The 144,179-nt window shown below is 35.1% G+C and overlaps 5 protein-coding genes, 1 long non-coding RNA gene and 1 pseudogene across 6 annotated transcripts in view; 4 read left to right on the top strand and 3 right to left on the bottom strand.

Annotated features, from left to right (window-relative positions):
• Positions 1 to 11,757: 11,757 nt before the first annotated feature.
• Positions 11,758 to 21,796, bottom strand: alx1 (ALX homeobox 1). The gene is made up of 4 exons (XM_056478482.1): positions 21,446 to 21,796; positions 20,064 to 20,356; positions 18,825 to 18,953; positions 11,758 to 13,952 (listed from the first exon to the last, which is right to left on the bottom strand). Exons 1-4 carry the CDS (start codon positions 21,648 to 21,650, stop codon positions 13,620 to 13,622), a joined length of 960 nt encoding a protein of 319 aa, XP_056334457.1. The 5' UTR covers positions 21,651 to 21,796; the 3' UTR covers positions 11,758 to 13,619.
• A 6,574-nt stretch (positions 21,797 to 28,370) lies between these two features.
• On the bottom strand, positions 28,371 to 78,008 carry lrriq1 (leucine-rich repeats and IQ motif containing 1). Its single transcript, XM_056478494.1, is given in 28 exon segments — positions 28,371 to 28,926; positions 38,226 to 38,343; positions 38,783 to 38,843; positions 39,015 to 39,117; positions 48,036 to 48,137; positions 50,343 to 50,431; positions 50,506 to 50,538; positions 50,640 to 50,773; positions 51,188 to 51,277; positions 52,146 to 52,265; positions 52,818 to 52,986; positions 53,252 to 53,584; positions 59,562 to 59,741; positions 65,585 to 65,678; positions 66,522 to 66,595; positions 68,526 to 68,653; positions 69,083 to 69,276; positions 69,703 to 69,853; positions 71,432 to 71,584; positions 71,670 to 72,938; positions 75,024 to 75,089; positions 75,719 to 75,930; positions 76,042 to 76,129; positions 76,467 to 76,567; positions 76,682 to 76,790; positions 77,733 to 77,855; positions 77,857 to 77,975; positions 77,978 to 78,008. Coding segments are annotated over 28 exon segments (4,587 nt in total). The 3' UTR covers positions 28,371 to 28,783.
• On the top strand, positions 38,246 to 45,448 carry LOC130245734 (uncharacterized). Its single transcript, XR_008839356.1, has 3 exons — positions 38,246 to 38,365; positions 38,998 to 39,058; positions 44,331 to 45,448. It is a non-coding gene; the product is annotated as an uncharacterized LOC130245734 (long non-coding RNA).
• Positions 78,009 to 85,689: 7,681 nt separating the features above from the next.
• Positions 85,690 to 115,763, top strand: slc6a15 (solute carrier family 6 member 15). Its single transcript, XM_056478036.1, is given in 18 exon segments — positions 85,690 to 85,791; positions 87,798 to 88,279; positions 94,119 to 94,276; positions 94,492 to 94,618; positions 97,481 to 97,662; positions 102,915 to 103,025; positions 106,057 to 106,298; positions 106,379 to 106,568; positions 109,652 to 109,802; positions 109,805 to 109,843; positions 111,757 to 111,774; positions 111,777 to 111,915; positions 112,580 to 112,662; positions 112,665 to 112,738; positions 115,473 to 115,527; positions 115,530 to 115,576; positions 115,579 to 115,626; positions 115,629 to 115,763. Coding segments are annotated over 17 exon segments (2,109 nt in total). The 5' UTR covers positions 85,690 to 85,791; positions 87,798 to 87,969.
• Positions 115,764 to 122,327: 6,564 nt separating this feature from the next.
• LOC130245270 (cathepsin D-like) lies at positions 122,328 to 135,725 on the bottom strand (annotated as a pseudogene).
• Positions 135,726 to 138,235: 2,510 nt separating this feature from the next.
• Positions 138,236 to 141,807, top strand: LOC130245371 (sodium-dependent neutral amino acid transporter B(0)AT2-like). The gene is made up of 4 exons (XM_056478035.1): positions 138,236 to 138,241; positions 138,691 to 138,883; positions 140,804 to 140,963; positions 141,627 to 141,807. Exons 1-4 carry the CDS (start codon positions 138,236 to 138,238, stop codon positions 141,805 to 141,807), a joined length of 540 nt encoding a protein of 179 aa, XP_056334010.1.
• Positions 141,808 to 142,881: 1,074 nt separating this feature from the next.
• LOC130245370 (sodium-dependent neutral amino acid transporter B(0)AT2-like) overlaps positions 142,882 to 144,179 on the top strand; it is a 3,423-nt gene continuing 2,125 nt past the window's right edge. Inside the window, exons 1-2 of the mRNA XM_056478034.1 lie at positions 142,882 to 142,938; positions 143,523 to 143,550. Coding sequence (XP_056334009.1) covers positions 142,882 to 142,938; positions 143,523 to 143,550 — 85 coding nt within the window. The remainder of the gene's footprint in view (positions 142,939 to 143,522; positions 143,551 to 144,179) is intronic.

Genomic DNA, 144,179 nt, shown 5'->3' with positions numbered 1-144,179 from the left:
TTTAGCAGACGCTTTTATCCAAAGCAACTTACAAATGAGGACAAGGAAGCAATTTACACAACTATAAGAGCAACAGTGAATAAGTGCTATAGGCAACTTTCAGGTGTGTAAAGTCTAAGAAGCAAAGCATTATCAATTTTTTTTGTTTTGTTTTGTTTTTTTTTATTATTATTTTTCTCCTGCTAGTTTTTCTGGAGTGGTTCTTCACATGGTTTAATGTAGTGTAGCTTAGTGTTTCCTCTGAATTTTTAAGCAGATATAAAGATGATCCTGTGCAGATGATGAGGATTGAGGGTTTTAGATGGTTCTCTGCTCCTGCTGTGAACTTACTGAGAGTCTGGTCACTGGAGAAGAGGCCTCTTGTTTGTCATTTGAAAGTGTGATTTTGGTTTTAGCGTGAGAGAATTTCAGATCATTTGCCTGGAGTATTTTGTGGTATGTGAATTTAACCAGGGTCACTAGCTTAAATACGTCACTTCCCAAAACCTATTCATTCAATGTTAATATATTCGATCACCTCAACCCATGAACAAAACCAGGACTCCATTTTCTCTACCCTCCTCACCACACCACACGACAATCTCAAAACATTATGCCATTCTGAGTGGGCTTGACAAACCACCTGTAGAAAACACACTCTTTTATCTCACTGACTTTTTATCTGACACTTGTGCCAGTTCTGCACGTTTGCACTAAACTTTTTCTTGACAATCACTTCATATCTTTTAAAAAATACATTTTAGTGCATTTATGAAGGGTGATTGTGATTGGACTTGACAAACCACCTGTAGAAACATTCTTTTCTCTCTCTCTCTCTCTCTCTCTCTCTCTCTCTCTCTCTCTCTTTATACATATACATATATATAGAAAACACTCCACCCTCATTGCTCTCTCTGAGCACTAACAATTCCTTTGTATAACTAGCTCTTCTTGTGTGTATTGCCTCTTCTTGTTGAATTGCTGAATGCCTCAATTATAGGTCACTTTGGACAAAAGCTTCTGCTAAATGACTTAATGTAAATAAAACTCATTTTTTGTTTAGTATTGTGATTCCTAAGCACTTTTTAGACAACTCTAAAGCATTTAGACAACTCTCTCAGCATTTATATATTTTTAAACCGTCAGATTTCAGATTTTAAAATTCCAAAACAAAAGTCCAAATATTGTCCTATCCTAACAAACCACACATTAATGCAAAGCATATTTATACAGCATGATTTCATAGTCCTAGGTCATATACACAACCAACACAGGCTCATTTTGAAAACGTAGCCCTATATACGTTTCTGGAGAGCACAAATTATGTAGCCAGAGGTACGTATGGCTGCAATTAATTTTTAAAACAAACGCTACGGGCAGTATAATGCCGTTCCTTTTCACACTTACTAGCTGACCGCTTACCTCTGTATGGACGGCTTTCCTGCTGTTATCAGTTTGTCCAGTTAGCTCACCATGTACGTCAGTGGACTTGAGATGCAGAGAGGAGCTGACCATGATGATGGGGTTCAATCCAGTGAAGAACGGTTCCAGAAAATGGGTAAGACAAAAACAGAAGCGACAAAATAAAATAAACATGTAAATAACAGGGTGAGAATGTGGTAAAAATCAAACACAGGCTTTTCTTTTTCTGGATTGCTGTTTAAATTTGTCGGTTGAATTTAGGGAAGTTAGCGAATGGCACTCACGAGAGAAATTTGAGATCTCAAAAAGTGGCCTCTGGTGGACAAAAACTGCATAAAAAAACGTAGCTCCTGGGACATATTTGGCAGTCTCCAGAAATGTTTATATAGAGGTACGTTTTCAGAATGAGCCCGGGTTGTATACAACAGTGGCATTATATAAACAAACTGTAATTTAAATAGATTATATCCTTAATTGTCTGTGTAAGTGAAAACAAAAAAAATAAGGATTTAATCCTTTTAAAACTTATGTGAGTAATGTGCTAACTTAAAAAAACTGACATGCTAGGGTTAGACTGTCATAGGTAATTTTGGTAATGTATTATATTTGTTTGTCTCTGCTAGTTAATTGGCCAGTTTATTGCCTCTGTTTGTCTTGGCATTAGCCAGCATTGTTATCTCAGCGGGTTGCTGCCAGATCTGACTATTCATGAGGATGTTACGCGTCAAGCCTGACACTCACGGTGACTCACCAACACAACAACTGAAAGCTCACACACTGAATGAACCTTTTTTGTGCTTATTAAAAACTAAAATACTCCATTGTTGTTCATGTGCAATTGCTTAATCTGATGTTAGATTAAAATAAAACTCCAGTTCCTGTTGATATTTTTACTTCCACCTTTCTTACCTAATTAGTCTTTCTTTCAGGTATTAACAGCCTTTTTTAACAAGACGGTGATGACGTGTTTCAACAGTCATCAGCATCTTAAAGTCTGCATGAACCAGAAGTTGTTGAGACTTATTTTCAGTATGTTGATGTACTTCCAACTGAAATGGAATATTGAGTAGGGGGCGGGACTTTCTTTTTGCACATCTCATAGCAAACTAACGGTAAGAGGGCATGGTTAAGGATATTGATGTACAGTTGCTATGTTAGCTCTCAAGTTGACTTCAACAGAACGACCACCACTCCAAAAGCAGAAGCAGATTAGCCAACTTTGATTGAAGATTACCAAAACAAACTTTTTTTTTCAGTAGATTAACTTGCACAGATTTATTATTCATCTTTCAAATACCAATGTTAGCAAGCAAAATTAAACACTAAATGTTGATGTTTTTTAGACAACTTTATTGTTTTATGTTCAATCAACTTATTTCTGTAAAAACGAAATTAATTGTTTTGTATTGGGACAACATGAATGAATTGTATGGAACCCAGCATTTTTACATTGTACAGCTTCTATAAAAGGGAAAGTACATTTGACATTGTTCTCTATAATGTCTCATATTTTTTTTATCATAGACTTCTTCTTTTTTTTTATTTGAGCATTGAACTGTGCATTTGTTACGCTTCCATTCACTGCTCTGCAGAGTTGAGCGGATTACATTTTAAATTTGTGTAATCTGATTACAGTTACTAAAGTCAATGTAATTGCATTACTTATGTTACAAATATAGTTTTTAGAGGAAAAAATGTTTCTTTTATATCACGTTTTCCGCTGCAATGTCAGTTAATAAGCATATGCTTTTAAATTGCTGGAGAACGCGAGCTGAAATGGTTGCTGACGAGAGCTTCTTCAAATGGAAATACAGACAATACTTTGATTTCACTGAGCATAAAAACTAAAATATTGCTGACATGCTGAATATGAACAGAAAGCGTTCTACAACAATATTCGTCACCAAGGAGGACCAAAATGCGACCAAAAACACATCAGCCCAAACAGGCTAAAGTAAAAAAAAATTGTGCAGGATCGGGAGTGAATGTATCTTCTGAATGTGAAGAGAAGCATAGCTGCTTATGGGGCTGTTTACATATCGGGTCTTTTGCACACATATATTGGGAGTGCATTTTACACACGCTTGCATTTCCCAGGTGCACTCAGTTGAAACCCGCGAGTCACGTGACAAGAACTGACCAATCAACTTCATACTTTGGAATATGTACATTTAGGTAGACTAATTACCTCAACCAAATTATAGGTATATTTTATGTTTTAAAAGTAAAGTAAACTTTAGAGTAAAGTAATTAGTAATCTGATTACTTTTTATATTAAGTAATTAGTAATGTAATCAGATTACAATTTTCCAGTAGTAATCAGTAATATGTAATCTATTAGTTTTTTTAAAGTAACTTACCCAACACTGCTGCTCTCTAAGTTAAACATGCGGATTTCTGGTGCTAAGAAACGCATAAAAGTAAAAAGGATCTATTTGTTAACATTTACACCCATCAAAATGTGGCTTTTTCATTTACAGTTGAATTACATTAATTGGAGAATTCCAATTGGACAAATTTGAGGTCTCGAATCTCCATTTTCAGCTGATATTTTTTCCTTGTCATAAACCTGATCAGTCTTTCTGTGCTTTTAGTTTCCAGGTACTAACACCACTATTTGTTAGCATTTACATCAATCACGGACGGCTTCTCCTCCTGATCTCCATGACTTTATGTTGCTCTCTGAAACAGCCCAGTTCTGTGTGAAAAGGTAATAAAAAAATCACTTCACACACAATAACTCACACAGGCTTCTTTTGCGCAGGAGACTCGGTTCGGGGAATGCTTTCATTAATCACGAAGGCCAGTACCGACTCGAGCAGCGCGGCTCCTACTGAACATACATAACTGTCCTGGCAGGAAGAGCAATCGCCGGCCCCTCGCTCGGCACTGGGCTAAAAACATCACCACCCGCTGCATGCTGGGAGTTTTTGTGAATGATGGGACCCAGCTGAAATGTCCATCAGAGAATGAATGTGGCAAAGAAAACAAGAAGTGTGACATACTTAGGCAAAGAACTGAGTTTTCTTGTCTTGCCGCTCTTCAAGTCGTAGCACACGGGCCAGAAGTGACCCAGAGGTCCTTTAAGTTGCATTATCTAATATTTCACAACAACATGTTTTTTTGTGACCTTTGAAGATTTATATTGAGTCCAAGAACATGCAGAGGAGAGAGGAGAAATAGTTTTGTAGAGTTTGTTTGTATATTGTTTCGGCCAATTGTTCAGACAGGTCTATAACGGGAATATGTGTAGAATAGTATAATGTCAAATGCTGTAATATTCCAGATAAGATGATAATATGCATTCATCAACCTCATCTAAGAACATTAAACACCAATTGGAGACATTATTTCTCCTATTCTGTACAGACATTATTTTGTATTCCAGGGCTTTGTCATTCTAAATTGTGAATATTGTATATGCCACTTTATTAGGTACACCTGTCCCACTGCTTGTTAACACAAATTTCTAATCAGCCAATCACATAGCAGCAACTCAATGCATTTAGGCATGTAGACATGGTCAAGACAATCTGCTGTAGTTAGAATGGAGAAGAAATATGATTTAAGTGACTTTGAATGTGGCATGGTTGTTGGTGCCAGACGGGCTGGTCTTTCAGAAACTGCAGATCTACTGGGGTTTTCATGCACAACCATCTCTAGGGTTTACAGAGAAGGGTCTGTAAAAAAGAAAATATCCAGTGAGCGGCAGTTCTGTGGGTGCAAATGCCTTGTTGATACCAGAGGTCAGAGGAGAATGGCCAGACTGGTTCGAACTGATACTCAACAGTATTTCAAATAACCACACGTTACAACTGAGGTATGCAGAAGAGCATCTCTAAATGCACAACACATCGAACCTTGAGGTGGATGGGCTACAGCAGCAGGAGACCACACCGAGGGCAGTGCCCCTCATGTCAGCTAAGAACAGGAAACTGAGGCTACAATTTGCACAGGCTCACCAAAATTGGACAATAGAAGATTGAAAAAACGTTGTCTGGTCTGATGCGTCAGATGGTAGGGTCAGAATTTGGCATCAACAACATGAAAGCATGAATTTATTCTGCCTTGTGGTGGTGTAATGGTGTGGGGGATATTTTCTTGGCACACTTTGTGCCAATTAGTACCAAGTGATGTTTTATAAACAAATTTCAGGAGGAGCACGCGCAGAAGTTTCAGTATCAAATATGTCATTTGACAATTATTCTATTATCCAATCAGTTCTTGACCAAACCCCTATATATACCAAAGCTGTCTTACCTGCAGCATCTTACGACTTTAGCATCCCTCCACCACCCCGTCACCTCACCTCTTAAGCATTTCAATCCCGGGGGGAGCGTTCTGGGGCCGGGCTAGTTACTTCGCTCGAATCCCAATTCCTCTCTGTTTCCTGATAAGAGGAATAACTCGAGTTTGGGTGTCCATCGCTTTATGGCCACAGTGTACCCATCTTTTGATGGCTACTTCCAGCAGGATAACTCGCCATGTCTGAGACTGGTCTCTTGAACATGACAATGCGTTTACTGTATGCAAATGGCTTTGACAGTCACCAGATCTCAATCCAATAGAGCACCTTTGGGATGTGCGGGAACAAGAGATTTGCATCATGGATGTACAGCTGACAAATCTGCAGCAACTGTGTGATGCTATAATGTCAATATGGACCAAAATCTCTGAGGATTTTTCAGTTTTCAGAGAATTAAGACAGTTCTGAAGGAAAAAGAGGGGTCCAATCCGGTACATATATATGTCGTTTCAGCATTATTAAAACTGTCTTCACATGATACTTCCTAAATCGTTCTAATATGATTTGATTTATTTAAGAGAATTACTTGAAAATAGTTTTTATTCTGAAACTGCTGAATTTTTCTGTGGAAATTGTGCTGCATTTTAGCATTTTCTAATAAATAGTTTAAAGGGATTTTTTTGGAACAATCTTATATTATAAATGTCTTTACTGTCACTTATTCAATGCATTCATGGTATTAAATTTTTTTTTTTTAATCTTATGATCTACATTACAGAAAAATTTTGCTACATAATGAAAATCAATTTTAAACAAAAGTTTGGATACGTTTAAAGTTAGTTAAATTATAGTTCACTAATTATGTTTCTTAGAATAATGTTTTGACTTTTTTGTCTGTTGCCTTTGATATTATTTTTCATATATTCTGCATTTCATTCTGCATTACTGTCAATGTAAAATATCAATATTTGTCAATATCAATTCATTTTAACTCCATCATTTTTTTCCAGTGCATTAATTCTGGTACTTTATGATTTTATTTAAAATATTTTGTTTATACAGTTGTAAATTGTTCAATTACTGTGGTGACAGACGCTGCATGCCTCAACCTACTGTAAAAAGATCATCAAAAACATCATCGGCTCACATGTACTTTTGTTCCCATGTCTGCAACAACTATTTTTTGCTTCAATCTGTCATGATTCCACTCAAGACCATTTGTCGAGTATGTGGTATAAAAGTAATAATGTAATAAGGAATTCTCAGTTTCTAGCACAGAGATCTGCTTCATAAGACTTCGGTGTATCGTCAGTAACCAGAGGTATTAATTTTATTTCGTTTGTAAGTTTTCTCACTCTTAAAGTTCAATTAGGAGTCACAAATAATTTCATATAATTTTAGCAAAAAAATCAGCTTATAAATAGTCACCAACACTACATCATGGATGACCTGAGGGTAAGAAAATGACTCAGCAAATTTTATTTTTGCTGGAAATGTCCATTTAGTGAAATATAAGTGACTGATTGCTAGTTCATGACATGAAACTAACTTTGGAATGTAATTGTCCCTGATAACTTTAAATCAAATATACAAATAAAATAAATCTAGTTGGAGATTTTATCAGACAGTGACGTGACATGTCTGACATGTGCTGCTTTCTTTGGTACAGCACCAGCTGTATGTAGAGGAGAAGGAATAAGCTATCCACAAAAAAAGTATTCATATTAAATGTGTTTACTTGCGTGCTGTAATTAAAAAGACCATATTGTGCTTGATCGCAGCGTGGGCCAAAAAATGTCCATCAAGGAAACGGCAAACAGCAAATCTATGAGCAGTTTGGAGGAGAGTCATTCAAAGGCACAAGTTGTTGGACAACACACATCCCAGTTGTGTGTGTGTCTTGTTTTTATTTTAGTGATTGAGTGCAAATGTACAGTAATTATGAGAAAGTTTCAGTGCTTGATGCTGATTGTTTACTAGAAGTAATTTTATAATGGTTTTAGAATAAACCATGACTATGGCTACCTCACCTCAACACATCTATAAATATGTAATACCTCTAGTAACCATCATTTGCAACATAGTCAATGCACCATCAAAACTTTTTATGTATTATGTATTTATTCATTTGCTTATCAAGTCATTTTAAATGCAAATATTTGACATTGTTTAAGAGGACTTTATGTCAGCTTGTTTTATCTGTCTAGCCAGCTAGAAGATATTTTAAAAACATTTTCCATGTTATATTTCATCTGCAACAACAATGCGGACTTATATAAAGTATGTTTGGACATTAACTTCTGAATGTATAATTATCCAAAGACCTGCCTCTGCTTTTCTAATAAAGTAGGAAATTAAATATAAAAAAGTGGGTGTTGTGTTTAGAACATTTTAAAAACATTTTCTAGGTTATATTTTATCTGCAACAACAATGTGGACTTATATAAAGTATGTTTGGACATTACTTCTGAATGCAGAGTTATCCAAAGACCTGAGTTTTCTCTGCATGAAATATTCGGGAATGACAGATTAACCCGCCGCTGCTTTTCCAATAAATTAGGTAATTAAATATGAAAGAAATGTGGATGATGTGTCGATGGTTGACAGGGGATGTAACTAAGCAACATAACGATCTGTTTATGAGGAAGTAGTATGTCCAAAAGGCATAGGCTTACTCTTCTGTTACACATTCAAGCATATGTATTTTTCTTCACCAAAAACGTACATCCTTTTAGGACATATAATTATGCAAATAGTGACGCAGTAAATGTCATTGATATTTAATAATGACATTTCATGACAAATTCGATCTGCACCATTGCAGTTGATGTCAATAAAAATATTAATGATGCTGTTATAAAATCAATAATATCGTTATAATGGCCTCATGACAATCATGTTTATGACAGATTTATGACAAGCCATTTTTTCTCAAACCATGTCATCTTAGCATTTTTAATGACTTGATTAGCGGATGGAACTTAATGGCATTTATTGTCATAAGCATGCATAAAATCTCATTCGTATTCATAACAGGTCATGTCATGATAAAGGTTTCATGTTTCAACAGCCCCTTCAAGTGTTTAGTTTTTCATATATATATATATATATATATATATATATATATATATATATATATATATATATATATATATATATATATAATTTCATCTATTTTTAATGATCATTTACAACAGTATCATTGTTTATATGTTATACATTTATTTATTTATCATTCATGAAAGAAAGGCATTGGTAATTTTTACGAGATTTTGGTGAACTGACCCCAAAACTTTTGAACAATAGTGCACCTAATTCATAAAACAACAAATAATATATATATTTTTAATAATAAAACGTCCTAAAACTGTAATAAAAATAAAAGTGTTATAAATTAGATTATGCTAATATGATTTTAATTGACTAAGGAGCTGAATTTTGAAGACTTGATGCAGCAGTATGTCTCTGTTGACAGTATTTTTCAAGTGTGTTCTGAGCTGCAGGTCTGGCGTGTTGTGCAGAGCAGAAGGAGATCCGTCTCTCTGTCGTCTTTTACTCCCCCGAGTGGAGTGTGAGGCTCTTTATTAATGAGCGTTTCTCACCCCACAGGGTCAAACCCATTGCCCTGCTGATGGATCTCATCTGGAGGAGAGTGTGCTGGATCTCCTGCCTCACATGTGCTGCACCATCAGTCTTACACTGAAGAAATGATGGAGCAGTGACCACGAGGAGAGAGAGAGAGATCAGCAACACTCTAAAACATGCACAGAAACTCACGCCATCTGTTAGTCACCAGCAAGGTATGAAAAGTGCATTATGGACATTTTTAATTGATTAAATATCCAATAACAAATGTCAGACCACCGTTAAACTAATTTGAACTTTTTTTTATCAATAACATCAGTTGGCGCAACAAGTTTTGGATTTTGAACTTGTTTGCATGATTTAAAACATTTTATTTTCCTTTTGTCTACTCGATTTAATAAAACATATGTTCTCAAAAATGTACCTTATTCAGCAGATGTGTTTTGAAATGGAAACGTGTCATTGCGTCATAATAACAAGCTTGCTCAGCTTGTCATTAAGATGTAACAGCTAATAATAACAGCTTCCTCATTGTTGTTTCCCATTTTTTACACATTATGATTTGTCATTTATAAAATTGCTGCCCAATTCATTTTTATTTTATTTCTATTCTTATTCTGAAAAGGTTTACTTACGTTTTAAGGCAGCAGGTGAACATTTTGTTTCTTAGTCTAACAAAATAGAACATGTTTATCTGAAATAAGTCTTTAAATTATTAGAGCAGCTGCTTTTTACTGATTCCAATTTTCATGAAAATACTACAAAACACTGTTACATTAGTGTTATGCATTATTATTTACTCTCATCTGTCTTTTGTAAATACTAAAACATCTACAGTACTTACAAACCTGTGGATGCAAAACATGAGAACAAAATGTAAAAAAGGAGTTGTGTTTTTACACATTCAAAAGGGTTAAGTTAATATTAGCATTATTATTTGTAATAGTGTGTATGTCTGTATAAATGTTTGTTATTTGTTTGTTTGTTTGTATTTTTAAAACAAAATCAGCAAGGATTAATTCCATATTTCAAGTTTAAATAAGTGCTTTTTTTTTTTTTTTATAAATATTGTTTTTCGGGGTTTTCACATTTAAATGTACAGGACAGTAGAGAGTATTTGACAGGATAGTGTGGGGAGCAGAGAGAGAAGATCGCCATAGGACCTCGAGTCGGGAATCAAACTCAGGTCACCGTGAGCACCAGAGTGCTACAGCATGTGTCAACGCACTAACCACTACACTATTGGCATTGGCAAATAAGTGTTGTTCTTGTTGACTTTGCTTTATTAGAAAATATATATTTAGGTTAAACAGAAAAAATCTGTCCAAGGCACTCGAAAAATGTGGAAAAATAATGAAACGCCTTTATTGACATACTGTAGCTATTCCTAAATATAATTCAAATTAGTGTCGTTTTTGTTGACCTGCTTTATTAGAAAATATATATTAGGGTTTACTCAGAAATATTAGGCAGAACAACTTTTTTTTAACATTGCTAAATAATAATAATAATAATAATAATAATAATAATAATAATAATAATAATATAAATTAGAGTGATTTCTTACTGAACGAGAGAGAAACTGTTAATTCAGAAAAAGCTGAAAATAATCAGCTTTGTGATCACTTTAATTAATGATATTTTACAATATATGTTGCTGGCAGCTAGCTCTCTGCAACTCTCACATGGTCGCCCACTGAAGCTAAGCAGTATTGGGCCTGGTCAGTCCCAATGGGATGGGAGACCACGTGGGAAAGCTAGGTTGTTGCCGGAAGTGGTGTTAGTGGTGTTAGTAGTCCTAACACCACAGTATATTGATGGGGACTCTATACTGCTCAATGAGCGCTGTCTTTCGGATGAGAGATTAAACCGAGGTCCTGACTTTCTGTTAAAAATCCCAGAATGTCCTTTGAAAAAAAGAGTAGGGGTTTAACCCCAAAATTTGCCCACTGGCCTCTGTCCATCATGTCCTCCTAACCATCCCCATATCTTGATTGGCTTTATTACTCTCTCACCTCTCCACCAATCAGCTGGTGTGTGGTGTGTGGTCTGGCACAATATGGCTGCCGTCATGTCATCTAGGTGGATGCTGCACACTGGTGGTGGGTGAGGAGATTTCCCTCCATAAAATATGAGCTATGAGTGTCCAGTAAAAGCGCTGTATAAATGTCAGGGATTATTATTATTATATTAAAATGTGTTGATGTTATTTTGTTTTAATAATGATTTAACATTGTTGTTTGCAAGTTATTTATTTATTTAATGTTTAAATAGCCTTGGTGCACATTAGAGATTTAATAGATCAAATATTTTAATAATGTATGAAAAACACTATTGATCCCAATTTTTTAAAATGTTTATATTCATATTAAAAAAAACACATTCATAAATCAACAAGACTGCATTTAATACAAAAAATGAAGTCCTCTAATAAATGTATTTAATTTACTAAATTAACCAGATAATAAACCAATGTGTTCTACAAATGGCAGGAGCTAAGAGAGTGCAAAACGTAAACACAACTCTCACTTGAATGAACTTTTATTACCATAAAATAAAAAAGGGCTCCTCTGTATGTGGCACTGCAGACTGGCCACAGCTAGAGAGCGTTAAACAGCTTTGCTGCAAAGCACACAGACATAGTGTTAGTATGTCGGCCGTAACATCTCTGTTACAGTCATAAGAGGATAATACTGTACTGTACAGTTCTGTCCTTCAGGTTCACAATAACAGATCCCAAGACAAAATAGGAAAACTCACTGTTTCATTAAGGCGAGACACTGCAGGCTAAAACTCTTGTTGCTGGTGTTGTTTCTTTGTTGCACCTCTCAGTTTTGAGATTCTGGGCTTTTGGGCTCTTTCAATAAAGGAAAAATTTATATACAGTGCTCGTCATAATTGAGTACACCCCATTTTGAAAATGAATATTTTTATCCATTTCTTAGTGAATATAGGCAATGTATTTTGATGCATTTAAACAAAACAGATTTATTATACAGATATATTTATGAAAATAATAATTTAGTCACCAAACAGATTTAGAAATTGAAAGATAATACAATTAAATTCAAGCTAAATATTGCAAAAATAATTGCAATTGCATTTTAAGTTTGTATTTAATATTTTTTTATAACATTAATTTGTCTGTACTAGTTTTTAGACCATTATTGTAAGTTATTTTGTTAGATAAGCTCCAGATTTGGCTTCAGTACTGACTAATCTAATGTATATGCACAAATATAATATTGTGTAGCTTCCTATTAAAAATATGAACTTAAAAGATAGATTTGTGAGGGGTGTACTTATACTGTATATGCTGAGCACTGTATATTTTTTAAATAGCCCACTTTATATTAGATGACCTTAACTAATACGTACTTACAGTATACAAGAATTAATCATATGTTAGATTGTACTTATTGTGTAAATACATGTTTTATGATTGATTAAATACCTGCAAGTAATTAATTTCTGTAATCACATATTTAATTACACTGTTGACCATCCATTATGCCTTAACCAACTCTTAAACCTACCCAATACCACCTAACCTATCCCTAAGCCTACCTGTATCCCACCTCAAGAGCACCAGAAATCAATTTTTTTGATGCAAGTACATAGTAGTTAAGGCCACCTAAAAATAAGTGGAACCGCCTTTTCAGACTAATGTAAAGAAAACATCCAAAATACACTTCTTATTGTTTCTTGCTTTGCAATTTATCAATTTGCATCTAATTTGCTTCAGATTAAAGTCTATACTTTTACTTGGAACAAATTCATCCGCATATTTTTAAAGGCTGTTTTCAAAAACAAATGTAGATTTTTTTTTCCATTGCTGAGTCATATATTTAAATACAGAACACCAAACTTTAGTTTTATTTTTAATCAGTATTCTGAATGTTTTACCAAAGTATATGTTCAAACATAATTAACCTTATAAAGACACAATTGTTTTTGTACTTAAAATGGGATTTTTTTTCTGGCTGATCGCAGTGTTTTCTAAATAATGAAGCTCTGAATCTGACTTCAACTAGTGTTCAGATATCTGTTCTGGAAGTATTTGCAAATGACCTCAAACTGAATTGAAATAATGCCTTATTTGCATAAAATTGCATATCATTTGCATTGCATTTCAATACAATACAATTGCGATTTACAATTTAGCTCTTAAAAAATTCAACAGGCCGATGAAGAATGGTGATATAGTAACTATTTCTTTTAACCCTGTTCCCCTGTAGCGTCTTGCCTTAACACTTACTTTAAAAGAACCGAAAACTTCAAATAAAATTTTGCACAGCCACTTATTCATGAGCATAACTGGCTGTGTTAATATTATAATTATTAGTCTACAACCATCGAAATCCTGGCTCTGTGAGTAATTACAAGTTCACATGGCCCAGGAGATGTTGGCTGTGTGTTCTTTGGCCTTCATCCGCAGTACAGCAATGCTGGAGGAGCGGCGCTCGAACTCCGGTTTGGTCTCAAACGCGGCGTGACTGTTCGCTGACGAAGCCAGAAGCGAATCGGCGAAGAAGTTGTTGAGGGACACATGATTGACTCCGAACTGATTTTGCTGGTGGTTTGGGAATCCCCCATGCTCCGTGGCTCTGGGTGAATGTGGGTACGGGGACGTGACGCAGGGAGGGGACCCTCGGGGGATCATACAGGACGACACCACTGAGCTGCCCGCGCTAGGCCCCGTCCACAGGTTATTGGAGATCTGTGTGACAGAGAATACACTTCAATCAGCATCTTTTATAATCACTAGGACAGCTTTTTAACCCTTGTCAACACTATTGTTGAGTTCATACTTTAAAATGATAAATGATCTACACTGTAAAAACACACACTTCATTCATGTTGTCCACAAATTAAGCTAACTTAATTGTTTTTACAAATTTAAGTTGATTAAACATTAAACAATTAAGTTATCCCCCCCCCAAAAAAACTATTATTTTATACTTATTTTATGTGTGTACATATTTTATATAGTTTGTCAAGACAAGTTTGTTTAAACCTGCTTAACAGCATGGCGACCATTAAGGGGTTAAACTTCTTTTTCTTATTATAAACTAAAATGTATAGTTTATCCAACAAATCTGTCATCATTTACTTACTAATGACTTGTTTGAAAAGCTGTTTGAGTTGAACACAAGAGAAGATATTTTGAAGGATGTTGGAAACCTGTAACCATTGATTTCCATAGTATTAGATTGTAACAACAAAAAACACAAACTGGTTTGGAAGAAGTCAAAGGTGAGTAAATGATAATAGAATTTAAATTTTTGGATGAACTGTTCCTTTAAGTTTAATTGCGCAATCGAAATGGCCTGAAATACTTCATATGTGTCTCAAAATAACTTATTTTCCAGAAGTTAGTAGATTTTCTCAACACTTTGTCTTATAAAACAGTCACCTAAAACACGTGTTTTAGTTGCTAGAACCCATTTGTCAATATTTGTTTATAAAAGCTCTTCACATCATTTTTCTTTTCAACTTTCAGCTCGGCTTATCAGATCATTTTACACTCAGGACGCCCTGAAACACTTCATACATGAATCAAATCAACTCATTTTTTACAAAACACTTTGTTGCTTATAAAACAGTGACCAAAAAAACAGTTTCTAGAAGCCATTTCTTAGAATTTAACTTTTTCTAAAACTCTTCATGTGGCTTTCTTTTCAACTGTCAGCAATGCATTGTTGTAAATTTCACATCCAAAATGCATTGAAACCTTAGTGTTATTTATTTTATTTATTTACTTTTTTTTTTCAAAACTAGCATAAAGAATCATAGTACGTTTTACCCAACAAATACATTTTGTCACTTAATAAATGTCTTAAAAACAGTTAAGTTACTAGCCCATTTTTTAAACTCGTTCCAAATTTCAGCTTGGCATAATTGTAAATTTCACTTCCAAAATGCAACAAAATATGTCATACTGTCCATATTTCAAATCAACTATTTCTTCCGTAACACCAAGGCGTCCTTACACATGCACATATTGTCACTATTAAAACTATGACCTAAAAACACAACTGTTTAGTTGATGGAACCCATTTGCTAATTTCTTTTCTTTTTAAAAACTTGTTTTTCCAACTTCAGCTTGACACAGCAGTAAATTTCACATTCAGAATACACTAAAACTGACAGAATATGTCATACATGTTTCCAAACCACTCATTTCTGCCATAACACTACAGTAAGGTTCCATTCAACAAATGCATTTTGTCACTCAGAATCATAAAAACACACAAAAAAATTGTTATTACTACCATTATACAGCATGTTTTTTTTTTCTAAAACATAACTGACAGTAGAATTAGTCAATATGATGAAGCTTTTTGGACTGTGGGGGAAACCGGAGCACCCGGAGGAAACCTATGCGAACACGGGGAGACCATGCAAACTCCACACAGATATGCCAGCTGACCCAGCCGGGCCTTGAACCAGCGACCTTGCCGTGGGGCGACAGTGCTAACCGCTGAGCCACCGTGTCACCCTACAGCGTTAAATATTTTTTACTAGATTCAGTTGAATTTACCTTGTTTAATTACATTTCTGAGCAAACGGATAATGATTACACACATATTTACCATGATTTGCAGAAGACAGCTACTGAAATCATCACCTTGGAATTATAAGGTTCTATCTACGTTCTAAATTATTTTGAGTTATTGAGCTTCAAAGTTTTTGCATTCCATATAGCAAACAATATGTGTGTAACAGTTCTCTTTCATACATTAATATGACAGAGACCCTAAATGTACTCTAAATGTAAATTATCAAAATTCTCTTACATTTGCAAGTTGGGGTTAAAACAAACAGGACAAATGCAGATAGAAGCTTCTAATTCTAAAAAAGTTATTTTTCTGCTTGGAGTTATAAGGTTCTGGCAGAAGGCAGATCATTGATTGAATCGACTTCAAGAAATACAATTAGTCTACTTATTTATTTCATTAATAAAATAAAAATAGGTGTCTTAACAATATGTGAATGTTTGAGAGTTACATTTGTGCTTTCTATAATATTTATTTAATGTTTTAGAATGAATATTTTTTCTTGTTCAAATTAAGCATATAAGGCTGTGCTAATTATTTAGTCCAGTGCAGATGTTCATTTAATGTAATGAATATGGTCATATTTATTGAATTATATGCTTTATATGAATTATTGAATTATATTTATTGAATTAAATGCCCCATGGATTACATTTGCCCTTCAAGGCTTAATATCTCAATTAAAGACTTTAAAAGAAAACAGACAATGAGCAAATTAGTTTTTTAACTATTTATAATAAAAAAAATTCACATTTAATATATTACATTTTTTATTAACGGTTTCTTTTTTAACAATGTAAAATTTAATCCTAAAGTCAAAAAATGCTCCTAAATCATCACATTTACACACATCTTTTCAGCTTCAGGTTTCTTCTCAGTTTTATGTGGTGCAGCATTATTTAGTCGACTCTGGTTTTGTGTTTCTTTCTGGTCTTTCGTGCTGCCAACGAAGCAGTCCGGTGAAATGACAAAGAAAGCTGATCCTGATTGGTCCTCGTGCGTGCATTTGAAATGTTGATTAGTTCACAGAAAGGACCTTATAGAGCCAAGCTAGAGTTCGACTTTGTAGATAAAATAAATCTTAAAATGTAAACAACTCATAAAAAACATCACATAATCTAAATAAGCTGTCATTTAATAAGAATATGTGTATAAATCAGTTTTGACAAAAATGTTAGATAGTACCTTATAATTCTAAGGTGACTAAATGTCATTTACTATAACTACTGTATAGTTGGTAACAGAAGAACAAACAATTAACAATACATTTATAACAGTATCAATGTTCACGGTAGTTAAGGATAATAAAGTTGTTAATTGTCGGTCCTTGATTAGCACAATGTTGACAATAACATTATCCAAAGTATTGTGGACTTTTACGTTGTGTTATTAAATACATGAATTAATGCAATCTTTTGTAAAGTCTGAGCCACGTGGTCTGAGGTATATTTAGAACAAGAACAGTAAAACATTTTAAGGATTAAAGTGCAGCTCCAAAATGTTGTGACTATTTTTAATTTTGTTGTTCAAATGACATACATAATTTTTTTTATTTTAGTTCCATATGTTACTTACATTTCTTTTTACACACCATTTTTATTATAGCAGGTTCATAGAGTTCAGTCTTGGTGAGAAACACACTAATGTAAAATTTGTAATAAGGATTCACTTAATAGATTTTGTGCCTAAGCAATGATAAATGATCCACGGTTTAGCTCAAATAAACTTGCTGTTGTGCTCACTTTGAGAAGGGTTTTGACCTAAAAGTTGACCCTAAGTTTTGAGAAATTGATTCTTGAGATTATCATCAAAAATGCAAATTAGTGAGGAAAAAAATAGTATGTATGGTTGAAATGAATATGAAAATAAAACCAACAGCAGGAAACCATGAAGCAAAAAAAAGTGTAAGCAAAAAAATGTTTGGAAATTCATAAACACAGAATATGCACTCTGGAAAGTTAATTCAATTTTAAAATATAAATATAGGCATTTTAGTTTTGCCTGGGAAAATGTTTTCTGATAAACCAATGACATCATATCAGATACACCCTCAATCTACATTAAAATGCAGTGACAATTACGGCTGAAACTTTAAATAAATCCAGACCAGGCTTTTAAAAACAAACCCTGCAGGCCACAAAAATGCATTTGTGTTGACCACAGAAATGTGCCTGCACGCATGTCATGTGCACAAGACAAACACAAGCCCTAGAGTCTGGCTTAACACTATATCCTGACTCTGCTTACGACATAATATAGACCTGTTATAATGACACTCCATTAAGACACAGGTTTCTTTTATGACTATGAAAAACATATGAGTGTCATCTCAAACTTCTTCTGCTATCCTCCATCAGCGTTTGTCATTCCACATTTACTCGGACTGACAAAACACATCACAGCTCCAGTTAGGCTGTTGTCCACAACTGATGCATTGTGTGTTTTTGTCAGTAACAACTAATATGCCATTAGTCAAATGTTTGCTGACTTAACCAACACAGGCTTAAATATGATCCTGGACCACAAAAACCTTATGTTTTAAGTTGTATGGGTATATTTTGGCAATGTGCATAAATACATTGTACTATTAAAATGATTGGTTTTACTTTTATTCCAAAACTAATTATAATATTAAGTGCAGATCATGCTCCATAAAGATATTTATTAAATATACCAGAACTTAACTTTTAATTTATGTATCTTAAAGGGGATTTCTCAGTTGTATCTCAGCCAAATATTATCATATCCTAACCATCCATTGATGAATGGAAAGGAAAGCTTATGATGCATAAATCTCAATTTCAGAAAGAAACTGACTCTGTGTCGTGGTCCAGTGTTACAAATAATAAATCTTATCAAAAATCTTAATACAAAACTTATAGTATGACATGTACAGTATAGGCCAAAATAACAAATAAAAACATAGACAGCAGAGTACTTATGCAGAAACAGTGTTTAAATTCTGGAGAGTAACCAGTTCATATAAATAGCATTAATTGATTTATTTTTGACAAACGAATCCATTGAATCACCTGTGAGTAGCTGTCTGTCCGTGGCAGCATTGAGATGTCATAAGTTGCTGCAAAATGGCTTTTGGCCTGCTGGATTTGTCCATATCTTTCTCTCTTCCTCCACTTGGCTCTTCTGTTCTGGAACCATACCTTTGGAAATAATAAATAGAGAGATGTTATTTATCATTTTATCAAAAATTCAAGAGTTCTATAACATTTTGTATTATTATAGTTATTAATTAGTTATTATTTTTATGCCATGTGGCATTACAATTTAACACCACTTACAATTTTATACAACTCATTCACTTTCCTTCAGCTTAGTTCCTTATTTATCAGGGGTCACCACAGCTGAACAAACCACCAACTATTCCTTTTACTCAGCGGATGCTCTTCCAGCTGCAACCAATACTGGGATTTTTATATAACTAATTGAAGGTAACATTTACCATGAAGCTCTATTATATTAAGAACTGTAAAAAAAAAAAAAGTTATGACAGAATTTCAGGATCAGAGATCAACTTTTCCTTGAAGTTGCAATTATTCACTCTTTAACTTCAACCAATCATTTAGTAGATTGAAATATTTTAAACTTTTAATATATATTTTAATAATTTTAAAATATTTTAAGCGTTTTTAAAAAAGTGTGTTAAATTATACTTTTATGGGTAGGACATATTATGAAAAATAATAATAATAGCACTGCATTAATAATAAGAAGAAAGGTGTAATTGGTCATAATGCTGACCATTATGCAAAAAGTGCGTAAAACATATGAATATGGTCCGCGAATTGTCGCTTTTTATTCATTTAGGCTTCAAACACTACACCCGTAATAGTCAAATTTCAGTAACATTAGCTTACTAATTTTAATAAAAGGCTAATTAATTAGAGGTGTTAATATAATTAAAATGTCCTTTTTCCACCCTTATCTTGAATTTGTAGGACATTTTTGATCAGTTTGCCACGAGAGGTTCATTTGTATTTTTTTTTTGTAATAATTTGTCATTTAGGCTATTTATATTTCATGATTTATTTATTTTTTGTGTGGTTTTTGTTAAGTAATTAAATTGATGTTGGCGCCTGAACGGAAAACTTCAAAATTTATGAGTCAAAACGAAAGGTTTTCTCTTTTGCTGTGAGGAATCAAAAGGTTTGAAAAGTACGTTATTTAAGTTTTCTCAAAAGTTACGTTGTTATCGAACGAGGCATGTGGGCTAACTGGTATTAATAATGATATTGACAGATTTCTTTTTTTACCTGAACCCGGGCCTCCGTGAGCTCTGTCCGCATGGCCAGCTGCTCTCTCACGTACACATCTGGATAATGGGTTTTCTGGAAGACTTTCTCCAGCTCCTCCAGTTGAGCGCTTGTGAAGGTTGTGCGGTGGCGTCTCTTCTTGCTGCTCGACACGTTGCTGTCGCATTTTTCTCCGAGTTCGTCGAGGTCTGTTTTGTCGGGTACGCTTGTGGCCGGTGAGACCCTGAGGCTACAGCAGTTCTCCATCGCGTGCAGGCTGCTCTCCTCAGATTTAGGAGCGCAGTAAGTCACGCCTGAGGTAGTCACAGAAAATGGTCAGTTTTAGCCGCGCTTAATCTAAAATTAAATATTAAAGTTGTCTTTGAAAGGTTAAAAACTTAGAAACTGTAAGTCTAATTATTGAAGGCTAATGATTTACACTGTAGCACGATAATAATTTTAAAAAGGGATGCAAAAAAACTTTAAGACCTTAAATAGGCCGACACTTTTATGCAAGCACAATTTAAGAAGCGTATGACATGCAAATAGTCACTATATAGCGAAAGAATATTATTGATGTAGCCTGAATTTATCCATTTAGTCAACGTGTAGGATTTAGGGAAAACCTGAGTTTTTATCTTAGAGTTTCATCGTCACCTACAAATAAGTCACTTCATTGCAAAATACTTTTGCGACTGACCTTTTTATTATTTGAAGTTTCATCATAAGTGTTAATAATATATTATTAATAATAACACAGTTTACAACATGTAAAATATCAATGATTCTGAGAAAACAGTATTATTTTGAAGGGCAAACAGCATTTTAAAATAAAATAAATTAGACAAGGGCCATGTTTCATGAAACTATTTAAAAAGAAAGTTTCAGTAACCTCTTTTGGATTGTCTAAACTAATTTTCAATGTCACACATCGCTACTTCCGTCGATATTTTAAACTTTAAAACTAATACAGAATCATTCAAATAAGACCTAATTGTGAGGGGAAATTCTTAACTTTTTAAATCCAACGTGTAGGCTAAATATCAGTTAAATATGCACAGTAGGCCTACACTTCGCAATCAAAATGCTAGAGTTAAAAAAAAATGTTAAACTGATCATTAATTTCTAAACGTAGCTTAATAATATTATTTTAACCATATTAATATAGAAATAAACCAAAAATGTTATATACTGATTTTGCTAAAAAAAAAAATTGCTACTTTTCAATTTAGAAAACCATAACATTTTGTGCGTTTATAATCTAAATGCCAGTGCATTTATTTTTAGAAACTTTTAAGAACTTTTAAAAAGGTCTAGAGAACCACAACACACTCTTCACTAAACCAAGAATTATTAAATATTTTACAAAACATTTCGGTTACATTTTGCAAAGCCAGACTTACTGCTTTGGTTGTCGCACGGAGACGACCTGTCCATGGAGGAGTGCTGGTCATTGCTCTGCATCGGGAATGATTGGACGCATTTCGGCGATGCCTTGTTGTAGTACTGCACATTATCTAAAGTCTCCATGACTTGGTCCATGTAGTAATCGCTGCCTTTAATCGCTGGACTTTTCAAGGAGAACTTGTCGCTCAAATACTCCATCATTGTCCTCTGGCCTCGTCTCAAGCATGAAGCGCGTCAATGGACACCATAAATGTTTTAGTGATGTCAAAAATGAAGCAATGCAGCCAATTATTTGTACAAGTCGTTAATTTGTCTTGTCTTAAAGAGACCGAGGGCCTCTCTTTATACGGGAAAGAGATTGAGAGTGAAGTAGCCACCCAACTTCTGAATATGGAGAAGGCGAAACTCCACCCACGCGCACGAGCCCTAAATAAGATTTATGAAAGTCTGTGATGACCCGAAATGAAACAACTACACTTGCTTTCGCTTTCTGTGTGTTTGGATACCCCTGATAATTATTTGACTGATAAATCCCACTCAAGCGCGCTATTTAAAGTGTTAAACCATATCTAAACAATGTTAAGTATTTCAGCAAACATATTACAGTCGCTTAATGTTTAAACAACATTGTAAATAAATCGTCTTTAGATGCTTTGCAGATTTTCTTTTTTAAATTTAGGATTTAACATCAAACTAACGCTATACTAAATCGTAACCTGTTTGTAACTGCATAAGTAACTTGAAAAATAGCTTCTTTGTCATACACTCTGCATACACTCTGTTAATTCAAAGTTCGACTGTTTTAGCAGAAATTGTCCGAATAAAGCTCTTGATTAAGTATTTTCAGTGTATTTCGGTTTAAGAATTGAATCGCAAAACCTTGCTCTGATAACTTTTATGACTTTAATAAACATGTTAGTAGTTTGAAATGATGTAGGTCTGTGGAATGATATCTTGGAGATATATTTATTGTGTGGGTTTATTTATTGTATGGGTTTAGTTTACATAATTTGTTCATTAAGATGAAATGTAACAAAAATATAGGCAATGCATTAATTGATAGACCTACGGCATTGACAGCCTATATTTATTAACAACTTTCTGTATTAGGTTATACAGACCTAAATGACATGAATGAATTTAATGGAATCTGTATGGACTTACTGAACTTTTTGTCAAAAATGTTCAAATATAGATTATGTGATCTGTCTGTTAATTACGCGGTTTTTATATATAAGGCTATTTCACCAAAATAGTACCATACAAAACCTATGAAACGAGAAAATAGTCCAGCCAAAAGATGAATAATAACGACGGGACGGAGCGCGGAGCAAAGAAATCCAGCCGAAATCTTGATACTGTTGTGACACAAAGAAAAAACTTTTTTTCTTCACCTTTTCACTCTTATTAAAAGTTCAATTCTCTGGCAGTTCAAAATAATTAATAACATAGTCGGTTTAACATAGTGTCATATATTTAACAGGGTAATAGTGAATATTTTTCTAGTGGAAAAAAAGACGGAGACATGCTTCAGTAACTCTTAATATTAAAACGGTCCTTTTCGTTAGTTTAGCAATTTATTCAGCTACTTTTATCAGTTATTTTGCTCACTTGACAGGCATGGCTTCGTCCAAAATACAGTGATAACGCCCAAAACGCCGAGTGTACAAACTCACGGCAGAATCACCAATGTGATTTTTACATGCGAGATTCTAAAGCGCGGTTACAAAATGATTTAGCGACCACCTGAACGTCCAGGAAAGGCGTCATCCGATACCACCCTCATTCCAAAGTGTGTGCAGGACATCCCACATAGAGAAGCCCTCTCTTCTCCCTGCCAGCAGACCTCACCACCTGCCAGGATAGCCATATCTAAGGGTCACTTTCTGGCGCGGGGGTTGATGGTGCCACTCGGAGGAAAATGAAAATAAATAGGGGTGCTCTAAAGTAGCAGGGGAGTTTCTTATTAAGGCTCTGAAATGACCTTCTATTTGGACCCCTCGCTGAGGGGAAAATGTGAGAAATTCTGTGTGGTTTGTTGAAATTTTGTCTGCGCATTAGGGGTAAAGAACATGAAAGTGAAGAAGAACATATAATTTACGGCCTAATTTAGTTACGCGCGTACTTGCGATACTGGAAAATCCACTAAAATTATTGTGTATAGAGCAATGAGGCGCCTTAAATATGTTGGTTTTCCTTTGCTAAAATAAAAAGTGGTAATGTATTACATACTAAACATCCAAGTTTTTGTCTTCATCATTTGTGTTTATTTGTTTTGATTTTGCGCAAACTGGAGCTATATTTAATATGTAATTAAATTAAATAAATCAACCTAACAAACAAAATGTAATTTTCAAACACAAGATTATAGCATATATAACAAGAAACTGAAATAAATTAAATAATCATTATTGTTAAACAATTGTTAATTCTTATATATAACTTCACATTTCATATAATTAATATAGTTAATTATTATAACAAAATAAATGACAAAAACATAACCAAATATTAAACTGTTCAACTAAAATGAAAGTCAATATAAAATAAAAAAATCAGTTAATGATACTAAAATCACACTGGTATAATGAATCTTTCTGCTCAAACTTTTTAGAGGTTAATTTAACTCCAAATCACGGGTTTTCCTCCATTATGAAGGTACATTCACAATGCTTTTGTGAGGCTCACTGACATGTTTGCCACTGTTTATTGCTTCCCTCTTTCTTTTATGCACCACAGACAGAATGAATCTCTGGTGAAAGTCAGAGGTCAGTATGAGTGTGTCAGCTAGGTTTGTGTGCATATGCCTTTGCAGTCACTTAAGTAATTAAAATCATAATAAACGCTTTGGCCACAGCCACTTCATCCAGCAGCTGCTCAGGTCAGGCCTGATGCTTTGAGCTTACAGAGAGAAATCTGCTTTAAACGGCCCGTTCACTTTAGTGTGGAGGATTATTCAATGAGTATTTATTTTCCCTTTAATACGTTCCTGGGTAGTTAAATACAACATAGTTTATTAGAAACCCAAACAAACCAATAGGTTTTACTAACCCTGTACAGATCTGCTCTTGCTGGCAATTAGAACATTATATCTCATGGTTTGCCTGTTTTCTGTGGGTAACAACTGGCATGAATTATCCACTGGCATTCAATTCAGTGAGATTCAGCAAAAGTGGAAACTTGGAAATGTACTGTCTTTCAGAGTCGTAATGAAATCTCTTTTTTTCTTTTTTTTCATATAGTCTGTCTATCTATCTATGTATCTGCATTATCTGCCAGTGTTTGAGATCTATCGGATATTTGCCCAAACATGATGCCAGAACTCCCCCTAATAAGAAACCCCCTCTTCAAGATTAATTTCTAGGCATAAAATGATCTCAAAGCCGATGCCAGGAACTTTTTTCCATCCACTGTTTTTGAACATTCAGCTTTTTGATATCCAACTAAAAAGACACAAGCTTATTGCTATCTGTCATGAATACTAAAGACGACATGTCAAGCAATACTATTTGAAAAAAAAATTGAAAACTCTATCCATTTTGTTCATTCAATTACACAATAACAGCGCTTTAGGGGCCTGAAAACACAACAGGGCTCCAGACAGACTTTTTACGTTAGAAGCACAGTGGCCCCTTACATTTTAGGAGAGAAATCACAATTTCAATTCTATTGCTTTCTAATGCTTTGCTATTTAAATAGACATACATTATTTTAACAGCCTCCTTTAAACATTTGTAGATAATGATAACACTAGTAAAAATTAGACTGACTATATGCTTTCTATGATATTTGCCATATGAAAACAGTAGCCTAATGACATTTATTATAAATACATATGCACAACAACTTGTTATATCCTATAACTAGGGCCAGATAGAATCTGCGGACATTTCTTGATGATTTTAGAAGTATCAAAACTAAAAACTTAATATATGAAATCAACAAATAATACATTTTTAACTTTTATTTAATGTTTACTATGCCAATCCAATTAGATTCACTTATTTGGTAAGCAAAGCAAGTCTCTCAAATAATATCTCTACTAAAAGACAGAACATATTACTTTACAAACATTCTAAATAAATCAAATGAACATTTTAATATTATTATTAATATTATATCACAATAATATTAGTGAAATGAATTAAAAAATAAATAAATATAAATTTACACACATTTACACAAGTAAACATAGACTCAACGATGGCCTAAAAATCTGCAGATTTCTGCGTGTACAGATTCCGTGTGGGCCTACCTATAACTCCTTTATTATGTTAAATATATTATTAATAACTAATCTGACATGAAAATACTATATTTATGCCATAATAACATGGTGTCGTTTGTGTAACTGTAGTGAAACGATGGCAAATGTTTGTGATTTGTGGACTGAAATGCTTTCTAACTGGATAATTGTTGCTAAGTGTTTTCGCTGCTTGCTGAATCAGCTTTGTTGACAGCTCTGATTTATTTGGCTTTAAACTAGTTTATATCTCATTTGTGGTTGCAATAAAAAAGTGCTTCTTGTAATGGTGGTCATGTAATGGTGACGTGTCAGTAAACGCTTACACGATCTAAGCTGCCTTTTCTTTTAGAACAAACTAAATTGTCCATGCAATACTGTACTCATTGGGGCAACATGGTGGCTCAGTGGTTAGCACTGTCGCCTCACAGCAAGAAGGTCGCTGGTTCGAGTCCCGGCTGGGTCAGCTGGCATTTCCGTGTGGAGGTTGCGTATTCTCCCCGTGTTTGCGTGGGTTTCCTTCTGTTGCTCCGGTTTCCCCCACAGTCCAAAGACATGCGCTATAAGTGAATTGAATAAACTAAATTGGCCATAGTGAATGTGTGTGGATGAGTGTGTATGGATGTTTCCCAGTAATGGGTTGCAGCTGGAAGGGCATCAGCTGTGTAAAACATGTGCTGGATAAGTTGATGGTTCATTCCACTGTGGCGACCATTTAAGGAAAATTAAATATTTCTCATTGCTGAGGCAAATGCCAGTGCTATCAGGCAAACTGGTTGTCATAATTTGGTTGCACTGACAGAAAAAAAATAAATGAGTGTGACAATATAGTAATAAGTGTGACAACAAAATAGTGGCAGCCTAAACCCTAACCTGATTTCACAAAGTAGGACATGTTCCTGGATTAACATCTATGTTGAACCTGGAACAACATTACAATAAGATCAGAATTAAGGGATACTTTTACACTAGTTTAGACTTACGGTTAGGTTTACGCACTTCTACATGTTTGTTATTCAACTATTATTCCCCTCTGTTTTTGGGAATAATTTACAGTTATGGTTGGGTTTAGGGGTAGGGAATAGGTATTTTCGAACAAAAATTATGTTTCAGGATCAACATAGATGGTAGTCCAGGATCGCATCGCACTTAGCAAAATCATGACATGCCAGCCTGAATTTGTGAAAATGGTAAAGTCCTGCACATGCTTATTGTGCTTTGTTTGGTTTGAAGATGAAAAACTGCAAAAGTTGTAATTTTTCAAAAGTTGTCAAACTCACAGCGTTTGGTGTAGTTTTGTGACTAGCCGAGCAGAAATTAACTGCTTTCTGTTTAAATTTCCATTGTCTTCTTAAGAGTTTACAGTATATGTAAATTGTCTTTAAAATAAACTGAGAGTTTATTTTGTAATATTAGATTGAAAGGCCAGAAAAAGTGAAAAATATTCACAACAAAAGAGACTGACTGAAATTTGGAAATGCCAAATTTTGAATAAAAATTACTAAATTCGCAAGAATGTTTTTATGTTTGCTTGAGGTAGTTTGTGCAAAAAGGAAACATGTTTGCCGAATAAACTCTAATGTAGCGAACATTACACCATGTGAATAATCAGCTGTCTCCATTATAATTGCCTTGTTTACTGTTGGTTGCTAGGTTACCAATTTTACAGTCGGCTGCTCTAAAAACTTGATTGAATGATTATTGCTAAGAGTGTCATTCTAAGACTGTGGAAATCAGATTCTATTCCTTAATTTAAGACATGGTTAACTTACTGTATCTCACTCAAATATTGCACATGGAAAGAGTCCTTTATGGAGTTATTGAAAATCTTAATAAGTTTTCAACCATTTTTTCACCTGGATCACCTGGACCAATAAAATGCAGATTCTGAGCAGCAGTGTAATGCTTAATATGCTCACTATCTCTTTTGAGTTTATTTTTGATGCGGAAGTGCGCTCGCTTTTGCGATTGTTTTAGAAGTTCCGACTTAGCTGCCTATGGGAGAAATGACTAGGAATAATACACGGCAGAAAATGGTCAAACTACTTGCTCTACACGCAAGTGTTTTCATGACTATACAGACAAAGTAGAATAATATAATAAGAAAACATCAGTTTGCAACATCAAGCAGCAAAACGAGCTGTTTTTATGTCTAAAAATAAATAAAAGTGAATGAGAGCGGAAGTCTCGAGCCAATAAGATTCGTACGTGGAGAATAAGGTGAATTGACTGCCTCTTTGTATTTTCATTGAAAGCGTTTATTTGCCCTAATAATTTAATTTTCTTTGTATTATCATGCTTATTTCTTGTATTTTTTATGGTTGTTGTGTTGTTTGGTAATTATTGAAAAATGTAAAACTAACAATAACACTTGTTAAAAAAAACTTACACTTATGCACTTGTTTACATTTGGGAATTTCTTTTGCAAACTTTGAAAAAAATTGTTTCACATTAGGATGGAAATCCAGCTAATATATTCAACTGTTTGTGTGAAACTGTTATAAAATACAAAAGATAAACTTTTTGCTTTAGTCATTTATCACAGATTAGAAAATAAGAGTTTGAGGAAGAACCTTGTCCAAACCAAATACTTTAATAACAGTGATCTTTGATATATTAGTTTCATTATATGCTATCATGTTATTTTGAGTTTTACAAACAATACAGTACAAGGAAAGAAAATGAAAAGGGGAAAAGTAAATGAAAACAAGAGCTGGCTGGTTTCCATTGCATGTCATTGTCTGCATATTAAGCATGTCATTTGTAAATGGTTTCCACCCATTGCGTGGCTCGCTCTGCTCACATTAAATGGAGTGATACTTAAAAGCAATACGTATCCTGTGACCGCCTGCAGATATTTGGGCTATATCTCATCCATTGCTTCTAATTCATTTGAGAAGAGAGGAAGCTGGATTTTAGTAAAAACAGCAGCTGCTTGGAATTTCAGCAGAGATCAAATGTGCATTGTAAGTCTTGTTAGAGGCTTATATCAACAAGACATCTATCACATTCTGAATACACACGAAGGGCGAAAACAAAAGGAAAAACTGAATCAATATTATCTCAGAGCAACAAACACAAGATGATGTGGTTATCTTTTTACTTGTTCAGTTTTGGCCCTTTTCTTTCCTCCACCCCAGCCTCCGCTGCGCTGCACTGGATTGTCCCGAAACGAGATGCGTTCATTTCGGATTGGGGCTGAACTGACTCTGGGGGGTGATGGCACTTCTATTTCTGCAAAGACAGATAAGTTCAGAATTTAAAATACACATCTATTAATGCTAATACACCTTCAGTTGAGTGACATTTTTGGTCTTTCCTACAATGCAGTTCTTTCAAACAGACTAAACAAGCTTTTTCTGTAGATGATGCATTCCACGTGTAAAACCCATGGCTGTGCTCAGCAAGAAGTTCGTCAAACAGGAGGCTACTGTGCACCACACTTAATTTGTCCTATTTAAAAACTTAAAACGTTTCTGTTTATTGGTTTATTAATACATTTTGCCACCCACCTTGGAATTTTTAGATTCTATATACTTTCTGAGCAGTTCTGTGATAATGAGATTTAAAGGGCACCTATGATGAAAATCATCTTTTGTAAGCTGTTTGGACAGAACTGTGTTTAGGTAAAGTGTGTCCACACTCATATTGGAGTAATAAAGACAACAAGTCTCTTTTTAAAATTTTCTGTTGTTAAAATAGGACCCGAATCCCTCCCATTTTGAGGCCGACCACAACGTAATGTAGGAGTGTGGTTTCCCTGCCCACCGAATTGATTGACAGCCGCATATTAACATGTCTTCGTTGTAATGCGTATTATCAAAGCAACTGGGATTAAAAGATCTGTTCAGCTCTCTGTGATCATCAATCATTATCAAATGTGATCAAGATTAAGTTTTACAAGTTTAAAACATTTTTAAAACAGTGCATGTTTGTAATGAATTATAGCGATTTGACCGTCTTTATCACTACAGTCGCATGTTAGTACAATTCTAAAAGATGCTTCAATCCCAGTTTGTGGAAGTTAAATCAGGTTTATTTTGTACATTAACATAACGAACATCCATATAGCAGTGGATATTAATGTGTATCCTGTCACATTTGCCGTGCAAAAGCAGTACAAAGTTAAACGCACAAGCTGTGTGTGTCCACTGTGTTTCTACATGTGTGAACTTTGTAACAACATTGTGCAAATCCACAACTAATATATCAAATAATAATCATTGGGAAAGTTTTTACAGTAGTATTTCTCACAAATGTTACTTGAGATCTGCTTTCTTCATGTCTGTCACTGTGATGTTTATTTGACGCAGCCGAGGTGGAAATTGAAGCCTGGTTTATACTTCTGCATTGAGTGATTGGCATGACCCACGGTGCATGCCTTGCCCGTTGTCATGCATTTATACTTCTGCATGCTGTTTGTGTTGCTCTGCAATAATGCTTCTGAAATGCTAGCTGGCAGCAGGTTTGTAAGTTACTCTGTGTCGAGTTTCTTTTTGTTTTTTCTGAACGCTACCTTAATGTAGAAGTAGCTTTCCAAAAGTTTCCATCTGGAGCTCTTTTACAGGACTCAACACTTGTAAACACTCGCTCCAACAGGTTTGCACAGCCATCGGTCCCACCCACACTCGTCAGCGCTACCAAGCCGACCAATCACAGTGCTTGCGATAAGCGTCGTTGTGACGTGTAGTTACATTTATTAAGAGGTGCGTGTCAGCATCGGCTACGGCTACGACAAGGGCTATGCGTCCACACACAGGACGCAGAAGTATAAATCAGCCTTGAGGCACACACTGATGGAATGGTGGGCAGGGGAAACTAGCATTAAAGGCACAGGCAACAAAAACAGCCACATTCTAATTCTACTGCTCTGAAAGGTATAATAAATAATGTGATGGGTGTTTTGAGCTGAAACTTTACAGACACATTCTGGAGACATAAAAGACTTCTCTTAAATCTTGAAAAAGGTATTATGTATTCTGCATGTACAATGTCAAAATAATGTCAGATTTGTAATGCAGATTTTTGGAACAGGTCAAACGCAGATAGAACATTCTAATTGAAAAATAAAATCTCTTTGTAATTGAAATTAAAATGTTCTATTTTGCTAGACCTTAACTTAAGAAATGTTTTTTAAAAACTAAAAAATGTGTATTTATTTTTGAATAGATGTTATATACATTTGCTTTATTTCCTATTTTAGGGTAAAATCCTTCCTACATTTACTATATTTGTCACATGTAATTAAGAATTCAGACACAACCAATTAAATTGTCTATTTGACCTTTAAGGCTTAATCGTGTTGATCACATGATGTAAACAAGTCAGAATCACAAGTAAGAATTTGCGAATAACTCGGTTAAAAATAAAAAAATAGACCTTATAAAAAAGTTAGACCTCATAAATATAGCACCTTAAAAATCCAAGATGAGAGATTTTACAAATGCAGTAACTATTCAGCAAACAAACATTTAAGTTTCTAGTTTCTAGTTTTCATTTGTCTTAATTTGTTCCTTGCCTCTGTTGCTTGAAGTTTAAAAAAACACACTGCCCTCAATGGATATTAATGGCGCTTCAAACCCTAGATGTTTATATTTAAACAGACATGACTTCTGTGGGCTGATATTTAATAAAACAGCCACACACTTACTTAACCGCTGTGACCAAACAAATTGTTTTCAGCCATTTTGCTCCCATTACCTTTTTTAAAAAGGGCAAAAAAAGAGGCACCGGGAGATTTCCTCCACACACATAATGAAAACGTTTATGGCTCCCTAAACTGCTCTTTATGGCTCGGCCCCAGTAAGTAGAGGGTATCTTGTTGCATTAAAGCTAAGTAGTATTTATAGAGTCCTTACTGTAATTGAACATAGTACTAAGCACTCATGACCGAATCGCTCACGTTGATCCAATTCAAATGACAAGGGGCTTACGACAGGGTTGGGAAAATTTGTACTACTGTATATTTGCTGATAGGAAATAAAACATTCTTTTCCGAAAATGTGTATTGATATGAGTGGATTACAGAGGAATGGCTTTTTGCATGCAAACCATGAAATGAATTATCTATAAAGGGATCTTGCATAAGAGCTGCCTTTGATCTGCAGAATCGCCAGCTCCAATAAATCACCTATAAATACCTCCATGTGAAAGACATGATTCAGTCAGTCATTCAGACAGCCAGTCAGTCATTCAGACGGTCAGCATCCTCGTGGATTTCATTTTCAAATCATCATCAGAATCCAATTTAGCTTCGTTATGGCAGACAGTGAAAGCCTTGAGAGCTGGACGTGACTGTGAATGCGCTGAGCTCTGCTTGTGCTTTGTCAGTGCTTCAGTGTGTGAGACAGTGCTGTCAGAGGAATCTCACTGAATGAGAGATTATTCCTTCGTCCCCTCACTGACCCGAACATCTGTCTAGTGAGCTGACAATTTTAAATATCATTTAGTGTAACAATCGATCTTTTAACAAAAAAAATTGATTCGGGCATATTTAGATTGAGAATCATTTGATTGTACAATATAAATGGTTGATGAGGATTTACATAACTCCAGTTTAATTGCATAAATATAATGAAAATATTCCAGATACTTGCTTGAGATGCAGGGACCTTAAAGGAACGTTGTATCACTGTATTTGGGAATGTAAAGGAATTCAGAACTTTTGGAAAGGTGTGAAAGAAATTATAGAAAATATTCTTGAGGTTAAAATACCAATGTCTCCTTTAATTTTTTTATTTCATTTATATCCCAAGGAGATCAAGTTAAAAAGACGGTGCATATATTAATGAATATATGTATTCTACAAGCGAAACGACTTATTTCATTAAATTGGACTGTTTCTTTAAACTATAGGCTGTTGGCTGAAAGAGATGGTAACAAACATGACAACAGAAAAAATCTTATATGATAAGAAATAAATACATCATTTTCGATAGAGTTTGTGGATCATTTATGCTGTTTTTAAGAGGTGGTGGATTTGGAAATGTTTTACTAGAAGTTTAGTAATAAAGGTGAAATTGTTTTCTGATGTAAAATACTGAGAAGTCTTTTGTTTTGTTTGTTCATTTGTTTGTTTGTTGGTTTATGTTAAATCTGACACATGGAAATGTGTATGTACATGTTAAAATATAATAAAAAGGAATTGGGAAAAAAAAAGAGAATCATTTGGTGACATATTAAACAACGCTATATAAGGATCGCAGTGAAATTAATTTTCAATTTGAATCTTAATACTTTGCCACTATCCTTCAAGCAACTAGCTCAGCAAAGAAAGTTTTAATCATTTAAAGCATAATAACATTTAGTATGATTAATTATTTTATATATTTTATTGTTTCATTTTACATAAATAAATCCGGTAGACTAATTCTGGGGCTAATAATTTTGATGTTAAAATGGATTTTAAAAAATTAAAAACAGACTTTCTCCAAAAGAAAAAATATTATCAGACATACTGTAAAAATGGGCAACGCCGTGGCGCAGTGGGTAGCGCTCTCGCCTCACAGCAAGAAGGTTGCTGGTTCGAGTCTCTGCTGGTTCAGTTGGCATTTCTGTGTGGAGTTTGCATGTTCTCCCCGCGTTCGCATGGGTTTCCTCCGGGTGCTCCGGTTTCCCCCACAAGTCCAAAGACATGCAGTACAGGTGAATTGGGTAAGCTAAATTGTCCATAGTGTATGTGTGTGAATGAGAATGTATGGGTGCTTCCCAGTGATGGGTTGCCGCTGGAAGGGCATCCGCTGTGTAAAACATGCTGGATGAGTTGGCGGTTCATTCCGCAGTGGCGACCCCTGATTAATAAATGACTAAGCCGAAAAGAAAATGAATGAATGAATGAACTGCAAAAAATTTCTTGCTCAGTTAAACATATTATGGGAAATATTTTAAAATAGAAAAATAAAATTCAAAGGGAGCTATTAATTCTGACTTTTAACTGTATATAAAATTACATTTGTAAATTAAATTCTATGCATTCCTCCTGTTTATCAATTATAAATTACAAATATAAACAAACCCAATTTTATACATTATATATATATATATATATATATATATATATATATATATATATATATATATATATATATATATTTTATACAAACATATTTATATAAATAAATGAGTACACCTCAGTTTCTAAAACAAATATAGGTAATATATTTTGGTGCAATTGAACAAAACAGATTTATTAAATGGATATATTTATTTTACTGAACATTTTAGAAACAGAAAGATAATACTTTTAAATTCATGCAAAATACTGCAAAAAAAAAAATCATTAACTCCAAACTCAAAATGTACAACAATATTTTATATATCTTTTGTTTCTCCTGTTTTTTTGCTTTTTTAAACTTTTATTTAATATGTTTGCTAACATAAATTTGGGCTACTAAATTTAGGATTTTTTTAGTTATTTTGTTAGATTAGCTAAAGATTTGTCTTCAGTACTGACTAATCTAATGTATATTCACAAATATAATATTGTCAAGCACCCTATAGACAGTGATGCAGTGGCTCAGTGGTTAGTACTGTCGCCTCACAGCAAGAAGGTCGTTGGTTTGAGTCCCGGCTGGATCAGTTGGCTTTTCAGTGTGGAGTTTGCATGTTTTCTCCTTGTTCACGTTGGTTTCATCCGGGTGCTCCGGTTTCTTCCGAAGACGTGCTATAAGTGAATTGAATAAACTAAATTGGCCGTTGTGTATTTGTGTGAATGAGTGTGTATGGCTGTTTCCCAGTACTGGGTTGCAGCTGGAAGGGCATCCGCTGTGTAAAACATATGCTGGATAAGTTGGCGGTTCATTCCGCTGTGGCACCCCTGATGAATAAAAAGACTATGGAAAATGGAAATGGAATTGGAAAATGAATAAATGAATGACCCAATAGACAATATACATTTAAATGAGGAATTTGTCAGGGGTGTATTCATTTATGCTGAACACTGTATAAGCGAAATACGAAATCATAAATTCAATTTAAACTTCGGTTTAGAAAAACGTAATAATTAATATCAGACAAAGCATAATCTCAGAAAATGAGCTTCATCTGAAAGGTAGATTTATTTGATGACTTATATACAGATAAAGGAATACATATTGTCATCTTAGCCCTAGTATTTAGTTAGTATTAAGTAGCAAGTATTTAATAATAATTTTATGTTCATAATTCCCTTATTAATAAATGTATAATAAAATGTCACAGATCACAATTTTTCAAAGACATAGAATTAGATCAGTTAATCTCATTAGACTATTTAGATGAACTATACCCCAGAAATATACATATTTAAGACAAAATCAAAAATGGTTTAGCTATTCAGCAAAAGTTCTGTGATCAAAGTTTGTCATACTGTACCTGCAAAACTGCAAAAAAAAAAAAACAGCAGCACAATCATTATCATAAACACGTTTCAGTAATCTATATGCAAATACTATCATGCACACTTTTTAACATAATGTCAAATTGTTCAAAGAAAGAAGAAAAAATCCCAAAATGTGAATAAGAGTTATTTCCTTCACGTTTTTAGAGCAGCTGACTGTAGTATTGGTAACCTAGTAACCAACAGTAAACAAGGCAAGCATAATAGAGACAGCTGTTTAGTCACATGGGTGTAATGTTCACTACATCAGAGTTTGTTCGGCAAATGTGTTTCCTTTTTTTCCAATCTACTTTTTTAGTGTATGGTGATGTGAAGTGTCTTTTAGAGGAGTGTGATGCTGTAATGGGTGATGAAGTGAGTCAGATGATGTATGTATGTGTGTGTGCGTGTGTGTGTGTGTGTGTGTGTGTGTGTGTGTGTGTGTGTGTGTGTGTGTGTGTGTGTGAGTTCATCAGTGTCCATCTTGTGCTTGATTCCTCACCCTCTGCTCTCTGTTTGCAGTATTTGATTTGGCACCTGAACCACATGATTTAACCTCACATCCCTGTGTGAAGTGCAGAGTTTGAGAATTCTTCCCTAATTATTCCCATCCTTAAACAGCTCAAAAATTATTACTGAAATAAATCATACAGAGACAATGCTCTGAGGATATCCAGAAAGCTGGAGGAGAAAATAGTGATAGTAAAAGTGTTTTATATGCAAGTATTTAATAGTATATACATTCGCCGGCCACTTTATTAGGTACACTTTACTATTACCACGTTAGATCCCCTTTTGCCTTCTGAACTGGGCTTAATACTTTGTGCCATAGATTAACAAGGTACTAGAAATATTTCTCAGAGATTTTGGTCCGTATTGACATGATAGCATCACGCAGCTGCTGCTGATTTGTCGGCTGCACATCCATGATGCGAATCTCCAGTTCCACCACATCCCAAAGGTACTCTATTGAGTTCTGGTGACTGTGGAGGCCATTTGAGTACAGAGAACTCATTTTCATGTTCAACAATACTCAGGTAGGCTGTGGCGTTGACACAATGCTCAATTGGTACTAATGGGCCCAAAGTGTGCCAAGAATACATCCCCCACACCCCAGTACACCATCACCACCATTGATACAAGGCAGGATAGATCCATGCTTTCATGTTGTTGATGTTAAATTCTGACCCTACCATCCGAATGTTGCCACAGAAATCGACCAGGCAACGTTTTTCCAATCTTCTATTGTCCAATTTTGGTGAGCCTGTGTGAATTATAGCCTCAGTTTCCTGTTCTTAGCTGACAGGAGTGGCACCCAGTGTGGTCTTCTGCTGCTGCAGCCCATCGGCCTCAAGGTTGAATGTACTGAGCGTTCGGAGATGCTTTTCTGGATACCTCGGTTGTAACGAGTGGTTTTTTGAGTTATTGTTGCCTTTCTATCAGCTCGAACCAGTCTGGCCATTCTCCTCTGACCTCTGGCATCAACAAGGCATTTGCGCACACAGAACTGCCACTCACTGGATATTTTCTCTTTTTCAGACCATTCTCTGTAAATCCTAGAGATGGTTGTGCGTAAAAATCCCAGTAGATCAGTAGTTTCTGAAATACTTAGACCAGCTCGCCTGGCATCAACTACCATGCCATGTTCAAAGTCACTTAAATCACCTTTCTTCCCCATTCTGATACTTGGTTTGAACTGCAGTAGATTGTCTTGACCATGTCTACATGTCTAAAAGCATTGAGTTGCTGCCATGTGATTGGCTGATTAGAAATTTGCATTAACGAGCAGTTGGACAGGTGTACCTAATAAAGTGGTCGGTGAGTGTACTGTATATGCACTAGAGAGGAGTTTCACTGCTCTTTTTTGTTGTTGTTTTTTTTTGCTTGTGTGATATTATCAATGAGGCCACAGATGTTTTTAATGTTAATACGACGTTTGCATACTTCATAAACTTCATTATTTTATCAGCCAATAAATATTTGAAATGTAAATTGCCTGGTTAAGTAGTAATTACATTATTGTCGAATATAACCAGACTTGGCAACAACAGATATTCACAAGAAAAGTTCATGTAGTGTTTCATTTTCCATCAAATATTAAGCAGCAAACTATATTTTCAACATTGATATTATTTAAAAATGTGTCTTCATTTAGAAATGTTTCTGAAGAATCAGCCCAGCAGTCACACAACGTCATAAGACATTAATATTAGGTTAGATTTAGGTCATGATGTCGGGTGACCAAAATTTTATGTTTTATTTTGATGTCTAATAACGACGTCAAATGACGTTGATATTTGGTTGATTTTAGGTTGTGTTGTAATATGACCAAAATCCAATGTCAAGCCAACATCATATTGATGTCAAATACTGACATTCATTTATCAGGTATGGCCACCGATGTCTGATAGACGTCATATTGGTAACGTCAACACAACGTCAAGCTGCAACATCATTAGACGTTGATATTTGGTTGTTTTTCAATTGCGTTCGAAAGTGACCAAAATCCAACATCTGTTCAACACTGAACACTGACGTTGGGTTCTGACATCAGCCCAATTTTCATTTCCACCCAAAATGCAACGTCTCCAGGATGTTGGGGTACAACATCAATATGACGTTATGTTGATGTCTTGTGCCTGTTGGGAGTTGATATTGAAAGTAGGACTTGTATTTAGTGGCTCTCCCTACTGTCTCTCAATAGTTTTAACAAAATGTTTAGGGGACACCATCTGACCATTGTGATATTTCAGTGAATTTCTCATTCAATTTTTACAACATTAAAATAATATGATGAAAATATGTTAACTTCTGTTTTAGACATGTCATGTGGCATCTGGCTTAAGGTAAGCATCTTGAGCTAAAGCACAAAATGGTGGAAAATGTCAACTCTGTTAGTAGTTGAACAACAATTTAAACAACAATTAGCAACAGGACAAACGTTTCCTATCACATTTTAGCGTTTGCAGTATTTTACATACATTAAGGATTCAGTTTACTGTAAATGATATATTTGTTGTACTGTATGTCAAACCAGTTTAAGGGAAAATTATTGGAAAATGTTTGCCGCAATTCTGGAATAAGTCGTATGTGTGTGTGTGTGTGTGTGTGTGTGAGTGTGAATTTTTGATATGCAATAAAAATTGTATTGTATAAATCACTTTAGTAAAAGACTCACTTTTGTTTTCAGCTGAGAATCTCCGAGCCTGAGTATGTGTTTTAGAAGTTGGAGAGACACTAGTGGGCTCTGTCCAAAACCTTGTGACTGAATCTACACCATCTCTGTCCCCAGTGGCCTATGAGAGAGAAAAAAAACAGGTACATAAAAATGATACAGCCTAAAAAAAGCAATCTGTAAAACTACAGAAAATGACTGGCAGCTGATTATCTAGTTGTTATAGCATCCGTTACTTGACCAACATATAATGATCAATTTATAATGAAAAAACTGCATTACATTTACATTTTCAACATCAAAAGTAAAACATACTGTAGATTAAGGTCCCACAATGCAATTTAAATCATAAATCAAGAGTGTGGATCAAGAGCTACAGACAATAGCTAACAGCAGCTAACAGCAGTTGTTAATTTTCAGTTGTAAAATTAATTAATTTTCACAGTATGTACTAGATTTAAATTTAACACAGGTAATAAACACAGCATCCAGCAGTACTTTGCACACACTATACTGTTAGTCCATAGGTTTAATTAAAAAGCCAAATAAAAGTCTCTTACCACAAGCTGTACCCTCCCACCATTAAGAATATCAGGGCCAATATCAGGGAGAAAATGATCCCTACAAAAAAGTCAGTATTAAGATCAGCTGTACCACAGTTTACACTACAACATATTCACAACATGTGAGATTTACAAGTCACCACTACTGTATAATGGATCATCATTATCAACTGCTACTGCACAACCTACTGTCCATCTGTGTGTTTCTGTAGATCAGATTGTGTCTCACCGTCCCATATCTGAGGAGTCCAGCCACTGATAACCTCTCTCCCTGTAAGTTTGTTTGTCCTCTGCTTTTGGTGATTTGTGAACTTCATTTACTCTTTGGCGACCTGCATTTGATCGAAAACAAGAACAAGAGCATCCAAAAGATTACTTTTTCTGATACATCAATATAATATTTACATAAATAAACATAACGTAGAGAGGTGTTTTCGTGCCAGACAGTTCCTGATAAGTGATGGAAAAAAGACAAAAGGAAAACTGTCAGGAGGATAAAACAAGCTTGTTTCGCAAACTTCTGGGGTGTATATTTACATCTATGGAGCGTCTAAATAAACCAAGTGAGTTCATAGGAAATAGAGAAATTTATGCACTGTGTCAATACATGTCACCAAAAAAGCCCTAATTCAAAATAAACACACGTTCTCGGCGGACACTCACAAGAATTGATAATGACTTCTGACGGCCAAGTGCTGGAACTAATGAGACATTTATTTTAGTCATTTTCATGCTTTTGCCAAAAAGAAAAGGGCAGACAAGAATTATGGGTTACAGTTGTCATGGGTTAATTGAAAATCCACTAAAAATGTCAAGTGATTAACATCCCCAGGGGCCGTATGAGAAAATGGGAAAAAAGACAATCCATGTATATCGGTGACAAAAGTTCTAAAATGAAAGGTTTACCCAGCATTATAGCTGCCATATGACATTTTTTCATACATATTAGATTATTTAATACATTAAACAAATAAATTGATTGTATTTGACACTAATATTAGGACCCGCCAAAAACCCTGAATGCAAAAAAATGTGTTCAATAACAAAATATCCAATAATGCTTCTACTTTTATCGGAACATACATTTGTTTATTTTTTTTAAAGATGTGTTTTTACTTGTCTGTTATTAGAATTAGAATATAATACAGTATTATGCATTATAGATTCAATATGATTCCATTTCTGCAATGCTAAAAATAATACTTGAGTACTTCCTAAAAAGCAATGCATAAAAGGTGCCCAATACTAGTAAATTGCAAATTGTATTTGCTAAAAAGTTACAAAATTGCTTGGAAACTAGTCTGGCAGTACATACAGAGAACTTGATAGTAATGAGAGTTCACAATATGATAGAAACACATGCAAATGTAGCTCTAGAAGCCTCGTCCCCCCGTCTGTCCCACCCCGAGGACATTAGAAGACCAGGAGTCACGGCTGTTAAAGCCCTCTTAAATACATTAGGCCTTGTGCTGCCGCTGGACTCAGAGAATCAGCCCTTTCACGGGTCAGGATTGCAGAGGGTCAGAGGGATTCCCTTAAGGACACAGGTATTTGCAGAAATCCTGCTCTTTCATACCAAAACTGAGCCAACACAAGGTCAATCCTGACAAAATCAAGATAGCAACTGCTCTGATGAACCCACAACGACAAAAAACTTAAACTCTGCACAAAAATGCTAAAAATTGTTATAAATATATATATTTCAATTGAAAACAAAAGCTAAGAAATATATTTTTTCCACAATGATGCCTCTTGTACATCATCTTATTATCTATTGGGACAAGCTTGTGTCATTTCATGCCAAAAAAAAAAAACTTCAGAATTTGAGAGAGAGATCAACTTGTCACTTACCTGTTCAATTATGATTTTTCGTTATAAAATAGGTAAATCACATTCTAAGTTAATCTATCTCTTTTATATTTTGTATTGCTGTATTTATACTGTAGTAATCTAGTGTTTATTGGTCACACTTTACAATAAGGTTCCATTAGTTAAAATTAGTTAACATATTTACTAATGCAATACAATGACTAATACATAATTTAAGTTCAAAATTGTGATTCTATTATGATTGTTCTTTATAGAACTGATAAGTGACATTCTAAGTTGATCTCTCTCGTTTATATTTTGTATTGCTGTATTTATACCATGGTGATCTGCTAGTAGAGTTTGCTTTGCTTTGGCTTTTTTGGGGTTAATTTTTGTGAATACCCAGTTGCAACAGAAAAATACTTTGAGATCTGTGTAGACATTACAATACTCAACATTATGCAAGAGAATCATTCAAATACTAGTTCAAAAGTGATGTTTGAATTGGAAATGGTTTCTGCTGTTCTGACGGTCAGCTGCAGATGTGAATGAAGGGTGAAAAAAGTAGTTCCTCATACAAAAGGGTTTTTGACACTTTCTGTGTTTGAACTTCTTTTTATATACACGATTTTGCCGTCAAACTTGTATAAATGTAGTATCATACTCATAGCACTGCGATATGCCTGTATATCGGTACTGGTGGGGGGCACTAAGGCACTCGGCCTGTGGCCTGTGGCCTTGAGCCAACCCATGCCTCCCAGCAGTGCTGATATACAGCCATATCAAGTGACATCCTATTTTGATTTCTGGATCAAGTTACAATTAAAAATGAAAAATATTTAAAACTAAATATTTAGTCATATGAAATATCAATATTTTAAATGATTACAGACCTAGTTGATTGAAGTATAGTAGCAAATATAAGAATTTCCTTAGATACATTTAAACAGCTTTTAAACATGTCATTCTAAACATAGGCTCATTCTGAAAACGTAGCCCTTTATACATTTCTGGAGATCCCGAATTATTTAGTCAGAGCTACGTATGGCTGCATTTTATCTTTAAAAAGAATGCTATGGGGTGGTATGACGCTGTTCCTTTTCTCGCCTACCAGCTGACCGCTTACCTCTTTTTCGCTGTTACCAGTTTGTCCGGTAGCTGGACATGTACATCACCGGACACAAGCACAAGTTGACTGCGACAATGGGGTTTGAGGACAGTGAAAACGAGTTCCAAAAAGCGGGTTAGATAAAAACAAAAGCTAAAAATAAAATAAACAAGTATATACCAGGGTGAGAATGTGGTAAAATCTGAAAACGTGGAAAAAAAAATCAGGGGGCTTTTCTTTTTCTGGATTGCTAATTTAATTCGTAAAATTCGTTAATTTGCGAAAACAAAAACTGCAAAAAAAATTTAGCTTCTGGGACATATTTTGCTCTCTCCAGAAATGTATATAGGGGTACGTAATCAGAATGAGCCTGCGTTGACAATTCGTTTTTGAGATATGAACTTCTGTTCAACAAAATGACATTCCATTTATCATAGCAATTAATAAATATATATATTTAAAATTACAATGAATAAAAACAATAAATGCACTCATTAATACACTTTTTATTTTTGACCCACATACAGTATATGAGGGAACATTCATAATCTAAAGCCTATATGTCCCATCATCTTATCCATCAAAATAGCTTCCGCAGATCTTCAGGTTATTTTTAGGTCTGACTAACTAAACTGGAATCTGGTGTCCAAAATGCCTAAATTGTTGCACTGGAGTGAAGTCACTTCATGCACGCACGCACAGGCTGTGCACAAAGCACGGTGCATGTGGGGGATTCTCATGTGTGTGTGTGTGTGTGTGTGTGTGCGTGTGTGTGTTGGAAAGACATACCCAAGGGGCTCTGATTGTTTGGGAGTTCTTCTAGCAGACTCAAAGAAGGAGGTCAGGTCTTTTATCGTGAGGTTCTGTCTCCCACTTTCCTTTACCCTGGGTCAAACCTTCACCTCCAGAGTGCAAAGCACAGGCGGTCAACCAGCGGTCAACACACACACACACACAAACACATGCCACTGAGAGCTCTGCACACAAACCTGAAGCCTGTCAATCACATCAATCTGAAGGCATCAGAAAAAGTACGATATATGATGAATCTTAAAGTGGAACTATAAAAACTAAAACTAAAGGAAATAGAAAAGGAGAAAAGAAATAGAAAAAAAATACTAAATATGATGGACAATCAATTTATGTACTATGTTAAGTATTACTGAGATGTTTAATAGTATAACACTATTAAATTAAAAAAATTAAAATAAAAAATTACATCTTATTACAACTTATACTTATATGTAACTGTAGTTCATGTTAATTTCAGCCTTATTTATGAATATTATTTACTCAGAATATTACTAAATCAAAAGTTTTATCTGGTAACATTATTGGTCACACTTTACAAAAACGTTCCATTAGTTAAAATTAGTTATCAAATTTACTAACATGAGCAATAACTAATGCATAATTAAATTTCTAAATTGTAATTCTATTATGATTTTTCTTTATAGAACAGATAAGTTGATCTCTCTTTTTTATATTTTGTATTTATACCATAGTAATCTGCTAGTAGTGTTTGCTTTGCTTTGGCTTTTTTGGGGTTAAATTTTGTGAAAACCTGGTTGCAACAGAGAAATATTGTAAGATCTCTGTAGACATTGCAATACTCATCATTATGTAAGAGAATCATTCAAATACTAGTTCAAAAGTGATGTTTTTGAATTGGAAATGGTTTCTGCTGTTCTGTTTTTAAAACTTTCTGTGTTTGAATTCCTTTTTTTATATAAATGATTTAGCCAAATTTGCAAAATTGTAATTGTTAAGTAAGGAATATTGTACAAAACAACCAGCTAGATGTACATTATACCTCTAACATCAAAACTAAACAATTACTTAGGCCAAAGTCCAAGATGGGGCCAAAACTGCTGAGAACAGCCTAGAGAAAGAGAAGCATAAAAAAGTAAATGAATATATCCACTAATGATCAAGATGATTGAGGAATGACCAATCAGAATCAAGTATTCCAGACAGCCATGTAATAATAACTGTTTTAACACGGCTGTCTGGAATACTTGATTCTGATTGGTTGGTTGCAACATTTCACGATATGTTACTTTGAAATAAAAACTGCAGAATCTAATAACAGGCTTATCTTGAATCATCCTGACTGTCTGTGAATATTTTCACTTCCATATTAAGTCATTTACAACAAGCCGATAAGTCTATGGCATTATTCTGCAATAACAACCGGCTGGATGTACTTTATTCCTTACTTAATGCACTGTGAGTGAACAAGAACTAATGATGAACAACTTTATTTTCATTATCTAATGTCAACAAAGATGAATAAATACTGTAATAAATGCATTGTTTAACGTTTGTTCATATTAACAAATACATTAAGATGATCTAATGGGACCTTATTGTAAAGTGTTGCCATATTATTTAATAATTCTGAGTAAACATGAATTAACAATAAAGATTTGGAAGTTAACAAAATAAATAAATACTCCAACAAACTGTTTACTTATGGTACTGTACCTTGAAAATAGATTCAGTCATGTATTAAGCTATAGAGCTCACAGCCTAAGCAAGACATTATATGTCAGTTAAAGTCCTTCAACTGATCTGAAGTATTATTTTCCACAACCTCCGACTCTCTTGTGTGATTTCTTCGCATAGGAATCCACTCAAACCCAAAGCATCATCTACTAGAGCAGTGATACAGTGCCAAGCCCAGCAGATACAGGAGACTGGAAATACAGGACACATGGTGCAAATCAAACCCAGGAGAGCGGAGAAAACACACAGGTTAACCCAAAGCAATGATATGCTCCGTTCTACCAAAAAACGTGTCAGAGTAATGCATCTCTGAGGATTAAAGACTTAAAAGCCCACATGAGCAGGGCATCGTGGGAGCGTGTCCTGGCTTTGGGCTTGGGTTCGGCTACCTGCTCTTCCCCTCTACTGACCCGCGGAAGGCCCTGCGCCTCAGGCTACAGGCCGGCCGCCGCTCCCCTGCTCTCCCCCAGCAGGGGCTTACATTTCAACCGAGCGCTCCAAGCCCCCTTCTGGAGGTGATTAGCCCCCCGAAGCCGTGACAGATTCTTTCCGAGATATCCGCCTCACTTGTGTTTATTTTATCCCAGCTCTCTTTTGTGGATGTGCTGGACATGAAGTAACCCACTTGAAAATGGGTATCGGCTTACATACGCCACGGGACTGGCTGAGGAGTCGGAACAACAACAAAAAAGGAAAGAAAGAAAGCAACCATTATACATATAAATAGGATGTCTTTGCATTAATTTGGCCTGCTCTTTAGCTTGACTCTTCATCTCTTATCTCTTATGCTTGACCCCCATTGGTAGCATCGGTTTGGACGCCCCCTGCCCCCATCGGGTGGCACTGGGGCTACAGACGGCGCTCTCTCTCAGTCTGGGACCCCTAAGTGCCCGACCTCCTCTGTACTTAACTCAATTTCACACTTCAGGTCCGCTACAAAGCCTCCTGAAATACAATCATCTTGTTTATTCTCCACCATCCCAAACAACCTAATGGCTGGCTATTTACGAGCCCCATCATGTGCGTTCAATTTGATCAGACGGTGTGTATGTTTTCGTGTATTACACGCAATGTAGATCCAAGCATGTCCCAAATGACTGTATGGATTGAGCCCATGGGGAGTAATGAAAGTGGAGCAGTTTCCAAAGAGTTGAAAAATTATGTTCCATATTTTGGTAAATGACAGCAACAGATTCATAAAAAAAATCAATTGATTCATTGATATGGTAGATCACTTTTTGTACAGAGATAAATGTAGTAATTTGGTGAAGCAGTTGATTAGTACTTTGAAGTGATTCAGTGATCATAAGTCAAATATTGGCTTATTTTAGTGGTGGGCTAAGACATAATATTATTTGACATAATATATGTGTGTGTTATATATATTTATTATGTGTATGTGATACGCATAGAAACAAAACTACACAAAACAATTTGGTTACATAGATATTTAAAGGTATATATAATTTGAATCATATACACATGTCTATATATACTGTTTATTTTTCCCCCCAATTTCGGTTTAACGGAGGGAAGATTTCTTCAACATATTTCTAAACATAATAGTTTTAATAACTCATTTCTAATAATTGATAAATAATATTTTACATACTTTAATAATTTTTTTCAAGACACTTCTATACAGCTTAATGTGACATTTACAGGCTTAACTAGGTTCATTAGGTTAACTAGGCAGGTTAGGGTAATTAGGCAAGTTATTACAATGGTTTGTTCTGTAGACTATCGAAAAAATATATAGCTTAAAGGGGCTAATAATATTGACCTTATAATGGCTTTTTAAAAATTAAAAACTGCTTTAATTCTAGCCAAAAGAAAACAAATAAGACTTTCTCCAGAAGAAAAAATATTATCAGACATACTGTGAAAATTTTCTTGCTCTGTTAAACATTATTTGGGAAATATTTAAAACAGAAATAAAATTCAAAGGGGGGCTAATAATTCTGTTATAATACTTTTCTCAAATATAAGCATGCATTTGTGCATTTATACGGTATATACATATTAAATAAACACAATACATATGCATATATTATGTCAAAGCAAACATTTCTTTTGGTTGCCCAGCACTTGTTTATTTATAAAGAAAAAAATTATTGTTATGGTGAACTAATTAATTAATTGTTGTAGTATAGTATAGTAGTGAATCACAGTAGCAATTAATATTTATTCATCTATAATTGATTTATTTATGGACAGTGAGGTGGCACAGTGGGTAGCGCAATCGCCTCATAGCAAGAAGGTCGCTGGTTCGAGCCCCGGCTGGGTCAGTTGGCATTTCTGTGTGGAGTTTGCATGTTCTCCCTGTGTTCGCGTGGGTTTAAATGAGTTAAATCATAAAGAAACTGTTTGATAAGATGCACTTGTTTATTTAGGAAGTACAAAAAATATTCATAAACTGTACAGTACTGTGAAGTGACTGTAGCTGAATCCAATTATTATATGGTGCGTCAATTTGTTTCTGTAGACAAAAATAATTTTTATACAGTAAATCAATTGATTTAAATGGTGCATCAGTTTATTTGCAATGAGAAAAATGTGTTCATATTGCGAATCAAAGTGATTCAGCAGATTTATATTGTAAATTAGTTTGCCTGTTTAAGAAATCATGCGAAAAAAAGTATAAGGTTAATCAATTGATTCATATGGAGTTCACATTGTAAATCACTTGTGCCCTTGGCATAAGGTTTAAGTAAAAAATAAAATAAAGTTTCCAAAACTGTACACTCCTATGCTTCCTGATAAAATATGAATAAATTAAAGCTCTGTAAGATTCAACTGATTGTGTCAACCCAGGCTCATTCTGATTACGTACCCCTATATACATTTCTGGAGAGAGCAAAATACGTCCCAGGGGCTACGTTTTTTTTTTGCAGTTTTTGTTTTCGCGAATCCACCACCTCTGGTCTCAAGATTTCTTCCACAATCAAATTTGAGATCGATTTTATCAGATCTCAAATTTCTTTCACAAGTGCCTTTGCGCTTGCTGTTCTCATGTAAATCCACCGCTGTCAACTGACTGATTTACTGACTGACCAACCGACTGATCCCACCACCCCCCTTCCCTAAACCCAACCAATAGTGTTTTCAAAAGCACTGATTGACACCCCCCCCCCCTCCCTAAATCCAACCGCAGTCTTTTAAAAAGCAATCCAGAAAAAGAAAAGGCCCCTGATTTTTACCACGTTGATTTTACCACATTCTCACCCTATTTTTGACTTGTTTATTTTATTTTTTAACTTTTGTTTTTGTCTTACCTGCTTTCTTAAACTGGTCTTCACCAAACTCAAACCCCGTTGATGTGGTCAACTCCCCTCTGCGGTCAGCTGGTAAGCACGAAAAGTAACGGCGTCATAGCGCACCGTAGCGTTCATTTTTAAGATGAAAAGCGGCTCTGGCTACATAATCGCGATCTCCAGAAATGTATATAGGGCTACATTTTCAGAATGAGCCTATGTTGCAACTTGCAACAGACTGTGTACGTATGTCATACCAATATCATCCGGCTGTTTTGTTGGAATTTACCGTGTTAAACTAATTACACTACCTATGCTACAAAATCTTGTTTAACAAAGTGAAAAGTATCCAATTAAGTCAGCACATCAATATCTACTGTATAGTGATCATTTGTGTATTTAATGAGGTGATTTATACCGAGATTCGAATGCTGAATAAATTGTTTCATAGCTAAATAAACTGAATTGTACAGTGAATCAACTGAATCTTACACTAAATTAAATAATTGTTATAAATATTAGTTTATCTGTATAACAATTAATTCCATTTTCTGGGTACATTCAGTCTTACCTTTATAGTTGTCCTTAAAAGTAGGACGTGTTTGTCGTTGAGCTTCTGCTGAAACATACTGCTTACTGTGGCTTCTGAACAGGGCCAAACGTTGATTTGGGTCTAGAACACATAACACAGACAGGAACTCAGCCACAAATGAGCTCATACGAACACAGGATTCATGAAGCAGACAAGCGAAAACAGAAAACTGACAGAAACCAAAACTTCACTTTCCATTACGAGACCAAAGGACCCATGGAGTAGAGGCTCTAAGAGCTCGACACAGGCCCTCATTTCATGGGGCCATGATTGGATTTGTGGCATTAGAGTCACGCACTCCTGACCTTGATCAAAGCCGCCTTCAGGCCAACCCTGGAGCATCCAGACCAGGACCAGAACTACTTTGTCTGGGATTCTTGTTAGACTCACGGCCCATTGAACTTAGGAGCACTGATGTTCTCAGTAATGAAGCTGGTTGGAACTCAAAGCGTGATGGAATATATGTAAGAATGTTTGCAGACGGGTCAATCGAACATGACAAGGCATAGCGCAGGGTGGAGCTGCTTGCTGTTATGGCAGATTAAGCTTTGCATGGAATCACAAGCTCCATGCGAGTGTGGCATAACTGCACACTGAAGACATAAAGAGGAAGCATAGTAAAAAGGGCTTGAAGGCTGGTGTAACATTTAAGGAAATGAAATGAACAGTGGATACAGAGTAGGATACAAGCTTTTTTTAAAAGATGTTGTGTGTCAGTAGAGATTGACAGCAAATTGGAAATAATTTGAATTGTACTATATACTGTATAAAGAATATAATGCGATGCAGGAATGTACAGGACTTGCTCTGGCCTTCAAGTGCTAATGCTACATTATATATGGAATTAGGGTTTTCAAACGGTTTGACTCCAATGCTCAAAGGTTGTATGACTTTTCAGTTTTAAAGGATACGGATTTATTTACAATTTCTAAGAAAGAAATACTCTATATCTTAACCTAACATGAAATCTAGTATCTAGCATCTAGTAATGCATTTTTAAGAATTAGGCTACCTCATATATTCTGTTTTAAAGACAATGGGGTATGTGGAAACAGACTTTTAATTTCAGTCAGCCAGCCCCTGTCATGCCATATAAAATCGCCACATTTAAGATGTGATGTCTTTAAATAAGAGCAGTCTTCACTGCCTGATTGAGATACAATATAATGTGGTTATCAAACCAAACAAGAAGCATTGCATTAAATTATACTTTTCCGAACCATGTCTTTAAAATATGAAAATAAATTTTACCCCAGTATTTTTAATGGAGTCGCCTGATGCTAATGACGATGCCTGCATTTAAAGGGTCTTGGTGCTCTTTTTTATGCTTTACCAACCAAATGGATGCTTAAGCCTATTTAACCGGTTGTATTTTAATTCAGTACAACATTGATGCTGTAAAAGGCATGTGAAAATGATGCAACTGTATGCAACTGAAATTAGTCACATAAAGCTCTCACCGGAAGTTTATCATTGGCTGAAAAACACTAGCTGTGCACATAGCCCATTGGTACCCTGGATTACTTTTTTAAGAATTTTTTTAATCATACTAAGAATATCTATTGCATTTAGTGTTAACTAACAGTAACACGTGTTCTGTTGGTGAGTATGTGAAACAGTGTTGCGGTCAATTGAAGCGTTTTTGTGCTGCAGAAACATGAGCCCTGTTTGTTTTTTTTTGTTGTTGTCAATGGAAGTATTGCATTTTTAAAACGCCAGCAGCGTCATAAGGCACGGAGTGTGCATTTGACACTCAGCAGTTGGAGAAGCACTTGCAGCTGGAAGGTTGAATGGATGCATGCAGGGCCTAAAAGAAGTACTCAATAAGGCTTAAATGCAAGTAAAATTGAAACAGGGTTAAGTCAGCAATTGTCTGGTAGTTTATTTTAGCTGAAAATGTTGTCATATATTGGACTCTCTAATTTTTGTGGATTCAGTCAATGGTTGAGGTTCTCTTTTAAATCTGGAAGCATTAACAACTTATATAGAAATATATATCGTTATCGTTCAATATGGAAAATAATTATCGAGATTGCATTTTTGTCATATCGCCCAGCCCTATGCTAAACATGCCTGATAATGTGATGTGGTTTAGTGTAATTTGTCACATCCCAAAGAATTTATATACTTAAATATGTAATGTGATATGAGAATGGTTTCTAAACCTAAAACAATGGAATTAAATTGATATATTTATGGCTTGTAAATGTTTTAAGGTCACCAGCCATTAACAGATTTGGCAAAATGCTTGTTTTAGGCCATGGATGGATAGATAATTATGATTACCCAATAATCTCTTCTGCTGTTGTTTTCTGCCCTTCATTTTATTAGCTCTCTTCAGGATGAGAAGGGCGGTGGTGTCGTTGGTGATGCCCCTGAAATAAATGTTTTTATTATGAACAATCAAAAAGTATGCCATAATAATATTTATTAAAGCACAGAAGTATACCATTCTTCAAGGATTTTTTCTGATTCCTCTGATCTAGAAATGTTCAGAAATCCAAGGAAATTGGAAAAAAAAAACAGCACAATGTTATAGCCATTTCAATTATGATTATTATTAGACACAAAGCCAAATGTTACCTGCTGCTGAGGTTAGCAGAAGGAGAAACATGTTGCTCCAAGCAGGCTGCATCTTCCCGATCAGACCAGGCATTTTTTGGTTGCTGTGGAAATACAGGTAGAGTCTTTGGTGGCACCGGATGAAGAAGTGGAGGCTGCAAGTAGCAAGATCAAAAAATGCCTTGCGTCAATATGCAGCTTCTACCACAAAAACGTACTTAAAGTGCACTTTCAATTTTTATAAAATGGACAGATAGTATTCCTGCTGGGTTTTCTTCTTGGGTCTAGAACATTGAAGTGCATTCAACAATCTCTACATCTCCACAGCAGCAGCTGCATCACATCACAGCCTCGCTACCGTGATAGAAAAGGCCAGCTTTCTCTAAAGAAAAGAAACCGCAGAAGAAAAAGCACCGCGCTGAAAAATGACATTTGCTGATGAGAAGGAAGTTTAAGGCGGCCCAGAAAGTAATTGTGTTTTTGGAGGCAATAAATTCGGCACTTAATCACCCAGAGAGACTGCGACTGTGCCGGCCCACAGACAGAAGGAGGGTCCGCAGGGCTGTTACCTTTGGCAAAAGCAGCTCTTCCGAAAATGGCATCATTCTGGACGGTAAAGCATTGGAATGCAGGGTTATCCAGTCTTTCTCCAACTCTTTCTGTTCAAAACAGAACAAAATCTAAATCAAAGTGCTGATATGAAAAACATAATGAAGTGCATCTTGATGTTTTCTTATTATTTCTTCAAAGCAAGTAGCAGATCACGACCATCAGCACAACAAAAACATCCACTTTGAAACAGACAGAAAGTAAAGCACCAGCACGAAAAAACATTCATGAATTTAACATGAAAGCAGCTTTCCACAGGAAGTTTGGAAATGGTCGTGCACAACAGAGCCTGGTTTCTCTCGAGGTTTTTTCCTTCACTTTGGTCAATTGGTCAAGTTTGTTCCTCGCCACTGTCACCACTGGTTTGTTTGGTTGAGACCTTTTGAGATGCACATCGATGGATTTGCTCGTCAGTGTTTGGACTTTCAGCAGTGAAACTTCAACCACACAGAACTGAATTAAACTGAAGTTCAACTCTGAAAACTGGACTGACACAGTTTCAATTTACTAGAACTTCTACTGTATGTTAAGCTGCTTTGACACAATATACACTGTAAAAGTGCTATAGAAATAAACATGAATTGAACAGAATTGAACATTGAAATGCACTATAATGAAATCGTCTAATAAGCTACAAAAATGAGCTCACTTAGCGTAATGCACAGGTTAAGCCAAAGTTAAGCTGAGTAAACGTGATGCAAGCGGGCAGAAAATAGCAGGTGACATAAGAAAAAGAAACAACATTTTCCTTTCCCTCTTCCCCACTCATTGACTGCTCTTTTTCAGTACCTAATCACCGCTGACAGCTTCCAGCATTACGACTACAAGCTCTACTTAAAGGACTGTCAGCGCTGCGGGTCGGGCTATCAGTCTACAGACTTCAGCGTAATGGCAGGAGCACCACGCATCTACTCATACCTCATCAAAAATGAATTCGTCCATGTCCACCTCTTCAAAGTCCTCATCGCTCTCTATGATCTGAGCAGCAGCTAAAGCACGGGCCAGCCTTTTCCGCAGAAAGAAGCCCCTCCATGCAGCCTGCAGGGGCAATACACACAGCCATGAATCACACGCAAGCATAAATATTGTGTGTTATCCCATTAGGAAGATAAAACATGTTAACCTCTGTTTAATTGCCCCGCGGTCTGCAGTTTGAACTTTCGGTGACTTTGGCTTTGTAAGACAAATGTAACACCGGGATGCCTTTAAATCTGCGTATTCCCCGCGGGGCAAAAAAAAAGACTTAACGGATCAGAACCCACTCGCTCCCACTCCAGCGACACGTTGGAATCTGATTAATCATTTTTTCCCTCGGTCTGAGTCCTTGGAGACTCATTAAACACAAAGAGAGAGAAAAAAAATAGCTCTTAGAAGTTACTCATGAAAAGAATAGCCCGTTTTCAAAAGCACTGCCTACCAATTCAAAACAAGCTCTTGGCAGTAATGGGTGTAATGAAGATGATTTAATTTTATTCCAGTTATTTATTGCATGCATAAAAGGAGGTATGGAAAACACCTTTCCAGAGATATGATGCAGTAGATCCAAAATAAAAGCGAATGTTTTGTAAAAACTCAAAAAGTGAGTCTCACCTGAATAACAACAGCAGCCCGTTCCCTCTCAGGTCTCTCGATGCAGCTATCGTCCACCTTATGAAGCTTTAATTTTGTGTTGGTTTTTTCAATTAAGTCAGGGAGGCCCTCGCGTCTCTTCATTATGCATCTCCTTCGCCAGAATCGTTGGATCACCACAGCTGCCGCTCTGAGGAACAGCGCACAAGACAATTTTATCTGATGACTCACCAAGGTCACCGGAGACTAAATGAATGTCGCTGAACTCGGATGATTCATCTGCATTAAAACATCTGGAGAGAGACCCAACAGGGGTCCGGTGTCATCTGAATGATTTAGAGATGAGCTTTATTTTGATTACCTGCAGCTAAAATTAAATCTACCTTTAAATCATTGGAAACCAAATGCTTTGAAAGTTAATAACGTAAAATAAATACAGTGTTTGAGAGGCATACATTTTCAGGTTGAGTGCCTGAACAGGTTTCTTCACGCTTTGCGTCTCTATGTAGTCAGCAGATTGAAGTTCAAGGTGAGATTGAGGATTTGGAGGCTTCTGTGGATTGTGTTTGTGCCAGTCTCTTGTAAGCAGATGATGTTTCTCTGGATTTTCCGATAAAGATGCTTTAGGAAAAGCACATGGACCACTGAAAGCTGTTGTCAGTGCAGGATTCTCTGTGACACAGCTGTCACCGTATTCATGGGCATAACGTTGCTCCACTGCCAGTCTGAACAGGTCTGTTTGATGGCCGATGGCAAGAAGCTGGGCGTCATGTTGAGTGGCTGCAGAACTGTGAAAAAAGGCAAACAAATATCACATTTGATTTCATACAGATCGTGTTTTTTGCATTCCGATCTGTCCTTTTAGATTGTTTTTCTATGTAAATGTGTTGGACAGATGGTGTTTGCATCTTGTGTCTTTTGTTCTGTCTTGCACATGACAAAAACTCTGGTGTAGCTGCCTGTGGCTGAAATAAAAATGCAACATGGACTGAAGACATCTAAATTGATCAAAAACAGCATGTGAGGTATTAAGATGCCACTATTAAAAGAGCAGAATGCTCAATAAACTCACAGCGATCTCCATTACAGTTTGATACAAGTTTCTTTAGAGCAGATTATTGTGTGTATGACAGAGGAACTCATGCCACTGTTACAGACTTACATTACTACTTACATGTAGTCATTTAGCAGGAGCTTTTGTACAAAGTGACTTACAATTGAGGAGGCATTCAGTGATTCAACAAGAAGAGGCAATACACACAAGAAGTGCTAATTATACAAAGGAACTGTTTGTGTAGGATTTAGTACTAGAGTAAGGAGGGGAAAGTTTAGTTTGTTTTTCTTTTGAGAAAGAGAGAGAGAGAGAGAGAGAGAGAGAGAGAGAGAGAGATTTGTTTCTACAGGTGGTTTGTCAAGCCCTCTAACCTGTTTGAAGCACACTTCATAAATGCACAAGTTTTTGTTTTTTTTGTTTTTTTGTTTTTTGGGATGATTCTGGGGTGGCATGGTGGCTCAGTGGTTAGCCCTGTCACCTCACAGTAAGAAGGTCACAGGTTCGAGTCCTGGCTGGGCCATTTGTCATGTGTTCATGTGGGATTAAGCTAAATTGGCCGTAGTGTATATGTGTGAATGCCAGAGTGTATGGATGTTTCCCAGTGATGGGCTGCAGTTGGAGGGGCATACATATGCTGGATAAGTTAGCGGTTCATTCTGCTGTGGTGACCCCTGATAAAAAAAGAGACTAAGCTGAAGGAAAATAAATTATTGAAAATTGATCGTAGTGTATGGGTGTGTGTGTAAATACGAGTGTATGGGTGTTTCCCAGGTTGCGGCTGGAAGGGCATGTTCTGCGTAAAACATATGCTGGAATAGTTGGTGGTTCATTCCACTGTGGCGACCCCTGATAAATAAGGGACTGAATAGGCTGAATTACTGTAATGCTTTGTTCGCTGGCTGCCCAGCATCCTCTCCAGATAGTACAAAATGCAGCTGCCAGAGTTCTTACCAGGTCTAGAAAATTTGATCACATCACCCCAATTTTATCCTCCTTACACTGGCTGCCTGTTAAGTTTTGGACTGATTTTAAAATATTGCTTCTTACCTACAAAGCTTTGAATAATCTAGCTCCTGTTTCTCTAACCAATCTTCTGTCTCGCTACAATCCAACCCGCTGTTTAAGATCTCAAAACTCAGGGCTTCTGGTAGTACCTTGAACAGAAAAGTCAAGTAAAGAGGGTCGAGCATTCTCATTTATGGCTCCTAAACTCTGGAATAGCCTTCCTGATAATGTCCGAGGCTCAGACACACTCTCACAGTTCAAAACTAGATTAAAGACCTATTTCTTTAGTAAAGCACATGCATCACATAACAGCATGATGCATGAATGTGCGCCACGCAGGTTTTTGCATCTCGTTTATATACACTATAAACAGCAGCTACGCTAATTATTTTCTTTATTCTCTATTTCCAGCTGGGTATACTCATCCCGAGCCGCCCAGAGACTATGCAGTGCCACTGATGCAACGAGATGATCCCAAGGTTTCCATAAGCCCGGACCAGGCCGTATCCCGAGCAGCTGCTGTGGTGGTCATGGAGGAGTGGAGAGCATGAGACTGATTCCTGTGACTCTCCAGGGACAGACAAGTATTCACTGAGGCCCAGCTTCTCCAGCCTCCGGCGCTGAGACTGCAGCTCTGCACAAGACGTTTGGCCATAGGAGAAATGGTCATGCCCAACTGAGTCTGGTTTTTCAATTCTTCACTTTCGCCAATTGGTGAAGTTTTTTCCTTGCCGCTGTCACCACTAGCTTGCATGGTTCGGGATCTGTAGAGCTGCGCATGAATGGATTTGCTCTTCAGTGTTTGGACTCTCAGCAGTGAATATTAAACCACACTGAACTGAGCTAAACTGAACTAAACTTAAGTTCAGTGTGTGTGTGTGTGTGTGTGTGTGTGCGTGTGTGTGTGTGTGTGTGTGTGCGCGTGTGTGCATGTGTGTGTGTGTGTGTGAATGAAACCTTTTATTTCAGATAATTAAAAGCTAATATTCAGTTGTGATTATGTACAAAAGTAAAAATTAAAAATACAAACTAGGTCAGGGAAGCACGATGTGATCAGTAGTAAATATCCACTGAAGACCAGAGGGCGCTTGGAGTAAAACCATGTTACTATGGTAATTTCACATTCTGCATTTACTACACAAAGCCATAGATCACAGAGAAGCAACACAAACAGCTGTCATCACCGCGGAGCAATTATCTTGATGTTGTTATTGACAGATTAAATTAAATTAAATTAAATTTGTGTAGTAAATGCTGCTCCATCTAAACACACGTGCCAGAAGTTTACTATGTCAATTTTATTTATATAGTCCTATTAAACACAACCAAAGGTTGACCAGTGTGCTGCACAATACAAATCACAAAAAGAAAGATATAAAATTATAGCTAAAACAAACAATTCTCACTGATAAAATGGCAAATCAAAAAGGTAAGTTTTAACCTTCACTGTAAAAAACGCAGAGTTCCACACAATTCATTTTCATGTTGTCCCAACACAAATTGATTAAGTTAACTTAACACTTTTAACATATTTGTGTATTGAACAAAAAAAATTAAGTTGTCCCAATGACATCTCAAGAATTGTGTTGATTCAGCTTATTTTAAATAAGTAGTTTGAACAAGCAAAAAAATATTTCTATGTTTTTGAGTGTAGATTTAAAAACAGACAGAGATGATATAGATCCAATACAGAGGGGCAGAGCATTCCACAATCTAGGACCAGCTACTGCAAAAGCACAGTCACCCCTGCATTTCAGCCTCTATTTAGGGATGCATAATAATCTCTGGTTTGATGACCAAAGAGACAGACCAAGCTGATGTTCAGTCAACAGATCTGACAGATAAGAAGGTGCCAGGCCATTTAGTGATTTAAAAACCAAGAGAGGCATTTTAAAAGTGACACGATAATGCACAGGCAACCAGTGTAAAACTGGTGTAATGTGGTATTGTTTTTCAGTACTTGTTAAAAGCCTTGCAGTAACATTTTGAACTAATTGTAAATGGGATATTGTCTGACTACTCCCAAAATATAGTGAGTTACAGTAGTCCAACCTAGATGTAATTAAAGCATGAATTATTTTACTTGAATCTGCCTTCAACTTATAGCCCTACATCAAACCATATCTAAAGAGAAAATAAATGAAAAACACCACAATATCAACTAAAATGGAAAATACTAAATATAAAATCAATCTAATAATACAAAAACAATAGTATCTCAGTGAATCTAATATTAGAGTATTTTATGTACCAACACCATCAAGTATATTTAAACTAGCCTCTACCAAAGATATTTCTTGTGGGATTTAAAGGGGGCATATAATGAACTGTTTCAGGAAGTCTCTACAAAGATGTCTCAATACCACTCTAATTACTCTATTAGCCATGGCTAGATTGGTCCCCTCCTGGCCCTGACCCCTGTCAACATTAGAAACCAGCTCTGTCCCTGCTATTCTAATCCTCTGACACGGTTAAGAGGGAAACTGCACCCCTCCAACACTCACTTCTCTCCACAATGAAGTCGTGAAAAAGAGCCTTGAAACAGTCAACTGCAATGAACATTTGTTCTCGGAGAAACAAAACTAGCCCTGAAACATGTTGAAATCTAAAGATGTATAACAAAACAGCTAATTTGATTACCTCATTAAAACAAATGAATGTCAACTTGCATGTACAGTCAGCAATGGACGTCCTGAAAGCCAAACATTATTACAAGCTGTAAAAAAAGAACGCCAAGGCAAATAAATACAACCCTAGACCTTACACACTCAGGAGAAAAAGCAGGAAAGGGTTTGAAGACCTAACATTAATTTCGCAACAACACAACATGCCTATTTGTGAAGTCATGGCATAACGTCTGCTCTGTTGGCGTGGTTTGATGAGATCCCTCAGTTCAGCCTGTCACTCTAATCAACACAGGCATTGGTTTACTATTGTATCGGTCAGACGGCAGAGTCTTCACCATGCCAGAGCCAGGGACTGATTCTGGGTCAGGTCAGATGTTAAACGGCTGCAGCGGGTCCCCGTGGGTGTGCAAAGAAGCCTTTGTGCAGAGCGCGCGCCGGAAGGGTTAGTGGGGTATCGCTAAAGTCCTCCAAGCCATGAGAGACCTCAGCTTGAACCACAGGACACACAGACTTCTGCCAATCATGCTTTATGAAACGCGCCGAGTGTTCGGCTTTATGTGCTGGTGGTCTGCAACAGCGTCTGAGGGGCTTTTGTACTGGACAAAGTGAAAATATAATATTTGGTCGGAATTCTAAATTAAATTATTAATTAGGAAAATGAATGTGACAAATGTTCGCTTCTACATTTTACAACATTTCAAAAATAATGACATACAGAGTTTAAGATTTCTCTGCCATTAATCTGCTACTGTTTTAATATTATTAAACTACACACAATTGTACTGTAGACATTTTGGATTTTGGAGAACACATTTATTATTAATTATGACTTCTGCCTTTAAAAATACTCCTAATTTACAGCTGATTAATAATTTGTAAGATAGATTTGGTGGTTAAATTTAGCTATCAGAAAGGATTAGAGATGTAGTCATGCAGAATGAGACATTGATGTATGCTAAATATTTAGTAATAAAGCCAATGTAAACTAATAAACCAGTTAAAAATGACAACTATAATAATTTGGACAATAAAGACTTTTACCGCTATCTGCAAATTCGAGATTACTTTGAAAGAGAGTATAAAGCAAAGGACATTTCAAATTTGAATGAATTAATAAAACTAATTACAGATTCTTATAAAAAATAATTGTAAAATAATTTCTTCTTTCTACCAAATGAATGAAAAAGATTCCACAAACTACACTAGGCAGTAATGGGAAAGAGAATTAGAGGAAGAAATTCCAATTGAAAAATGGCTTTCTGCCAGCAAGATACAACATACAATTACCTGTTCGCGGAGGTGGAAAGAAATTGCTTGGAAAAATTGGGTAAACTTTTTCATTTCACCCAAAATTAAAAGCAAACAATTGTCCACACCTCAAACTTGTTGGAGAATATGTGGGAAGGTTGATGTAGATCATCTCTATATTTTCTGGACTTAAAACGAGGTTTTATCGGAAATGGAAAAGATTTTAGGATACCATAAAAGACTTTACTACAAATTATCTTGGAAACTATGAAGAGTTGGTAGTGAAGGATGATGTTTACCTTGTAAATATATTAAATGTGGCCAGCAAGAAGAGCGTTACCAGTGTAACCAGTGTAACCAGTGTAGTGTTTGGAAAGAAATTGTAAAGGAAATAAGCAATATGGAAGAATTGACATTTATTTTGAGACTTAAAAAGGACTTTCTTTCTAAAACATTGGAAGAAATGGATTGATTATTGCATTGTTAACAACTGTTGAATTCACTGAATCTGGAACAAAGTAACCCCCACCCCCTACACCCTAAAAATAATAATTTAAATGAGAGATTTGTGAGGGGTGTATTCATATATGTTGAGCACTGTAGATACTGTAGAAAAAAACTAAGTAAATCTAACATTCATTCTTCTCCTTGGCAAAACGCATTAAGTGGAGCTGAAAGCACTTTATTTAAATTTGTAGATGAACATGTAGATAAATTACCAAAATATTTAACAAACAATGTGCAAAATGTGAAAAACATTTTTGCACACAGATTTACTTTGAACAAATTTATATAATGTACAAATATTAAAAAAGCTGTATCTGCTTGTACCTGATCTCCATCTTCTGCTGCTGAAGGAGTGAATGACGCTGCTTTTGCTGTGCTTGACAGAGAGCCTGGAAACTCCACTTCTGTTCTGGACATTTCCAGAGCCCCGCTGCCACTGCTGCTGCCGCAATCTGCTCATTATTCAACTTAATCAAACCAGGCACTGTCTCCAGAATCAAGGACCTGAGAGAAAAAAAAAGCCATTTAGGAGATTTACCTGATGAAAATGTAATGTGAAACGACCACACAATGTGCTCAAAGCTCTTAGAAACAATTGGTTTAATTGTTAGTGACTGTTCATTTTATGCAAAACACGCTAAGGACAGTTTTACAGCAATGGTTTAATATCACAAAACATTACAAAAGTTGACCTTAAAACTTATTAAATATTAAGAAGTGATTTAAATACTTTACTAATTAATTGAAATGACAGCTTCTTTATCTAAAACAATTTAAAGTTCAGAGCAGTACTGTGTGTACTGAGTGTCCACTACAATCATAAAAAAGTAACGGGTCAATTTAAATCCAACCCTTCCATCTCTCCATGTCTCTGTGGGCTTTCTATTGGAGAGTATTTACATTGAGCAGATGAAATCAGTTAGGAAATGGGAATAAAACGTTTAATGAGTTTGACATTCTGGACCCAGGAGAATCAACAGAGCGTCTGTGCATCGAGCTAGAGCTTTAGTCAGAGACGGCCTTTCTCAGCGCAAAGCTGCACGATGACGAAGGGTTCACTGGCCTCATTCCAGAGATGTGACAGCCATTCATGTGGCCAATATAGCTTTTTTGGTTTGTGTTTGAGTGTGCAAGAATGTATGGGTCTTTGCTGAATCCTGCTGAGAGAAGTACAATTGATTTAGAAGAAACAAGGGTTGATAAATAGTAATATTTTTTATTATTATTAGTAATATTTTCGATCACAATAAAACTACTGATGACTTTAGTGACTCATTTTATTTTTTTTATATTATTATTTGCTCATTATTTATTATTTTTAATACTTTTGATATTTTTTGGTTAGTTTAATATCTTCATTTTTTGTCATTTGATTTTTTTTGTATTTTTAGTAACAATTGTACTATAGTATTTATTTGTTTTTGCATATGTCTATACAGTTTTTATTACTATTTAGTCTTATTAATTATTTTAAAAATAATTCATATATAGTGCTCAGCATAAATGAGTTATTTTATCTTTGCCATGATGACAGTAAATAATAATTTACTAGATAATTTTTTTGCACCTTAAAGTGACATTTAAAGGCTTAACTAGGTTAATTAGATTATAACTAGGTAGGTTAGGGTAATTAGGCAAGTTATTGTATAACGATGGTTGGTTCTGTAGAATATCGAAAAAATATATAGCTTAAAGGGGCTAATAATTTTGACCTTAAAATGTTTTTTAAGAAATTAAAACTGCTTTTATTCTAGCCGAAATAAAACAAATAAGACTTTCTCTAGAAGAAAAAATATTATCAGACAAACTGTGAAAATTTCCTTGCTCTGTTAAACATCATTTGGGAAAAAAATTTTAAATGAAAAAAAAATTCAAAGGGGTGCTAATAATTCTGACTTCAACTGTATATGTTAGTGGACAATATTGAATAAAATAGACAAAAAACTGAAAGAAATCAAGAGAAATTAAAAAGTATATAAAATGTAGTTGATTTTTGCACTAGATATTTTTCAAGACACTTCTATACAGCTTAAAGTGACATTTAAAGGCTTAACTAGGTTAATTAAGATAACTAGGCAGGATAGGGTTATTAGGCAAGTTATTGTATAATGATGGTTTGTTCTGTAGACAGTCGAAAAATATATAGCTTAAAGGGGCTAATAATTTTGTCCTTAAAATGGTGTTTAAAAAATTAAAAAATGCTTTTATTCTAGCCAAAATAAAAGTAATGAGAGTTTCTTCAGAAGAAAAAATATTATCAGACATATTGTGAAAAATTCCTTGCTCTGTTAAACATCGTTTGAGAAATATTTAAAAAAGAAAAAAAAACTCAAAGGGGGCTTCAACTGTATATATTTTTTTCGAAAGTCTACAGAACAAACCATCGTTATACATATAGCCATCGCCTAATTACCCTAACCTGCCTAGTTACCTTATTAACCTAGTTAAGCTTTTAAATGTCAGTTTAAGCTGTATAGTGTCTTGAAAAGTATCTAGTAAAATATTATTTACTGTCATGGCGAAGATAAAATAAATCAGTTATTAGAAATGAGTTATTAAAACTATTATGTTTAGAAATGTGTTGAAAAAATATTCACTTCGTTAAACAGAAATTGGGGGAAAAAAATAAACAGGGGGGCTAGTAATTCAGGAGGGTTAATAATTTTGACTTCAACTGTATATATAATTTATATAAATACTTGATTATATATTTAAAATAAAAATATATATATATTTATTTATTTATTTATTTTTATGGTTTAAAATGTAGTTTACTATAATAACTGAACTCTGATAACATTATTTATTGTACTGGCAAATTCGAGTTATATTTCCATAAAACCCATCAAAACATCTTTATTGCTAAGAAAAAAAAAATCTAAATGTATACAAGATAATTAGTCATTAAAGAGAAGTCATAATATATGTCTCTAAACAGTGATCACATTGAGCTGTGTCATTCTTGCAGTAGTCACGTAATGCACCAATGCTCTTTTGGCCACATTGTGTCCAGTCGCCATGCAGGCTCCAATTACTACCAAAAACTGACTCTATTCATTACTCGTGAAAACTTCCCGGTAAACAAAGAAACTTGCGGCAGTCGATTAATCTAGCTAAAGTCTTCTCTCCTAGACTCGGAAAAGTCGTGCACTGTGTACTTCTTTGAAATCTCCTTCAGTGCTTTAATTTAGGCTGTGTTATCACTGGACGGGGATGAAAGGGCCAGCGGAGAGCGAGAAAAACACTGGCTCTAATTCCGTTGTTGGCATTGAGGGTTAGACAAAGTTCAGAGGAGTACTGAGCCTGACTCCAGTCAACTTCCTATCTGTCATTACGGAATAAAACAGATGTAAAGACACAACAGATATATTTCACCTCCGACGTCTCTTTGGAAGCCACATGCAAAATGTGGAAAATGAAGTTTAAGAAATAACTAACAAAATAAAAAGCTAAATATTTTACTGCCGGCTAAGGAGAGAATGTCACACCATATTTAATTTGAACATTTAGTAAGATTCTGTCGGGAAAATAAATGTGTTGCCAATGGTATGCTCTTTGGGCTTTCTGAAATTTAAAGTCATAACAGTCAGTGAACCTCTTTAGTGTTCCTTTTTCCATTTTGACTGAATGAACCGGACTCAAAAAAATAAATCAACCGCATTAAAGCAATTACTCCTGGTTGCACTTTTTTTTCAAGCACCTTAAAAATTTCAGGAAAGTGACTGTCTAGTTAAAAATATTATATTTGAGTACTATGAACTAATTCCATTTGAGTACACATTGTATAAAATTAAATGATAAATTAACTTAGGGTCCTTTCACACTTGGTTCAATTCCTTGGTCCGAACCCAAGTTTGACTGTCCTCCCTTGTCACCTTCTCTGCAGTTTTGTGTCTTTTTTCCTTCTGAACCACGGTACTCTTGCGTCATCAAGCTGCTGTTGTGTGTACAGCTGTTGCTAGGTGATAGACGGCCACAAAAGCCAAGGCGCCAACATGGAAAGATGTATGCACATCACGGTCGACCTGCTTTTACTGAATCTTTTGGTTTTGGTAACATACAGAGAGTGACTTGAAACCATATGCCGCAAAAATATTAAAAACATTCAGTTTTATCACTGTGTTTGCACTGGGTCAGTCCCGCTTGTCGCCAAGGTAATGTTAGGTGATACACAGACATAATACACACACAAATGAACGTTATGAAAACTGAAGTTTGTTGTACATTTGGCAGTTCACTTCCGTTATTTGGTATGATTGCATTCATATCATAAGTGAACTAGAATAAAGTTCACTCGAATCGTACCCTAGACCACCTATTTCAGGCGGACGGTTTGTGGGTTTGTGGGACATTGTTTACACTAGCTAAAAGAATATATATATCGAGTCTAAAACCGCGTGATCAAAAATTGGGCCTGATCACGCGGTTTTAGACTCGATATATATATTCTTTTTTTATGCTATATATATATATATATATATATATATATATATATATATATATATATATATATATATATATATATATATATATATATATATATATATATATATAGATATGCTGTGGCACAGAGTTAGACCTCTTTCTTAACTTCACACAGAAAGAGCAATGCGTGCAGCATGACATCACTTTTGTTGCAGAGACACTATAGAAGAATTACCAACCTACGTCACACATGACGCCACACGGGTTCCCGGTTGCAAAAAAGAGACTGGTCGCAATAGCAAACATGCCGTGTTGTGCGGTAGGACGCCAATTTAGATGTCTTTGGCTAAAAGGGAGCTGAATGAAGTGAGGACCTAATTAAAAATGCTCGACTCTGCAGTTCCCATTTTTTATCAGGTAAGTTCACGCTATGCTGAATCATACACATTACTCGTTTTTGATTGCAGCAATGATTCAGCAAAAACAGTTACACATGGTTAATTAAACTGCGGACACTGAATGCTTAGAATGAAACGTGAAAATGTAAGTTCACATACCCTGCCATACAGGTGCAGTTTGCTGTCAAAATGCAGTTTTGCTTGTTGATGATTAATTACTCAGGCCTTATATAGTCTCTACATCACTACAATAATTCATGTAACATTTACCAAAGAGAAAAATTATAGTACAGTTATTTACAATACTAAACTTAAAAAAGAAGGCAGGTTGTTGATGTTTGCCTGCCATTTTCAGTCTGAACCATGTCCGTGAACACCCAGATGAGGTAATTGTTTGTGCGTGAACAGGGTGCACAGAGGTATGCATTTATATATTTTGACAGACAGGTAAAACAGCCTATCGTTATGTTCGGACTAAACATTTTGATTAGACAAACTTCTCATGGTCCTACACCTTCAACAAAATATTCTAAAACATATCAATACAGCCACTTAATGTAATGATCGCTTTTAGGATGTAAAGATACTTTCAACCAGCATAATAAAAAATTGTTTCTAAAGACAATCACCTATTGCACCTTATGACTTATGCTTCGGAAGCTTAATTTATATATTTAACTTTAATTTATATTTTTTACATTTTTAATTAAGCAACAGTCATCAACCTAACCACAGGCTCTACTTTTCAGAACAATCAAACCCCCCAAAACTGAAAAAAATATCAGAAACTATAATATAACAAATAAATAAACAATTGCTGATCTCCCCATTAAAGTATTTTAATGCTGAGCAAAAACACATGAAATAACACCTAATTTGAGCATTTACTCTCATTTAGCAATTGGAAGCAAAAATGCTAGAACTATGTTCATTCCAATTGAGTTCCACTTAATATAATCTGTTTTTGAGGTCAGACAACTTTTTCCTTCAGTGTATATTGAACTTTAAGTGATATTTGAGTAATATATACTTGTTTCACTTAGTAAATTAGACTGTTAGGTTTTACGGTCCATAAGAACATCATTTGCTCATTAAGAACTTTAGGAGCACATTTTCTCACAAAATATTCCCCCACTGAGCAAATATTTTCAGAATTACGAACACTTAAGTCCACGTGCGTACAGATGTCACTGAGTAATCCAATAGTGGACACAGATACAATGGCTGGTGCAGTGATATGGGCCGGAAGCTCAGCGGTAAAGAGGAATGTTTATTCTGCTTTAAACGCCTGCTGCACTTCCAGCCAAGGTCCCCGTTCACATTAGTTTCACATTCCCTGACAATTATGAAATGCTTAGTGACTTTTGCTGGAATGCACAGTGACAGCTTCTGCCCAATCCAAGATAAATCTCCTTATTATAAAATGTGGAACCACATTTTCTATATGCTTCTCACTTATCGACAAAAAATTAATCTAATTGTCAATGTGCAAGGTCTTAAACTGGGTCCTTGCGTCACACCTACCTCCAGTTGTTTTCCTGCTGTAATGGGTTACCAGTCAGGTTAAGTTCTTGGAGACTGATGCACTCCTGAAGATTCAAACAAAGGTCCCGCAAGTCTAAAAGAAAGTCAAAACAGTGCCCTGCTTAGAAACACTTTACAATTTACTCTACAAATGGTTATAATTGTACTTCTGGACATGCAATTAATCAATATTTACAGACATTTTATCGTCAATGGTAGATGGAACAGGTCAGTAAATAATAATGAATAATAATGGAAGTTTTATCCAAAATTGGTATGTTATCTTTTAATGTAATAGAAAACAATTTCAAAAATATTCATATATTTAATTTTAAAAATTGCAGAAGCTTTACAGCTCTATTCTATAAAACAATAATTTATAGTGACAATTTTTCATATAGAGCAGAATTGTAAAAAAAATATACAAAATATTACCACCTTCAAAGAAACGAGGATTCGTGAGTAAAACCGCTATTGACTGTGACTTTTGACTCTGACTTTCGATTTTAAGTTTTTTTTCATGGACTATTGAACTGTTATTGTGCTATTGTGTTATTGAATTATTTTTGTGTTGATGCAAAAACTGAGTAAACTTCTATGGCTTGACCGCTTTGTTGTGTTTGTTTCAAATTGATCCCTACTTGAAAAGTTATATGAGTGTGTATTTGTTTGATGTTTGCAATGGTGTTTTTTTTTTTTTTTTTTTTGATTCCTTATTTAATTTTCAAACATGATTGATGGTGGGAAAAGATGGTATTTTGAAGTGTTTATTCTATATGATCACAACTTGTGGGTCTGTGTATGAACAGTGGTTTAACAGGCCTGTGTAAGGTTTCCTGCTTATTGTTTTGTTATATTTTTTGTTTGTTTGACTGTGAGATATTGTCTGGCACCCCAGCATTTATAAAGTGATCAACAGGAAACATAGCAAGCTCACCTGACAGACAGTTATGACTGACATCCAGTGTTCTCAGAGACACAAGGTTCAAGAGTGGACTTAAATGAGTTATGCTGTGAAGAACAGTTAACCCTTTTAAAACAACAAAACATCTTAGCACAGTACATTGGTAGTTTTTAAATGTTAAATTTGACATTGTAAAGACTACACATTTAAGCAGGATTCAAAGTAGGATTGGAATAGTTCACCCAAAATTGAAAATTCTGTCAATAATTACTCAACTCATGTTGTCCCAACACATCCCCCCCCCAACCCACACACAACCCCAAGAGCATCATTCATCTTCAAAACACAAATTACAGTATTTGAGATGAAATCTGAGAGCTTTCTGATCCACACAAGAAAGCAATGGTCCCAACGCAGTTCAGAAAGGTACTAAAAACATCCTCAAAGCATGTGTCTTGAGTGGTTCAATCAGAATATTATAAAGGCACAAGAATAATTTGTGTGCATATAAAACAAAAATAATAACTTTCAAGACTTCACCCTTAGCTGATGAATAATAATAATACATATTTGGCATGCTGTCTCGGGAGAGAGCCCTGAGCTCAAATGATGCTCGAGCCCAGGGCTACCTCCCGATTGAAGGGTGCGAGAGAAGGTGGGCCTCAGGTTGATCTCAAGAATTTCTCTGCTTATAAATGACAAATTATGGATTATTATGGAAATATACTGCTGACTAGAGATCGTTTATAGTGCCATTTGGTTTGGTCAATTCGCCTGTGTCGCATGTCTTTGGACTGCTGGAGGAAACCGGAGAACCCAGACGAAATCCACGCTAGCATGTTCATTCACTCATTCATTTTCTTTTCGGCTTAGTCCCTTTATTAATCTGGAGTCGCCACAGTGGAATGAACCGCCAACTTATCCAGCATATGTTTTACGCAGCGATGCCCTTTCAGCTGCAACCCATCACTGGGAAACATCCATACACTCTCATTCACACACATACACTATGGACAATTTTAGCTTACCCAATTTACCTGTACCACATGTTTTTGGACTTGTGGGGGAAACCGGAGGACACCCTCGTGAACACAGGGAGAACATGCAAACTACACACAGAAACGCAACTGCCGAAGCTCGAACCAATGACCTTCTTGCTGTGAGGCAATGTTGCTACCTACTGCGCCACCGTGCTGCCCCTACGCAAGCTTGTAAACATGTAAACCTCACACAGAAACGTCAGCTGGCCAGTGATGTTCTTGCTGTGAGGCAACAGTGCTAACCACTGGGCCACCGTGCTGAAAGGAGGAGTAGAGGTGGAAGGGGGGATTCTTCAAAACAAAGCTACTGAGGTAAGAAATTCTAGTTGTTTATGGTGAGTTAAGAATTGACTGATTGGTGGATCGTGTATTAGCTAATGCTGGAGCAGCTGTGTTCAATCATAAGCACACGCTCCTCTCGAAATTAGTTTATAAATAAACCAAACTTATTCAACAGTTTCTCTTCCTCAGTGTCAGTATAGGGCGCATGTTCACAAGCACTGTGCACTGATGTATACCTTGGATGACTACATGCAACTTCCTCTGTTTGAAACAAAGCACAGACATCTGAGTGTGACACATAAAGAGCACAGCGCTATTGTGAACCTGCACCCTATACTGACACTGAGGAGAAGAAATTCTAAATAGTTTTTTTTTTTATGTTCGCACAAAAGTATTCCTGTAGCTCGATAATATTCTATTTGAACCACTGAAAGTATATGATGTATTTTGAGGATGCCATTTTTCTGGACGTTGAACAAGTCGGTACCATTGCTGTCTAATAGGATGAGGGAGCTTTAATAACTTTAAATTTCTTCATTTGCATTCCGAAGATGAACAAAGGTCTCTGGGGTTTGGAACGACATGAGGGTGAGTAATAAACAACATAAATTGATAGGAAACTAAAACCTGCAACCTGCCTAGTCGGATATAAAATTGCTGCTTAGTTTTACAGTTATTAGGTTTTGCCATGAAATCATTGGTCATCGAAGCCTACCTGTTTTGGACCACAGAGAGGTTTTGGAGCAAAGGCAGCCAATATGATTCCAGATAATCAAGAGTAGGTATGAGATTGTCATCCAGGTAGAGGTCCCTCAAAAGGACGTGGTTCTGCAGGGCAGGCAGCTGTGCCAGAACAGCAAAAACATCTTTTCTGTTCCAACAATGAACACTCTCCAATGAGCTGAGATGGGTGGAAACTCAAGCCTCACCACGAATAAACACGACTAACATCCACACATTAACCATAACAGATAGCAATAATTCAATTAAAAAATGGCGCCTGTCTTAAGGACTTGTGGGTTTTAGTATATGAGTTTCATGTAATGAACACTGACAAGTTACGCATTTCCTGGACACTAGGACGAACGTTTGTTTCTATACAAATTCTAAACGAACATCTATGATTTCACTAGGCATAATTAGAATAACAACATAAAACAGTTCTCAATCACCGTAATGGAAAATTCCGATTACACTATAAAATCCTGATATTCCTGTGGATAAACAGTCATGATCTCATCTTGTTTGTGTCTTTGCTAGTGTAAGATTTACCTCAGTCAGACTGTTTCCTCTGAGGTCCAGTGTGTTAAGAAGAGCGCAATTCTCTAAACCCTCAACGTGGCTTAGGTAATTGTACGAACAGTCCAGATGCAGAAGGGTGTAAATTTCCTTCAAACCTCTGGTGCTGAGCAGCTGGTTATGGTCCACTGACAATTGCAGAAGCATTTTCAGGGCTCCTAAACCACCTAAGAAAGCAAAGATATATCATTCAGTCAGTGGCCGTGCAGAAGTGTATGAAGGTAATTTTAGGCTGTGGTGACAATATCTAATACCTGCCAGAGGGTAATTTAATATAAAAATGCAGCACTGGCAGGACATCATCAAACACTTGCAGCAAATACCTTTAAACTGTTTTTATTCTCTTCTTTATGATACATTTATTCATATTTATTCAATATGGGCCCATTTTCTTAGAAATGAGAAGCATCTAGATATATTTTAAGGAGCAGAACGAGGGCAAAAGGCCATTTGAATACCTAAAACAGGAACAATGGTGCCCTCTACTGGACAATGACAACAATCAACACTGAATGCTTATTCTGTGCATTAGATTTGCCTTACACATTGTGTAAAATGTTAAGTCAATCATAGCTTCTAGTTGAAATACCCACTGATGAGAGAGATGTTGTTGTGTGAGAGCTGAAGAGTTTGCAGATTTTCAGCTTCATCAAGACCGTGGATGTTCATCAGCTGGTTCCTGCCCAGGAGGAGGATCTGAAGGTTGGCCAGACCTCCACAGTCCACATGGGTAATTGAGTTCTCCTTAATATAAAAAAGAAATAATGAGCTATACAGATACACATTAATGTTCAAATAAAACGTATCACAGCCTCCATAAAATAGTAAAATGATCATTTAAAACAAATCCCCCTTTATCCATAACCTGTTTTTTTCTGTTAAACATACACAGAAAATAAGAGACATTTTGAATAATGATGGAAAATGTTAGCTTTTGAAAACCATAATAGGGGCAAATTACTACAGAAGTCTATATAACATTCTATATCTTCTTCGATAACCTTCAAATATCTTCTACTCAATCAGAACAAGTGGAGAATGAGTCAATGATGACATAATTTTTATTTGGTGAACTATCCCTCAGAGAAATGTATTAAGCTTCCAGTAAATAATTTTGAAAACTAATTCTAACATTTAAATATTCAACTTTTACTTTTATTTAGAATACATACAACCGATGCTTTAAATAGGTCAAAAAGACAGTAACAGATGCCTTAAATTGATCAAATGTATCATTTAAATAATTTGTATAATTCATCAGAGAAAACATTAAAAAAATAATGGACTACAGTCTTGACAAAAATAAAAAGCTTATATTTTTAACAATGATAATAAGAAATTTTAAGCAGCAATTCTTCAGCAGCAAATTAAGCATGATATCTGAGATCCTGTGACTGAAGACTGAGGTAAGCATGATAAAGATTCAGCTTTGTCTTACATTAGTAAATAACATTTTAAAATAATAAAATAGAAACAATGCAATTTAAATTGTGAAAATATTTAACTAAACCATATATTAGTACAATTTGTATTACATTATGATCAAATAAATGAGGCCTTGGAACACTACACTTAAAAAATAACGTTTGCTGCTACTTATTTAAATTCTAACTACTTATTTAAAATGAGTTGAAACAACACATTTTTAAGCTTTTTTGGGACAACTTAATTGTCTTATGTTCAATTCACTTAAATTTATAAAAACTATTAAGTTAACTAAATCAGTCTGTGTTCATGAGGACTGTGTGGAACCCAGAACATTTACAAATATGTTTATTTTGAGCAATACTGTATAGTCTATAGCAGGGGTGCCCAAAGTTTTTCCTATAAAGGGCCAAAAATCAAACTCTATTGAGGGCTGTGGGCCGAATATATACAGTAGCAAACCGCATTACAATAAATTTGCCAAGGGGAATTTGCTAATTCATTCGATATTAATTAAAAAAAAAAAAAAATAGAAAATGTTGCTTTTAATCATATTAACTAATCAAGTATATTTTTTAATATTTTATAATGAACTTGTTACTGTAAAAACATAATCCAATTTATAACACAATGGAGTTCAATACTGAATACACTAGTCAAGTTTTTCCTGCCTTAAAAACAAAAGGTTGTTAAATTCGAAATGATGATCTCTGTTTGAAGAATTCGCACCAATCCTCGCCATCATTCTCACTCTCTTTTCAGATGGGACGGTGGGCCAAATCAAAGGTTACCATGGCCCTACTTTGGGTGTCTCTGCTCTATAGAATGGAAATATTTTTGCAAGGTTCAAAATAATGTACATAATAATACATCACTGGACAGTTTGTTCTCACTTACTTGAACATCAATGTATCTGATTTGAGTGCAATGGTTTAATCCATCCAAAGATGTAAGTCCGCAACGCCTAAGAGACAAAGTCTGCAGTTTTTGACACTGAGACAGTGTGGACAAGCTGCAGCCCGGCAGGTCTTCCAGCATCACTGTTGTAACCTGTTTTGTTCACCACACAATGACAATGGTTATTACATTATATTACAATAAACATACAACATATGTCAGTCTCTCAATTTTTTACCTGTTTGAGAGAGTTCCAAGCCCCTGTTTTAAGTATAGCATCCTCAGACAGAGGAGGTAAACTGGGTCCCCTTTTTCTTGCTTTTCTCTTTTTGGATTGATCCTTCCTTTTATTCTGCATTGACAGTTTGGGCCATGGAGTGCAGCTCATCATCCAGGCCAGCCGCTTCTGCTCTGTGCTGTCAGGAAGACATACTGAAACCGATTCTTGGCTTTCTACTTTAAATTTCTTAATCTCCCTTTCTGTAGTATTTCGATATAAGCTACTTTCCATTTCAGTTGATTTTGCATTCAAATCAGAAGCAGGCATTATCAAGTCTGTGTTTATGCTCTTAGCATGATCTGAAACACTTGGAAAACCAACTGGACTAATGGAAAGGTTATTGGAAAGACCTTGATGTGCATTTATGTCGGAGTGTGTAGAGGTTTTGGTCATTTTTCTTGATTGTTCAGGCTTTTCATTGCTTTCAACTTCAGTTTCTTCTCCACAGCTCTTTATTCTCTCTTTATAACTGTTTATCTGAGCCTTTGTGTAATCTAATGCGTTTATGCTTTGGGATATATCCTGTTTGTCTATTGTGCTTATGTCATCCTCTGATGTCTTATCCAGTATTTTAACTCTTTCATAATTTTCTCCTGTTCCTTTTGCATTGAGCACATTGTCTTTGTTTTCTGTTTGCACAATAAGCACATTGATTTTGTTCGTTCCGTCTCTTTCCTTCTCTATTTTACATTGATCCTCCACCTGAAGGTCCTGTTTAGCTTCTGTTCTCTCCTTTTCTTTATTGGTTTTGTCTACATCCATGTCCTGTCTTCTGCAATCATCATTAACAGTTGTAATGTTATTCTTCTCCTCCTTCTTAATTCTCTCCCTCCTCATCTCATCTTCCTTTTTCAGCTGTTCAACATTTTGTTCTTTCTCCAGACGATGGCGCTCTTGTTCTTTTGCTCTTTCATAATCTGCTCTCCGCCTCTCTGACTCCTCTCTCTGAATGCGCTCTTCCTCCTCAATCCTCTTTTTTTCTTCCTGTCTCTCCTTCTTCAGCTTCTCCAATTCTCTCTTCTCCTGCTCACGTTTTTTCTCCTCCTCTCTCTTTCTGCTCAGCTCTATTTTGCTCCAGCGACGAACTAACGTTCCTCTGAGAGCCGCTTGGAGTTTTGTGGCTGCTCTGCAATAAAGCTTCTGTGTTCTCCTTCTCTCCTCTTCCTGAGCCTCCTCAAAAGCCTGTCTCTCCTCCTTCATCTGCTCCTCCAGTTTCTGTATTAAAGTCTGAAATTAAATGTAGCGTAAGATTTTAAGTGGTAAACATAAATATATGATTTTAGTCAAACTTTTTAATGTATAAAATTTATGGTTTTACTTTTTAATGTATAAAAATGTCATTTATATATTATATATGACTGTCAGTATTCATTCATTAATTTTGCTTTCGGCTTAGTCCCTTATTTATCAGGGGTCACCACAGTGGAATGAACCGCCAACTATTCTGGTGTATGTTTTGCACAGCGGATACCCTTCCAGCTGCAACCCAGTTCTGGGAAACACCCATACTGTACACTCTCACATTCACACACACTCATTCACTACGGACAATTTTGTTTACCAATTCACTTATAGCACATGTCTTTGGACTGTGGGGAAACCGGAGCACCCGAAGGAAACCCACACGAACACGGGGAGAACATTCAAACTCCACACAGAAACGTCAACTGGCCCAGATGGGACTTGAACCAGCGACCCTCTTGCTGTGAAGCGACAGTGCTAACAACTGAGCCATGCAAAGTTGCTCTCAAGCATTAAATCAATAAAAAAATACACTTTTTCTCTGAAAATTGTATTCTGTCTTGGTTTTGTTCTGAATTTTAATAAAATTTAAATACTTGAATTTAATAATACAATTTTACCATTATTTAAAAAAGGCACACACTAAAACGTAATTTGGTGTAACAATAATTTATATTCAATCTTGACCAGTATATTTAGAGCAAGGATAATTTGAAGGCATATTAAAGGGATAGTTCACGCAAATATAAATTCTGTCATCATTTACTCATCTTCCATTTGTTCCAAAACCTCTTTGAGCTGCTTTTCTCTGTTGAACACAGGGACAAATAAAGATATGCTGAAGAACGCTGGTGGCATGGTGGCTCAGTGGTTAGCCCTGTCACCTCACAGACAAAAGGTCGCTGGCTGGAAGAGTCCCTGCTGGGCCAGCTGGCATTTCGGTGTGGAGTTTGCATGTTCTAGTGTGTGTGGGTGTGTGAATGAGTGTGTATGGGTGTTTTCCAATACTGGGTTGAAGCTGGAAGGGCATCCGCAGGCGGTTCATTCGGCTGTGGCGACCTCTGAAATAGAGACTAAGCTGAAGGAAAATGAATGAATGAATGAATGAATGAATGAATGAAGAACACTAGGGAAGAAAAACAGGCATTGACTTCCATAGAATTTTTTTTCTGAAAATGTTCCTCACCATTTCCTCACCCTCAAGTGTTTCAAAACTCTTATGTCTTTATTCTTTTGAACAGCCAACAAGATATTCTGAGAAATGTTGGAAAAAAGCAGCCATATACATTTTTGTTTTTTAATATTTCCTAAATGATGTTCAACAGAGCAAGGAAATTTTCACAGTATGTCTGATAATATTTTTTTCTTCTAGAGAAAGTCTTATTTGTTTTATTTTGGCTAGAATAAAAGCTGTTTTAAATTTTTTTAAATCCATTTTAAGGTCAAAATTATTAGCCCCTTTATGCTTTTTTTTCGATAGTCTACAGAACAAACCATCGTTGTACAATAACTTTCCTAATTACTCTAACCTGCCCAGTTAACCTAATTAACCTAGTTAAGCCTTTAATTATCACTTTAAGCTGTATAAAAGTGTCTTGAAAAATAACTAGTAAAATATTATTTACTGTCATCATGATAAAGGTAAAATAAATCAGTTATAAGAGATGAGTTATAAAAACTATTATGTTTAGAAATGTGTCAAAAAAATATTGTCTCTGTTAAACAAAAATTGGGAAAAAAATAAACAGGGGGGCTAATAATTCAGGTGGGCTATTAATTCTGACTTCAACTGTACATCCATAATATGAACAAAAATACTATGGAAGTCAAGGGAAGTCAACATTCTTCAGTATATCTTTCTTTTTGTTCAACAGAAGGAAGAAACTCAAATGGGTTTGGAACAAATGGGGGAGACTAAATGATTACAGTTTTTCACAGTTGGATGAACTACCTCCTTTTCTAAAAAAGAAAAAATCTTTAAAAAATTTGACTTTAAGACCTCTGTGAAACCCTGTATGTAAAACTATTTATTAAAAGAACATCTTCAATATTTGTCATATGTAAACCCACCTGCTGCTTATCCAGCTCCGCTTGAAGATCTTCTGCGTGATAAACCTTTCCTCCATCATTTTGAAACTGTTGTTTTCATACAGAATTTCAGTTGTTATTAATATTTTCCTCTTATTTTAGGAATATATCTACATATATATTATAAGTGTCTAAAACAGGGGTGTCCAAACTCAGTCCTGGAGGGCCGGTGTCCTACATAGTTTAGCTTCAACTTGCTTCAACACACCTGCCAGGAAGTTTCTAGTATACCTAGTAAAGCTCCGGTCACACTGCACTTTTCTCCCCATAGACTTCCATTCAAATGGACACAAATGCGTCAGACCGGAAATGCAAGCTCGTGTGACAAGTTTTGCAGTTTGCTGCGTTGCAATGTTCAAGCTTGGTGAACTCTGACCTGCAAAATTGCATCATTTGACTGCATGAGACCAACTGATGATCAAAACATGACCTGTCTGGAGAGAAATTGAATACATGGACCAATCGCTCGCTTTTTTAAATGTCTAATCATCTTATTTAATCCCGCCCCTTTTGCAGCGCCGTACAACAGAATTTCGCAAGCTCAAACTCTAGTGTGACTGCGCCATTAGAGCTTGATTAGCAGGTCCTGGTGTGTCTGATTAGGGTTAGAGCCAAACTCTCCAGGAAACTGGCACTCCAGGACCGAGTTTGGACAACCCTGGTATAAAAAGTCTTACCTTCCCTATCTTCTTCAGCTCCTCCTCAAACTTCATTAGTCTTTTCCTCCTCCGTTCTTCTTCTTCTCTTTCTGAGTTCAAATGTAGCTCTCTTTCTACCACCTGTGCTGCTAGTTTCTGCTCCTCTTCCTCATTTAGTCTTTTCTCTAATTCTCTCCACTCAAGACTAAGTTGCAATTCACTCTCAGTGGTAATATCACATGCAGTTATATCTAAAAACAGAGTAGAGATATGATTGTCTGTACATAAAATAATTTTAAAACAATCTACGAAAAGTCTCTGCATAGAGGCGCATACTAAACAAATCGTTATAGAGAATGTACCTTCCATGCATGACGTATTTGTAATCTCCTGCTGGGATTTCTGTGGCTCGACATCCCTTAGAAGTCCAAATTGTAATTCGGAGATTACCTTACAAAAGAAAAGTATATAAATGTATGCATTTTTACTATAAACATATTCATTCTCTAACAAAATGGGGCCTGTGCAAAACATCCATCTAAGGGGTTGATGTCTGTGCATGTCTGAAAGCAATAAGGTTACTTTCTGAGAATCTACAGCCTAAATTCATATTGACTGAACACAAACAAAGCTGGGATATATAATAGCTCATTTGCTAGTGTGAGGGACAAACTGAATTAAAGGTTAAGTTAGGGACAAAACACAGACACTCCTCCTTTCCTCTGAGGACTCAGATGGGAAAATAATCCCATTTCAATTTAACCACAAACAAATAACCATGACTCACTCTCTCTTTCCAATTGATGGGGTCGTCTATGAAATCTGAAGCTGGTTTAGTTGCAGTATTATTACTGTGATTAAGATGACACAGTTCCTGGCTTGAAAAGTCTATACATAAACCAAAAAAAAAACAACAACAAGATAATGCCTCAAGTATATGTCTTAAATGTGATGTTTTAATTCAGACTCTCAAGGTGTTCTCTATTAAGAATGCATACTCACCCTTTTCTTCAACATCTTCAAGGATTAAATGTTCAAAAGCATTGATCTGATTTCTTGAAGCTTCAATATACATGAGCACTGAGTCAGGCAGCTCACCTTCAACAGGCAGCTTTTATAAACACAGGAGATTTTCGTCAGTTTGCAATGACATTTACAAAGTACTGGCAACACTTTACAATACTGGCTTATTTTTAGGCATTAGTTAATGTGTTAAGTAACATAAACAATGTATTTGGGTCATTCCATGTCAACTATAAATTTCCAAGCATTCAAATTTGAGATTTTCTTAATATTTGAGAAAGGACAAACAAGCAGGGATGACTACCAAAATATTATTAATCTACTATTTCCACAACTTTTTGTTTGTTTGTTTTTGTTAGGTCATATTAACTGATGGGGTGGCACGGTGGTGCAGTTGGTAGCACTGTCACCTCACAGCAAGAAGGTCGCTAGTTCGAGCCTCATCTGGGCCAGTTGGAGTTTCTGTGTGAAATCTGCATGTTCTCCCCGTGTTAGCGTGGGTTTCCTCTGGGTGCTTCGGTGTATGTGTGTGAATGAGTGTATAGATGTTTCCAAGTGATCGGGTTGCAGCTGGAAGGGCATCCACTGTGTAAAACATATGCTGGATAAGTTGGTGGTTCATTCCGCTGTGGCGACCCCTGATTAGTAAAGGGACTAAGCCAAAAGAAAATGAATGAATGAATGAATGAACGTTAACTAATGTTATAAACTGTCAACAAATGAAATCATATACTGTAAAATTTAACTGTAATACTACAACATTTTGATTTTGGAACTGCCTGGATTAAAAATCATCTCTTCATAATTCCATAGAAGTTATGTATATTTTAATATTTTTTTATTTTAATTGTGCATTTTGTTTTTACCTCACAACAGTTTAAATATAAAGAATTTTCCCTTATTAAATAAACAGAATAGCACATTTTAGTCAGCAAATAAATAACAATTTTCATTAACAAGTGAGTTTGAGTCGTTTAAAGGTCGACTGAATATAAAATAAATAGATTAAATAAACAAAATGGCCACTTACATTACTATTTAAACCAGTAAAGCTGTCGTCGTCAGACTCTATATCGTTTTCAGAGGGGTTTAGGTTTAATTTCATCAGCTCCTCGTCAATTGCTTGTTCGATATCATCCATTTCTTTTACTGAGGCGCGGATCAAGAATCAACAAACCACCTGGAGAAACGAACAGTAATTGTTTGTTACAACAGACGTGCACATTTGCAACTGAAGAAACTTTATCAGTGTCTTGACGACAGCATAAGTAAAAAATATAATAATGACGATATACAAGCACCCCATAAGTATATAAAACACATACCGCTTTCATCTGTCTTTATTGGATACAAAGTACCGGCCCTGTGTTTTCCTGCTCACCTCACGCTGTACTTTCGCGTCCTCCGCAGTTGCTATGGAAATACAGTACAGAAGTACAGAGCCTCGTGAAGGACAAACGTAAAGAAGAGCACTTCTTACAGAGGTGCTAATATTTTCGGACAATTCGTAGTTCCAAAACGATACAACCAATAAAGGGTTGAATTATCATGTAAATACTTTCTTTAAAAATAACAACAGCTGATTGAGTCAGCTCTGCAAAGTCATTTTATCATAGATTAGCAGATCCCAGCACACTTTATTTTTGTATTTGCGCCCCCTACTGGAAACATAGTTCATTACAGTGGCCTAATAGATGCAATAAAAGTGTGCTGCGAATTGGTCTTTGGCTGAAGTCAGAACTTTCCAGTAAAAGTCGTTTCCGTCATTTTAGGCAATTCACATTTATTCATGCACAAAAGTCTATTTTTAGAATAAAACTGCTTTTCGTTAGCTATTGAATGCTATAATAACAGTGTGTGATGTTGTCATGATTGTGTTTTAGATTAGGACTGCTGGAGTTTCAGCTTGATGTTGATTGACATTGCAGACTACAGTAGGGCTCCAAATGACGCCATTGGCTCAAGGTCATACCAACTCTGTGGTTTCATTTCACATAGTTACAGTGGAGGTGAACACACATGTTTCATCTCATTATAGTCTATTGCAAATTGGAAAATTGTAATTATGGCATCAAGATGGCGAAGTACATTTTATACTTTGATTAGATTTTTGTTTAGTTCTACAAAATGATTAATAAATCAATGCATTAGTGTAATTTTCAGTTGATAATTTGTTTAATTTTCACATATTCTACCACAACTGCACAAAAAAATCAAATACTTTGGAGATGCAAAGTACTGTGGTTTGAGATTGTAATTCAATTGCAACAAATTTATCATCAATAACGATGCTTCATCATCCATTGCACTTGACGTGTTTTTTGTTTTTTAGGAACATGTCAAAGAAAACCTTTTTTCCCATTTGTAATTATGACTCTGTCATAGGGCTGCACAATATATCATTTCAGCATCGATATTGCAATGTACACACAATAGTCACATCACAAGATATGCAATGTTGAGTCTGAATTATAGTTGACCAGGAGCTAAACTGTATATAATTACTGTATTTTACTTTTTTTTTATTTATATGATTAATGCAAAAAATGGTTTTCTCACTTACAATTTTTATCTTATTTCTAGTCCAAATATCTACATTCCAAAAGCGAAAACAAGATTATTTTACTTACCCCATTGACAGATAATTGAGCCTGTTTTGAGGAAAAACTATTAATTTTGACCTATTTCATCTGAAGAAGTTGAAAACGAATCTATTTTTACTTGATCTGAGAATTTATAGATATTTGAACTAGAAATGAGACAAAGCAAAGTAAAGCATGTTTTGCATTGTGATTATGCAAATTCAGTTTCTGTACCTGAATACTGTCACATGGTCGCCCACTGAAGCTAAGCAGGGCTGCGCCCGGTCAGTATCTGGATGGGAGACCACATAGGAACGCTAGGTTGCTGCTGGAAGTAGTGTTAGTGAGGCCAGCATTGGGGGTTCAACCTACAGTCTGTGTGGGTCCTAACGCCCCAGTATAGTGATGGGGACTGCACTGCTCAATCTACACTGCTCAGTGAGTGCCGTCTTTCAGATGACATGTTAAACTGAGGTCCTGACCATCTGTGGTCGTCAGAAATGTCAGGATGTCCTTTGAAAAAGAGTTAATCCCTGGCATCCTGGCCAAATTTGCCCACTGGTCTCTGTCCATCATGGCCTTCTAACCATCCCTATATCATAATTGGCTTTATCACTCAGCCTCCTCTCCACCAATCAGCTAGTGTGTGGCATGCGGTCTGGTGCAATATGGATGCTGCACACTAGTGGTAGATGAGGAAATTCCCCTCAACGTGTAATAGTGCTTTGAGTGTCCAGAAAAGCGCTACATATATGTAAGGAATTATTATAAAGACCCTCATTTATTGCTATTTAATTTTGTGGAACTGTATTCATATGGCAATATTTATCGCAAAAAAATAAAACATTGCAATATCAGATTTTTTCAATATCGTGCAGCTCTACTCTGTGGTAGCATTTAAATGTGTTTTGCTTTTTTTAATATGAAAAAATATGATCTTTATGACATGACTTGAACACACCTTATGATACAAAGTCTGGTATTAAATTGCAATTTAGTATTTTGTGCTACTTCAAGGCTTGAAGTTTCCAATCTCTGCATACATCAGGAGAAAACTGATTCCACAAGGAATTGACATTAATCATTTGCTGTAGCAGAATCATTTCTCATCGCTCAACAGCAATTATCTGGGCTTCAGTTGATAATGTGTGCTTTTATTGCGAAGATTAACAGCTTTTATTGACGAGTTGCTCATTGCAAAATGTCATGACAGATTGTGATTTTTATTTACGTTTAATCAGTCTGCCGTGCTGTTGTTTTATCCAGAGCATTCAAATACAGTGTATATGTTATGACAAATAGTGATCTGATGCTTTGAAGTCAAACCAACTGTCCGTGTTTCATCAGATCCCGAAGATGCATTCACAAAGTTTAATTGCTCAAAAAGGCCCCATCAGCAAACCTTGTCCGCTTCAATTAGCGGAAAGTGGTGTCGACCCCTTTGTTAGTGGGCAAGGTGTCCGGAGCTTTTGTCTGAGAGCATGGAACCCAGACAGGGACTAGACAGGCAGTGGCTGCAGATTTACACTGCAGATTAGGGCAGTCAAAGCCTGCACAGCTCTGGGCAGGGCTCAAGTTTGGATAGGGTCCCTGTGTTTATACTGTAAAGGGTTTTCTGTTACTGGTCTGTTGCCATTATCTGGTCACTGCTCTTCAAGCTGATTGTTTCCATTCGTTCTTTCAGAGAGGGTGAGAGAAAGAACTTGAATAAATGGCAGTTTTATTTCTGGGCTGCTGTCTGTGGCTGATTCTTCCTATAGCCTGCTTTAATATAACAAAAATTATTAGTCAAAAGTTAGATGTCATGTGTTGATCTAAGACCTCTAGTTTGTTACAACAGGATCTCTAGACACAAGAATGAAGGAATTAGAATGAAGTCAGTAGTAATATATGCTCTTTCGATTCCTAACTAAAACAGTAACATAACAAAATTACAATAAAATGTTTTTTTTTTAATTCCTTTTGCATGTTACTTGTACGCCAGAAAGTGAAAACTATAAATGACTTTGTATCGTAATGTAGTAATTATAGTGGCTTGAGAAAGCCAACATACTGTTATAGTACATAAACTTCTTATTCTTCTTCCATCTTTTTTGGAGACTAATTTCTATATGCATCTCCTTCTAGACCGTTCAGCTACAGAAATCAAATTAACTCCAAACCTCCAAAAGGATCTGACTCGGATTGTTATATCGTTTCCAACTGATCCAACTTTCGGTTTTCCGAAAACTGACCAGAAAAATTCAGAAAAGTCTCATTGACTTAACATTGGACCAAACTTTGTGACTAAATAACTTTGCGCCAGACTGTCATACAGACTTAAGGTTGGGCTCATTTAACTCAGACTACCAATCTGCCAATCACTGATGACGTTTCAGTTAAAGCCACACCCTAGCAACCCCTTACAGCACCTAGCAACCCCTTACAGCAAATGTCTAGCAAATTACTTCGATTGTAAAAAACTGCCATTGACTTTACATTGGACATACAAATTCATACTAGCAACATACTAATCCATACTAGAATCACACTAACAACATACCAATCTATACTAGAAATATATTAATCCATACTAGAAATATACTAACAAACATACTAACATACTAATTATACTAGAAACTTACTAACAAACATACTAACATACTAATTCTACTATAAACATACTAACAAACATATTAACATACTAATCATTCTAGAAACATATTAACAATATACCAATCCACACTCGAAACATTCTAACAAACAGGGCAGCACGGTGGAGCAGTGGGTAGCACAATCGCCTCACAGCAAGAAGAACGCTGGTTCGAGTCCTGGCTGGGCTGCTTGGCATTTCTGTGTGGAGTTTGCATGTTCTTCTATGTTGGCGTGGGTTTCCTCCGGGTGCTCCGGTTTCCTCCACAGTCCAAAGACATGTGCTATAGGTGAATTTGGTAAGCTAAATTGGTTGTAGTGAATGTGTGTGAATGCAAGTGTTTGGTTGCAGCTGGAAGGGCATCCCCTGTGTAAAACATATGCTGGATAAATTGGCGGTTCATTCTGTGGTGACCCCTGATGAATAAAAGGAATAAGCCGAAAAGAAAATGAATAAATGAATACTAACAAACATACTAATCAGAAACAGTAACAATTTACCCATCCATACAACAAACATACTAACAAACATACTAATCATACTAACAACATGCTAGTTTATACTAGAAACATGCAAGAAACACGCTAATCCATACTAAAAACCTGCTAACATATTGTAGTTAACTATCTATGCCAGCTGTTTCAAACTTCTTAAAAACTTGAGGTTTTCTCAAGCCACCATAAAGTTTGTCTACGAACTTTACTTTTAATAAAAAACCTTCCTAAGCATTGCTTGGATAAACTGAAAAATTAACTCCTATAGTGGAATTAAGGAAATTTCAAATACTAAACCTTGACTAAATTTAAGTCTCAACATTTTTTCCCAATTTATTTTCAGTGACTAGCATTTTCATTTCTGTATGAAATTAAAATTTAATATTTTTTGATATAAAAAGCCAAGCTTTTTTCTGGTTTAGCACAAGTTCATTCAAGTATGACACTGTCTGTATGGGTTTGATTCCTTAAAGGATTCCCAAACCTTTGATTAGATTACCACATGACTATGTTGAACCCAATGACACAGAACAATTTTCCTGAGAAAGAAGACTTTTTGGACCACGTTGAAATTAATCCCCTCTTTGTCAACCATCTTCAAGAGCTTGTGAAGGCACCACTGTCCACTTCAATTCCCACATTAATTCCATTATCCAGAAACACAGACAGTTACGATATGACAAAAGTGAACTGGACAGAGAGAGATGAAGATAAAGGGAGATAGAGGAGAGAGTATTATCCACCTTTTTTCCATCAGGATAAAAGTAACTACAGCATGGGTGGGTTTCAGCAATGCTATGTGGAAAGTGTCAGAAAACATTAAATGCCTATTCACTCAGTGGTCTTATGAAAAGCCTCCTACTGTCCAGTGATTCCTGGACACCCATTCAGTTGTGGACTCTTTTAAAGTTTTTTTTGTAAGAATGTGATTTCACATGGCTTTTACTTAATCTTTATCTCAAAACAAGTGCAATTGATTTGTCATGGACATTAGCACTTTATCGGCAAGAAAAAAGTCACCTTGTGAAAATATATTTTCTAAATGATACATAAATAAATCTTTGACTCAAAATATTTTCCCCAAGCAACCACAGGAACCAACAAACTGAAAATAGCCATCTGGTATTGCTGTAAAAAAAATGAATAGAGTAAAACTTGTGACAGCAGCACAGCATCGTGTTACTTGTCACATGGTGTAGTTAAAACATTAACAATTTAACAGGTAGGCCAAACAACCTGCCATCTGTGACTGACTGGTTTGTTATCATCACATGCGGAAACATTTCCAAAATAATGCCCAGGAGCCATTGGAAGATGTATAATGCATGTGTTTGCATGCATAATGCATGACACCTGTGCAATGATAATTCGCTATTTTAAATTGTGTTCTACTAACCTATTATAGCTTTATATTTCATCTAATGACGTCATGGATTGAATCTTATCATGACTGGAAACTTCTCCTGTTGCTCATCACAATGTACTGAGTGCAATATAACATCACAGTGAAGTTCCAGGAACATCTGACATTCTGTTCCCCTCCAACTATCAGCAGAATTGAAACTCATTATATACCCTATTTGGAGAATGCTGGATCGAACACACATGGTTTTGTCACAATCAGTATGTAAGTGCACTTTAGAATGTCCACTATGGTTTCAGACACCACTACAACTGATTGCTCCCTCAAATAGAGCACTGTTTAAGGATGTAAGGGGCAATTTCGGGTACAGTCTTAGGATACAGAGCTGAAATTTGGTAGGCGTACCTATAAAGTATGAGTCAAACACACCTGGTCTGGTATCTCTAGCTCCACTGTGTGCCAATCTGGAAAAAGGACAGAAGGGTGAACAGGAGTGACATAATTAGGATAGGGATAAAACTAATGTGCCACCACATCCCAAGTGTAATTATGACTTCTGCACTGCTGCAAACTCACATGGAAGTTGACACTGATTGGTGGAGGTCTAGGTTGTATTGTTCTTCATAATGGTACCTGTCATTATTCTGGATGATACTACTTGTAAATAAAAAGTAAATATGCAGCATTTGTTTATTTGTGAGTTTGTTTTCATCTATGTATGATTATGTGACAGGAATATATGCTTCAAAATGTCAACTAGTGAGCATGGGTGATCGATCCCTTCAAGACACTAATTTGCATGCAATGCCACGCTTGTCACCGTTATAGCGCCATCCTATGGCAAGGCAGCATTCTACTTTGTGAGCATCCTCAAGTTCATAGTAGAGTTTTTGTCATTTTGTTTAAGAGTTTAAAAATGAAAATTTGAATTAAAATCTACATTTCTTTGATAGCTGTTTATGGGAATTATTTGTATTATAGTACAAGTGTACAAAACCATGTTTTTGGCACACTGACTATTGGTATAACCTGCACCACAAATACCATGGTTAGTTGGTGCAGTGAAACCACTCAATTTCCATGATTTAACTACAATAACAGGGTTTGATTTGGTTTCACTTGTGGTAAAACTATTATTAATATTGGAAATCGTTTATAAAGGGGTTTTATGTAATCTTTCTCCACCAAGTGATATAAATTATTTTCTTCAAAAAATCAAATATCACAAATACATTGAATGTGTAACTAGTGCACGATATAAACAACACGTTTGTTTTAAGACAAATTGCTCATGGATTATAACCAAGGACAATTGACTCTTTTTGTTTCTTTATTGCGCCACCGGAGTGCAATTTGCATACATTAATTCACCGAGTAGTAGCCGCGCTTTTCCGTCAAATGTCATGTTTCTAGGATTTACAGTGTTGTGTACAGTAAGACAATACAAAATAATAACATAATAATCCAGACAAAACCCCATTGTTCCCAGCACGTCGTTATTAGACCCACAGCATAGTCACGTTCGTGTAGTATCTGTGAATTCAGCCATTTTATCATTTATCAAAGCTGATGTAAGATTTCCAAGCACGAGGTTACAATACAATGCCGGTGCGCCCCGAAAAGCCAGCTTGTGGGCGCTCAGTAGTGGGCTGTACCACTCTGTTCCATTTAATGGGGGGAATTTAAATTGAAAATAAGGTATTAGACATCAAAAACACACTATACGCCAGAATGCTAAATAATATTGCCACATTATTTGACCTATTTAAAGGTATTATGTTAATAGCCAACATAAGACACGCCTAGTTCAGCTCTTCAAGGAACTCAAATTAGTTTTCCCGACAATCTCGCGTGGGTCGGACGAAAGAGACAGCAGAGCATCTGCGCCTCCTGCATCACATTTACATCAGATTTTATATGAGCCGTACATGCATCTCTAAACCATCGAATATAAACCGTCTTCAAGTCGAACAACCAGTTTTGAAACCATAATCCATTTCCTTTTCATTCGTAATAAGGTAAGACGATTTTATTTTCTATTCCACTGTGCTGATTTAACATACAGTGTGATGGCAGAACGGCTGCGCAATCAGATGCAGTGTGTATGATGAAACCTCGCACATGGGTGACATAGTAAATTTGGGCGGGGGGGTCAAATTAAGTTCTTTACAAATGTGCAAGCTGTTTTAATCATAATATCAATATTAGCTTTTTAAATGAGCGCAATAACCTATTTTTAATCTGTAAAATAAACCTCCTAAATTATATTTACATAGAGTAATCGTAATTTCATTATATATTCATATTTAAACACAGGCCTACGCTAAAGACAAATTATTTATTACGTTATTTTTTTTCTTCTTTGCGCCTATATATTTTATGACATTATTTAACAATCCCTTTATATGCTTCTTTTCTGCAATGAGCCAATTCAAAAGCAGGTCAGATGTCATATATTTATAGAGAAATATCTGAATAAATAGGCTACAATCAATGACGAAGAGGAGAAAGCGTGTTGTACTGAAGGCTGATCTATTGAAAGGTGCAGCCTTGAAAGAAATCCATGCATCACATGAGCTGCTGCCGAGAGCGCGCCGCACAGCATCATTACTCACATTTGTCGGCTCGTGGTTTAGTATACAATTCAACAAAAATAAAATAGATTTGAGTCACAAAAGACTGATTTAATGACGTATAAATTATTATTTTCTTTTATTAAGAGTCAGTCGCGTTTCAAACCTGCTTTTCTGGGGCGCTTCGGCCACATGACACAGAAGGCGCGCTCTTGTCTGTTTGGGTTCGTATGCAAATGAACAGACCTCGTGCTCTGTAGAGGGGCTAAATTATTTAGATGCGAAATATGATCGTGTTCCGACTGTCCGGTTAGTTTGAGTTGACATTTGATGTCAGATGGAATAAGCTGTGACGCGCCTAATGGTTATTCAGAGCCTTCTGCCATTGAAATCACTTAGGCTGTTCATTATCATATCTGCCCTGATTAGAATAAAGGCGAAATAAATGTAACGTTAGTCTATGCGTTCTTCTTAACAAACAATGTGTAATTTGCCCCAGTTAGCTGGGTTATTCTGGGGATTACAGGTGTCTCTGTAATATCAACAAATAACGTCGGTGAAATGGTCCGTTGTTGTTTAGCTGACTAGAAACCAGTCTTTCTCTGCTTGTCAATCACACTATGATATTGACTGATATGTGTATTTAAAGGGCGGGTTGTTAGAAAGAAGGCGTATTATTGGATGAATGTGGTAGGGTTTCGTGTAAGTTTGTCATTTATAATTACATATAACTAACCAAAATTAAAATCTGCCTTTGGCGACTAAACTATAGGCTATAAATGAGAGCAACAGAAGGGTTTTGGAAGACTTGTGTATATGATGTCCTTCTGTTTACTCAATCTTTCTAAATTAATTCAACAACAACAATTAATAGCTATGGTATAAAAGTATTCAAATAGGTATACACAAATACTCTCTTGCTACACACAATTATTAATGATATGCAACTCACCTTAACAAAATCTCATAGTTAATACATATCAGGCCTGTAGCCAGGGGGGTTGGCTATTCGAAAGACCCACCCCCATTGACAAAGTCCAGAATTTGGCCCCTACGTGAGCTCATTTGTCCTATTTTTGACTGCATATACTTTGTAGTAAAATAGTATGGTGAGCATTTTGACCAAATTGTAGGAAATAAATTTGGTACATCATAAAGTATGGTTCGACAACATCCGCCAAGCTAATCCAACACAGATTAGTGCTTAAAATATCACTAAAATGCAGCATTTAAACCTTATAATTAAATAGAAAATGAGGAAATAACTGCAAAAAGGTCCACTTTTTGAGAAAAAAGAACCATCCCTTCCAATACGCTAGCTACAGGCCTGCACATATTTATGTGTTAGTATATACCATACTATTCTGTATATATCATGTAAACAAGTGACACATTGCATCATGTTAGGGGAATTAGCTTTCTAGTTTCTGTTCTTTGTTTTCATTTCACAGGAAACCCATAGTGTGAAAATGAGAAGATAAACATCCCATCAGCCCACGTTTTCCTGTCTACAGTCTAAATCACTCTCTCTGACCTACCTTTGTATGTCTGACCCTCACTTAACCTATCAAAAAGGATTTCCGAGACTCTCTCCCACCCCATCGCCATTAAAGACATTTTCAAATGCCCAAAAACAGCAAAACCGTCAAGAGAGAGATTGACGATGACGACGTTACGGAATCAGTCAAAGATTTGCTCTCCAATGAAGACAGTTGTGATGACTCTTTCAAGAAGAGCTCTCTAATGGTAGGAGATGTTCCTCAGAATAAGCAGAAGGATGTTGAGGAGGGATCTGAGGAGGAGGAGGAGGAGGAAGAGGAGGAGAGACCCGCCTGGGGAAGCAAACTCCAGTACATCCTGGCCCAAGTGGGTTTCTCCGTAGGCCTGGGCAATGTCTGGAGGTTCCCCTACTTGTGCCAGAAAAATGGTGGCGGTAGGTTAATCATTCAAGTGAAATTTATGAAAAATTAGTTCATGAACACTGCATTATTCATATGGGTTATCTTCATTTGTCCAGCAGGAAAGCAATGCAATTTAATTTTTAAAAACTAACATATACAGTTAAAGTCAGAATTATTAGCCCTCCTATTCAATTTCTGTTTAAGAGGGAAAATATTTTTTCAACACATTTCTAAACATAATAGTTTTAATAACTCATGTCTAATAACTAATTTCTTTTATCTTTGTCATGATGACAGTACATAATATTTTACTAGATATTTTCAAGATACTAGTATTCAGCTTAAAGAGCAATTTAAAGGCTTAACTTGGTTAATTAGGTTAACTAGGCAAGAAAGGGGTAATTAGGTGTCATGATATAACAGTGGTCTGTTCTGTAGCCAAACGAGAAAAAAAAATCTTAAGGGTAGGGCTGCACGATACTGGAAAAGACATTGCAATATTTTTTCCCCTGCGATATTGCGATATAAGTACAATTTCACCAGATGACTAGCTCTATTTGCAAAGCCATTACTTTATATGGATTGGGATGATTTTGGGAGTGAAATATAAATATATTTTATGCAACTGATTATATACATATAATAAACAAAGTACAGTCATAAATAAAACAATGGAGCAAATGTTAAAGTGAAATAAACAGTGCTCTTGGTTTTCTGGGGACAGCCTAACAGTATTTGAGTACATTGCATAGTCTTCATTATATAAATAATTCAATAAAATGTATCTTTATTAAACTTATCTTTCCACTTTATGTTCTCTCAAAATGCTTTAAACTCTTGAAAAGGCTCACATAGGCCTTTAAAACATGAAAATTGTAAAACTTTTACTGTATAATAGTTAAATTCTTCAGTGTCTCCTCAAATCTCTAAAGTTTTGACTTGTGGATTCTGATCAACTATAATCCCAACTCAACATTGACTATTGACTCAACATTCACATTGCAATATCGACGCTCAAATGATATATTGTGCAGCCCTACTTAAGGGGGCTAATAATATTGACCTTAAAATGTTTTTAATTAATTTATTAAAACTGCTTTTATTGTAGCCGAAATAAAACAAATAAGACTTTCTCCAGAAGAAAAAAATATAATCAGCAATACTGTTAAAATTTTCTTGCCCTTTTAAACATCACTTTAAATATTTAAATAAATATTTCACAGGAGGGCTAATAATTTTGCCCTCAACTGTACATAATTAACCAACCCATGTGATTTATATCAAAGTCCCTTTAAGGCAAGTCATTTCACTCGGCGGCCATCTTTGAAATGCCTCTCAGCCATGTTGTTTGAGTGGGGAAACATCTCATTCTCCAAAACTACTACTAGTTTAATTTCTAAATGTCCGTATCACATAAAATCTGCAGAAACTCACATTTGGTCCGAGTCCCTCCCCCAGAGAATTGTCATTCTATATTGATCGCTGATTGGCTACTTTACTAGAAGGCTGGCTTTAGTCACCATATATCGATCGCTGATTGGCTACTGTACTAGAAGGAGGGCTTTATTCACCATATATCGATCGCTGATTGTCTCCTGTACTCCATTAGTTATATTGACAGTTATACTTTTCTCCATTAAAAAGTGTACGAGTGACATGTCTTGTGTATTCTATAGTCTTTGTTTATTTATACTGTAATTTATCCAAATGTCTAGCTAAAATGCATCTATATTGAACACGTTTCACTTCTAAAATATCTCCTTAATCAATATTAATAAATCACAGTTTTTATGACGTGTAGACACAAAAGGATCTTTTTTCAGTAACTGACAAGCTACAGTAAAAGGAGACATATGTCTTAACACTTCATTTACAAGTTCTAAGTATGCATTTCCTCTTTCATGCATATACAGGAAATACATGTCTAGTCAGTGTATTTTCAGTCCCTGAGGTCATAAGAAAAGAAAGGTATTTTGGGGTTTCATAATATTCACTTTGTAACTAATCTGAATGTTTAATCAATACAAACAAAGATCCACAATAATGAAGCAATTGGTTGTCAAATAATGTAATCTAGAGAAAATATTGGCAATTTGGGTCATCATAATTCACTTTAAAACTAATCTGAATGTTTATGTAATACAAACAAAGATCCACAATAATGTAATCTAGAGAAAATAATGGGATTTTTTCATTCATTTATTTTCTTTTCGGCTTAGTCCCTTTACTAATCAGGAGTCACCACAGCGGAATGAACCACTAACTTTTCCAGCATATGTTTTACGCAGCGGATGCCCTTCCAGCTGCAACCCAACACTGGGAAACACCCATACACTCTTGCATTCACACTCATACACTACGGCCAATTTAGCTTATTCAATTCACCTATAGTGCATGTCTTTGGACTGTGGGGAAAACTGGAGCATGCAAACTCCACACATAAATGCCAAATGACCCAGCTGGGGCTCGAACTAGTGACCTTTTTTGCTGTGAGGTGATTGTGCTACCCACTGAGCCACCATGCCACCCCTATAATGGCATTTTAGGGTGCATAATTCACTTTGTAACTAATCTAGATGTTCAGATAACACGAACAAAGATCCACAATAATGAAGCAATTGTTTGTCAATTAAAGTAATCTATCAGCCAATTAAAATGCCTTAGAATTAGTTGTCAAAGGAAGAGACCCCACATTAGTCAGGCAAGGCACTGAAATGAAACGTTTTGCATGTGCAGGATAATCACAGGTTATATTACCCATCTGCGATTACACAAAGCTGTTTAATGTCATGAGAAAGCAGATTACAGCTTCTTACCCTGGTCTCCCTCAGAGCAATGACATACAGTAGATATGATTACTCACATATTTCTCTTTTAAACTACACTTTCAGACCAGGTGAATAATGTCTTGATCAGAAAGAAAGAGAAAGCAACACAACCTCTGTCATTTAAGAAGTACCTCTGTCCTACATTTGGTGTTCTCCCAGTGTTTGTATATGACTGTTTTGTGTCATGTTCTGTTAAGTGTTTGACCACAGCCCTGCCATGTCTTACTTTCCAGGTCATAATAAGTGAGTGTGGCCACCCTGCTGAGCAGATCTCTAATTAGATTAAATAGGCCACTGTGTGTGGGCTGTATTTGCCTCTGTCTCTGCCAGGGTAGCACAACCACAACACTGCACCATCTGTGTGCCATCCATGACAGCACATTTTGTCCTCAAGAAACACCACTACACCCAGTCTGCCAGATGCCATCCTTCACGCAACTTGCAGAGTCACTGGTTTTCCAAGCAGCATCTTATAGTGCTCAATCTGACCAAAATAAACATTAAAGAGATAGTTCACCCCATTGACTTCAATAGTATTTTTTGTTATGTCAATGGTGGCTTTTTCCAACTTTCTTCAGAATATTCAGCAGATAGTACAAATTCTTAAAAGTTTAGAATCACTTGAGTGTGAACTTTGGGTGAAATGTCACTTTAAATCACCACGAAACCAAAATATACAACTAGTTTTTTTATTGGACTAATGACACATTTATTTTTATTATTTATAAAACTATCTAATCAACTACTGATGGACAAAATCAAGTTTTTTCCTTAATTTTTACTTGAAAATAAGTCCAAATAGGCAAACAAGGTGACGCAGTGGCGCAGTAGGTAGTGCTGTCGTCTCACAGCAAGAAGGTCGCTGGTTCGAGCCTCGCTGGGTCAGTTGGTGTTTCTGTGTGGAGTTTGCATGTTCTCCCTGCGTTCGTGTGGGTTTGCTCCGGTTTCCCCCACAGTCCAAAGACATGCGGTATAGGTGAATTGGGAAGGCTAAATTGTTCATAGTGTATGAGTGTGAATGAGTGTGTATGGATGTTTCCCAGAGATGGGTTGCAGCTGGATAGGCATCCGCTGCGTAAAACATATGCTGGATACGTTGGCGGTTCATTCCACTGAGGCGACCCCGGATTAATAAAGGGACCGAAAAGAAAATGAATGAGTGAATGAATGAATAGGCAAACAAATAGACAAATTTGAAGTTGACTGCACAAACCAAGAGGTTTTGATATGCTTTACACAGCATTTTTATGAGTATCTGTCATGTCATTTCACTTCAGTTTAATCCCACTTAGTTGTTTCTAAATATAACAGATGATGGTGTCTAAAATGATGATAATTGTCAGTAATCTCAGTGCGTTTCTGCATTAAAGCACATGACTACAACATGTTGGAAAAGCAGCAGCCCAACAGAACTCTCAAAGCAATGCCATTGTAATGAAGATGTTCCCCATAAGGCAATGGGAAGGAATGTTTTCTGTCTTGTGCCAGTGGCAACGCTTGAACACTTTTGAAATGTCAGTATCGTCCCCTTTTGGCTTACTGTAATGTTAATTCAAGACAGAAAATATTTGCAAATAACCACAATGAGTTCTATGAATCTATTCATTCATATTTTGTTGTGTACCAGTTGTTGTAAAATTATTGAAGCTATTTGAAGTAAATCGAAATATAGATATATGACCACAAGTGAAAATGTAAATAAAAGCTACTGTAAATTCATAAACACATAAAAAACTGTACTAATGATAATAAAATAACACTGAATTTAAACTTGAAAAATATTCGTAGAAATTTTTTAAACTTAATTTGTATTAATTAATAGCAAAAACATAAATGCATACAAACAAACTAATACATTTATTAACTAGTCAATAGAAAAAGAAATCAAAAAGAAATTCAGTTGTAAGACACATAGTTTACGTGACATGCAAAATACACATAAAAATGCTGCATTTCTTCAGCTCAAATTTGTATACAATGTGGTTAAAAAAAGCAAAAACAAAAGATCTGCAACCAAATTTAAGTAGAAAATTTTAAAACTGGCAACGTTTTGTTCAAAGATCTTCACATGGCCTTGGTCTTTTTTATAAAATATGGATAAACCCAATTGCTTTATAATTTTTTTTTAATTACATTATTTTATTTCTATATTTTATGAAAAAGTCTATGACACCAATAATGGCCATTCAAAAATAATCAGACACTAACCTTAAAGATTCATTGCAACAGGTAATTCTTTTGATTTCATTTACCCACTGTCCGTTTCGTTATGTTTGTTGCTGTTTTTGCCCCATTGACTTCCATTATAACCATTTTTTGGATCGCAAAGCCTTGACAGAATAATAATCATGCATTCTTGATTGTTGGTAGTTTTCCAGTTGAAAAGAGGTAAAATGTGTATTTTTTACTGTTGATCATCAGTTGGCAGAATTAACCCTTTAGATAGGCCTGTGCAAAAAAAGTTTCTGGCTTTTATATGAAGTTCTATGGAGTATTACAACAAATTATAGTTACACTTACTATGTTTCCTATGCTCTGAGAGCTGAGGTGCTTATTTTGATTTTCTCAGACATATAGAAGTAAGTGCACAAAGGTCTCTCTCTCACACACACACTATTTACTCCATATAAAAACCCTAAACTAGGCTTTTTTTGCACTGCAACTGATGACCAACAGCAAAAATGACAAATTGTACCTCCTCCCAACAGGGAAAAACACCAATAATCAAGAATACATAATAATATTGTGTCAATAAAAATGTCATTATAAAGGAAATCAATGGGGCAAAAACAGTCACTAACATAACGAAAGGGAAGTAAATCTGCCCAGAGTGTATTGATGAGTTTTTGAAAAATTTCAAAGTATTTACCAAAATATGTGTGAAAATAGGATTTGCCACCAACAATCATTTCATCTGCTGAAACGCAGGGAAAGTTGTGGCCAAATTAAGACACAAAATCAAGCCAAAGTAGATAAAAACACCCCCAACAGGATGCAAGGGTTAAAGAAGTAGAGCCATGATCATACCTTCTCTTCTTTGTAGGAGCATATCTGGTTCCCTACCTGATTCTTCTGATTTTGATTGGGATTCCCCTCTTCTTCCTGGAGCTGGCAGTGGGTCAGCGCATCCGTCGGGGCAGCATCGGTGTCTGGAACTACATTAGCCCACATCTGGGTGGCATCGGCTTCGCCAGCTGTTTGGTGAATATCACCGCTTTTGTGTATTGTAAACATAACTTATTCCAAATGCATTGTATAAATATAGGCAAAAAGTTGAACTTGAACCATTTAAAGTCTATGGGAGACGATAGAGAGAGATAGTGCAGCCAAAATGTTACAACATTTATATAAATATATAAACATTCATAATATTTATATAAATTAATATAAATGTATAAATGTTTCTCTTATTGCAGGTGTGCTTTTTTGTGGCGCTCTACTACAATGTCATCATTGGCTGGAGTCTCTTCTACTTCTCACAGTCTTTCCAGCAGCCTCTTCCCTGGCATGAGTGTCCCCTGGTCAAAAATAAAACAAATACATGTAAGACAAAGACCATAACATTATATATATATATTTTTTTAATGCATATAACTTCCAAGTATGTTCAGGTTTCATTTAGGTTTTTACAATATTTTTTGTTTTGCAAAAATGAATATTAGAAGGAAGAAGCATACATGTAAAGGGACCTATCATGAAAACAAATCACTTTTATAAAATATTTAAACATCATTTTGTGACAACTGTAGTGTGAATATAGCCAGCTGTTAATGGTACAAATTAATCAATTCCATTTTTTATAGTCACGCTTGATAAAAACAGTCTGTAGAAACATTTTGATTGGCATTCTCCCTTTGTACAACCCCCGCCCATTAGTCACGATCTCTCCCTCATTAGCATGGACAGCCCTGAGTGTGAAACAGCCTTTTTTTAATCTGCTTCTATGCAAATGCATATACATTTTTAGCTCCGCCCTTATTTCAAAAATCTCATTTGAATTTAAAGTAAAAGTCACCAAAATTTGGATCAAAGAGTAAAAGGGGCAGTTTCAAATATTTTTGGGGGTATTTTGAACACACACTTTAGGGCAGGAATTCTCAACTGGTAGGCCGCAGCCCACTCGTGGGCCTCAGCGATCCTGCAGGTGGACCGCGAGATAGGTTAAAAATTAACTCTCAATATTATACTATAATTGCATTATTTTATAAATATGCTATATTAAAATGATCGAAGCAATGCATTTTCTCCTGTTCTCTGATTGATTACTACAAATGCGGCGCAAAAACACCCTCATAATCGCGTCTGCAACTAGTACACTTTAGTCTGTTCATTCACAAACTATGCGTGAAGTGAAAGTCTCTGTGTATTTTTGTGTGAACTATTTAATATATTCTCATAGTTGTCCAAATTAATGTCCTGTGAGTGTTTTATAACGGACGTGCGCCCATAAAGGAGCCTAGCAAGGCTCAATGGTGTTTCTGCCATAGAATGTAAAATAAACTTGCATATGAGCTTCAGACGTGCTCTGGTGGAGCTGTTCACTGTTCCTGTCTGCAATCTCCCAATAATAACCGCCATCAGATCGATGCGTTTCAGCAGATTTAGGCTATTTTACTGTATTTTACATTTATTTGCATATTTTTGAATAGTAGATATTTAATAGTAGATATTCAGTCCAGTTTAAAGCAGAAGCTTGTCTTTTGAAATCTTCCTGTTGACCTTTGGTATGTTAAAAAAATGTATATATATATATATATATATATATATATATATATATATATATATATATATATATATATATATAATTTTATAGTTTTAGCTTTATAAATAATTAAATTTAATAAAACTATATATATTAACAGAAAATAATTGAAGGCACAACAAATTATTTTTATTATTGTTTATAGAGCAAATGTTAGACAGGCAGGTGGGCCTTCAAAAATTGATCGAAGAAAGAAGTGGGCCCCGATGTGAAAAAGGTTGAGAATCTCTGCTCTAGGGTCATCAGGGACGTATTTCACATCTTGTAAAAAGGGGCATGATAGGTCCCCTTTAAAATTATCAATTTGAAAATTTCTCTTATGAACAATTTTTTGTTATGTGTTTTGATTACTAGTTTTGATTACTAACGACATTTCTTCCTAATTTATTTTCTGTTTTGCGTAAAATAACAAAAAAACTGCCATATGTTTATATTCATTTTGAGACAACACAATATCGATGTTACCAACTTAAGAAGGGTAAAAAAAATTGATATTTGATGGAATTACTCCATTTCAGTCACAACAAATTAAAACATGAATTATTCTGACTAACTCATTTTCTGTAATAAAAGTGCAGTAACACTTTACAATACTTTTACTGACATTAACAAACAAGAAACAATATTCATTAGCGCATTCATGTTTGTTAGATCATGAAAACACAGTTGTTCATTGTTAGATTGTGTCAACTTTTTTAACTAATGTTAACAAGCACAGCGTTGGGTTTTAATAATGAATTAGTAAATGTTTATGATTAATAAGTGCTGTACAAGCATTTTCATTGTTTGTTCATGTTAGTAAATATATTAACTGTAACATAATCATTGACTACATGTCCAATATTGTAAAGTGCTGTCAAAAAACGCTCAAAATTTTTATATTGTTACTTCAAATGTGCAAGAAATGTCATCAGAATAAAACCATGATTAACGTTTCACTCAAATCCGTAATAAATCCAGAGAAACTGACCATTTTCAGGTGATCTCCAGATCTGTGTCTGACAGTGTTTCTCAACCACGTTCCTGGTGGACACTGCATGTTTTGGATGTCTCCTTTGTCTGTCACACCCATTACAGGTCTTTCAGTCTCTGCTAATGATCAGAATCAGGTGTGTTTGGTTATGAAAACATGGAGAATGTGCATAGTTGGTGTGCATAGCATAGCTCCAGGAACATCGTTGAGAAACACTGATGTATGATATATATAAGATTTTCTCAACACATTTCTAAACATAATAGCTTTAATAACTCATTTTTAATAACTGAATTATTTTATCTTTCCTATGATGATAATACTTTGCCAGATATTCTTCAAGACACTTCTATACAGCTTAAAGTGACATTTTATGGCTTAACTAGTATAATGATGATTTGTTTTGTAGACTATTGAAAAAATATAGCTAAAGGGGCAAATAATTTTGACCTTAAAATGTTTTTTTAAAAATGTAAAACTGCTTTTATCCTAGCTGAAATAAAACAGAAAGTAATATCAGATATACTGTGAACATTTCCTTGCTCTGTTTAACATCATTTGAGAAAAAAAATAAATAAAAAATTCAAAGGGGGCTAATAATTCTGACTTCAGCTGTATATATGTTTTTTATAATGCTCTACAAGATTATAATTGTCATGTTATTGTGTAGATGTTGAACCAGAGTGTGAAAAGAGTTCGGCCACGACCTACTACTGGTATCGTGTGGCTCTGGACATCTCTGACTCCATCTCAGAGGGTGGAGGACTCAATTGGAGGATGACTTTGTGTCTGTTGGCAGCCTGGACCATGGTGTGCCTCGCTATGATCAAGGGTATCCAGTCATCTGGAAAGGTGAGAAAGGCGTTTTGTGCTTTGTTCGAGGAATGTCTGCTATTAGTCACACAATAAAAATCAGCAAAGACCTCAAGGGATGTGTTTGAAGCAACACACAGAGAGCAACACTGATCGTCTGATATCAGTGAGAGCCATCAGCGTCTCATGTGATCCAGGCCTGCGTAACCTAGTGAAACGTGACGCAGCATCTGTACAGATTAGACCACATGTGGTACCATTACATCAGAGCTGCTTCCCCCTTAAACAGCTGGTTTATTATTAGAAGCATTAAAAAACTTTAAAGTATTTAAGGGGTTTTACCAATACAAATATATTTAATAGCTAAATAATATAAAAATGTGATGGTTTTTTAACATTTCTCAATTTAATATATTTTATATTTACTATAATGTGGTGATTCCCTATAATAAATATAAAACCTCATTTAATGTTTACATGTACAGTTTTCTTTCATGGTTTTCTTTCAGTGTAATTTACAGTGAAAAGTAAAGTAAACTGGCATTACTGGATGACAATACACATTTGATGGTTTTTCATTTAAAATTAATGAGATTTTTGTTGTTTTATTGCCAACAGTTATGCAAATTATGGTCTATTTTTACATCTTATGTAGCTGCTTTAAGTACACATGAAATCAAAACTAACCATATTGTTTTTTTGAGCTCACATTGCTTGTGTTTTGGTGAACAATTCATCTGTGTGTATCATTAAGTAAAAATAAATAGTTTGCTCTCGTAATCTAAAACTGAAATCTGAAAATGCACTTCCTGTTTGTTTTCAGTTAAACTCGGTTGTTGCTAGATCGGATATGGTTGCGGCCAGAAGTTAACAAGAATTATTTATGTTATTTATTAAATTTCCCATTTATTGTATTTTATTAATGTCTACCCCCAGACCAACCCTAAACCCAACCGTCACAGTAACATAAAACAGTAGTTTTACCAAGTATTATTTAGGATATATTAAATTACCCGATAAATTTGATCTTTTAATGCCTAGCCCCACCACAGCCCTAAATGCAACCATCGCAGTACTGTAAAAATATTCATTATTGTTATACAGTGTCATAAAAAAATATATTTTTGTGCATATCGCACTTCCGGCCATCCGTGTATCCGATCTAGACTTTACCGTTAAATTCTCAGATTATGTCTTGTCTGAGGTAATGGGCATGGCTAACATACTTAACCATGCCCCTCCAACTGTCAGTTTTGACAGCGCCATGACAACAAACAGAAATGGTGAGGAGGAGGTGTCTGTTAGGTTATAATAACTCCCAATCTTTCTGAATGGAATGCCTACTTTAATACATCCAATCAGCGCGCAGTAGAAAAAAACAAGCCACGCCCACTGTTTTCTCATGTAATATTCCATATCTCTAAGGACTGCATCACAATACAGAAAAAATAAACGGTCGCAGCTTCTGGTGCGGGAACTCTCAGATTTCATTCAAAATATTATAATTAGTGTCCTGAAGATGAATGAAAGTCTTGGGGGTTTGGAACAACATGAAGGGGAGTAATTATTGACAGAATTTAAATTTTTAGGTGAACTATCTATTCGAGTTGCTTAGTTTATTTGTAAAGAAATATACAGTATATTTACAATGTTTCAGAATCTGAAATGAAGTCAGAATTATTAACCCTCCTGAATTATTAGCCCCCCCCCCCCCCCCCCCCCCCCCCTTGTATATTTTAATATTTACAAAATATTTAATCCTAAATTTCTGTTTGACGGAACGAAGAGTTTTTCAACAAATTTCTAAACATAATAGTTTTAATAACTCATTTAAAATAACTGGATTATTTTATCTTTGCCATGATGACAGTAAATAATATTTTACTAGGTATTTTTAAAGATACTAGTATTCAACTCAAAGTGACATTTAACGGCTTAACTAGGTTAATTAGGTTAACTAGGCAGGTTAGGGTAATTAGGCAGGTCATTGTATAATGATGGTTTGTTCTGTAAACAATTGAAAAATATATCGCTTAAGGGGGCTAATAATATTGACCTTAAAATGCTTCTTAAAAAATTTAAAACTGCTTTTATTTTATCTGAAATAAAACAAATAAGGCTCACTATAGAAGAAAAAATATATTAGGAAATACTTTAAAAATTGCTTGCTCTGTAAAACATAATTTGGGAAATATTTAAAAAAAGAAAAGAAAAAAAGAAATCACAGGAGGGCTAATCATTTTACTTCAACTGTAGATGATTGCTAATAACAGTATAACAGTTTTATTCCCAGTCAAAGAAGCAGCAGGTGGATTTTCTGCTTTCTAAATGTGGCCCCTGACTGTATCAGCAAGGTCATTATAGTATGGGATAAAGTATGTCATTCTCTGAAGGGGATAAGCACTCTCTTTAAAGCTTAATCAGGGATTTACCTCAAAAACGATAACCAAAGTCTCATTCAGCATTGCCACAAAAGCGCACCCCCTGCAAAAAGCACACGATTACATTCTTTTTGTGTGTACGCGTGTCATTTTGTGTGCTCAAAAACACGGCAATTACTGGTTGCCAATCTTACTCAAGACAATTACAAGTGTTTGAGGATGCTGTAGTGTAGAATTACAGTGCAGGAAGAGAGGTTAATAGACCTTTATAAAACCTTCTTGATGCTTCTTTTTTTGGGAGCCACACAGAAAGTGTGTCTTTTAATCTTCTAAGTTGTGGGATAATTAAAGTTTACACTTTTTTTCTTGCGCTTTAAGATCGGTCCGCCCTTGATGAATCAGAGATGAGTCAGTAACCTTTTCAGCATTATGGTCATACAGTAAAAAAAGATTACAGTAAGCTAAGTATATTATTTGCAGAATTCTTTCATAAAAATCAATAATATAAACCAATTTAAAACTAAAAAGTTTATAATTTAAGGATTAAGATAGGTATTTTCCATTAAGTGCTCAATTGATTCTTTTTGTAAAGGAGAAATTTATCAATTTATATTTGAGGTGTGACTGCATGACTGTACTGCACTCCAACCCTTCCCAGCATTGCAATGTATGAGTCATTAATTATATTGTACTATTATTTATCTATTTTATATTTATAACTATTATTTATCTTATATATATATATATATATATATATATATATATATATATATATATATATATATATATATTATATATATATATATACTATCTTTTTAGCAACTACTGTATATGCTATTGTATTACTTATTAGCTTTTGGTATCACCTTATATATTCGTTTTAGTAAGTTTGTTGTGTGCTTTTGTCATTTTAATAGTATTTATTATTTTTTATTTTTTTTTTTTAAATAATGTATTTATTAAATTTTTAAGCAATGCAGATACAACAACATATATTTTTTATCTTAATTTTTAACACTTTTTTTTTTTTACTTTTAAGAATAATAATATTAAAGTTAAAAGTACCATTAGTTGCCAAAAACATTATAAACTATAAAATACACATCTATTGTGTTTAATTGTTTTTTTTTTTGTAATTAAGTCTTTGATCACAACATTCCTTAAACTGCAATAAGCATTATTATCTTAATCTTTTAGTACTTCGGTTAAGATAAGCACTATGCACTACTTTGTTCATGACAAGTACAGCAAAATATATCTTCAGTGACTCCAGTGTGCTTCGTTGTTATTACCAAAATATCAAATGAAACAAACCATCTGTTAATACATTTTACTCTGATCACACTGGCCAGATCAGTTTTCAGCAGGTTTGTTTAGTCATTTGGGATGTGATGTCCTGAGAAAAGTCTTAAGATTTTTTAAAAATCCATCTAGCCATAATTACTTTAGTCATCTGATTTGTTTTTTACTCATAAGTCACTTAGTCGCTTAAAGGCATAATATGTACGTTTTTTTACAGTATTAAAGTATCGCAAAAAATAGACCACAACTCCATGATTGCACACCCAGTCACTGCATCATCAAACTACTTTGTTTGTTGTGAAAACATGTCCTCTAGCAGAAAAAAATGCATACTGTGCTTTCAATTTACTGTAGATTTATTTGACAAAAATATAACAGGTTTATTTAAATTGTTAATGACCGTTTCTTCAAAATCGTCAAACTCCTTAGGTACTCCTGGAGTAAACACTTATTAAAAACACTTCTCAAATAGAGAACATGGCTTTCTTTTCAGTAAAATTCATTATTCTTAACATGCTTCAACATGAAGCATTGTTCATTCATGTGTTTTCTAAAGCAAACATTTACATTTAGTCATTTAGCAGCATTTTTTTCCAGAGCGACTTAAAATTGAGAGGGAATTCAGCAATTTAACAAGAAGAGGCAATACACACAAGAAGTGCTAATTATACAAAGGAACTCTTTGTGCTTAGAGAATTTAGTGCTAGAGTAAGGAGGGGAAAGGTTTTTTTGTGTGTAAGAGAGAGGGAGAGAGAGAGAGAGAGAGAGAGAGAGAGAGAGAGAGAGCAAGTGTTTCTACAGGTAGTTTGTTAAGCCCAATCACCTGTGTAAAACACACTTTATAGATGCACAATGTTTTTTTGTGATATGGAGTGATTGTAAAACGGTGTCTGGTGCAAATGTGCAACAATCTGGTGCAAGTGTCAGTTAAAGTGTGGTGGTTTGTTAAACCCACTCATCTGTGTGAGGCACACTCAGAATTATTAATATTTAGGGGGTGGTGAGTGGTGAGGTTATTTTTAATAAATTATTGGTATTAAAATAAGAGTGGTGAGGTTATTTAATCAAATAAACAATATATATTTTATAAATATAAATATATATTAAGTCTTAATAAAGCTACTAAGCACTAAATGTGACTTAGTAAAGAGCAGTAGGTGATTTTCAGTTTTTTTTATTATTCAAATTCATAACAGACTGCATCAGGTTTATTTTGCTGCTTGGACTTTAAAACCAAACGCTTCAATATACATAAGATTCTCCAAACATAACCAACCATGTTTACATATATACTCACAGACAAATGGCGTGATTTTTTGTATGTATTTGTCTGTTTCCCATTTATCCACACATCTGCTCCTCTCTTTCTCACAGACATTGACATTTTTGAATATTTTATGAGACATGCAGCCTGTTCCTTGTATCCTGATGTTAATATATTTTGTCATTCAAAACATGTTTGTTAGCAACTAAAGACACTTTTCAAGTGTACAAAAGGACAGTTTAGGAACACTAGCATGGGGAAAAGTGATCCAATTGTTATTGTATACATTATAACATTATGCGTTGACATTATTCGCTAACTGTTTTGGTCATGTGTGATTGCAGGTGATGTACTTCAGCTCTCTGTTCCCTTACGTGGTGCTTATTTGTTTCCTGGCTCGTGCTTTCCTGCTTAAGGGTTCTGTGGATGGCATCATCCACATGTTTACCCCCAAGGTAAGACACAATGCAGAGCAGATGACAAGCTACCACAATGATTAGACCAATTTACCTGACATGCTCTGCTTCATACACCAGCAATTAATCCAATTCATTCAAAATGATCATAATCACCCATTACTAATTCCCATGTGTATTCCCCGTCTCGGTCCAGTGGAGACTAGTAGATGTATCTATGGAAACAATATGCCAGCCAGATATCCCAGCATGCATTTGTGACGTGATTCAGCAGAAGTGAATTAACTCTTTTCTTAGCATAGTCTGAACACAGTTAACTGTCTTGTTGTGGCCGTTATTTTACATAATAAATATGCAACACACAGAAACAAGACGTGGTCACGTTTCTCAGTGCTAGGAGCTGTTAATGTACCTCTTGTTGTGTTAGATAGAGTCTTATCAGTGGGTGGTTTGTGCAACGCATAATTAAATGATAATATGTAGCCTCTGCTTTTGAAAAGTAGCACTACGGCATCATGCATAATGGTAATTGCAGAGCCATTACAAGCGTTGCATTGTTAAATATGAAAAAAAAAATTGTTAATTCAATGATTTATAACCATAGGCAGATTATACACTCACCGGCCACTATATTAGGTACACTTTACTAGTACCAGGTTGGACCCCCTCTTGCCTTCAGAACTGACTTAATCCTTCGTGGCATAGATTCAAGAAGGTACTGAAAGTATTTCTCCGAGATTTTGGTCCATATGGACATGAAAGCATCACGCAGTTGCTGCAGATTTGTCGGTGCTCTATTGGATTGAGCTCTGGTGACTGTGGAGGCCATATGAGTACAGTGAACTTATTTTCATGTTTAAGAAACCAGTCTGAGATGATTTGTGATTTATGACATGATGCATTATCCTGCTGGAATTAGCCATCAGAAGATATGTACGCTGTGGGTCATAAAGGATGGACATGGTCAGCAACAATACTCTGTTCTACTGTTCTTAGCTGACAGTAATGGCACCCTGTGTGGTCTTCTGCTGCTGTAGCCCATCCGCCTCAAGGTTCGACTTGCGTGTTCAGAGATGTTCACTTAAATGACCTTTCTTCCCCATTCTGATGCTCAGTTTACACTGCAGCAAATCGTCCTGACCATGTCTACATGCCTAAATGAATTGAGTTGCTGCCATGTGATTGGCTGATTAGAATTTTGCCCTAACAAGCAGTTGGACAGGTGTACCTAATAAAGTGGCCGGTGAGTGTATAAAGATGTATATTTAAGATTTTTAGCACTTTTGTATGTTCCACACCTGTTTGTTTTTCTCTGTAAAACATAAAAAATATATACTCTTTATAAAATCCAGAATCAAACTAAAAGTTCCTCAGGGGTAATTAATGTGTTGGTGCTCCATTGGATAAGAGATTCTTAAAGATACATTAAAAATCATCAACTCAGGTTGCACAATATATAGTTTGAGCATCGATATTGCATATCATATATCCACAATAGGCACATCAAAGGATTAGATTGTTTATTAAAGAATTAAAATATAAATATATTATTATTTTTAAATGATTTATACAATGATTATTATGTTATTTTACATTAAATTTTTTGTACTTGAATACTGTTTGACTCTCCAGAAACTTCAAGCACTGTTTATACAACTTTTATTTTTGCTCTGTCATATTTATATATGCTTGTAATTTATTATATCTTATGCATAGAAAAAACTTGATCATCCTAGTTGATCCAAAATGAATGAAATATTTTCAATAGAGCTATTGAAATTATCTGGTGATAAATTATATATATCGCAATAAGTATCGCAGCAAAACCAAATATTGCAGTTGTGAGATTTTTAGTCTAAAAGCATGGAATATTTTATATTGACATATTTGTCTTTTTTCTCCAGTTTATTATTAAAATTATTATTTATTTAAAAAAAAAATGTTTGTTTTTTACATACATTTTACTTAAAACATTTACAAAATAATGGCAAATCCACATAACAGACAATATCTTTGATGTGGTCACTTAATTTTTTTCCAGAGCTACACATTTCTATAATGTGTAAATATGTTCTATAAATATGTGGTGTAAGCCAATGTCTAAGAAAGTATTTTATCTACAGTCAAGCCCTAAATTATTGATATCCCTGATTATCCCAAATTTCTGACTTCAAGTTATTTTTAAAATCAACCAGCAATTTTTATTTATTTATATTTTTTATATAAGAAATAACATAGGCATCTCTCAAAAGATAGTAATACACTTTACAAGAGGCATCACTGTGGAAAAAAATATTTCTCTGATTTTATTTACACTCAAACAAAAAATCAGAAAAAAGTCAGGGGTAAAAAAAAAAAGTCAGGGGTATGAATCATTTTGGGATTGATTGTATATTTTAATCAGCAGGACTGAAAAAGGCCATCATCCTCTACTGAAAAATTCACTTCACAGTTTAATATATTTCATATATATCATATACAATTGAAGTCAGAATCATTAGCCTCCTGAATTATTGGTCCCACTGTATATTTTTCCTCCAAGCTCTGTTTAACATTTTTTCAACACATTTCTAAACATAATAGTTTTAATAACTCATTTCTAATAACTGATTTCTTTTATCTTTGCATTGACGACAGTACATAATATTTAACTAGATATTTTTGAAGATACTAGTGTTAAGCTTGAAGTGCAATTTGAAGGCTTAACAAGGTTAATTAGGTTAACTAGGCAAGTGAGGGTAATTAGTCAAGTCATTGTATAACGATAGTATATTCAATAGACAATTAAAAAACAATATTACTTAATAATGATGTTAAAATTGTTTTTGTTTAGTTTTTTATTGAAAACTGCTTTTATTCTAGCCGAAATAAAACAAATAAGACTTTCTGAAGAAAAAAAAAATATTATAGGAAATACTGTCAAACATTTCTTGCTCTGTTAAACATAATTTGGGAAGTATTTAAAAAAGAAAACAAATAATTCACAGGAGAGCTAATAATTTTGACTTCGACTGTAATAATAAAAAGCGCATATTAATACTACAATATCAACTTCAATATCTTCTCACAGCTGGAAATCATGCTGGAGCCTAAAGTGTGGCGTGAAGCTGCGACGCAGGTCTTTTTTGCCCTGGGACTCGGCTTCGGTGGTGTTATCGCCTTCTCCAGCTACAACAAACGAGACAACAACTGCCACTTCGATGCAGTGCTGGTTTCCTTCATTAACTTCTTCACCTCAGTGTTGGCCACTCTAGTCGTGTTTGCTGTGCTGGGCTTCAAAGCCAACATCATGAATGCCAAATGTGTGGAAATGTAAGTTTAAATCACTCCATAAATGTTAAATATAGAGCCAGTGACCTCATGTTTGATTTTCTTGTTGTAATGTGTCTTAGGAACACAAAGAAGATCATTGGTTTCCTTGGCAAAGAGATCAATCCAGGCTTGATCCCACACCATATTAACTTCAGTCAGGTTAGCCCTGAGGACTACCAGCAAATGACCAACATTATCCGGGGCGTGATGGAAAACGATTACCCACGCCTAGGCTTAGACAACTGTGATATTAAAGAGGAGCTGAACAAGGTGAGGAGGAGCTTACTGTTAACTGATACGCAATGGGGAAACCTTAGAGACAACTGAGATACACAGACTTTCCATGCAATTTAACCCTACGCCTTGTGATCACGCTCTCACTTCAGTCTGATGTTTTGAAAGCTAATACAACTCAGTTTATACAAACTAAATGTGTACTTTTAGGATATATGACTTAATCTTTACAGCTGTTAGAAAATCTGACAAAAAAAAGATTTTCCCATGTCAATTAATTTATGCAAAAAACTATAAAAGGTAATACATACAGTCTATGACCTGAATGTTGAATGAATTCATATGAAATTCTGATTCATTTTATTTCTAAGTTCTGAAATAAGTTCTAAGTTACTTCAGATTTCAAACGTCAAGAGGAATGATCCCCCTTAAAATACACAAAATTAGTGATATTTGTTGAAACAAATAAACCAACTGGTGTATTAATACAGTGCTTCCCATACATAGACTTTACGTGGGCAGGCCGCCCAGGTATATTAAAGGCCGCCCAAGTATATTAAGTGACACTTTTTTATTATAATCATTCTTTTACACTTTTTTGTTACCACTCAATATAAACAAACATCAACGGGCGATTAAGTAGCAGAAAATCTTCTCTCCTTTACTCGTTTCATACTGCTCGTTCTGTGTGCTCGAGAACTGTCAACACTCCCACAGACAGTCTCACATGCTTGCACCTTTTTGCATCCGGCCAGGGTTTCTGAATCTGCTCAAATGTCCGGGAATTAGATTTACTTTGATTTTCTAAGCTGTCGTTAATTTTATGCTCACAGTCGCGAGAGAGACATTAAATAATTAATTCTTTAATCTAAACAACTCAAAAACTTTACCAAATACTCTAAATTACATCAAAGTATATCTTAATTGGGAGCAAGATATTGCACACCATTAGAAATGGGTAATCAACTCATTAGTCCTATTTAAATAATCTACACGTTTTATTCTTGTAATTATTATAATTTTTAGAGATATTTTCTGTTTTTATTCCTTTTTTTGTCATTTATTTATCATTTGCTGTATATTTTATTAATTTGATGATGTCAATATATGACATATTTCATACATCTAAAACGCTTTGGCAATACTGTACAAAATGTCATGCCTAAACGCAACCTGAACTTGAAAGAGCGATAGAGAGAAGCAGATTTGACCAGTCAGTGGGTGCACATAGCTCCTGAATAGCAAAAGACAAACAGTGGATTGTTTTTTTTATTTCAACAGTATTTTTAACCCATAGAAAAGAAAAAGTTTAAAACAGATAATAATAAAAAATAGTGTTAAAAATCGATTTGTTTGTCGCATATAGTTAACTATTTGTGTGCTGTGGGTAAAAGGTTGTGTGTTTTAATCTGGCTACTACCGCAAGTGTATTTCAAACTTGTAGGAAGCACTGGTTAATAAATTTAAATGATTTGAGTTTGAGGTGGGCAGCATGGTGGCGCAGTGGGTAGCACAATCACCTCACAGCCAGAAGGTTGCTGTTTCGAGCCCCGGCTGGGTCAGTTGGCATTTCTGTGTGGACTTTGCATGTTCTCCAGTGTTTGCATGGGTTTCCTCCAGGTGCTCCGGTTTCCACCACAGTCCAAAGACGGGCAGTACAGGTGAACCGAATAAGCTAAATTGGCTGTAGTGTATGTAAATGTGTGCAGGAGTGTGTGGGTGTTTCCCAGTGTTGGGTTGCAGCTGGAAGGGCATCCGCTGCGTGAAACATTTGCTGGATAAGTTGGTGGTTCATTCCGCTGTGGCGACCCCTGTTTAATAAAGGGACCAAGCCAAAAATGAATGAATGCATGAGTTTGAGGTCACTATATTAGTACTTTTATTCATTTCTAATAAAAAAAATTATTTATTCTTCAGGCATACTTGTGTAATATAATAAGTATAATATAAGTATCAGCTGTATGCAAAGTGAGCCACATTTTCTTTTTTCAATAAAATATGGGCATATATATTATCAGCCGTATGAACATGCTTGTTTTTTTACTACTAAAAATGTTTACAATTTTACTTACTCATGTACAAGTGTAGCCATATTAAAATCTGTGGACTATAACCATAAAGGTCTATCAAAATTAATTACCCATAAAATATCAAAAGAAAAGCTTGTTAAAACCAAAAACTAAAGGGTTATTCAGATATCTTTAATACATATTGTACATTAAAGGCATGCAAAGGTCAACAAAAGAAAATCTGAATTTCTCCTCATTTTAAACTGTCACTTTTGGCATTCAATGAAACAAAGATTGCTAAAGTAAACAGATCTCTATAAGTAAACAGACCTATTTATCTCTGTGCAAAAAATTACATCATCTCAAGTCACTTTTAGCCCCTTCTAATTTGGCATTTAAAAAGGGCTTTCATCACTATTTGTCTTTTTTCACAAAAAAAGGTACAAAATCAACAATTGTAGCCAGTGTCTCTGGTCAAGCTGACAGGGAACAATCCATTTATTTATTGTCCATTAAAAGCAATCAAACGATAAACACAGATTAACTGCTTAAAAATCAAAAGATTCAGACCTAAATTTAACCACATCCAGAGGAAAGTACTTTAGTGGCCAGTAATGAAGGCAGTGTTTTTCTACTGTTTTGTTATAAATGGAGGTTAGTGGGAGATCAAGTGGCACTGCATGATGAAACAAACTGAAAGAAATGCGGTGTGTGTCGACTGAGGTGATGCCATAATCAGATTAAACCACACACAACACACACACACACACACACACACACACACACACACACACACACACACACACACACACACACACACACACACACACACTTGCAAAAACCATCACAGGAAGTTAGCCTATGAGGCTTCCTCTAACACAGTCCCATTTCCTCCTGCTTGCTTTGATGTGTTTTCTTTTACTCTAAATCTATTTTGTTTCAGTGGCTACTAGTTTTGTGGTTAACCCTTACACTGAAACATGCTGAATTATAGATGCAGCGCCCTTGGGCAAAATAAAGCAGTCAGTACAGAATCAAACAGATCCACTCATGTTATCAGTATGTTTGTGTTTATATGTTAGAATCTTAGCTTTACCTTTTCTTTTACAGGCGGTGCAGGGCACAGGCTTGGCCTTCATCGCCTTTACTGAAGCCATGACCCATTTCCCAGCCTCGCCTTTTTGGTCTGTTATGTTCTTCCTAATGCTGGTCAATCTGGGGCTGGGCAGCATGTTTGGCACTATCCAGGGCATCCTCACACCATTGTGGACACCTTTAAAGTACGAAAGGAATACCTCACAGGTCAGTCAAAAACAAATCATTAATAAATGGAAACATATATAATCTTTTCTTTATTTACATTATAAATCCCACCAAACACTTCACTTAACAGATTTAGATTTTCTGTTCACATTAGTTTGTGGTTCAAGTTTTTTTTTCCTTAATAAACCAGATAATAAGGGAACTAAATGTGACGTAGCGTATGAGTGCATGTGTGAATGAGAGTGTTTCCTAGTACTGGGTTCCAGCTGGAAGGGCATCCAACATATTTAAAACATGCTGAATAGTTGGCGGTTCATTCCTCTGTGGCGACCCCTGATAAATAAGGGATTAAGCTGAAGGAAAATGAATAATGTTAGGGTAACATTCTTTGTCTAGGTTATATTTTTGCAACTAATGATATATTTTTGTAACCTAAAATAGTGTTCAGTAAATGTTTCAGGGTGGTTTAAATGACCTACACAGGACGTTCCCTTACGAATAACTTTAGGCTCATAAAATATACAACATGTAAAAATAACCTAATCAACCATAATAAATAATCATAAATTAAACATATATACACTATATTTGCAGAATACATGTTAACTATTGTAGACATTAGTCAAAACTAGCTAACTGATTTTCAAATGTATAGTTTAATTAACTTTATTTCAAATTTATAGCTAGAAATATTCTAACGAATTACGTTAAATGCTTGCACATGCTCCGGTTTCCCCAACAGTCCAAAGACATGCGTTAAAGGTGAATTGGATAAACTAAATTAGCTGTGGTGTATGAATGTGTGTGTGTGTGTGTGTGTGTGTGTGTGTGTGTGTGTGTGTGTGTGTGTGTGTGTGTGTGTGTGTGTGAATGAGTGTGTATGGATGTTTCCCAGTACCGGGTTGCAGCTGGAAGGACATCCGCTGTGTAAAACATATGCTGGATAAATTGGTGGTTCATTCCACTGTGGCGACCCCTGATGAATAAAGGAACTAAGCTGAAGGAAAATAAATGAATGAATGTTTGGACACTTGGCTTTCGTGCACATCAAGAGTGTCCAACTCGGTCCTGGAGGGGCCACTGGTTCTGCAGATTTTAGCTCCAAATTGGCTCAACACACCTGCACAGATGTTTCTAAAAAGCCTAGCAAGAGCTTGATTAGCTAGTCCTTGATTAGCTGCAAACTAAACTTTTCAGGACACCGGCCCTCAGGACCGAGTTTGGGCACCCCTGGTGTACATTAAACTAATGTTGGGTAAAGTTATGTTAAAAAATGTATAACAATCTTGGGTCACATTTTTTAAGTAACTAAATTTGTTTAAATTAAATCTTCTAGGAATTCTAAAGAAATCTAAAGGAATTATGAAAATATGTTTTATGTTATTGTTGCTTTTAAATTAAAATAGCCTTACAAATCTTATTATATTACTTTTAGAAGTAGTAACATTACCCAACTCTGATTTCAAGTCTGAAAAAAAATAACGACTTATTTTTATTATTAATATTATTATTATTATTAATGCATTAACAACATATACAAAACAATACCAGGTGAGTACAAAAAAATATGAAAAGCATAATAAGAGTTATATAAAAGTACACAGACTCAATAGGAAAAACAAAATAAATAATAACAAATAAAGTACCGCTAGGCCTGGCTAACTCAAAATAACTTAAACGTGTCAAACAAACAAAAGTTCTCGTCAGACTTTTAGCCTAAAACTTGACGCGTACTGATACACATATTTCTATTGGCTGCAATTCCTGTCACTCATGATAAATGTAACATTTCCAATCATATATTAACAAAATTACGCAATTTATGCTTTATATTTATTTTGTAGGCTATTGAAAGAGTAATATCTTAACTCCTCCAAAACTCATCTTATTGTTTTGGTTTCTAATATGATAACGTTGTATATCAAACACTGCTCTCTGCTCTTTCTTTACAGTTGGCTGCTGTGTACTTGCCTTTTTATTGGTTTGACATTTGTCCAGCGATCAGGGAACTACTTCGTGGCCATGTTTGACGATTATTCAGCCACTCTGCCTCTCCTCATCGTTGTTCTGCTGGAGAATATCGCTGTGGCCTGGGTTTACGGCACTGACAAGTAGGAATTCAGTCTTATTAGAAAGCTCATAGCGCCCCTCTTGTGGAAAGAGCCTCCTATTGAAATTAAGAGTGTTTTTTTTTATCTGTGTATGTTTGTTGTGCTACCATACTAACAATAGAAATACAGTAATACGAAGTAATAACAATTACATAATAATAATAATGATAATAATAATAATAACACAGACTGGTTTACTAACACAGTTAATTAACAATATAAGCAGGTCCATGAATCATCTAATAAACACATCTTTGACTGAACATTGACAGAAACGTAGTTAAAAATGTAATTTGAGAGTTTAATATTTAAAAGGATATCCTAAGATAAAGTGAAGAAAAGTGTTTTGAAGTCAAAATAAACCAATATATTTGTGATTTGTTTCTTGTTATACTAGTAAAAACTCATTTTTGATGGCATTGTTACTGCTCCCGAAAATTAATAATAATACAAATCTAGTGCAATGTTATATTTTGCAGTTCTGAGAAAAGAGAGAAATACAAGACAAACTTGAAAACAAAACAGCATAAACTCTATTTGGTTAAAGTAATTCTGAGAAAATACTTTTTTTTGTAGTGTTGAATTTATCCCTTACAGTTTGGTGAAAGTGAATTGAATGTAATTTGTAGTGATTGATGCTGTTTGTCTCTTCTGTGGTTTTCAGGTTCTTTGAGGATCTGAAGGACATGCTTGGTTTTACACCGTACCGCTATTATTACTATATGTGGAAGTTTGTGACTCCAGTGCTGCGCTGGGGCTCCTGGCCGCAAGCGTCATTCAGCTGGGACTGGTGCCTCCTAGCTACAGTGCGTGGAAACCAGCAGCTGGTGAGTGACGCTAAGTGAAAAGTAAAATTCTTAATATAGGTAAACATTTTATATATATATATATATATATATATATATATATATATATATATATATATATATATAATATATATATATATAAACACACATAAAATATTTTTTATTCAAGGACAATTAGCTTTTTGAATTAATTTTTTAATAAATATGACTGTATTCTGGGAACTTATATTTAAAGTAGTTCTAGACAGGCCTGGCCACATTACAATTTCAATTCATTTTGCCAAATGATTTAGGTTATTCCAAAGGTCTTTAACAGCATACAGCAACAGAACCCAAACACATTTGCACCGCTTACAGTAATGTCTTGTCAGTTTGCTCTGATGATTTTATCAATAAAATAGTTTTTTTAAACATGCAATTTTACTCTTATTTATGCCACATTATTGCCCAATTGTGCATTATTTCATAATAATTCAGTGATTGTTTTGAATTAATGCTTATATAGTATTCTATTTATTAATTTATTTTACATATATTATTAAAGGTTATTAAGGATTAAATGTTCTCAACTATTAACCTAACTATTAATCAGCTATAATTTTTAGAAATGTATGAATTGGAATTGAATTGTTATATTTAGTAGTTTTCCATATCTGTTTGCATGCTAAATAATGATTGGGTCCTTTGATCATTATTATGTTAAAGTATAGTACTTTTTTTAATCATGCCAAAAGAAAAAGTAATTTCCTATAGTCATTCCGCACAATTTTACATATAAGAGATGCAATAAATATGATCAGTAATATAGGAGCACATGTAGTCAGGTCAGGTATACTTTGCATTCAAACTAAATAAATACATGAATACAAATACAAGTATTTATAGCAGTAATCTATGTCAATTAAAGAGCCCCTATTTGCATTATAAAGATCATATTTTAGTTCGGGGGTCTCCACCAAAAGGCTGGACATGTATGCAAAGTCAAAAAACCACTTTCATTGTCTATAAATGCATTTTTTACCTAATTAACCCAACTACTCCCATATGACTTGTTCAGTGATTAATTTGTTCTCAAACCCCTCCTTTGCGTGAGGTATAGTCGGCTGTAATTGGTCCGATGACCCAGTCTGTTGTAATTGGGTCGACTGGGTTTAGCCAAAGACTCCAACACAGCTGTGAAGTAGCAGAGAGTATGTGAGAGCCCAATGCAGGAATGCATTAATGCAATGCAGTTAAACACCAGCATATTACTCTACTCTTAACACTGACCCCAAGTATAACAACACCAAACATCAGTATTAATTCACACAGTGGCAAAACTATTGAACTATTTTGTAAATTGACCACATCACGTGTGTAAGAACAGCTGATGGTGGCCATAGCAAAGGCAAAACAGTAGAGGATCGCAGGTTCAGAAAGGCAATTAATCGGTAAAGAAGCACGAGTCGCGTGTCAATGTGGTTTTGAACACAATATGTGAACAGCCCCATACAGATTTAACCTGAGAGATACAGTGCAAGCACTGATCAATTATAGATAAGCGATTACAAGCTGCGCAGAGTGATTACAACTTATAAAACACAATTAAATACATATTTAGCAAACTACAGAAATTGAGGCAACAATTTTAATTGCACTTACATGTTATGATCCGGAGGAAGAAGTAACAGGTCCATATGAACTGTAACAGTTACTGACAAGTCCCGGTCAAAGTCCCATATATAATAGTCTTTGCTGCTCGTTCTTTTAATAGGAAGTGGCCGACGAAGTCCCACATTTCAGCGTAGGTAATTGTATCCAAAATCATAATAATGACAGGAACAAACACAGCACTAGGTTGGCCTACTGTGGTATTGTTGTGCAGCCAAATCTCCATCTGTCTGTGATCTTCATCTTCGTGTCATGATCTGTCCCGTGATCCTCCGCGCTACGCTAGTGTCTGAAGGGAAAAGCACATTCACATTATACCGGATCCGGTACTACATATTTGGTGATGTACCATATCGACGTCGACGCGTTCAGGCAAAAGATACAAACCCAACACTGAGTCGACTATTTCGTTAAAGAATCAATAGTTTTAAACACGGTGCACTTTCAGATTTAAACCTCTGCTGGATGTTTTCATTCACTTAGTGCTGTTACACACTGCATGGAAGCTCATTTTCAAAAACCCATAATAGGGGCTCTTTAACAAAATTATTAATACTTTTCTATTTGTTTTATATAAATATAATATATATATATATATATATATATATATATATATATATATAAATATATTATTTTATTTTTTATTTTTTATGCATTTTAATTGAAATATTTTAATTGAAATATTTTTAAAATAATTATCAAAAATACAGCAAAAAAGTGATAAAATAGTCACAGTATTTTTAAAAATCTGTTTTAAATTTTAATATATTTTAAAATGTTAATTACTTTAGTGAAAAAAAATAGTTGAAAATGTACCCTTGCCTTCAACCTCAGCCTTCAGTATGAGAAATCATTTGAACATGCCCTAATACAAAATTCAATACTACAGCAATAATATAACGATAATAAAGTGAATTGTGCATCTTTCCTACAGTATCAGTTTTAAAATGCTTAAACCGTTTCACAGTACACTGACTGAGGGCAATGCTGGTGGCTCTTTAACCAAGTTTGCTTCTAAGGCCTACAACACAAAGTTTTACCACAGGATTAAGTGGATTTATTCCCTTGCCGGAATAATCCAATTTCTGCATCTGTTATCAGGCTCAAGAGCAGTCTCTCAGTTATCCGCCTTGGGGTCTTGCTGTCTGCATCTCTCTGTGGTCACCGCTATCCTCCCTGTGCCCGTGGTTTTCATTCTGCGCTGGTCCTGAACATCATCGACGAGAACACCGGAGGCCTGTCCACAGTCTCCTATAAAAAAAGGGGCGCATTATAAAAGACACGGCTTGCAGGACCAGAGAAGACGACGAGGATGACGCAAGTCTTCTGAACACGAAGACACCGAGCGAGGCCCCGTCGCCAATGCCGGCCACCCAACTACCGAAAGCATAGGCAGGTCCCGGTGTCAGCCGCAGACGCCAAGCTCAACGGCAGCTGCAGCACTGGATACTTAATGCCCAATATTACTGACATTCCGACATGCCTGAATCTGATTGTGAGAGCCTGTGGTGGGTCATCTGTAACCTGTGAGGACCAGTGTCACTTCCATTTGCTTTGTAAAAAAAACTCTCATTCTTTGTGTAACCCCAATCCACAGTCAATCGGCCTGATCAGAGCTTTTCACACTTATAGAACAGTCATTCTAAACCTCGTGAATGAAATACCGATTATGACAGTTCACCACCAATGATGGGCTATAAAATCATATATTTACTATTACAAATAGTTACTATTACTAAAAATAGTTTTCACCGATAATATCAAAATTTGGGCCGACATTGATAACTGATATATATAGGCCGATAAATCGCTTTATATGACCTTGTTTATTTCAGAGCCTGATTCTAAAATATTATACACTTTATACATGTCATTAACTATCTACACATAGACATCCCCTACATTCTATATCAGTGAGTACGTTTACATGGACACCAATACTCTGATTTTAATATCATTAAGACAATACTCTGATTTAGAGTCTACCATGTAAACAATGATTTTGGATTACTTTAATCTGACTAAAGTCATAATTGAACTAAACAGAAACTGAATTTAGACATGAGTAGTCCTATTTTAGTTGCGTTATTGCAGTTCAGACATATAAATTTGAACCGTTTTGTGGTACTTTGCGCTATATTTTGCATCAAGATGCACACATGGCAAGTGTATGACTACAAACAAATGAGAATGGCTTCAAGCAAGTATTTCAGAGTTTGTTGCGGGGGCATAAATGAAAAGCGAATGAAACCTAATAGTATCTGACTGCAAAGGTGGCCTGTTACTTAAAAGTTTGTATCCACCGTCGTTTCTTTGCACATATAGTGTGGGAAATTCACTTCAGTTGAATTAAGCATAATTAAAAACGAAACCCCCCAATCTTATTCAGATTAAGACAAATAATTAATTTACTGAAGTCCGTGTAAACGTATATAACTGCAGGGCAACTATGTTTATATATAATAACTTTAACTGATAAAGTTATTAGGTATTAGTTAATTAAAGTTGTTAGTAACTAATAGAGTTATAGTAACTGATAACCTTAACCTTTCTGATTTGGATTATAATGCTATAATGTGCACCTTTTGTAAAGCTGCTTTGAAGCAATATTTTTTGTAAAAGCACTATACAAATAAACTTAAATTGAATAAAAGGCGAACAAACAATGGTGGTGCCACACTAAGCATAGTTATCATACCATGGTATTTGTAGTGAAACTATCATTATAAAACTGGCAATCAATATTCTAAAAAACAAACAAACACATGGTTACAACACTTTTACTATAATAAATCTATGGTTGACTTTAAGGCTTTATGCCATTTCTCATCTTAAGGCATCTAACTGTGGGGCATCATGTAGGGATTTTGCATAGAAACCATCCCATCTCAATTAGGATCTCAATTAAATGTACGTTTAATTTAGAGAATACTCCACAAACGGTTTCAGGTCTCCAGCTTACAAACACCCCTGAATCTCTAAGTGAAGTTTATTTATAAACTAATTTCGAGAGGATCATGTGCTTATGATTGCTTGCAGCTGGTCCTGCATTATTCAATTTATGATTCACCAATCAGACAATTCCTAAGCCACTATAAATACCCTAAGTTCTATATAAAAGCTCTCTTCGTTATGAAGACTCCCCCCTTCCACCCCTACTCCTTTCCTAGATGGGTGGCACGGTGGCCCAGTGGTTAGCACTGTTGCCTCACAGCAAGAACGTCACAGGTTGTAGTCCGTACCAAGCCAGCTGATGTTTCTGTGCAGAGTTTACACGTTCTCCCTGTGGTCACGTGGGTTTCGCCCGAGTTCCCCGGTTTCCTCCCACCATCCAAAAACATACAACTCAAGTTAATTGACTAATCCAAATCAGCACCATAGACATGCTCCTTGTAAGTAGATATCTCTTAAGAGCAATCACTATCTGTTCAGTAGCTACTACAGCAGGGGAGTTCTCGAGATCTACCTGTGAGCTCAAACTCCCCTCTCGCCCTGCAGACGGGAAGGAGCCCAGGGCTCTCTCCTCGGACAGCATGCCAAACAAGCTTATATAATCAATCATCAGCTAAGTGTGAACTCTTGAAATAAATTAAAAAGAGCACCAAGTCAAAGCCCAAATATTTTATCTGACAATGGCGACCGACTTTCAAAAGAATTCCAAATACTGCAACTCTACCACAATAGAAAGTGTTTCTATTTTTCACATCACACACAGTTTGAAACATGTCTGTGCATAGTTTAACTGTTGTCAGTATGTATTGTTTACACGTGGAAATGACTATTTAACAAGCATGTTCTCAATGAGTTGTTTACATGTAAAAAAAAATTACCCATTTTTGGGATTTCAGGCTTTTTTACAGATATTTCACATCATTTGCGTGACCCTGTGAAAATTTGCCTCTATTTACGTATTTGTCTATGTAATCGACTCGCAATTTGGTGTGAACCCAGAGTTAAGCTGTCTTCACACTAGAGTTTGAGCATGCGAAATGCTGTCATACGGCAATGCGAAGAGGGGCAGGATAAAACAAGATGATGTGATAAACAATGGCTCCATATTTAAATATCGGCACAGAGTCGTCGCGTTTTGAGTTTCGATTGGTACACACATTCAACCTATTGCAGGTCAGAGTTCACACAAATCTTCAAATTTGAATGCAGCAAAATGCAAAACTGTCGCACGAGCTTGCATTTTCAGTGTGCCACATTTGCATGCGTATGAATGGAAGTCAATGAGGTGAAAAGTGCAGTAAGCCCTAGCAGTAAAGGCTTTTAACTTGGAGTTCTCTTCAAATGTATTTTTAAAAAGTGCTGTTCAGGAGAACTTTTAATGGTAAACCGTTTTGTGAATGTGGGCCCCAAACATTAGCATAGATTTGACCACACATGATCAAATCTATGCACATGCCTTCTATAAACAAGCCCCATGGTAATGTGCTTTATCACACATAAAACATTTTTACTCGGGATGCCTTAAAAAAAGCTACCAAAAATGATCATAACTGATGCCCATTACCCACTGCTCACACACACTTCTCTGAGCTAGCTAGTGTGAAACATTTCACTAACCAGGGTTCAAAAGTGGGGTTTAGAATGACAAGACATTTTAAAAGGACAGTTTACCCAAAAATCCAAAAATGTTGTCATTTGCTCACCCTACACTTGTTCCAAACTGCTTTGGAGTTATCTGCTGACCATAAAGAAGATATTTTGATTAATGTTAAAAAAATATACTTTCATAGTATTCGGTTTTCCTGCTATGAATGTTTAAAAGAGTTTTTAACATTCTTCAAAGTGACTTATTTTGTGTTCAACTGAAAAAAGAAACTCATGGAAGTTTGGAATCACCTGAGGGACTGTAAATCTTGAATTTTGAGTGAACTGTACCTTTAAGCAGGGTGTGAAAAGTCAGTAATGTTCACAGACAGTGTTGCTGATTGCTTCTTCCTTCCTCACTGGTCCAGAACAAAAGTTTGAACATTTCTAATTGTATTATACATGTAGTTAGTACTAACGCACCCTCCTCCCCCAATCCTGACCCATTGCCCCAACAGTTTGCACGCACTTACCTTCCTCTGTAGGGCTCGAAGAATCTCCTGGTTGACCCTCTATTGTAGAATGGCTATTCGTACAAGCAGATTATGTTGCAGGGCAGTTACTGTCCACAAAAAACGAGATTAGAAGCAGCTTAGCCGCTTTGGAAAAGTCTAGAATGTAAATGTAATGCGTAAAACGTGGAGAAAATGCAATACCTTTGTTTTCAGTGTAATTAAGTCATTGTGCATCATCAGCGAATGGATTGCATTTAATGGACGGCCCTAACTCCTTTGAGAACTTAAAGTGTGCCTAATTAATTTTAAAATGTTTATAGAATACAGTAAGCGAATGTTGTACATTTCAAGGTATTCTGTAAATATATTATGAATACATTTATTCAAATATAGTTTGGAATACAGATCATGTTTTTGGTAAGAAGTGCTTAAAATCCTGTACGCTGACTTTTTATTTGTGTTTGTTTGTTGGTATGTTTGCTGATGTGCTATCATTGTAAGGAGTACTGATGCTCCTCTCTCTTTCTGTACATATTTTTCATGAATTTGCTTAATGACGCAGTATTTCTTTTCTCTACTGAGATTAAAAAAAGATTCAGACACACCGTTATGCTTTATGACTTTGCTGCACTTCACAATTATTTTGAAAGAATTTTTAAAGATTTTTTATTATTTGTTGATGCCAATTTTTAATTAATATATGTTATGGTATGGCAACATGGTGGCTCAGTGGTTAGCACTGTTGCCTCACAGCAAGAAGGTCACTGGTTCAAGCCCCAGCTGGATCAGTTGGCGTTTCTGTGTAGAGTTTGCATGTTCTCCCCATGTTTGCGTGGGTTTACTCCAGGTCCTCCAGTTTCAACCACAGTCCAAAGACATGCTTCATAGGTGAATTGAATAAGCTTAATTGGAACAGTGTATGAGTATGAACGCAAGAGTGTATGGGTGTTTCCCAGTATTTGGGTTGCAGCTGCATGCATCCGCTGTGTAAAACATATGCTGGATAAGTTGGTGGTTTATTCCGCTGTGGCGTTTCCTGATTAATGAAGGGACTAAGCTGAAGGAAAATGAACGAATGAATGTTAAGGTCAATAACTAATCATTTTCTTTATAAAAGAGCAGATTAAATGAAATATAAGGAAATACTACAAAATAATAATCACAATTACAATTTTGGTAATAAAAATAATCAATAATTAGACAATATTAAAAATAATTACTGTTTTGTATAAAACTACAGTAATTAAATGCATCTGTTATACAGCAATGAGTGAAATAACTGCAAAGTAAATTAAACAATATTAAAATATGTACTAATAAAAATATATTGGGGTGTAATACCAATAATTACTTCAACATGTTAAAAACGATAACAATATTTAATCTATAATAAATATTTTTTTAAATAGTTACAGTAGACAGTATAAACAAATGAAGAAAAAAAAAATATATATATACACATACACTATATATATATATATATATATATATATATATATATATACACTATATATATATATATATATATATATATATATATATATATATATATATATATATATATATATATATATATATATATATATATATATATATATATATATATATATACATATACACACACACGTATATACATACACAGGCTAGGAAAAAAAAAAAAAAAACATTCATCGGCCACTTTATTAGGTACGCCTCTCCAATTGCTCGTTAAAGCAAATTTCTGATCAGCCAATCACATGGCAGAAAATCAATGCGTTTAGGCATGTAGACATGGTCAGGACGATCTGCTGCAGTTCAAACCAAGCATCAGAATGGGGAAGAAAGGTGATTTAAGTGACTTTCAGCTAAGAACAGGAAACTGAGGCTACAATTCGCACAGGCTCATCAAAATTGGACAATAGAAGATTGAAAAAAACGTTGCCTGGTCTGATGAGTCTCAGTTTCTGCTGCAACATTCAGATGGTAGGGTTTGAATTTGGTGTCAACAGCATGAAAGCATGGATCCATCCTGCCTTGCATCAACGGTTCATGCTGGTGGTGATGGTGTAATGGTGTGGGGGATATTTTCTTGGCACACTTTGGGCCCATTAGTACCAATTGAGTATCTTGTAAACGCCACAGCCTACCTGAGTATTGTTGCTGACCATGTCCATTCCTTTATGGCCAGTGTACCCATCTTCTGATGGCTACTTCCTGCAGGATAACACGCCATGTCATAAAGCATGAATCCTCTCAGGCTGGTTTCTTGAACATGACAATGAGTTCACTGTACTGAAATGGTCTCCACAGTCACCAGAGCTCAATCCAATAGAGCACCTTTGGGATGTGGTGGAACGGGAGATTCGAATCATGGATGTGCTGCCGACAAATCTGCAGCAACTGCGTGATGCTATCAAGTCAATATGGACCAAAATTTCTAAGGAATATTTTCAGTACCTTGTTAAACCTATGCCACAAAGGATTAAGGCAGTTCTGAAGGCAAAAGGTAGTCCAACCCAGTACTAGTAGATGTACACAAAGTTGCCAGTGACTATATTGCAAATGTATCTATAAACTAATAATTTATTAGTAGGTTTAGGCAAATATCCAATAATTGGCCCATTTGAAGTTCCTAAAATGAAACGACACCACTTTGTATTAATAGATTATAAAATCAAAACTCCACACTATATATTTCAACATTACAGTAAGAGTCATTTTGGAGATTTGCAAGACCATAATTTGCCACATTAAATGATTTTACTTCTTTATTTTTAAAGATGATGGTTAGACTGCTTATCCAAATTAAGAGAAAATTATGTTAAAAAATTTATAAATCAAATAATAATATATGCTATGACAACCAATATGTTACTGATATAAAATACTTTGTATCCAAAAAGACAATGTAGATTTAACAACATAGTTGAGTTTATAACAGCTTTATTGCCTGTTTTGATTTGATCAGTCATTGGAGGTCATTCCACAATAAAAATCTTAAAACAGGTAGTGTCTAAAAATCAATGACATGACAATTATCAAATAAAATGTTAAAACCTCACAATCAGATATTCAAACAAGCCTGAACTAAAAAGCAAACGAGTGTAACTTGTCATCGGTTTGACTTTTCCCTGAATCATTTCTTCTCCACGTGCCTCTTTAAAACGAAAACTTTTGAAAGCTAACAGCAGTGCAAAGACGTGGATCATCATAATGCTAAACTCCATCACTGACAGAGATGATATTGACAGATTTCCTACTTTTCTCCTTACTCTCATGACACTGAGGTCTCAAGTGTTAAATGTTAGACTGATTTGGCCTTAGCGAAGCCCACTCTGTTATTCTCCCTGTCAAACACAGTGTAGTACTGGCCAATGAACACATCACCCAGAATCCACAGCGGTCCGGCAGGAGGTGGGATATCCAGACCCATGAATCCACTCAGGCAGATGTCGTGTCCACCCTGGCTCTCCTGCAAACACACAGAGTTGTAATATTGTTATTGTTTTCATACATTTCTCATTCCTTGAATGAATAAGAAACACAGAATGTAATACGAAAGCATGTTGTGAATAGCTAAATAAACTACGTTAAGGTTTTTTTTTTTTTTTTTTTAATAAAAAAAGAATAAATAAATAAATACGTTAAACCTAATTTAAATAAGCTATTTTTAAAATACTTACGCTTGTAAATATTTAAATGTAATATTTGTGGGAAAATGCCCATCCATCATAATAATATTAATAATAATAACAACAACAACAAACAATACAAGAAAATAAAGAAAAAAACTCCAGCCACATGACTTTATTCTGACTCATGCATGACCTTTTCACAAGCAACACCTCGACTTCACAAAAACAGCAGCCCTGACGTGACAAAAATAAAGCTGACCTTGAGTATGTACTGTTCTCCATTCAGAGAGTAGATCTTTCCACCCAAGGAGAATGAGATGGTGGGGAGCGTCGGCACTTTCTTACAGTCCACCATGTACTACAGAGGAAACACGTTTGAGTAGAGAGCATCATCACATTTTGGCATTTCAACAAACGAAGCAGTCTTTAAAATACATATCAAGTCAAATTTTATTCATACACGCAGATGTATACACACATACTTGAAGACAGAATTTGTCACCTTAGAATTTTAAGGTGCTATCTGACATTTTTGTCAAAATTGAGTTATTCACTAATTCATTAAATGACAACTCGTTTACATTATGTGATGTTTTTGTATCAGTTGTTTACATTTTAAGACTTTGTAGATAAAACCTTTTCTGTTTTTTAAATAAAAAGTCGAACTCTAGCTTGGCTCTATAAGGTTCTTTCTGTGAGCTAGTCAGCATTCCACTGGACTACTCTGTTGTTAAAAATTGTAAAATATTAAGTGTGAAATATTTTATTTGTGTATACATAGTCAGTGAAACATTTTTCCGTGTTTTATTAAACGTTGTTAAACAACTCAATTGCTCATTGTCTGCTTGCTCTGAAAGTCTAAATTTGATATCAAGCCTTGAAGGGCATGTAGTTAATTTAATTCATGGGGTATTAATTACAACAATAAATACGACCATATTAATTACATAAAATAAACATCTGCACTGGTCAAAATATTTAGCACAGCCTTGTATGCTTGATTTGAACAAGAAAAAATATTCATCCTAAAACATTAAATAAATGTTATAGAAAGCACAAATGTAACTCTCAAACATCAACAAATTGTTAAAACACTATTTTTTATTATTAAATTATAAGCAGATTGATTGTATTCTTAAAAAAAAGGAATGCTTCATTAAAGATCTGCCAGAGAAACCCTTATAATTCCAAGCAGAAAATGACTTTTTAGAATGTTCTATCTGCATTTGCCGTTTATTTTACCCCAATTTGCAAATTGAAGATAATTTTGATCATTTACATTTAGATCACAAAATCATTCAGAACGCAAACAGAACCTTATAATTCCAAGGTGACGAATTAATAACCCTTCTGTGAAATTTGTAACTGTTTATTAGATATTTCCTCAGTAATGTTTAACAGAGCTGGAATGTTTTCATAGTATTTCCCTGTTATATTATAATATGTAGAAAGTCTTTTTTTCTTTAGCTTGGCCTGGGGGAAAACTATGCTATGGCTAATTTTATTAGCTCACTTAAATTTTAAGGTACAAAACAAACCCTTGTTGTTCAATGACTTGCCCAATTAATTGCCCTTTAATTTGCATTTTCAGCTGAATATTAGTATCTTGCAAAATAACTAGTAAAATATTATGTACTGTCATCATATAACTTATAAGTTAATAAAACTATTATTAATACTATAGTTAAAGTTAATAATAAAGTTATAGTTATTAATCTTAATTATTAATATGTATCATAATTGGTGATTAATTATCATATTAATTTTATAATTGATTATTAAGTAAAGTTATTAGTTAAATTATTAATTAATTATTATTAGTTAATAAAGTTATTTATGATTTTATGCAAGCTGGTAATTCTCTGCAGTTTTATTTGTTATTATGAATATGATATTGTCGGCGCCAATAGCCTAGTGGTTAAGTGCGCCGACATATAGCACCATGGTGCTTACGGCGACCCGAGTTTGATTCCCGGCTCGAGGTCCTTTGCCGACACTTCCCCTCTCTCTCTGCTCACAATACTTTCCAGTCTGCAACCTCTACTGTCCTTTCCAAATAAAGGAGAAAAACCACTAAAAAATTATTATAAATATGATATATATTAATCATATCATAAAATGTATTACTACTACTACTACTACTACTACTACTACTACTAGGTTTTAAAATGTGTTACAAAAAATGGGAAACATTTGAAAAAAAAAAGTCCTGACAAGAAAATTACATTTTAAAACCGTAAACCGTAAATTTTCTTTAAACCGTAATATAATAATAAAACCTATTTCCTGATATAACTCTTTATACTTTATTTTTGATCACAGAAATGTAGCCTTTGTGAGCAGAAACTAAAACAAATTTAAAGAAATATTTTTAAAAGAAACACCATTATTTTATAATAGTTGGTAGATTTCTGGAGATCTTTAAAGGTACAGTACCTCTCCCTGCATCAGAGGGATTGCTCCAATAGCCTTCTGCAGAGCTTTGACCTCAGCAGCTGGGCCAGTGATCAGAGACGTCCCAGTGTCCACAATGGCTTCACATCCTCCTTTACACAGAGACAGTCCACTGCCGATGCTCATGCTAAACACACAAAAACACACGCTTATTGTTATATTTTCTGCACTGGTGGTTCAGTGGTAAAACACTTGCTTCTCAAAAGACAGACCAGCCATTACATTTTTAATTAAATGACAAAACTGTGAACTCAATCTTACACAAAAAGAAGACAGCAAAATGTTAATTATGATGCATTTTAAGGAGCAGTTATACCTTAAGAGTTAGCCTATTAAAATAGGTCAAGCATCATCTACTGTTACAAAGTAAACAATGGACACTTCATGCAATTAGGATGTGAAAGTCATGCAGGATGGAAATGAATTTGCCGAGAGACACGTTCTTCCTTAAAATAACCTTGTTTCTTGAAGTCTTCATTTTAACGGTGTGCAATAATAAAATATCAATATTCTAGAAGATTCTTCAGATCACAGTTAATCCCTATTTTAGGAGTGTGTTTTTGTGATGGTGCTTGACTATTTTAGGCTTCCTCTAAATACATTATAATTAACCACATACTGCCAGATTGTTCAAAAGAATGATTCATTTAGAACCAAACGAGGGCTGGCTGAGGCTTACTGTGTACAGAACTACATTGATTAAACTGCTTACCAGCTAATGAAAGTGTACTTTCTATATAGTATGAATGAAATTTAGATGAACTGGATCTGCCATGACATTACTGACACAGACAGAATCTGTGGACATTTTTGCCATTTCTGCATTTTTTTTTTAAATTTCTTTAAAAAAGAAAAAAAAGAAGAAATTATTTGTATATTAGTGTGAACCCGTAAACAAAATAACAGTAACTCAACTTTTATTTTAAGGTTATCCAATCACAAACACAGTAGGTCTTTTATAAACTAAAATATATGAAAAAAAATTGCTAATTGTATTGTGTACAAATCATCATGCATTTGCATATTATACAATATTATATAAAAAAAAACTGAACAAATCATTTACACACAATGACATAATTAAATCAACTGAATGCATAACAGGCTCAACAATCTGAGGAAATTTTTGCAGATGCAAATTCTGTGTGGGCTACATAACTTTCCAGCATCAGTTGCATGTTTTTGCTGTCAGTTACAAAACCTCTCACACAGTCTCAAGGACAGTAAAGTCTTCACTACATGTACACTTTAGAATCTCAGCTGATGTAGTATGACAACTTGGTACTTTAAAGCTGCTTTTCCACTGCATGCTACAAATCTGTTCACTTTGTAGAAAAAAAACTAAGCAAAATAATGCAATGATGTCGCATTGTACATTGGCTCAAGCACATGTATCATTGATGGTGTTGGTCTTAGTTGTCCATCATGGTCCAAATAAAGCAAATTCGCCAGCATATGTGCACTTGTTTGTCAACACTTATTCAAGGTTTCAGCAAGCAAATTTAAGACTTAAGAGCAAGAAGAACAAAACTTAAGCCTTATATTCACCTTATTTTTTGCATGCAAGTGGGCACAGCCATTTGGATCTTTTTGGCTCGAGACGTCCGGTCTCATTCACTTCCATTAATTTTTTAGACACTAAAACAGCTCGCCTGCTGCTTGATATCGCAAACTGATGTTTTCTTATTATAATATTCTGCTTTGTCTGAATAGTCATGCAAGTATTTGTAAGTAGTTTGACCGTTTTCGCAAAAACGAGCGCACTCCGCATTGAAGAAGGTCAATAGGGCTAAATGCTAAGGATTTTTTTTAATGGCCCAGCAGGAAAAAAATTTACATTTGCCCTTCAAAAAAATAAAATAAATTTAATTAGTTATTTCCTAGCCAGATATTATAATATTAGTTATGAATTAGTTTTATTGAGATGTATTGCTGGTGATTGGATGTGTGTGGATCGACTAGGTAGCGTTACATAAAGGGAAATTAAGACCCGTTTAAAATTATTTAAGACCTACAAGGACAATATTTCAGTGAATTTAAGACATCTTAGGACCTAAAATTTTGTTGGTCACACTTTATTTTGATGGTCCATTTGTTAAATTTAATTACATTGCATCTACACGCCAACTAATTCTCATTAGATTATAAGTAGGCTGATAGGTTGGGGTTAAGGTTAGTGCAAGTTGACATGTACTCGCAAAGTTCTTAGTCAGGTTAAATGATTGTTGAAGGAGCAGTATTAATAGATATAAGCAGACAGTCTACTAATACTCAATTGGACCATCAAAATAATTAGGACATTAAGACTTTAAGACCCCTCAGACCCTGTTTTTATTTTCTGTTATTTGCTCGTGCCTGTGCAGGTCAGCACAGAATCTATTCTGACCTTTGAGAATTGATTCAGAATTGTTAGAGAAAGAATCGCATTGCGTTTATTATACATTTAAATAATCACACAGTGTCTGTTATCTAATCTAGCGGGTTTGGTGTTTTTGTCACAAACCCAATGACTGTCAACCTGAATAAAAGCAACATCCCATTTAAAGTCATGCTCGGTGTTGACATTCAGGAAATCAGAACTCTTGTTTTTGTGATATTACTTAACTCCATCAAACATTACGAAATAATCATTATTAGTTAAACAATATCAATATAAACAACAAAACTTAAATTACAGGGCATTCTAACAAGCTTTATGCTGTAAATGCTTTAAGACGCTTTAGTTTTTTTGCAAAATGAGTGGACATATGAGTGATAAAGTCAACTCACACTACTGCTACAATATTAAGAGGAAGATCACACACACCCCTAAAGGACAATGTATTATTCAGCACAAGACTCAAAAATCTCTCACCCATCCATGTGAATCTGCCAATAGGCCTGTCTGCTGATGTCCACATAGTTGAAATCTCCAGTGTAATATTTGGGGTCTGTTCCTCCCAGCAGCAGCTCGCCACCAGGTTGAGTGTCAGGGTTTCTTTCAGACAAATAATACCAGTGTCATTTTTAACCATCAGGTCTGACTTTCAACTGCATTTATTGGATGCTTACATTAGACTGACATTTGTAACATCTGGATGCTCTATGTATAAACGTACCTGTTCAGATAGAAAGAGAAAACATTTTTCTCCCTTTCTTCTGGCTCATCATCATGTCGAAAACAGAGGAACCCCATCGACGGCGATGCGAGGATAGGCCATCCCGAGAATAACCATCAAACTTGGCAGCGATGAAGGCCACTCCTGGCTGCTTGATGGCTTCTCCAAATATCTGCTTTCTCAACTGCAATATCTCCAATCTTAGAGAGGCATATAGATTGCTTTTTATTGCTTTCAACACATCAGGTGGCAAACTGTGTGACTGTTGATTCCTACCATGCATGTGTCCTGGCTGAGATACCCGGACAAGCTTCCTGATCCATACTGGATAGCAAATTGAGTCCCATTCTTCACATAGGTGCTTGATTTGCCCCCATTGTACTTGTGATGAAGCACTACATGGTTAAAGAATAAAAATAAAAGTCACGATAGTTGCATTTAGAGGTCTGCACAGGACAAATTTTTTAGTCCCGCCCCCGCGAGGTTTTATTCCGCGCTCGCCATATATTCAGCCTTCGTTCACCCGCTGTCTGGTTAGAATAATTTTCTACCCGACCGCTAAATTTAGATCTGGTTTCTAAAATCTCATGTTTAAATTAGGTACTACCACAAGAGAGAGATAACAGATGAAATTGTAGGTTGTGCAAAGATTGTAAGCTTAATTTCAGTTTTGTTTGCCCACTTGTGATGAGACATGAGCACCGCCTTAAACCTGAGGTTTCAGTCTTGCGATAATACCTCAAAGTTTTATCCTTTAGCAGTCACCGTGCAAAGGGTAATTATTTTTTCCATTTGTGTCTATGATGCATGAAAAACACTTCTATACGTCAAATGCCTGATTTGGGTTTTCTAACAGTAAACTGACAATTTTTTAATGCAAGCTGAATACAGCGCATCTTCACATTGATCTCCCATGTTGGTAAAGCCCGCTCTGAGTACGTTATGAACATGACGCACGCACAGACGGTGAGGAAACAAAGCACATGCAGAAAGCACTGGTCATGTGTTCATCACGTGTAACAGTCATGAGCACTGGCTATACCGGTGCTCAATAAGAATGAGGAAATCACAGATATGCTGTTCCGAAATAACATCAGGACTAACGGTCAGGACTAGAGCGGTTAGCCCGCCCGCTCCCGTTTAAATTACACCAGAGTAACCGACCGCTACAGTGTTTTATTCGGAAATTTATTCCCACGCCACAAGAAATCTGGTCTAGTTTTTATTATATTATAGCATTTTTATTGGTAATCAATTTCAGCTTTATTAACATCCAAAAGTATAGAGTACGATACTACACGGAATAAACAGAGACATATTCTTATTTTACATGTCAGGGCAATTACCCACGTATAAATAAAGACTTTAGAACAGAGATGCCAAAGTTGGCCAGTTGGAAACCTTTGATTCGGCCCGCCAAACAGAGAAGATATGGACAAATGATGGGGAAAGTTGGGGTGAATCCCTCAAACAGAGATTGTCATTTCTAATTTTACCTAACCTTTAATTTGTTTGTTTAATTGCTGAGCTACAAAAAAGCAAAACTGTGAATTAATCAGATTTTTAAAGGGTCATGAAACGCCCAAAATTTCAATATTATTAAATTAAGAAGTTACAATGGCAACTTTATTGTAATACAGTTTGGTATATTTAGCTTCGGCCCACCACCCTCAGTCAAGTTTGTATTTTGGCCCTTCATAATAAATAAAATAAAATAAAAATGTTGGGCAGCCCTGCTTTAGATCTATTTTTCATGTTAACTAATAAATTACAGTAAAAAATACTTTAATGATTAAGTTTTAAAACTGATAGATATAATTAAATGTTTTAACTACATACAGAGCCCACATACATTTCAGAACACAATTCATTCATATAAAGTGACATTAAAAAATATCTAAATGCATCTAATGTCATACAATTAAATTTTTGAACATTCATAAAGTAGTGAAATTATGATGAATTTTACTTGCATTATGAAACACCCAAACATTCACATCAAGCAAAGTTATCACTAAATCTAATCTGCAAGAGTTAAACGCAAGCAGCTATGTTGAAAAGTTGATACAATCTATGACAAGATTACAGAAACATACTTGCAACAAGTTAATTAAAAAAAAAAAAAAAAGTTGCCACCGACAAACTTGAGCAACACTGTGCCAAACTGAAGTAACTTCTTGTTTCTGAAAGAATTCACTTTAAATGAATAATGTAAAGACATCAGTGACCTGACAATGCATTGTGAAATAAGCTGGCAGACTCTGTGTGCACTTACAGCAGGCGATGTCAGTCAGGAACAGTGGACTGAAGGTACCCACAGGTTGGAGGATCCAGTGTCAAACACCACAGTGAAGGTCTGGACAGGAGTGCCAAGACCAATCTCGCCATAGTACTGAGCCTGTAAACAAAAACCCCAATTCATCCAAAATTCACCACCACAACAGACTGCAGGCTAGAACAAATGTGTTTCACAAAGGTTTACAGTTTCTAGATTCTCATAAAAAACTACTTGTGTCTGCAAATCTTGCTTGTGACTTTTGTTTTGCTGTGAAATTAATTTTCAGACAGGTTTATATTTATTTTTTAGACAGCACAACACATTTCCAATGAATTTTTTTCACAAAAGTTAGAAATAGTTCACCCAAAACTGAAATTCTGTCATCATTTATTCACGCTTGACTTGTCACAAACCTGAGTTTCCTTGAGTTTCTTTTTCTACTGAACACAAAAGAAGTTATTTTGAAAAATCATGGAAACCTGTAACGATTGACTTCCATGGTATTAGTTTTAACTGCTACAGAAGTCAGTGGATACAGGTTTCCAACATTTTTCGGGGCAAAAATTGTGTTTAACAGAAATTGTGTTAACTTAAAGCTCAAAATTCCCATATTTTTACTTGAAATGTTTTCAAGAGGCTTATAGAATAAAACAAATATTAACACTTCACTCAAACTCATTCCTAATAAATTCTGAGCAACAGTGTTTGTGCATGTATTGTTTACAGGGATACGAAGTTGTATACTAATAGAAGTATAACTTAGTTGTACTCTATGTAAGGTGTCCCAGTAATTCAAAACCCTTAAAAATCATAGTTAAACCTATCTTGGAGGCTCTATCTACTGGACATTATTAATTTGAAACACACCACAGCTAATTTAAATGGTACCAGTAAGAAAACTGAACAATTTTGGTTACACATGAGAGAGACCGTATCAGTCATGTTTCAGTCCTTATTTTGTACCTATTATTGCAGTATTACCGTTTTTATTTTATTTTACTTTTTTGTTGGGTGAATCTCGGGTTTTGTTCAAAATGAAAAATGTTCGGTAAAAAAAATTTAAATAAAAATAATAATAAAAAAAAGCATACTTTTTTAGGTTATTTATCATATTTATAGGTTACTTATCATAGGTTTTGGGTTTAGGGTAAAGCTATATGATAAGTGTTCTTTAACTGTATAAAATGCATAAGGCCTATGGAGTCCATGATGTAATGTATTTTTTATGCTATGTCGACAATCAAGGCTATTTTCATGGCAGGAACATTTCAATAATAAATATACAATTAAAAACAACCAACAAATGAATAGCTCAATTAAATAAGATTTTAGTGTTAATTCATGATAAGGTTCTAAACATTTCTCCTGGTGTTACGAAGTCTATGAAACAATGGAGGCCCTGTATACCATGTATACAAGTATATGTGTGTGAAATGCATACTGATGATCTATGAAAGACTATAAGGCAGGAAAACATTTACAAAGGAATTAATATGGCACATAACATACATTTCCCATTCATCATGCAAACAAATGCAATCTTTGACCACTAAGAACTTCAAGCACCTAAGCCTGTTAATAAATCTATGACTGGTAATAATATCAGCTGCTTGTTTCCAAATCGGATTGTTATAGCAAACTGTGGCATTGACAAACAACCTCATGACTGGCTGTCTGTAACAATCACACCACACACTATCACGATGTCCATTTCATGAACATGACAGGAAACTGACAAGAATGTTTTTTTCTGAATACAGATGACAGAACAGGTTTCGGGTTCACTTTTTTTCCCCTCAACCGTAAATCACGTTCCACCATGTCGACACTTCACTTTAATCATATGACATGACTGAGCAAAACAACTGCATGTTAAACTATAACTGACTGTCCTCATTCTTGCAACTTCCTGAATCTATAACTTTGTGCTAATAAAAAGTGCACAGACGTTCATGTGCCTCTGACGTCAAATTTACTGATTTACAGTAATGCCATGCTCAAATTAGAGTCTGGTAAATGATTTAAAGTAGAGTTTAAATAATTGGTTTATTTTTAGAATTAAAATCTGCTGATAATTTATTCAACCTATGGACTTGCGGAATTACAAAATTAAAAGGGTTTCACATGATTCCAAAAGACAAACTAGGGTCTTATCAAAAAACAATTGTCAATTTTATTCAAATAAATAAACAACAAATATAATAATAATAAAACAATTAAACAATAAATACACTTTTTTTTAATTACGAAAATATGTCATTTTTGACTGAAGAAAAATAATTCACTTTTTGGATGACAAGGGGCTGAATAAATAAATGATCAAAAATGTTCATTCTGGAATAAACCAATCATTTTAAATAAATGTGAGAGCATACAAATGCACAAAAACCACAATCAGCCAACACAAGAAATGATGTCAGCAAGCAGTACTCACATCTAGGTAGTTTTTGAGGGTTTCTGGAGTAGGATCATTACTAGCTGGGAAGCCCAGGTTGTATTTTAGGGAATTAGAACTAGATACAAGCTCCTCTAATGATCTGCCAGAGTCACTTAGTGTTCGTCTGAGGGTCCGAAACTTCTTTAGAGGAATCCTGAAGAGAAACGCACAGAAACATTAGCTTTTACACACACTTATCTTGTGGTCATAAAGCACCTGCTGCAAATTGCAATATTCTCATGCAAGCAAGGTAAAGTTTACACGTATCAGAAATCATAATGAACTCAAATAAAATTTTGCACCTCAGGCTTGATTTACTACCACGTATATGGCAAGTAGTAAAAGCTGTTGTGTTTTGGACTTTGAAAGGGCGGTGAGTCAAACTAAACCCTAGTATGTGGGTCAAGACATTAAAATCTAAAGTAAAACAAAAAAAGTTCTTTCGCCATGATTAAATTCCAGTGGTAAAGTTATAGATATTTTGCTTTATTACGGTACTTAAGAAAATAATATTTTTGGAACTTAATTCCTGTATTTCTACTTTGGGAAACTTTTAACGTCACATGTCTTAGGGCTGGGCTGATAAACAATACTATATTGAATCACGATAAAATTTATGTCAATAACAATGATAAGCTCTGGATTTTTTTACTCTATATTGATCTAAGAACCAATCACACAGCAGAAATGTGCAACAATGGGAATACAAAAGGGTGTTGATATTAGAGATCGAATTTTCAGCCATCATTTAATGGACCGTCTAATTTTTGTGGCTTTAGTCATTGTTGGCGTACTCTTTTAAATTTGTAAGCATTAACAACTTGTATCAAAATATATTGCTATTGTTTAATATGGAGCCCATCTCTAACGCCACTACACTCAAGCATATTGCAATTTTTACAGCACTACAACTCATAAAAATCATTTAACACTTAAAACATTAAAAAACATGGTTGTTTGTTTTTTTTTTTCTTACTTTTACTATAATGAACTTAAAATGGAGTCCTTAACTTTAAACATCTTTAGGGGCAATTTTGTCTTATGCCATGTTATTTGTTGCAATTATTTTGGCTTTGTTATTGCAAACAGCATATATTTAAACAAAATGCATTTGTCAAAAGATCAACTCTTCATCCATATATTCCTTTTAAACATCTATTTTGCTCTAGGTATAAACAATAGTTAAACCCAAGACATTCATGATAAAAAAATATCCACTGAATACATATTATTACGAAATATTATACACATACATACATACATACATACATACATATACACACACACATATAAACACAAACATACATACATACAAGTTCAGCAAATGGCATGGAAAATGATCATTGCAGGCTAAAATAAATTTTACTAAATCACTATTATAATTATGTGCATGCATGTTTTACTACGGTTATCAGAACATATTTTTTAAGCATACAAGGCAAAATGTCTGTGTTACAATGTTTTTTTTTTAAATAAAAGACAATCAATAATAAAATTCATTAAAATGATTATTTATGATCTGTTATTAAAGACAGTTATAATAAAAACAAATGTGCTTAGCCTTAAGAATATTTTGTTTTGTTTTTTATGATCAAAATTAACATTATGCAAACACTTTTAAAGGGTTTAAAGCCTTAAAACTATGGTATTTAGGTAGTCATCTTTAGCACTGATTCAAGTAAAGAAATCTGTCAATTAAAGTGTAAAAAAATATTTTCTGTAGACATGTTTGTAGATTTATTTTCAATTGGCATAACATTACAAGTGTTGATATTTTTCACGCATCTATCTGTAGTTTTAATTAAGTACTCAATCTGTGTATTTCATCCACCACTACCATCATCAAGCTTAAATGAAATAGATTTCTAAAGGCTCAACTTCAAAGGGACCTTCATGTTGATACATAAACAGCTCTTATTTCTGCTGAGTCACAAAAATAATGATCAGTCTCTGTCTAATGGGAGACCCATACCTCTGGGTGCTTTAATCATTTTTACACAAAGGGCTGTTATCTCAGTCTAGTCAACTGCCTACATAAACAGCCTTTCACACATCAACGTTTTAAGACACACCTGTTAAATTATAAGGTATAATATTAATAAAACACGAGTACACAACACAAGTGGATGTACAGCAGTGCGATTTGCAAGTCACACCGCGTGATAATGATCGGATTGCGTTGTTGGTTTTGTAAGTTTGTTTGTTCGTTCGTTTGACCTTACCGGACAATAGCGTCGGACGTGCAGAAAAAGCAGCAACGAGCAGCAAACAGGCGATTCTCATGTTGGCGAGCCCCCAGGACCTGTTAACGCAAACGAGAGCAGTATCGCTGTGTGGATGTTGTTATTGTGCGATCTAATATGTAGGACAAACAGCCACAGTCAGCTGACACAGTGTGCTGCTGCCGAGCAACTTTTGCTCACAGTCATGTGACGGCGCGTCGAAGAGCGTCAAGGCTGCGCTACATTCTACGCAGTTCATTAGAGATTGATGATGTGAACGACGCAGGAAGATTAAATTAGGGGTCGAGTCTTTTTGTATTCATTATATTGAGGTAAATTGCATTTTTTTGTTAATCAGAAATGTGAAAATAGTCCCTCGTGAAAAGGAAATTATTTGTAAGTGTAACGATTGTATCAAAAATGTATAAATGTAAAAAAACACAAATATTTAAAAGATTTATTTGAATTGTTTATTTTTATTTAGCAAAATTTTAAAACAATAATTAAATTAAACAGTTTTAAACATGTTAATAATTATTCAGTCTACTATTTTTATGTATCTATTATTTATTCAATAATTGTATTATTTTAAACACATGTTAACACGTGAATTAAATTGTTTGATTAGCTTTTCCTGAATTCCTTAAAGTCAAATACATGACATGGTGGCTCAGTGGTTGCCGTCGCCTCACAGCAAGAAGGTCACTGGTCCCAGCTTGCTCAGTTGGCATTTCTGTGGAGTTTGCTTATTCTCCCCGTGTTGGAGTGGGTCAGACATCTCACATGCTTGCACCTTTTTGCATCCGGCCAGGGTTTCTGAATCTGCTCAAATGTCCGGGAATTAGATTTACTTTGATTTTCTAAGCTGTCGTTAATTTTATGCTCACAGTCGCGAGAGAGACATTAAATAATTAATTCTTTAATCTAAACAACTCAAAAACTTTACCAAATACTCTAAATTACATCAAAGTATATCTTAATTGGGAGCAAGATATTGCACACCATTAGAAATGGGTAATCAACTCATTAGTCCTATTTAAATAATCTACACGTTTTATTCTTGTAATTATTATAATTTTTAGAGATATTTTCTGTTTTTATTCCTTTTTTTGTCATTTATTTATCATTTGCTGTATATTTTATTAATTTGATGATGTCAATATATGACATATTTCATACATCTAAAACGCTTTGGCAATACTGTACAAAATGTCATGCCTATAAAGCAACCTGAACTTGAAAGAGCGATAGAGAGAAGCAGATTTGACCAGTCAGTGGGTGCACATAGCTCCTGAATAGCAAAAGACAAACAGTGGATTTGTTTTTTTTATTTCAACAGTATTTTTAACCCATAGAAAAGAAAAAGTTTAAAACAGATAATAATAAAAAATAGTGTTAAAAATCGATTTGTTTGTCGCATATAGTTAACTATTTGTGTGCTGTGGGTAAAAGGTGTGTTTTAATCTGGCTACTACCGCAAGTGTATTTCAAACTTGTAGGAAGCACTGGTTAATAAAATTTAAATGATTTGAGTTTGAGGTGGGCAGCATGGTGGCGCAGTGGGTAGCACAATCACCTCACAGCCAGAAGGTTGCTGTTTCGAGCCCCGGCTGGGTCAGTTGGCATTTCTGTGTGGACTTTGCATGTTCTCCAGTGTTTGCATGGGTTTCCTCCAGGTGCTCCGGTTTCCACCACAGTCCAAAGACGGGCAGTACAGGTGAACCGAATAAGCTAAATTGGCTGTAGTGTATGTAAATGTGTGCAGGAGTGTGTGGGTGTTTCCCAGTGTTGGGTTGCAGCTGGAAGGGCATCCGCTGCGTGAAACATTTGCTGGATAAGTTGGTGGTTCATTCCGCTGTGGCGACCCCTGTTTAATAAAGGGACCAAGCCAAAAATGAATGAATGCATGAGTTTGAGGTCACTATATTAGTACTTTTATTCATTTCTAATAAAAAAAATTATTTATTCTTCAGGCATACTTGTGTAATATAATAAGTATAATATAAGTATCAGCTGTATGCAAAGTGAGCCACATTTTCTTTTTTCAATAAAATATGGGCATATATTATCAGCCGTATGAACATGCTTGTTTTTTACTACTAAAAATGTTTACAATTTTACTTACTCATGTACAAGTGTAGCCATATTAAAATCTGTGGACTATAACCATAAAGGTCTATCAAAATTAATTACCCATAAAATATCAAAAGAAAAGCTTGTTAAAACCAAAAACTAAAGGGTTATTCAGATATCTTTAATACATATTGTACATTAAAGGCATGCAAAGGTCAACAAAAGAAAATCTGAATTTCTCCTCATTTTAAACTGTCACTTTTGGCATTCAATGAAACAAAGATTGCTAAAGTAAACAGATCTCTATAAGTAAACAGACCTATTTATCTCTGTGCAAAAAATTACATCATCTCAAGTCACTTTTAGCCCCTTCTAATTTGGCATTTAAAAAGGGCTTTCATCACTATTTGTCTTTTTTCACAAAAAAAAGGTACAAAATCAACAATTGTAGCCAGTGTCTCTGGTCAAGCTGACAGGGAACAATCCATTTATTTATTGTCCATTAAAAGCAATCAAACGATAAACACAGATTAACTGCTTAAAAATCAAAAGATTCAGACCTAAATTTAACCACATCCAGAGGAAGTACTTTAGTGGCCAGTAATGAAGGCAGTGTTTTTCTACTGTTTTGTTATAAATGGAGGTTAGTGGGAGATCAAGTGGCACTGCATGATGAAACAAACTGAAAGAAATGCGGTGTGTGTCGACTGAGGTGATGCCATAATCAGATTAAACCACACACACACACACACACACACACACACACACACACACACACACACACACACACACACACACACACACACACACACACACTTGCAAAAACCATCACAGGAAGTAGCCTATGAGGCTTCCTCTAACACAGTCCCATTTCCTCCTGCTTGCTTTGATGTGTTTTCTTTTACTCTAAATCTATTTTGTTTCAGTGGCTACTAGTTTTGTGGTTAACCCTTACACTGAAACATGCTGAATTATAGATGCAGCGCCCTTGGGCAAAATAAAGCAGTCAGTACAGAATCAACAGATCCACTCATGTTATCAGTATGTTTGTGTTTATATGTTAGAATCTTAGCTTTACCTTTTCTTTTACAGGCGGTGCAGGGCACAGGCTTGGCCTTCATCGCCTTTACTGAAGCCATGACCCATTTCCCAGCCTCGCCTTTTTGGTCTGTTATGTTCTTCCTAATGCTGGTCAATCTGGGGCTGGGCAGCATGTTTGGCACTATCCAGGGCATCCTCACACCAATTGTGGACACCTTTAAAGTACGAAAGGAATACCTCACAGGTCAGTCAAAAACAAATCATTAATAAATGGAAACATATATTAATCTTTTCTTTTATTTACATTATAAATCCCACCAAACACTTCACTTAACAGATTTAGATTTTCTGTTCACATTAGTTTGTGGTTCAAGTTTTTTTTTCCTTAATAAACCAGATAATAAGGGAACTAAATTGGACGTAGCGTATGAGTGCATGTGTGAATGAGAGTGTTTCCTAGTACTGGGTTCCAGCTGGAAGGGCATCCAACATATTTAAAACATGCTGGAATAGTTGGCGGTTCATTCCTCTGTGGCGACCCCTGATAAATAAGGGATTAAGCTGAAGGAAAATGAATAATGTTAGGGTAACATTCTTTGTCTAGGTTATATTTTTGCAACTAATGATATATTTTTGTAACCTAAAATAGTGTTCAGTAAATGTTTCAGGGTGGTTTAAATGACCTACACAGGACGTTCCCTTACGAATAACTTTAGGCTCATAAAATATACAACATGTAAAATAACCTAATCAACCATAATAAATAATCATAAATTAAACTATATATACACTATATTTGCAGAATTACATGTTAACTATTGTAGACATTAGTCAAAACTAGCTAAACTGATTTTCAAATGTATAGTTTAATTAACTTTATTTCAAATTTATAGCTAGAAATATTCTAACGAATTACGTTTAAAATGCTTGCACATGCTCCGGTTTCCCCAACAGTCCAAAGACATGCGTTAAAGGTGAATTGGATAAACTAAATTAGCTGTGGTGTATGAATGTGTGTGTGTGTGTGTGGTGTGTGTGTGTGTGGTGTGTTGGGTTGTGTGTGTGTGTGTGTGTGTGAATGAGTGTGTATGGATGTTTCCCAGTACCGGGTTGCAGCTGGAAGGACATCCGCTGTGTAAAACATATGCTGGATAAATTGGTGGTTCATTCCACTGTGGCGACCCCTGATGAATAAAGGAACTAAGCTGAAGGAAAATAAATGAATGAATGTTTGGACACTTGGCTTTCGTGCACATCAAGAGTGTCCAAACTCGGTCCTGGAGGGCCACTGTTCTGCAGATTTTAGCTCCAAATTGGCTCAACACACCTGCACAGATGTTTCTAAAAAGCCTAGCAAGAGCTTGATTAGCTAGTCCTTGATTAGCTGCAAACTAAACTTTTCAGGACACCGGCCCTCCAGGACCGAGTTTGGGCACCCCTGGTGTACATTAAACTAATGTTGGGTAAAGTTATGTTTAAAAAATGTATAACAATCTTGGGTCACATTTTTTAAGTAACTAAATTTGTTTAAATTAAATCTTCTAGGAATTCTAAAGAAATCTAAAGGAATTATGAAAATATGTTTTATGTTATTGTTGCTTTTAAATTAAAATAGCCTTACAAATCTTATTATATTACTTTTAGAAGTAGTAACATTACCCAACTCTGATTTCAAGTCTGAAAAAAAATAACGACTTATTTTTATTATTAATATTATTATTATTATTAATGCATTAACAACATATACAAAACAATACCAGGTGAGTACAAAAAAATATGAAAAGCATAATAAGAGTTATATAAAAGTACACAGACTCAATAGGAAAAACAAAATAAAATAATAACAAATAAAGTACCGCTAGGCCTGGCTAACTCAAAATAACTTAAACGTGTCAAACAAAACAAAAAGTTCTCGTCAGACTTTTAGCCTAAAACTTGACGCGTACTGATACACATATTTCTATTGGCTGCAATTCCTGTCACTCATGATAAATGTAACATTTCCAATCATATATTAACAAAATTACGCAATTTATGCTTTATATTTATTTTGTAGGCTATTGAAAGAGTAATATCTTAACTCCTCCAAAACTCATCTTATTGTTTTGGTTTCTAATATGATAACGTTGTATATCAAACACTGCTCTCTGCTCTTTCTTTACAGTTGGCTGCTGTGTACTTGCCTTTTTTATTGGTTTGACATTTGTCCAGCGATCAGGGAACTACTTCGTGGCCATGTTTGACGATTATTCAGCCACTCTGCCTCTCCTCATCGTTGTTCTGCTGGAGAATATCGCTGTGGCCTGGGTTTACGGCACTGACAAGTAGGAATTCAGTCTTTATTAGAAAGCTCATAGCGCCCTCTTGTGGAAAGAGCCTCCTATTGAAATTAAGAGTGTTTTTTTATCTGTGTATGTTTGTTGTGCTACCATACTAACAATAGAAATACAGTAATACGAAGTAATAACAATTACATAATAATAATAATGATAATAATAATAATAACACAGACTGGTTTACTAACACAGTTAATTAACAATATAAGCAGGTCCATGAATCATCTAATAAACACATCTTTGACTGAACATTGACAGAAACGTAGTTAAAAATGTAATTTGAGAGTTTAATATTTAAAAGGATATCCTAAGATAAAGTGAAGAAAAGTGTTTTGAAGTCAAAATAAACCAATATATTGTGATTTGTTTCTTGTTATACTAGTAAAAACTCATTTTTGATGGCATTGTTACTGCTCCCGAAAATTAATAATAATACAAATCTAGTGCAATGTTATATTTTGCAGTTCTGAGAAAAGAGAGAAATACAAGACAAACTTGAAAACAAAACAGCATAAACTCTATTTGGTTAAAGTAATTCTGAGAAAATACTTTTTTTTGTAGTGTTGAATTTATCCCTTACAGTTTGGTGAAAGTGAATTTGAATGTAATTTGTAGTGATTGATGCATGTTTGTCTCTTCTGTGGTTTTCAGGTTCTTTGAGGATCTGAAGGACATGCTTGGTTTTACACCGTACCGCTATTATTACTATATGTGGAAGTTTGTGACTCCAGTGCTGCTGCTGGGGCTCCTGGCCGCAAGCGTCATTCAGCTGGGACTGGTGCCTCCTAGCTACAGTGCGTGGAACCAGCAGCTGGTGAGTGACGCTAAGTGAAAAGTAAAATTCTTAATATAGGTAAACATTTTTATATATATATATATATATATATATATATATATATATATATATATATATATATATATATATATAAACACACATAAAATATTTTTATTCAAGGACAATTAGCTTTTTGAATTAATTTTTTAATAAATATGAATTGTATTCTGGGAACTTATATTTAAAGTAGTTCTAGACAGGCCTGGCCACATTACAATTTCAATTCATTTTGCCAAATGATTTAGGTTATTCCAAAGGTCTTTACAGCATACAGCAACAGAACCCAAACACATTTGCACCGCTTACAGTAATGTCTTGTCAGTTTGCTCTGATGATTTTATCAATAAAATAGTTTTTTTAAACATGCAATTTTACTCTTATTTATGCCACATTATTGCCCAATTTGTGCATTATTTCATAATAATTCAGTGATTTGTTTTGAATTAATGCTTATATTAGTATTCTATTATTAATTTATTTTACATATATTATTAAAGGTATTAAGGATTAAATGTTCTCAACTATTAACCTAACTATTAATCAGCTATTAATTTTTAGAAATGTATGAATGGAATGAATGTTATATTTAGTAGTTTTCCATATCTGTTTGCATGCTAAATAATGATGGGTCTTCTGATCATTTATTATGTTAAAAGTATAGTACTTTTTTAATCATGCCAAAAGAAAAAGTAATTTCATATAGTCATTCCGCACAATTTTACATATAAGAGATGCAATAAATATGATCAGTAATATAGGAGCACATGTAGTCAGGTCAGGTATATCTTGCATTCAAACTAAATTAAATACATTAACAAATACAAGTATTTATAGCAGTAATTCTATGTCAATTAAAGAGCCCCTATTTGCATTATAAAAGATCATATTTTAGTTTCGGGGGTCTCCAACAAAAGGCTGACATGTATGCAAAGTCAAAAAACACTTTCATTGTCTTATAATATGCATTTATTTTTACCTAATTAACCCAACTACTCCCATATGACTTGTTCAGTGATTAATTTGTTCTCAAACCCCTCCTTTGCGTGAGGATAGTCGGCTGTAATTGGTCCGATGACCCAGTCTGTTGTAATTGGTCGACTGGGTTTAGCCAAAGACTCCAACACAGCTGTGAAGTAGCAGAGAGTATGTGAGAGCCCAATGGCAGGACATGCATTATGCATGCAGTTAAACACCAGCATATTACTCTACTCTTAACACTGACCCCAAGTAATAACAACAACACACATTCAGTATTAATTCACACAGTGGCAAAACTATTTGAACTATTTTGTAAATTGACCACATCACGTGTGTAAGAACAGCTGATGGTGGCCATAGCAAAGGCAAACAGTAGAGGATCGCAGGTTCAGAAAGGCACTTAAATCGGTAAAAGAAGCACGAGTCGCGTTTTCAATGTGGTTTTGAACACAATATGTGAACAGCCCCATACAGATTTAACCTGAGAGATACAGTGCAAGCACTGATCAATTATAGATAAGCGATTACAAGCTGCGCAGAGTGATTACAACTTATAAAAACAATTAAATACATATTTAGCAAACTACAGAAATTGAGGCAACAATTTTAATTGCACTTACATGTTATGATCCGGAGGAAGAAGTAACAGGTCCATATGAACTGTAACAGTTACTGACACAAGTCCCGGTCAAAGTCCCATATATAATAGTCTTTGCTGCTCGTTCTTTTAATAGGAAGTGGCCGACGAGTCCCACATTTCAGGTAGGTAATTGTATCCAAAAATCATAATAATGACAGGAAACAAACACAGCACTAGGTTGGCCATACTGTGGTATTGTTGTGCAGCCACAATCTCCATCTGTCTGTGATCTTCATCTTCGTGTCATGATCTGTCCCGTGATCCTCCGCGCTACGCTAGTGGTCTGAAGGGAAAAAGCACATTCACATTATACCGGATCCGGTACTACATATTTGGTGATGTACCATATCGACGTCGGACGCGTTCAGGCAAAAGATACAAACCCAACACTGAGTTCGACTATTTCGTTAAAGAATCGAATAGTTTTAAACAACGGTGCACTTTCAGATTATAAACCTCTGCTGGATGTTTTCATTCACTTAGTGCTGTTACACACTGCATGGAAGCTCATTTTTCAAAAACCCATATAGGGGCTCTTTAACAAAATTATTAATACTTTTCTATTTGTTTTATATAAATATAAATATATATATATATATATATATATATATATATATATATATATTATATATATATATATATATATATATATATAATATATTATTTATTTTTATTTTTTATGCATTTTAATTGAAATATTTTAATTGAAATATTTTTAAAATAATTATCAAAAATACAGCAAAAAAGTGAT

Source organism: Danio aesculapii, chromosome 18, assembly GCF_903798145.1.
Source record: "Danio aesculapii chromosome 18, fDanAes4.1, whole genome shotgun sequence".
Taxonomy (NCBI): Eukaryota; Metazoa; Chordata; class Actinopteri; order Cypriniformes; family Danionidae; genus Danio; species Danio aesculapii.
This window is presented reverse-complemented; position numbering and strand designations above follow the sequence as displayed.

What these genes read in the sequence shown, in the direction of transcription:
- alx1 (XM_056478482.1), bottom strand. Translation starts at nt 21,650, where the DNA reads ATGATGGAGTATTTGAGCGACAAGTTCTCCTTGAAAAGTCCAGCGATT. An exon ending in TCACGGAGGCCCGGGTTCAG is followed by an intron (nt 18,954 to 20,063) that starts GTAAAAAAAGAA and finishes TTATTTCCAAAG; the next exon opens with GTATGGTTCCAGAACAGAAG. An exon ending in GGACAGACAGCTACTCACAG is followed by an intron (nt 13,953 to 18,824) that starts GTGATTCAATGG and finishes TCTGTCACACAG; the next exon opens with ATCTCCAATAACCTGTGGAC.
- LOC130245371 (XM_056478035.1), top strand. An exon ending in ACGAAAGGAATACCTCACAG is followed by an intron (nt 138,884 to 140,803) that starts GTCAGTCAAAAA and finishes CTTTCTTTACAG; the next exon opens with TTGGCTGCTGTGTACTTGCC. An exon ending in TGGGTTTACGGCACTGACAA is followed by an intron (nt 140,964 to 141,626) that starts GTAGGAATTCAG and finishes TGTGGTTTTCAG; the next exon opens with GTTCTTTGAGGATCTGAAGG.